General features: G+C 31.3%; 7 protein-coding genes across 9 annotated transcripts; 3 read left to right on the forward strand and 4 right to left on the reverse strand.

Moving 5' to 3' along the window:
- The first annotated feature begins 12367 nt into the window (after positions 1-12367).
- LOC148229151 (putative fatty acyl-CoA reductase CG5065) lies at positions 12368-17666 on the forward strand. Its single transcript, XM_088198485.1, has 11 exons — positions 12368-12651; positions 12721-12837; positions 12913-13035; positions 13103-13228; positions 13303-13456; positions 13529-13630; positions 13748-13940; positions 16734-16840; positions 16910-17042; positions 17115-17372; positions 17450-17666. The coding sequence occupies exons 1-11, from the start codon at positions 12499-12501 to the stop codon at positions 17595-17597; spliced, it is 1614 nt and encodes a 537-aa protein (XP_088054611.1). The 5' UTR covers positions 12368-12498; the 3' UTR covers positions 17598-17666.
- Positions 17667-22895: 5229 nt separating this feature from the next.
- On the forward strand, positions 22896-39017 carry LOC148229152 (putative fatty acyl-CoA reductase CG8306). The gene is made up of 11 exons (XM_088197418.1): positions 22896-23037; positions 33714-33914; positions 36404-36655; positions 36712-36857; positions 36919-37028; positions 37097-37289; positions 37354-37470; positions 37912-38031; positions 38102-38261; positions 38439-38536; positions 38612-39017. The coding sequence occupies exons 2-11, from the start codon at positions 33720-33722 to the stop codon at positions 38748-38750; spliced, it is 1530 nt and encodes a 509-aa protein (XP_088053544.1). The 5' UTR covers positions 22896-23037; positions 33714-33719; the 3' UTR covers positions 38751-39017.
- Positions 39018-41088: 2071 nt separating this feature from the next.
- On the reverse strand, positions 41089-43626 carry LOC148229153 (uncharacterized). Its single transcript, XM_088196815.1, has 11 exons — positions 43617-43626; positions 43492-43555; positions 43299-43428; positions 43062-43239; positions 42910-42952; positions 42752-42827; positions 42455-42595; positions 42165-42377; positions 41621-42093; positions 41381-41547; positions 41089-41312 (listed from the first exon to the last, which is right to left on the reverse strand). Exons 1-11 carry the CDS (start codon positions 43624-43626, stop codon positions 41206-41208), a joined length of 1602 nt encoding a protein of 533 aa, XP_088052941.1. The 3' UTR covers positions 41089-41205.
- A 12404-nt stretch (positions 43627-56030) lies between these two features.
- On the forward strand, positions 56031-81291 carry Prip (aquaporin prip). Of its 2 annotated transcripts, XM_088198562.1 has the most exons (9): positions 56031-56080; positions 59514-59609; positions 74460-74565; positions 76733-76854; positions 77567-77710; positions 77870-77995; positions 79187-79351; positions 80602-80715; positions 81093-81291. In XM_088198562.1, the coding sequence occupies exons 3-9, from the start codon at positions 74478-74480 to the stop codon at positions 81138-81140; spliced, it is 807 nt and encodes a 268-aa protein (XP_088054688.1). In that variant the 5' UTR covers positions 56031-56080; positions 59514-59609; positions 74460-74477; the 3' UTR covers positions 81141-81291. The 2 variants fall into 2 exon arrangements, with proteins under 2 accessions (XP_088054688.1, XP_088054689.1); XM_088198563.1 differs by lacking the exons at positions 56031-56080; positions 59514-59609 and adding an exon at positions 68069-68209 and having other exon boundaries at positions 81093-81285.
- A 2408-nt stretch (positions 81292-83699) lies between these two features.
- Positions 83700-94673, reverse strand: LOC148229155 (uncharacterized). The gene is made up of 21 exons (XM_088198404.1): positions 94433-94673; positions 92014-92187; positions 91819-91950; positions 91582-91759; positions 91377-91515; positions 91190-91313; positions 90786-91117; positions 90592-90718; positions 90409-90526; positions 90205-90341; positions 90053-90134; positions 87547-87608; positions 87154-87471; positions 86960-87088; positions 86706-86896; positions 86584-86638; positions 86302-86514; positions 85993-86228; positions 84631-84727; positions 84292-84570; positions 83700-84222 (listed from the first exon to the last, which is right to left on the reverse strand). Exons 1-21 carry the CDS (start codon positions 94592-94594, stop codon positions 83992-83994), a joined length of 3516 nt encoding a protein of 1171 aa, XP_088054530.1. The 5' UTR covers positions 94595-94673; the 3' UTR covers positions 83700-83991.
- Positions 94674-100509: 5836 nt separating this feature from the next.
- LOC148229156 (protein obstructor-E-like) lies at positions 100510-106140 on the reverse strand. The gene is made up of 5 exons (XM_088198564.1): positions 105981-106140; positions 105295-105440; positions 101861-101981; positions 100952-101149; positions 100510-100882 (listed from the first exon to the last, which is right to left on the reverse strand). Exons 1-5 carry the CDS (start codon positions 106030-106032, stop codon positions 100611-100613), a joined length of 789 nt encoding a protein of 262 aa, XP_088054690.1. The 5' UTR covers positions 106033-106140; the 3' UTR covers positions 100510-100610.
- A 5151-nt stretch (positions 106141-111291) lies between these two features.
- LOC148229157 (beta-1,4-glucuronyltransferase 1-like) lies at positions 111292-119519 on the reverse strand. Of its 2 annotated transcripts, XM_088198496.1 has the most exons (7): positions 119403-119519; positions 117877-118119; positions 114349-114508; positions 113101-113406; positions 112908-113040; positions 111677-111810; positions 111292-111611 (listed from the first exon to the last, which is right to left on the reverse strand). In XM_088198496.1, exons 2-7 carry the CDS (start codon positions 118116-118118, stop codon positions 111414-111416), a joined length of 1173 nt encoding a protein of 390 aa, XP_088054622.1. In that variant the 5' UTR covers position 118119; positions 119403-119519; the 3' UTR covers positions 111292-111413. The 2 variants fall into 2 exon arrangements, with proteins under 2 accessions (XP_088054622.1, XP_088054621.1); XM_088198495.1 differs by lacking the exon at positions 119403-119519 and having other exon boundaries at positions 117877-118598.
- Positions 119520-122078: the final 2559 nt, after the last annotated feature.

Here is a 122078-nt window from a genome sequence, read left to right on the forward strand (position 1 = left end):
AAGTTTTCACTGATATTGTATTGGTGAGTGCCCACACATCTTTTATAATTATCAGTAGCGTAATTTTAATAATATGACAATTTAAAAATTGCGATTATTTGGCACATTTTTCGATCGCGCGCAAATATGCCGGCTGTACGTGACAGAAACCGCCGTCCGGCCGTCCGGACGGTATATGATATTTGCGACAGTGTGGTCGCTTACTCGAAGTAGTAGGTCTCGGCCGACTTCAGTTGTAACTTCGGTTCGGACAATTTCCAGAGAGTGTAGTGTCCTTGAGAATCGCGATCACGTCTCTTATTCTTACTGTTGCGGCCAAGACGTCAGCGTTTAGGAACGCTCCTTTTGCACGAGCCATCCAGCTTCTCATATATATGGGGGGTAGCTATAGGGGTGTCGACTGCATTTTAAGTCTGCATCTTCACAACTGTTTTCTAATAATTAATTTTGAATGATGGTGAGATTTGTAAAAATAAAATAAAATTAATAAAAATATCTGAAAATAAAATAAATCGATGAACTGATAATTAAACTCACAACACAGTTTTTAACTAAATTATTTTTATCAGTGAATTATATGCGTTTTTATTAGATCATAATAAATCTCGATCATGGTGTTTTGTATATTGTAGAATATTATTATTAGATAATTTACACGTTTCAACGCATTAAGTTCACGCATTTCACACAGAAGCAATATATTTATATCTATATTCCTTTCGCAGTATAGATAAATATGACATATATAATATTTCGTAGACGAGAGGTAAATATACCAACATAAAAACACATTTAATCTGTGTGAGTTATGGGGCTCAAATATACAAATATACATCCTTCGCATAGAAACTATAATAATACGGTAGGGTGTATCCTTGGGGATGGACACAAATTCATAGATACATGTTTAACGAGTCACTAGATTTATAAAGACGCATATCGACTAAAATAATATGCTTACCATTAGATCTTTATTCAATATTACATAACGATTGAATAACGTAACTCAATTTTTTAATACACATAAACTTTTCCGGCTTGCCCCACCCTCTATCTTTGCGCGTAAACTGGGATAATGTTGCGTCATTAATTAACTAGGTTTTAATCTCAGGGGGCGTCTAAGGCTAATGTCGAGTCATTTAACGCGCCTGAACACGTTATATAATTTTAAACGTTTAATTGTGAAGCAAATTACGGTCATATCTCGCACCTTTCGAATTGCCAATTTGTGTTCCATTTGCAAGACTTTTATAAAACAAGCTGTATCATCGTAGTATACGCCCCTATTGTAGGCATTCAAGGTTAATAGAAGTTAACACAGTATGTTATTAATAATTTAATAACATATAGCATGGTGGCAACACTGCGGTCCACTGTACGGGTGATGGGCGATGCACCACGACAGCGACGATGGCCTCACTACCTCGAGGAATTCGTGTGATGAAGGCATCAGGAGGGCGTGTGGCATGTGTCAGCGGGATGCGTATATTTTTAAATAGGCTCAGTGAATCACACATATTTTTTTAATAGGCTCAGTGAAAGCTTTCTATCATTAATCATACTTCTTTACGTATGTCATACTTTCTCACATACTCATAAATAATGTTGAATGACGGCATCGATTTTATCTTGAATCTTCTTTTCATATCTTAGCAATCGTCATCAACGGTCCCCGTCTCGCTTTGTTGTCGTAGAGTTTCATAGCATTACTTTAATATAAAATTAAATACATTAAAAATTTCAACTACGAAATGATTAACTCAATGAAATTACGGTCATCTTTCGCACCTTTCGAATTACCGATTCTTGAGCTATTGCGAGACTTTTTTCTATTTTTAAAGATAACTTCCGTATTATGAATGTACCAATTTTAAACCGGCATATCAATAGTTTTATTAGAAAGTCAATGGTTCGCAATTTGTTTAGCAACGTTAGTTAAAAAAAATAGAAATTAGACACACGCAGTAATTATCTGTTGGTACAGTTTCAAAGTTGTTGATAGAAATATGATGAACAATTAATCGTTTATTAATAGAAAGTACTACTTGCTCTTTCTATATAATTTATCGCGTCTGTCGGACGCATGAGTTATTTCGGTCTAACTTTGCTTTATGTCGCCGGACGAGATTAATCTCAAATTCGGTCTGGTCGATATTGCGATTCCCCTCGTTGACTACAGTGGAACAATCGAAAGAAAATCGATACTGGCTCTTCTTCTTCAACTTCTTTTGTACTCTGCAGCCGCGAGTGAAACTTCCTCTTTCTCTCTTTTTTGAACCCGTTCATTGAGCGCGTCGGTGTAAGTACTTTTTTCATACAAATTTATAAATACTATCATACACATACAGACTTCTCGTTCATGTTTTTTTTTAAAAAAACGTTTCTACGCAAAAATGCGTGGGATGAAAGTGTTTGGAATGCAAGAGTAGCACGTGAAAAAATATATATAGTAGTAGTGATTCGAGTGCATTCGTGAAGAGCCCGTCGCGTGAATGTCAGGCGTTTCCAATCGATCTTTGATTGGAATCTTTAGGTCAAAATATATATTAAAATTGCTTCAAAGCACTAGAATGCTACATTTGCGACAAACGTGTTAATTATGTAAAATAAAATCGAGTGTAAATCACTCCGTTCTGTATATTGCTTTTCCACGAACCAACCATGACGTTAACGCTATTTCATATAATATAAATTTCAATGCTAAATTAAAGTTGAAATTTATCAATCAAACCTATGCTATAAATTACAGAATATTAAAGGCGAACTTAACAAAAGATTTTTTTAATATTTCATAATATTATTCCTCAAGCATAGTTAAAAGTAAATAGTGGAGATTAGACTTTTCAGGTTTTGATGCCAAATGAATGTGACATTGCAGCCAAAATAGACGCCAGAAAAGCTGGTAACAGTTTATTTTTATAATCATGTATTAATTACCACATACATCTATATGTAAATGTGGCTGCCGTTATTAGGCGGTAGAGTGAAACAGCTTGTCTTGAAAGTCCAAGTTCGCTGGAGTATCGAGTAGAATTATTGTCGACTGTGATCAATTGAATTGATCTGCCTCGTTTTGTAAGGCATTTTTTATAATGCTTGTGGGGGTTCTTATTCCTGAAACTCATGCAAAAATGATCATTCATCGACATTTGCGAGAAACAAGACAATATAGTGTAAAGGATGGAACCACACAGAAGCCCTCGTTACGACTAGAAAAAAAGGGGTTCACATAAATAACATGTAAGAATTCTCCCGTGCATTGAATGAATATTTTTTTGTTACGAAACGAAACAATATATCACCGGAAGACAAAAAGCACCGTAAGGCCACAAATTCGCGTTATACAAGAGAGGTCCATCAAGCAAATGTCACTTTCTAAAGGCGTTACATATTTCGTTGTTCTAAGAAGCGAGTGCAACGATTGGCTGTATGATCGCTGCATGATTTTGATTCGTCAACGAGTTCTACACCATTGCTCAGAGCTCTTTTTACAATAAACGAAATAAATTTACGCCTTCCGAAAGTGAGGTTCTGAGGTTAATTGCGGATGTGTAACGGGACTTTTTGTGGCCTTACGGTGATATATTGTGGCCGTTTCATAACAAAGAAATATTCATTCAATAATATAAAAAATATATACAGTAAGAACACTCGCGTGTTATTTATGTGATTTTTTCTGGTCGTAACGAGGGCTTTTGTGTGATCCCATCCTTTACGCCATTGTATTTTTGATGGATGATCATTTTGGTCACAGTAAATTAACGCGATTATTAAGAATAAGACCCTACATATTAATTTTGGCTTCAAAAATCTATATGACTCATTTATATTTCCCCAGTAAAATGTTTTAAAGACTCTCTTGAAAACCCTATTTTTTTTTATTGTGACTCTCTGTCAACAGTTAAATAAATCGGGCTAATACCAACTTTTCTATAGCATATCATATCAGCTTCCAATTCGTCTTTAAGACGGGGCTGTACTTAGCTGGACCTCCTCTGTCAGTGGTGGTTAAAAGCTACATTTAAGGGTCATACCGGTCGATATTCTATGTAGATATACTTGAAGCGAATTCAGTTGAACTCTTGCTTATTCCAAGCCGGAAGCGAAGTGGTACTTCTGTTTTAAGTTCGGACTGAATAGTGTTTTTTACAAAAGTTCCAGTAACTATCATCTTGTGCATCAATAATTTACTTATCCATACAGAACTTCTGGAGGAAATTAGGATGTAGTGTGCCATAATCATGTGTTTTATTGGAAAAATTTTATTCAAAACGCAAATCATTACCGCACCAATATTCTCGAATCGTTCTTAAGCCACTTGATTCATTGACTAAGTGAAATAGATGAAGCCTGGTTTCAGCAGTATGGTGCAACTGTGCACACAGGCAACACCAACGCATCATTGGAATTTTAAATCACTCTTCCAGAATATATTTTCCGGGTCGAGCTGAAAGAAAATTTTGAAGAAAATTTTTGGCAATATCAAAAAGTGTGTTCAAATATGTGTCAATGCACGAACTTTTGTTTGAAAATGTCTCACTGCACAGTAACTTTCGGTATATTCTGATGAAAGTGTCCGGATTTACATACTCATAAGTCCAATTTCCCTTCCAGTTCTTGACCGTCTGATTAATTTGGGTCTGATTAATATGTAAATTTGCAACGTCATAATTCCTTTATAAACACATTCCATTGCATTATGCACCGACCTTTCGGCTTTGTTCAGGTAGTCCTATTTTTTTTTTATTTTACTGTTAATAAATACGCAATTGTTTATATTGTATAACGCAAAATAATCCAAAGGAAACAAATAAAGCTTTTAGCTTATTCACTATTTTCGTCACAACGATTACGTGTGATCCTGACAAAAATATCGAACGTATATTTTTACTCAATTTTCTGAACTTAGTGGTGTAATTTTAATCTGAAAGCCTACTTTTTTAACGCATTTTTCAACTTATCGACGATCAACAGTTCTCGACTACTGCACCTAGCGATTTTCGCGGACACCGGTTCCAAAAGTGGCACGATTGATGTGGCGTGATTTTTTTCTCTCTTATTCCTTTTCGAAACTAGAATATCGAGTCGCAGTCATCGAAGTACATACATATGTACATAAGATAGCACTTATTGTCGGACGCAATGGTCTTCTGTAAAGAGAAGACTAATCGAATTAGTTCGGCTGAGGGCTTTGGCCGCATTACCCGCGATACCTATGCACCTGTAATCTGCATTATCACACTACTCGAACATACGTTCTCTGCCACCACACGGTGGCTATTAATATAATAATGAAGAAAAGTAGCAGAACGTAACACGGATTCCACTTGAAGAATATCCACTGGAAATTCGATAAAATGCATACAACGAGTAATGCGGGTCGGAAAGGCGTGTGGTTTCTGCCAAGACTTTCTGAGGGTCACCAGAATTGTAATAATATTGATTTTCATAATACGTTGTGTTGAATCATAAAGCTGCTCGACTGTCAAAATGGCGATGTATAATGTAATTTTTCATTCCTCACCCAATTTGTGTTCTTGTGCATTCAACTTCAGGTCAATATAATAATATTACATCTTCACTTGTTCGAAGATTATTTAAAGATTTGAAAACAAATGTTTTTCGTATGCCGTTACTTATTTCCGTATCAAAATAAATTTTCGCTTTATGCTTCGTTTGTACTTCTATTGTTAATACTATACTATTTTTAACCACATTTACGTAAGCGCGTTAAACTAAACCACGCAACGGAAAAGATCAAATATTTTCGATCTAATAAAATATCGTATATGATAAGAAAATATTTTGACTTATCTTTTTCATAAACTGCTGCTATTGATTATAAATTTATGGAAGATTTTTTAACGCGCCTTTTACTTTTCTTATAATAATTTAATTTTATATATTATTCATTGTTAATATCGCACCCAAACTTAAGTGATGTTGTGAATGTATTAAATTTTATTATTGATTTACTATATGTATGTATGTAGACATCTATGATTGTTTTTAATAATTACTAAATTAATTTAGACAAGTTTAAAACCATTTATAAAATATTTATTATTTTACTAATACATAACTAAATCATTTATCACACACTAAGTTGTGGGTCTCATTTACATACATTTACATAAATTGTTTAGTGCTTTTCTAAATCAAATAATATATTTCCATTTATATTTTTGAAATAATAATTATAATAACTATCAAAGCCTAGATCAGGGATGTCCAACCTTTAGTAGTGGCTATCTACTTATTTCTATAAAAAAAATCATCGCAATCTAACAATTTTACAATATTTTTTAGAAGTTCACAAATAAAGAATACTTACTAAATATTTCACTAGATAAAAAAAAACAATTTAAAATATTAATAATAAGAAAATTTATCTTATATATACACGCCACAAGGTTCTGGAGGCGCAGACCCTCGGCAACACGCCATCAAATGACTGTTATTGGCGGGGTGCGTCGTCGTCTATCATAATAATGCACTCAAAAACATTTTTTTTAGAAAGGTTTTATCACGCTTTTCTATTTCTCTAGAAAAGAAGTTTCAAACTGATTTCGAGAAACATTGAGGAGCCATTCAAAATTTAGTTTCTAGCCCACCACAAATGTTGGTCAAATGAGTATATTTTTTTGTAATCTTTTACTGCTTACTCTTGCTCCTTAATCTAGGTTCTTCCAAAAGTCCACGTCGAATCTGGAAAAATATATTATCGGTGCTCGCAGAAGATTTATTAATGTTTTATAAATAGAGTGAAAAATGCAATAAGAGTAACAATTTAATAATGCTCTGTGTACTGGGCGCATCCCTCGCGGCGTATGACCAATCACATGGCATAAATTTAAGAGAACGTGATTATGTTATTAAATATATGAAATATCATATTATTAATTTGCTGTACCATTATATGAAAATTGATCCAATTTTCACTCAGCTATTTTGAATCAAATAACAACCTTTTTACATATGAAGTAATGAGTGTAGATTTCTATAGGTGTATTAATTTTAATATACGATTCTAGAAAACGTTTACACATTATCTTCTTTAGAAAATTAAGGGTATCTGTCTCATATATGATACAATACCGCGAAAGAATCGTCAACGTATCCGAACGAAAATAACGCCGCCATTAGCATACACCGAACGCATAGTTCAGACACGTTTCAGTGTTCAATGTCGGCTGAATCTAGAAATAACGCCGCAAAAGTGTAATTCATTCTATTCGAATACTTGAAAGGGTTCCAATCGATCTCTCTGTCTGCGTCCGTCCCGGCCGAGACAATCAAACGAGACCTGTTGCTCTCCCAACACCGAACAGATTAATCAAGTCTATTTCTGCGCTGCAGGGCACGAAATCGCGTCTAAACTGTCGCTCGTCATAAATGCAGTAGTAACACAACTATTGTTGTGTTACTACTGCATATTATACGCGATATTAATGGCTGCTATTTTCCCTTCCCGTTGTAATTCCCGTTTGGGAATTGAACTCGTTACGTTAAGTAGTGCGGGAGTAGATACGTGTCGAGTGTGACGCGTTTTACGTTCGCATGTGCGTGTGTGGGTCGTTTGATGAAATCGTGGGTCGCATTGGTCAACATTTTATTAACTGTAATATTATCTTTCATTCGACAACATCCAGGTATTATCTTACACTGAACCTTTTTTAGATTAGCGAAGCGATACACGCAATTAATTATTTTCATTAGTCGATTTTTTATTTTTATTGCTCATAGAAGTGTTAATAAAAATTTGTATATAGGTCATTCCATTCATGAGTCCAATTCTCGTTATTCTATGTCACTTAATGGCTTAAGCATTTCATTGATAAGAAACGTCATTGCGGAGGAGTAAATCAGATACGTTAAACGATCGCTATTATTGCCGTTATTTTTAAATATTCAAAACACACCATTGAAATTACCATAAAAACTATCCTTTTAAGGCGAACAAAGCGAGTCTTGTGAGGCGGACAAACAGATTCTCGTGGAACTTTCACTGAAAGTTCAACTAAACATATTAGATCTAAGTTTCTAGATATTACTCCCAAACGACTTTTCAGACACTACTATTCGCAGCACTCATGCGGGCTCGTAATGGAGGATTATTACTATTTTAGTCTTAAAGCTAGACGCTATGGTGATTAAATGTAACCTTTAGTGTAAGCTGAAAATTGAATTATTTGCTAAAGGGTATTGTTTTTTTTTTTTTTATTTAATCACCTAATCACGATTAGACTGACTTATCTTCAATTTTAGTTACATATTCCATCAACATCAGGATGTCATTTGAGAGAGGCAGGCGAATTTGACCAAAAAATGCATGTCAAAAATAAAATACTATGAATTTTAATGAAATTTAATTAATAAAATATATGGCAAAATGTAGTTGAATTCAATTGCAGTGTTATCTAATGTACATTTTTAAACTTAACTACAAAATAACAAGCAAGTCGACCGTGGTAATCGTCTCCGGGTTCACATAAACTGAAATCTCATTGATTACCCCAAAAAAGAGGTACTTATTTTTTTATAACTACATCACAGTATTGTCTTATTTTAAACTAATAGAAATAAAAATACTTTTTCTTTACAATTCAGATATCTACTTGATTCTTGCGACCAGTGACAGCAAAGTTTTTTTTAATTGTTACTACCCAACTTGGTTCGAAAAATCTATCTATACGTTTCTCTTAAATTTATCGAGGCGCTAATGTTTTTTGGCACATTTTTTAATACTGAATATTTATATATTTTGTAATCCTGTAATCAAAGATAAAATATATGTTTTATTGGTTTTTAGTAAAGTATGGTAGAAAACCGAAATATTTGTGCTATATAAAACAAAATTCTAATAAATATTAAAGATCAAATTGCAATAAATTAAATAGTCTAAATTTTGGGCTAGAAAAAAAATAAAATCTCGGTCAGAATTTTATTAACAGCTTGGCCATAATTATATTATAAATAGAAAATAATTAGATCAGAATTAAAATGTTGGACAATCATGTGAATCAAAAAAATATTATAACATTTTTAAATATAAATGGGCAATAAATTATTTATTTTAGAAATATCGTATAAAATTTTTCGCTCGCACTTGAACTGTTGGATAGGTTAGGTGCGAGCGAGCGTTGGTCAGAATAGTGAACAACCCAGCAATAACTCTCAACGAATCTATTTAATTGTATGTAGGACGCGAAGGTCTACAGAGGGTTGATCGAAGCGGGAATAACGATAGAGCGGCGGCGATGAGCACGCTTGACTTGCTGTGTTGTCAGCTGACAGTGTTGCGAGCTTAACCTAACAAGTTGGCCTTAAAACACATTGATAATGACTATGTATTATTATGCTGACCATCTATAAACATAAAACTGACATTGGGACTAAAATACAAAACATTTAATATAAATATTGGCTAATATTTATAAATACTAATCAATGAACTGTAATAAATACTGACAAATAATTCTTACCATCTGTCAAAATAATTCCTACAATTTAAATTTTAATCATTAGCTATAAATTACGACCAAATAATATTAATTTTGACCATCTAATATTTATTCTGAGCGCTTATATTCTGACCATTTTTATATAAATTCTGACCATAACCGAGCCGAATCTAATTAGATTTACAAATCCATATAAATCAATGTTTTTTACAAAACTATATAATTCAAGGTTTTTTTACAAATCCATATAATTCGAGGTTTCGTCGTCTAATTTTCGGTCAAATATTAAGTTAATTTACAACAAGATTTTGGGGTCCAGCTGTCCCCCTGTTCGATCAGCGTGTGTATATTCTACTTTCTCCACTAAAAGTTAGCACAGTATAACTCATAATTCATCATTAACTAATTTTTTCCTCAGAACAAAGTAAATATATACATGTTTCGTACATTTTAATATATAATTATTAGATTACTATCATCAGTATTGAAACTTATTATTTTAAAACTTACTCTACTCTTTTTAGTTTTTCAGAAATTAAAGCGATGTACGCGAATAATTAGTACAATTGCATTTTAACCCTTTTACCGCGGCAGATTTATATTTTGTTAATATTTAGGAGCAACCTTTTCATGCCATAGTTTATTTAATAATACGGTGCAATACATTCAAGTAATTAACAGGCTTAAATTATATTAAATAATTATATTATTAGGCTCAAATGTTTGTGAGACTTTTAGGTGCCCAATGTGTACTGGCGATTTTTTTGATGACTTATATAGACGCCAACCGCGGTGAAAGGGTTAAAAAATAACGTAGCTTGACTAAAGCCATAACCTTCATTTTTCAATTAACATAAAGCATGGATCTTGATTTTCCAAAAACCTTTTCTTCCGCTACTGTCAAATTGTTGCACGGGCGTATTTAACATATGTATATGCGGTAAGAGTTTTTGTTAAAAATTTCATTTGTACGAATATTTTTTAGTGTTTTACAATCGTTGCATTTTATATACATCTGCATAAAAATGGTGGGTCTGTACCAGATGTAGCAGAAAATTGTTCATGATTTTCCCAGCTAATTTAATCGGCTTTACTTATGCTTTGGTATTCTAAGAACTATAATAATAATTATATAAGAAAAAACCGCTCCGCGTGAGAATCAGCAGATTGCAAAAATATATGGGAGCTTTCCACAGAGTAACGCAGTCGGTGGAGTTTTATCTTCATATTGTTCGAAATATGATAAAACGTAAAGTAGCAACAGTTATTATTGACAATTTTCTTTACTATTCAAGTATAAATACGGGAGCCTGAAATTCCATCGTGGATCGATCTGTTCTGTTCCTTCGATTATTAAAGTTTATTTTTTTAACGATCATTCATTTATCAATAATATTATATTTTATTATAATCACAAAATATATCATTTATTACTTATATTTTAATTATTTATAAAATTTTCTCGAAAATGTAATACATTAACGACCATTTTCGCGTTACTGCGTAAATTTTCACACTCATTTTTTGAATTTTTCACTATTGGTTAATATAAAACCAATTAAGGTTTATTTTCTAATATTGAATGGAAGCTTGTATAGGCTGACGCAAAAGTCACGAAGGTGTGCGAAATATTTTCCATAATTATTGGTGGTTATGATAGAATCTTGATTAAAATTTTATCTTTCAGCTCTTTAATGGTTTCAAATTAGCTAACATATAAGATATCACCAGATAAAATAATCAATGGTACTTAAATCTTAAAATTGAGCTCCTGTTGAAAGCACATGTTGATCTTGAAAGGAAAATAAATCTTTGGGAAATAACTGTGTAATTCTCTCCAAGATTCTCTGCAGCTCTGACTATCTTCATATTTAATTATGAGGTGATGAACAACTTCGTTTTGTACTCTTAGTTGCACTGATTACAGTTTATGTTGCAAATATCTGATCTTTAAGTAACGCAGAACTCTTTCTGGTTGCTGCTCTACGACTTTCTTAGTTACTCTAGTCTTCCGATTTGTGGCACATCTTTGCCGTTGAAAACTTTTTAAATAGTGCTTATTCAAAATATTTAGCTATTTCAGTTTCAAATGAGATTTTTGCTTTTTTCCTGAAAACGGTTGCCCTTCCCCGTTTTCACTTTAATAGCCCGCCAACAATGCTAGCCGAACCGAATTCGAACTAGTGTGCCGGAAGACGGCAGAACCGAAGCCGCCCGGCGCGGTTCGAATCTATCTGGGTTTATTTTCGGTGCGCCCACGGCCCTCATAAACGAACTTAAATTTTATTTCCTGTTCTTTTTGGTTCACAGGTCGTCTCCCGCGCGCGCGCGGCGGCATGAGACCCGCCGCAGGACTGAGCAGATCGCCCTTTGAATGGAACTGACCAGGAGGGGACCGACCAGGAGAGGAAGAGGATCGAGCAGCGGCAGAAGCAACCACCGCCACCATCACCACTGAAAGCGATCGCCGACCTCTATGACAATAATCGATCGCGAGTGATCGAAGCGAGGGGAAACACGTCCACTAGGCTCCTTCTTCTCTTGATCTTCCGCCACATTTACGACTCGAACAAACCCCAATCAGTACCATCTTATGAACCGATGTCTTCTGATCAATAACGCACACCAAACAAGAGCTAGTATAAAACTGAATAATAAAAAAGTGTCGTTTAATAGTGTATATATATATATATAAAAAAAAAACTCTTTTCATATTTTTTTAAATTATTATCGCATAACTAAAAAGTGTAATAGTTAATTTATAATATATATTATATATATTTAATCTATATATATATATACATATTTATATAAAAAAATAGTGCTTTCCACGTTCAAAACATAATAAAAAACATTGCATTTTAATATTCCAATATTAATATCGTTATTAAACAATTATATTGCCAATTGAAAGCTTGACTGTGCTTATTTTTAAAAAGTATATAATACATACAAGTTTGATTGTGAACGTTTTGTCAAATACTGTGCTTCGCCAGTGCCAAGTTGTCGCTTTACATCGGTGATTTTATGTAATATGGCCTCGTCCACGTCGGGCATGGAATCCAGAATGGCAAACCCACCGAACGGTCTGATCCCCACCTACAACAAAGCCGAGTACCTGCCGGTGCCGGACTTTTACGTCGACAGATGCATCTTTATCACCGGCGGTACCGGATTCATGGGAAAGGTAATTTTCATTGCTTATATTGGATCACTACTGATTCTAATACAAATATATATATATTCCCTGTTGCAGGTTTTAGTCGAAAAATTGTTAAGATCATGTCCGAAGATTAAGAATATATATTTACTCATGAGACCGAAGAGAGGTCAGGATATAACGTCGAGACTCAACGAACTTACTTGCTCACCGGTTAGTATAATATAATACAATTAATCAAAAATCATTTTTATCGAATCAACGTTAAGGTATTGTTTTTTTAAATAGCTCTTTGAAACCATTCGGAAAGAGCGACCGGCCGAGCTGAGCAAAATAGTACCAATCTTAGGAGATGTTACCGAGCCAGATTTGGGAATATCACAGTTTGATCAAATGAAGATTATCAATAAGGTAAATACATTTATTCTTAAAATACAAGATAATATTTAATACTAATATGTATAAAAAATGTTTTCAGGTCTCAATCGTATTCCATTCCGCAGCCACGGTGAAGTTTGACGAAAAACTAAAGCTCTCAGTGTCCATCAATATGCTAGGCACTAAGCGTCTTGTAGAATTATGTCATCGAATGTCCAAACTAGAAGTAAGTATCAAAATTAATAAATCGCACACGTGGCCATATTTATTCGATTAAAAAAACGCATTTTATTCTTTCAGGCACTTATCCATGTCTCAACTGCATATTGTAATTGTGACAGGGACGTCGTAGAAGAAACGATTTATCCCCCGCCGTTCGAACCCGATTACATAGTAGACCTCGTGAATTGGATGAAAGAGGACCTGTTAGATCACATTACGCCAAATCTCATAGGTGATTTAGTGTTTAAATAATTTCGAAAACGATTTCTATAGACGTCTTTATGATAACATAATGTCATTATAGGAGACAGACCCAATACTTACACGTTCACAAAAGCACTCGCCGAGGATATGTTATTGAGAGAATGCGGCAATCTACCAGTCGCCATCGTAAGACCTTCAATAGGTATATAAATTTTATTTTTACTTACTCATGCTCACCACTTATGGTCTTTCATTGATAATTTTCATTATCTATTGTTGTGGAATTTATTTGAATTGATCAGTAATAATGTAATTTCAGTGTTATCTTCAAGACGTGAACCCGTCGACGGCTGGGTAGACAATTTAAACGGACCTACGGGTATCATAGCGGCTGCCGGCAAGGGATTTTTCCGCACTATGCTCTGCGACGGTGACAAAACAGCCGATTTAGTGCCAGTCGATACAGTGATCAATCTCATGATCGTCGCTGCTTGGAGAACGGCAACAGCAAGGTATGTGTAATAAAAGATATTATTATCAATTGTTAATAGTTAATTATAAAATAAACGATTCATATGTTACTATAAACAAGAGTGAAACAAATGAAAACCTTGTAAATTGATTACAATTCTTTAAATATTGAATACAAAGGCACAATAAAATTGATCGACAAATAAAAGTTTCTGTATGGTGATACTAGTTTGTGTGAGTTCTGTAGCAGACTCTTCTCGGCCAGGTCAGACATTTAATAGTTGCATTAAGCTCAAGAGTTTCGGCCTATTGCCAAAATTATTGATTGTCTCCAGCGTCACTAATCAATATCGGAGGTCATAAGAATCACTATTAAAGAAAATTAATTGATCAAATTTTTAAATGCCTTAATATTTCCTCTGGACGCCACAAGATGACATATGGGTTCCGAGCGTGCACATGTCCAATGACGCCGCCTGACCACAATACGCACCAAACAGTTACTTTTTGGGCATTTAATGCACTCTCATGAATCACGTGAAGATTTTATTCGCCCCATATGTGGCAATTTAGCTAATAAACATACACAGAGAAGTGGAAATGTGCCTCATCAGAGAAGATTTTGTTTGAAAAATCAACTTCAACTGCCAACATAGACAACTCGAATTGGATCAACCTATACAAGGCACACAGTGCCTTAAGCTTCTCAATCGATGCATGTATCGCAATACAAATCCTTTAAACCCTAAGGATTTGAAGCTTTTATCAGCTCAGGTTATTTAACCTTCATGACCAGTCAAAAATTAGGTAGTCCAGAAAAACATTGGAATCATTTCATATCCACCTCGTGACAGTCAGGAGATAAAAATCCCTTGTGATCAGGCCCATCACCAACAGCGTTGCCACTCTTCAAAAACAAAACCATGAAAACAAATATCATTACCTTTGATCCAACGCTTTTTGTCGAGTCGCACTAACCTGCACATAGCATTTTTGAGCTTTTCCTTGGTGTAGCATACTTGCACACCCATTCCAACAGCGTGGTTAGCTCTTCATTTGTTTTTACTTGCAGAAAAATAAGGTCGTAAGCATACGCAACAAGATTACAATGTTCTGGCAGCACGTTCCATTGCATTGGCCCAAGGACCGACGCTTGTAAACAACGTCCCACAGACCAGCGATGCTCCTGCATCGATAACAATCCGACAAGATCCGAGAGAACTCTTCACAGTATACTTTACCCAAGCACCATGCCTGATCAAACTCAACCGAGATATCAAAAATACTCTCATTACGCATTTTCTGCGGTCAGCACCAATCGACGTCTTCACGTAATAGATCCCATCCGCTGTTCTAATCAATACCCGAACAAACTCCAAATGTTTGGCGGTCAGATGGTGACGGGTGGCAATTGGACACAGATTGGGCCGCTAAACTGGTGAATCCGACGTGATCAAATCAAAATGACACTTTGTTGAATCCCCCCCCCCTGCAAATACTCTTTAACGTGTGCAACCAAATAATTCTACCGACATGTTGATGCGTTTCTATTACTAGCTAAATTTATTATAATCACCTTCTCGGGCTTCAGACTAAAAACTATAACGCAGATAATCCATGACGATGGAATATATTATGTCAACTAAGGAGGTCGCTGAAGAGCACGCTTCACCTCGGCCTCTGAGATTCTATGAAAAGGATATGTAGTTGAGACGTGATTGGCTATGGCTGCGTGAAGACTCCTCCGAGGGCAAGTCCTTTGACAAGAGGACATCCATATCAATGATGCAAATGCCATTTCTATCTATGATGCGCAACAGTGAAACAACCGCTCTGTTGGACATTCAATTCTATAGTGCCAAGTAAACCACAACTGTTGGTACTATGTTCCCTACGAGTCCAACCCCATCGGCTGAGCTTACTGGACCTCTATGTCACGGAAAGCGATCCTCACCACCCCGTAGTATTGGTTATTTTAATGAGTTTGATCAGCTTTCTCCGAACAGCATTCGTGTACCACATAATCACCGTTCTTTCACACTGCACAGAAGAGCCTGTAGCGTATGGTGAACTACCACCTCAGTAAATTGGTAAATTGCCTCTTGGAGCAGTCTGTGGAATCTTCTTATCATCACCGGCGTTGAGCTCTTATGGCTTCTGCTTACAACACTGTCAGCGCTGGCGTCCACCATCCAGGCTGGACCTCTCGACCTACTACGATATTTCTCTTTGTGGCCTGGCCTCTTTATCCAACTATCTTGGATCGACAATAAAAATAAGTTTGGATAAGGGGGCTAAGGCTATCTAGATCAGTGCCAATGATAAATTTCTCATTCTAGCTACTCCTAATTTGCTTTATGGTAAGTCATTTGAGCATTCAAATTGACTCCTTCAACCAAAAGGATTTGCACCACATCACGCCCCTGATTTGTAAGGTTACTCAAAAAAAAAAGCGTCCTTTGTAGCCATCGAAGGCATTTTAAAAGAAAATTGGGAATGAAGTAGTCTCATGGATCGGCACATCGCATTGTCTATGATCTAACGCGTCTTAAAAATTGACTTCAGAATTAAAATATTTATGAATATGATGGCTTCTTGTGAAGAATTGTTATGGGAATGAAACTTGAGTCACTACAAGTCCGAATAAATTCCATACATATCTGATGAGCCAGTGATAAGTTTGAAGCACTACACGCTTGAAGAATACTTATGTTTTGATTCAGCTTTGTATAATAGATGAAAATATGTATTTTTCATTTGACTAACCCTTGTATAAGCTTTTTCCTATACGTGTATTATTTAGTAGTAATAATTTATGATCGTTCACATTTCAGATCCGAAGGACTAATGGTTTACAATTGCTGTACTGGACAACAAAAACCGATCGTTTGGAAAGATTTCGTCAGTCTCTGCTTCACTTACATCAGACAATATCCTTTTAGTGCGTATCATCACCGAGTTAATTATAAATTTTGTACATAACTCTATAAATATCTTATTATATCATCAGGTGAACCGATGTGGTGGCCAGGCGGCGAGGTACGATCAAATAAGACGATTCACGCAATCGAAAACGCCATTTATCATAAGTTCCCAGCTGTAGTTGTCGACTTTTTCACAAGGTTACTCGGTAGGAAGCCAATGTACGTATATATTTAATTGACTGTATCGTATGTGGTTTTTCTGTTTAGATTGATACAATTTTTGTTTTACAGAATGATGAGAATCCAAGACAAGCTTCAGAAGGCGTCTGCGTGCTTAGAATACTTCACGATGAGAGAGTGGATGTTTAGAGACGACAATATGCGTCGGTTGTGTAGTTACCTGTCGGCCGATGATCAGGCCAAGTTCGACTTTGACGTCAAAAATCTCGACTGGGACGCATATATACAGAGTTACGTCCTCGGAATTAGACAGTTCATCTTCAAAGAGAGTCCGAGTTCGCTGCCCAAAGCCAAAAGTCAATTAAACAGGTAATTTATAATATATTTTAGAAATGTTTATATTTATCTTATACTATGATATTAAAATTATTTTTTATTTCTTATAGACTGCATTGGTATCATCACCTGGCGCAATTCGCACTCGTGCTTTTAGTGTGGCGATTCGTGTTCATGAGATCGGCGAACATGAGACACATGTGGGCAACGGCGCTACGATACATCCTCAACCTGGCGAGACTAATCCAAATAGTTTGATTTTGACCTCAAACTTTACCAATAATAGGAATACCTCATACCATATTACAGTCAAAACCACTCTGACCATAACGAAATGAAACTTATCGTTTCGTCCCGTTTAGCAGCTATAGATTTTTTATTTGTGATTGTTTTAGAATTTGATTTTTTTTATATATAAATTATTATATTATATTATATATATATATTTACTTTAGGGTATGAGTGTGATTCATTTAGCGAAATATTGTTAATAATTATAAATCGTTATTGTAATAATGTTTGAATATGACGACGCTGAATGGGACGTGGTACTTCTGCTTGTGCGAGAAGTGAATTTGATTCCATTTTATTAATTTTTATATAGTGATTTTATTGAAAAATTTCTCGCGTCGCTGCGTCACACACCAAATGAATTTGGGATTACTTATTATGAAACACATTTCCATACTTTGTGATAATACGACACGCCGTTTTACCGTGGGACTCGTCGTGTAAAGTTTAACTAGTGAATGTTATAATAACTGAGTAGTGAACAATATGTATATTATGCTAAAGGAAAGGAAAAACTATCAAAACATTAACGTTAATCTTGTGATTTTTATATACATTTGTATGTCGGTGTATACAGTGGGATTGATTTACGGTAGAGATTGACGGAGTAGTTTTTATTTCGCTCTTATCTAACGGCTTAAGGGTGGTTTCGGTCTAAACGAACTTTCATTTTGCAGTTTTAATTTTCGCTTCACACGAAAAGCAAATTATGGTGACAGAACACATCGCCGAGACTGAGTATGTATAAAATAACATATCACCATGTCAGTTTCTTGGGAGAAGTGCGTTAATAATGCATTTTTTTATTTGTTGTTTATTGTATATTTGTGTTTTTTAATCCGTATCACATAAGTTCCTCTAAATCACAAAATAATATGTTTTTTTTTTTAATTATAAGATACACATTCATGTGACTATTTTTATATATATATATATATATATATATATATATATATATATATATATATATATATATATATATATATATATATATATATTTTAAAAGTTAGCTTATCATTATTTATTTTTATTGTTTTTGCTGTTTTTTTATTATTTATTTATAAAAACGCTTTTTTTTAATACTTTTAGTGTTTTATTTCTATATTTATACCTTACATTGCTTGCTTTGTTTATAATTTTAAGGAAATCCAAACATTGAAATGAAAAATAATATACTTATGACTCTCAGTACTTATGACCTTTTTATAATAAACACATTTTATATGTATGTCGTTACATGATGTTGAAAGCATTGTTGTAAATACATATTTGGATAATATAGATAGTACAAAACACCAATAGTTATAGCGCTGGATCATTTACATTACCACTCATTGTTTAATTATATTATATATGTATGTATGCGTGTCTGTCTGTCGTTTATCTATAAAAAAAATGTAAATCTTCCCGATACAACAATATCTTCCATGTATAAAAATTAAAACACGCATAAAATGTCTTCTAATCGAATCTATTTGATTTAATTTAATGTATAAAAATTATATTATTATATCGGTAAAGATACTTTTGTAAGGTTGAATGCGTGATTATATCCAGTATGACCAAAATCCATATTTTATTAGATCGACGTATTTGAAATATTATAATATTTCATATAAATCTATCTAATAATTGCTCAACACAGTCATTTAAAGCTAAACCTAACCTTACTATATAATACTATGCTATTTATTTATTTAAAAATTATTTAATATAATAAATTATTAATTTAATCATTACTCTCTTTAATTCCAATGCGTTTAAGCTGTTATTATGTATTATATTATATATATATATATATATATATTGCCCCAAATTGTGATTACCGTAAGGCAGTTTTAATTGATAGCTTTGAATTAATAAGTAAGGATGAAAAAAATGGATAAAACTTAGGTTGATATAGATATTAAATGTATCTATACACACATATGAATATGTGTGTGTGTATTTACAAATTATATTAATTTTTAATAAATAGATTTTGTGACACTCTGCTCAAATTGTCGTGTAAAAATGATACTACGAATAACGAACTATTTTAGATTCGCTTAAATATTATATTTAAGATAATCTAAAAATAAATAAAACAGTTGACCATCATCACCAAGTGCACGTTACATATCTTCATTCTGTCTCTCACTTTGACGCAACTGTTCCAACATGATGGGCCCCACGAGGATTTTATTTTTCAGTGCTCTTTTGTATCGTTTTAAACACTTCCTATAAAGCAAGGTGCTAAAGTGAAATGAATCGCAAAAACACAATGAAGATATGTATGAAGATTATTTATTATCATTGAAACTCTCGAAGAATGTTTGAAATTTTTGATTAATTTTTGTATGTCTCCAATGTAGATTATAGATATTGTACATGTATTATATATATAAACGTATATAATGGAAATGAATTGTGTTCCAATAAAGTCCAATGAGCATTTATTGTTTTAATGTGGGAAAAATAAAAAAAAATAAGCCAAATGTGTGTGAGTTATATATGGATAAAATATATACATATAAAAATGCTAAAAAAAAGTATCTTTGTTATGTTTAAGCCGATATGGTCAGATGTGAGATATTTTTTTAAAAATGGATACCTAAGTTTAAGATGAATCCTCGTTATCCAATTCAGAGAATAAAAAAGAGAAAAAAATGACGATAAATTAAATAAAAAAATGACATTTCATTGTGAATATGTTAAGTGTGATTTTCTTGTTAAGTTTGAGTCGGTGAATTAATAATGAATAATAATAATGATGATGATGATGATGATGATAAAAAAATAAATAAAAATGTAAACTAAACGATGTCGGTTCTTAAGGCTAATATTGTAATATGTGAATCTTGAAAATTCGTACCGCTTAGTAAATTTTCAGAAAGTGTTTAGATTGTAGCAGCATTTGGAATGATTATAGTTGCATTATTGTAAAACAGGTTGTCGATAGGGAAAACGATTTGACTCCTGTACGATGAACGGCCACAGCAGTTTAACTTATTTATTGTGAATATAAGCTTGTTTTTATCATGCTGGCAATAAAGATATTATAAATTATAATAAAATGCATTTTTAATTTAAATCATTGACAATTATATGAACAAACACTTTCTTAATATGACATTTAGAAATAGGTTTAATTTCATACTTGATGCAATTCTTGCTTATGTTCAACGATGGGTAAACCAAGTTTTTAAGCATTATAACGAATGAATGAGTTTGTTAAGTGGTAGTGTTCATAATGAGTTCACGTTTCAATGCCTCGGAAAGTATGCGCTAAACCTTTGCGTTTTATGCCAACAATTACATAATTATTATGAAGATTAATATCACGATTTTAATTAAAAACAATTATTACGTTACTAGAACAGAAAAAAAAAATAAAAAAAATCTTGCTACTCGATTAAGACTTATTAGTGAATTATAATGTGTCTTTTTAGGAAATTAGCTTGTCTGTACCACCCATAATCGTTGCAACGAAATTAGTCATTAATTGATTTATTTTTGTCCTTTGTAGTGCTTTCTGTAAATGCATAAAAATGAGATTGATGCATGGTGCAAATGCACTAAAACAGGTACCAAACCCCAGATTCACATTCCATAGAATGACGATGTAGCCAAATTTTACCGATTTTTGAATCACCGTTACACATATATAATCTAAGAACATATTTATAAAACAATAATAAAGAGTCTGCTCTTGCCCTATAATCATAGAAATTGGACAAGTGATAAAGGACTGAAATGACGATGGACTTCCCCTAATTCTGAAACGTATATAAGTCGAAACACCATGAATTACTTTCGCCACTTCCTTCAGACTGTCAAGAACTTCATCAAGAAATACCACTTCACTGGCGTTATACAATCGATTATGTATCTAAATGGATATACATCAATATAAAAACACTTGAAAAAGTACTGGGACTACCAATAATTTTACTAGACTATTACAAATACAGTATAGCGAAGTTTAGTAAAAATATTTCGTTATACTGAAAATTCGTTATATTGAATGTAACGAAAATGATATATTTTTATTTTATTTTTAATTATCATATTACTACAGCATCAAAATAATATCTTACAAGATTGATAGATCGTTTTTATCCATTTTTAAGGATTCTGTAATGAACACAATCAAATTTAAAAAAAAAATATTTTATAAAAAATGTTTGAGGGTCGCCGAAACACTTTTAATATCGCTTGTGAACACGTCCGGCATACGCCAAGTCAAAGACGAACTGAATTCGAATAAAAATGTGTTAAGTTGTAACGTCATTCTTAAATTCGGATCAAAATATTTCGTTATACTGAGATCAGTCTTCATTACAATGAAAACATTTTGTATGAAAGTTTTTCGGGGACAAATTGAAGATTCGTTATACTGGGAATTTCGTTATTTTGGTATTCGTTAAGACACTAGTGTGGGTGCGTAAGCTATATATGTACACGAACCCGCGTAACCAACGCGCGAAGCATCGCTGCGTTTCGGAAATTTTTGTTCAAGGAGGATAATTTTTTTAAGGAGCACGTCTACTCACCTTACATAAAATAAACTTGTTGGCATAGTAATTGCAGTTGTCAACAAGCCATAATAGCTAATAGCATTTTTGTGTTTGTTCTTTTATCTTGTATATGCAAACAAAGTGCTTTATTGGCATGAGCACTTTATCCCAGCATAAATTTAAAAAAATGACATTGGCTATATCTTGGTGAGGTTTATCGCCATTTTATTTTAATAATCGTATATTTGTTAAAACTGTTTATTTTATTTTGAACTAAATTTATGTTTATTATGCTCGCACATTATTTTTGCGTAGAGCTCCGCACTCGCCAGAGCCGAGACTGCTAGTCTACATCCTGTTTTAAAAGCTTTGATTGCGCCGAAAAGAAAATAGTAGCGTCATATCGCTAGAATTATTATCCTCAATAAAATCTTTCTTGCGGTCTGCTCAAATGCTGGTGTTTAATGGAAATTTAATTTAATTACGGAAGGATTCACCACAACATTATCGGCCATAATAGTTGGCTATGCTATAAATGCATATTAATTGTTCATAAAATGGCAATAAATGAAAAACTAATTAGTAATCGATAACTTAGAACAGTTTTATAACGTGCAATTAAAATCATTAAGCGTTTATTTTCTTTCTAAAATGGCGTGTCCGTTACAAAATTAAATAAATCAATTCACAAATCAATTTCCCGTTTTTCGACAAGCATTAACATTATATACACTGTGACGTCACGCACGATGCGTATACGAACTTTACATTCCTCGATCTCGATCAGTGTACGCCGGGTGTTCGGCGCGGCTTGGCGTGTTCCGTCTTTTCGCGGTCTTGATTCGACCGGTTTTGTAAAACCGTTTTATACTATTCGCAATAACAACTCGAGAGACTCGTTTATTTAAGTGAGTAACCATTTTATAAATCGATTCTTAAGAAACGTCGTAAAAGCGCGACAAATCGACCGTTCGTATATTTTGACGTTTGCCGGTCGTCAGCTACGAGTTTACGCGTCGCGTCCGAATTAGAGCTTCCTGTATAACCAAAACAATTGATTATCAACATAGAAATGATTAAACACACGCCCATACGCGTTTTCATACAAGTTTCGATCGCAAAATACCAAACGCCGCTCGGGACGTGTAGGGGGTTGCACCGATTGCGTCGTATCTTATTTGTAGCGTTATGGCCAAAAAATCGTTGTTATTCAATGAAATACTACTATCGAATGTTTTTTTAAAGATGGACGCCTTGCACTTTTTTATTATTATTTAAATGAAATTTTGAAAGTTGTGTTGCCACAGTATAAAAAATAATAAACAATTCTTGCACATGCAATTTAGTCATAACAAAAATGTGCAACGGTTTTTGTTCGTCTTTAAATTATCTGCCGAGAATGTGATAGTTTGATGATTATCTAAATTGCTTTGCACACGAACCTTTGATGTATTGGCGTAAAAAAATAATGTTGCCATATAATACATTTATAATATTTTTTTATATTATATTATAAAACAAATTGCACAACTAGTTATTTATTATTATTTAACAATTTTAGAATACATATTTTTGAATATTTTAAAAACTAGATACTAAAACTGTTACCCAAATGAGTTTTTTTGCATAATATATTTATATCAAACTTGATTATGCAAAATTTATATTCCGAGATGTGAATTTTAATTACATTATTAAAATTAAAATTGGCTAATTTTTTTTATATATATTTTAATTGCATATTTGATATTATATCATATGTGATATAAATATAAATACATATAAAATACTATTCTACATATTTTTTTTTCTTACACAACTTTAAAACTTTTTCAATTTATGTTGATGTGATACATAATGAAACTTTTCGGGAAAATATACCTTGTTAATATCTCAGCTAAGATTGTTAGCTTGCCTGATCAGTAATCTTGTTTCGAAATGGTGGCCATTCAAAAAATTAAAAAATCATAAAGGAAAACTAAAGAAGGCAAAAATGTCCCTTAACCCTTTGAGTAGTGAATTAATTGATACACCTTTGTTAATTTGTTAGAATATACCTGGGAGGGAATTAAATTTACGTATTTTTCCATAATTATTTCTGTTGTTATTTATTTATTATTATTTTATATTGCATTCATGGTAAATTATTGCTTGATTTATTTTACTACTTTTTATTATTACTATGTTTCAATAATTTATTTTAACTCTTTTCTTTTATAAAATTTCGTTAATTTATTTTACATATTTTTTTATATATATATTATTCGTCTATTTTATATCAATAAATAGGCTCTTAATATGTAATGAAATATTTTTTGTTATTTTCATTTATTTCATACTTTTTAATTTATTAGAATTATTTTATATAAAAACATTTACATTAAATTAAATTTAAAATTTGTGGTTTCCAATACAGTACAAGATCTACCACCGTACATGTACGGCGATATTGCTTAAAGGGTTAATATAAAATAAAAGTGAAATTATAAGCTTTTTTATTTTTTTATTTACATGGGATATAACGATTTTTGTAAACATGATAACTGACATATTTTTAATCGGATTTCTTAAAAATTGACTTGATATAATTTCATTCGATAAAGTCATTTATTATATTTTAATTCAATTTAGTTTCAAAAACTCTTATTATAAATTTTACAAATCTACTCGAAATCATCTAAGGTCATATTATCATATTTAAGTGTTAATTTAGGTCAAAATTACCAGAATGTTGCAATCTAAAAATTAATAAAACTATAACATTATAATTATTTTCAATATATTAGCTTGATAGTAAATTAATTGTGGTTTATGGCCTTCAAGTTCAATAACATGCATTATTAATCAAAATAAACATCGACACACTTTTGCGAATTAAATATTCTGTGGTATACTTCCGAAGTTCTGGAGTATTAGAAATTGTAAAAATTATTTAAAATAATATTGGATCGTTTTTGTTGCCTTTAAACCACATTTTACCAAAAATGTTGTAAAATCCCCTACTTTTTAAATGTCCTTACAAAATAATATTTAATAAATATTCATAAAAAGTTTCTCTTCAGAAAAATACAGAAATACTCGAAAAACAAAATTCTATAAAACAGTGGATTATATAAAATAAACTCGTTAAAAGATGAATTTCAACTAGCACTAGAGGCTAAAAGCCATATGTCACTTGTGTTTCAAATACAAAATGAGAGTATACTTCGCTCTAGAGATAAAACAAAAAAAACTTACAGGCGGCATATGTATAAAAAAATGCGCTATGGCACAGAAAACACATTGAATATTTAATTTTCGACTGCCAATGTATTTTGTTTGAATATTTTTTAACGCAATACCATACCGCGCGGATATACACGTTCGCGGGGAAATTTGTGCACACACATTTTATGCTTTGAATTGTGGGGTGTAAGTGAGTTAATTTCTTTTTCATCCAAGAAAAAATATTAATAAAACAATTCTACGCTTGTATTCTTTAAATATTTTTTTAAATATCGTCTTTTGTTAGAGCTTATTCTATTAAATTTGCATTCACCCTAAGGCAAAATGAGTCTAGAAATGTGATTTTTTTGTACTAACTCTATACACTACGATTAAATTGAATTGCTAGAAGGCTTGTAACCACAACATAAAAAACGTAACTTTCACTTTTCTATAGAATTCAAGTAAATTTACAGCTAAAGTGTGTTCAACAACTAAAAACTGTATCGAAAATAACTAGTGTTTGTTCTCGCCGTAGTACTGCGTCACATAGTTTCTTAATTCGCATCAAAGATCGGGTTGTTCTCTTGGAAATTGGGCCTTATCGTGCGGCTGAAGTGGAAAACTGCTGCTTAGGTTATCTCGGTCAATTCGGCATCTTGTTGATTCCAAATCGAAAGCGAAGTGATAGTTCTTGATAAAGTGGCTTAATTATTTTGAATGAAGTGATTCACTCATTGGCGTGCATCTGTCTAATGGTAGTGTATAACTACTGTAGCATCCGTTGCGTGCGTCACTGCCGTTACCAGTACTTGCGCCCTACGAGTCCAGCCCTTATGGGCGGGCACCCAGCTTTTGACGGCCGGATGAACGGGATCCATCCCCCGTAGTACTACATATTTTATGGAGTTTCATTAGTGTTTCTCCCGAGCGTCTAATGGTAGATTAGAAATTGCAACGTTGTCATTATATGAAATGTGTAATAAGGGGATTCTTGCTACATATTCGCATCGCATTTGTCATCGACTTTCGCCTTTGTTAAAGTAAGTTTGAAACTGTTGCATTTGAAGAATAAAATTTAATTTCTTTTGAAACTTTATTTTATCGCGTAGATTATGGAAGGTCCCGACACATTTATTAAACAAAAGACATTATTTTTTGTTATTAATTATAAATTTGCAAATGTTTAAATATATTTAAACTGCGTTTATGTTCTTACAGTAGTATCTGCATATGCAATATATTCAGTCGTGCAGCGATTAATTTGAATTTTTTACTCAAAAGTACTATCATTTTTTTTTTGCTTTACAACAACATTATCCAAATCTTGAATTGAGCTTATTAAATGTTAAATGGTTATCTAAAATTGACAAAAAAATATGAATAAACAAACTCAACATGTAGCGCTTGATCTCCCAAGCCTGTGAGATCCATGAGTTTAGGATTCAATTTATAAATGGTAGTATTTTTTAACTATGAATGTATTTCACCTTGAATTTAAAATAATAGCAATCTTCAGATTTGTATAGCAAATTAAAATAAAAAACCATTTGCTTTTCAGTCTCTTGTTTTGCCTCATCTTAAACATTGCACTGTGAATTGAGTTAAGGATGCTTGTTGCGTCAGAAGAATAATACGTCGGTACGCTACATTAAATACACATCCATAAAATGTACACAAAAGTCATGACGCAAATCAAACAAGAGAGTGAGAGAATCTTAGTTTCCACATTGGTCAGGCCAGGTGCTCAGTTTCAAAACACAATAATATCATAGTTTTTACTTGAAGCTTGAGTAATCATGGCGACACACCTACGGGAGAAGATTACTAAAAAAACTGCCATCAAAACGCCATCAGCTGGAGATGTAGAAAAAAATATCTACAACTCTAAATGGGGCAACTGTTTTTTTTTCCATAAATGCTCTATAAATAAACAAGACTAACCATTTAGAGTCGAATATTTGGTTCTTCTAAATTAACGTGATACACGTGGAATGTTTGCTACATAATATATAATGGCGAAAAGGCGAAAGTTACATAATAGACAAATTATGATAATCGTGTTACAAACTTGTATTTTTGCCACACCTGCGGAATCCTCTTTACAGTTACCGGTTTTAAAATATGTGTTTCATTGCGACTTTACCCAAAAAGTAATTTATAAATTATTTGTTTAATGCATGATTGCTTACCATTAATCACTTAAATAAATCATATAGAACATAATGGGTACATATGTATATGAATCTTCAATGAAATTCGAATGTAAACTGTTCTCTGTTCAATACCTGACTTTGGATTTCTGATGTAAGAATTTTATTCTCAAAAATAGCTAGTCTAAAACAAGGACTAGTGATGACTGGAATACATAAATATATTTGTATCGCTTCACAAACAATAGTATTTTAAAGGAACATGATTTTCTACCCTTAATTGGAACATTATCATATTATGTATTACCCTGTCGATATTATAATTGACTTGGAATAATGCCCACAACGATTTATCGTATTTTAATCGCTTTTATTTGTTTTAGTCCTAATCAAAACTATTAAAAATATGCGTGTTTGGTGTATTTCTAAATATATATTAAATTATAATTAACAGTAGTATAATTTAAGATCATAAATATTTATTAACTTTTACCGGACTAATTTTTTTCTTATCAAACTCACTACGGTATAATTTATTTAATCACAAAAATCAAGTTTCTTACCTATTATTTAAATATAATTTATTTAGAGTATATCTGTACCCATTCCAGATGTTGGGACCACTACCTGAAAAAAAAGCAATAATGCAATGACAAAAGAATGTTGCGCTCTATCCTTGTAAATAGTATTTAGTTGATTGTTCACTGTTGTAATTCACACAACACTTTAATCGATACTATAATATTATTGTTCATTAATTTATATGTTACAACTTCTCCCATTATTTTAATGCTTGTGTTAGACCGAATTGTACTAGTTTAATATATATTTGGAAAAGTAAATAATCTTGTAGTGTCATATTTTGATAGCACTGTAAATCAGAGCTGTCAATAATGACGCGTGCTCAAAGGGTTTTTCAATATTTTGATTTCGCAAAGATTCATAGTATTTTTAATTAAATGACATGCAGTTTTCTGGCCAAATTCAAAGTGATCCACATCAAAAGCAATAAAATCATGCCGTCGCAGTGAAAATGCTCGGTTATCTAGCGTTCATAATCAGTCTTTTTATAAAAATATTAAGACTTACAATAAGTGACAATCGAATGAAGCACGTTTAGACCGAATTTTGACCAATAAGAGAGCGCAAAAAACAACTATCCCTTTTCAGAAGTCAAAAATCCACGTCAAAAGCAATAAAATCGTGCCGTCGCTCGTCACCGAGCGTTCCCACTGCGACGGCTCCGACACGATTTTATTGCTTTTGTCGTGAATTTTTGACTTCTGAGAAATGATAATTGTTTTTGCGCCATCCTATTTAGACCAATACTCTCTCATATCATAATTCCGTAATAATGTCGTTAAGGATAGCTATCATATTTATGAAACGAAGTGCAGAATGACTATGAAGCAATATGCGATATGCGACGTCAATCGGTACTTCTTCCGTTTATAATTATTATTCTCCTGAGAGATAAGCTGGCTTAGTTTATATTTTGTACTTGACTTAATGAAAGTTTTAAGTTGAATAAATATGATAAGTAATAATGTTTTGGTTTGAACAGAAAACTGACGTTTCGCAACTGTCAAATTGAGTTTCATAGACATTTTAGAGCAGCATGTAATTTCACTAGCGTCTATCAGTTAAATTATACTTTCGCTAGCAGAAATATACATATATCTACTGGTGAAAATGTATTTGGACTTCACTAGTGAAAATATAAGTTCATTGAAAAATACAAATTCACTGTAATATTTATACATCGCGTGTGAATAAATATGATAAGTACGTAAATGTATATATTACTACTTACGAAAAAGTTTAAATAATTCAATTTTCATTGAAAAAATATATTTCTACCGGTGAAAATGTATTCCAATATAATTTCACTGTTTTACAATTTAAAAAAATATATTCGGGATAGATTCGCGACTGTTTTTTTTAGATTATTTTTTTTTCGTAAATTTCAGCATTTTCTAGGGGAAATAAAATACTGTAAATTTTATCAAGTCATTTAAAATGGCTTCAGATAACAGAAAATATATTGGGCATGACATGGCCTTTGGGCTGTAATGGTAAACTTATTTTGGCACGACATACATGCCTTTGGATTGCAAAAGGTTAATTAATTTGAATTTCAAAATCTCATTAATGTCACAAGCAAAATATGAGTGACATACGCATAAATATGAACATTAGACGCTGGACACAGAAGCTACTGGTTCGAATCCCCGCAGCAGACTCTTAAGTAGAGTTCGGTGACATCTACATAATTAATTATTATTAAATAGTTAAGTGGGTTTGTTATTTGATTATTTTTTAGTGTACGTGTATTATTTTTTTTCTAAATTAAAATAACTCAATCTGAGGATTTGAAACATGTCTATAGTATTACTCTTAACATATCTTGTTCTTATATTTATATATTTATCTTAAATCTTTAAACAATGTAGATTGTAGAGTATCAACTAATTTACTATTACGTACATTTAAGAAAGTCTTAAGTGATATTAAATCAGAAGAGCAATTTGTATTACCTGGTAATTTTCTCACATGTATTTTCTTACGCATATTAAATAGAATAAGTGAGAGCAGAGTGATTAATACTTCCTATAAATACATCAATCAACAACAAAAATGTGTACACATTTTACTCTTTATAGTCTATGAATTTAGCACATGTAACATGAAGTTGAAAGATAAACAAAGCTCAGTACTGAGATAAGATATACAATGGTGCATCTATAAATACACGTCAGTCTCACAAAACCATTTCAACTGTAGTTCATTATTCTGAATACATTTGTGTTGAAATCTGTGCCTTGAAAACATATTTTCTCTAAATTTCTATGTATTTATGTTGACATTTTGTAAGCATTAACCCTTTAGTTGCCAAAATCTGAAATATCAGCTTTTGCTAATTTACCAAAAATCTTCGAATCGACGTCATTATTAAAGAAGAATTGAATTTTTCTTAAATTTTTATTTTTGATGATGCGGTTTTTAAGATATTCTCTTCAAAGTACACGCCCACTGCTCGGACCCTGACCTGACCGTCGCCATAAGATTGTGTAGAAAGCCCCGTTTACGGAAACATCGGAGACCAGCAGTGCATTCAGCTAACTTTCTTCGAGGAAACCAGTTTCGAAGCTGAATGCGGCAGCATTGCACCGGCCGGTTCCCTCTGTAATATATATGCCACTTTTTTTATTATTATTTTCCATCAACAACGATCAAATTATGTCAATATGATATTCATATTGTGCATGGTATCTTCATTGGATTTTTATGGATGTGTCCGGAAGTCCACTTCCAGTTGTTGGTTCAACGCACTTCGGTGTCAATGACGAATATTATTTATATTACTGTGGAAAGTCGTAGAAAAAATATCCAATGCTATATTTACTCATTAAATTAAATGCACTCGATCGCTTGCGAAATACCTAAGTGCATATTACATACATAGCCAAAAATATATGCATGCAAAATATTTTCGATCCTGCATTTCTACACACAGGAAACGGGTCAGATATTACGACACAATTTTGCAATTGTCAAAGTATGGTAATTTAAGTATTTAATTACGAGCTGATGCAACTTGTTTTGAATAACCTGATTAAGCTAGGGTCGGCTCTAGGTTATCAGCGCCACAGGTAGTACCTAAATTTACTTTCTTACTAATTATCAACCCATTACGCGTGTAATGTGTAATAATAAAATATTATATTTTACGATTTACGATAATTAAAATCAGTAAGTAAAGCACTTTAGGGTTTCATAACTCGTTTTTAAATTAATTGGTTTTAAATATATTCAATACATTCTATTTTTAAACATTTTAAATTGATTTTATAGATATTTAACACGTTTTTATAAATATGAGCCGTCATATAGAAATCATTACAATTAATAATAAATAAATTATTTTATCATATAAGAATCATAATCAAAATACGAATCAATGTCAGTCGTCGTGTTTTGTACGTTTTAGAAAATTATATTAAGATTTATATTATTATTATTTTTAAATATTTTTAATATATATTAATAACATTTTAAACATATAAAAACTGTTATGAATTATGATCTTGGAACGTATATTATACAAAAATTGTGATTATTTTATTAGTAAGAAGTAGCAAAATATATATTTTTCTTTAAATTTTTTTTTTTAAAAGTATGAATCTGAAGATGGGCCATCCTTAAGATACCAATGATGTTTATGAAGAGAGTCGCGTTTATGATATCAGATTAGGACTATTATAAAAAAAAGTTATTTTATGTTTTTCCTGTTTCGCATGGTGACTTAAGGAAAATATTGAAAAATATTTAGAAGCAATTTCACTCGCCCGCGCTATCGTACGTAATAAAAGCGAACAGTTTTTAGGCATTCCATTACATAGATACAGATAATATTCTAAAATGTTCGAAATGCGATAACACTAACATTGTATTTTATCTGATATTTTGTTATGAAATTTTAAAACCCATAAAGTTCATTAATATCGCATAGTAATAAATAAAAATAACCTAGTTAATAAATGGGCGTGAGCTATGCTTAAAAAAATCAAGGTTTCGAGTACGAAGTGCGAGATTATGACCGCAATGCGCTATATTTATTATACACGAGGTCATGGGTTCGGGTCCCCGCAACAAATTCAATTTTTTTTTAAAACGCGCAATTAATAAAAACCGCTCCATCTGTAAAGTGACATTTATTTATTGTAAATTATAATACATAATAGCCGATTCTATAGACGATTAACCCACCCAGTTCATACTAATTTACCACGTTATAACGCATTGGGCTTACGCATATCAAATGTAAAATATTTATTTTAATAATTACTAAGTTATTTATATGATAAATTTAGGAAGCGGCGCTTCCATAGCTTGTATCGTATAATTAAATAACGCATCGTGCATGTCAGCTTAATATTTAATCAATATATGTAATTGTATTTTTTTTTTAATTGTAATAAATGTAGGAAGCGGCGCTTCCATAGCTTGTATCGTATTATATAAACGCACTGTGCATGGTCAACTCAAGATTTTTAAAATATGTATAAATGTAAAAAAAAATTTTAATTATAATTAAGTAATTTATATAATAAATATAGGAAGCGGCGCTTCCATAGCTTGTATCGTATTATATAAACGCATCGCCATTGCTCAAAATAATTTTTGCGGTTATATTAACAATATTTAATTTATTAATAAAATAAATATTATATTTTTGCTCCTGCAAGTAAATTTATTAAGGGAAGCTGCACTTCCATAGCTTTTCCTAGTCGTCATGTATGTTAAAAATTGCTCTAACTATCTCAAGAATAACTATATTGCTAAATTAAAAAAGTATATAAATGTTAACAAAATTTTTAATAGCTAACGTTAAGGTAAAAACAAATTCATATTATTATAATAATATACATATTAGAATATAGTTGGTGATATAGTTTTAAAGTATACGAAGTTATTTCTACATTCTGGTAAATAAATTAGCAATATAGATATATTTTAATTGTATTCAAAATATATAGTTTACATATTAAATAGATGTAAGGTAAAAAATATATTTTAACCATGCTTGCTAATCGATGATTTAATTATGCAAACATTATAAAATAAATATTTAATTTAAATGTAGACTCAAGATTTCTAAAAATTTAAATTTATACTGAATAAATAAAATGTTTTTTTCAATTCCACTTGATTAAAAATTTTACACTTGTAAAAAATCAGAGAAAGTAAATTTATATAATCATTACTAATTCAAATTTTTATGCAGAAAATCTGATCTGTAAAAAACTTTGAACCGTCACCAACGATCTTTACGTAATTTTCCTTCTATTGAAGTATTTTGTACTTCAACTGAGCATTTTTTATGGTCAAAGAGCAATTTTGCTTTACATAAAACTGACTGGTCGACCTTGGCATGCTAAAAACGTCTTCGTCTAATGAAGTAAATACATAACTTTGAATACTTTTTGCAGAATCGCCAGTCAGTCAAGATCAATCATAATTTATCGAATAAAACCAAGTTTACAATTATTATATTGAATATGATAGTTTAAAAAAATTATATGCGTAATACCCAGTTGAACTCGTCAATCTGCTTATGTAATTATAATTATTAATTATATAGCCAGTCATAAAGCTTCTGGTTTATGTGACATTGCTTCGAAGACCTTGATCGATGTGTTTAATTGGTTTATGATTTGTTTCAGATCAATATGGCGGGTTCAGACGTGGTCAACTTCTACAAAGGAAAAAATTTATTCATCACAGGCGGAACAGGATTCTTAGGTATATGTCTCATAGACAAGTTCCTGAGGACTGTTCCGGACGTCGGAAATATTTATTTGCTTCTGAGGCCGAAGCGCGGAAAGGAAATATCTGAGAGGCTGGAAGCGTTGACCAAAAATAAGGTATGTTATTTATTTATTTTGAAAAAGCTTTTGACAATGTTTATCAGATTACTGTAGCCGTCTTCTGGAGTTAGTAACACCAGTAGTGTTGATATTATTCATAAACGACATAGGCATGGCCATTAACTTAAAAACCCAACTTAAAATTGTTCAAAACCGTCTAAACGATTTCTGACTTGTCTTTGCAGATCAATCTGGATTTTTTGTGGAGATGGACTGCTGACAACTGTTTACATTTCAGCGTCTGTTTATGCCATGTTGTGTTGTTTACCAGATATTTATAACCATTGCAGTTTACACATGTGAAAATGATCTGACTAGAGAGATTTCTATTGAAGACTGAAATTATTTTCCAGTTGAAGTGGAAATTCTCTCTTAGATTTTCAATATTGGTGCCAAGTCTTCTAATGTTGACTTTGATACTTCAATCTTGACGTTTATTCCGAGTGTTTTGTCCACACTCATCTGTGCTTTTAAAAGTTGAATAACAAGCTTCTGCCATTTGTCCAGACGTTTGTGTAATATAACTAATTCGTTTACCAAATTTTGAGTAACACTTTTAGTTGCTAGTTGTACTTATTTATTACTTAACCCTTTGCACTCGTAATCGTTTTTGTACTAGGTATGTCGCCAGCTCGGGAAAAATGAAAAATGTTAAATTCTTTTTTAAATTTAAAATTATATATGTAGAGCATAAATATAAATAAACTAATACCAAAAACGAAGAAATCAGAACAAATACTTACATTTTAATTTTTTTTTGGTTCTCTCAAGTACCATTGGTTGACAATCCATAACAATAAATTAACACAATAGGGCGACCACCCATTTTAAAATATTTATAGGACCAAAAAAATATTTTAACCATAAATAAGTAAATATACACAAATAACAAAGACATGCCGCTCAGTTTTAGATAAATCTACCTGCGAACGAAGAAAGCTTACATCGCTTGCACGAGGTATATCTATGTTTATATAAACTGATGTTAGGTATATTTTTAAAAACTAAAATACGTCCCATCGATGGTCAAATGAAACGTTGCAGTTAATGTCATATTATTTTATATATTTCTTAATTCAAAATAGACAGAATTTTTAATGAGTAGCTTTATGGTACATATTTGTTTGTGATTTTATATATTCGAGCTAATAATGCTTAAATAGCATATTTTTATACAAAAATAAAAAAGTGATGCACAAAAAAGGGCACTACGTTTAATAATATGTGGGATGTTGATTTATTATAAATTAAGGAAACAAATATGGAAAAATATTATTTTTAATTTTTCGTAAATCCCCAAGTTCTATTAGTATACCAACTCATCTGTGTAAAACAATTAAAAATAATCAATAGGTTGTATACAGTTTGCGGGAACTTGGGGCCTAGAACATTTATCACTTGGTGGAAATATTGCTATTTTTAAGGTACATTGCCATTACTAGTTCTTATTCTCCAATTTTCTGATGTGGTGCGATTTGTTTGAGGTATCGTTTTTTTCGCTATTATTTTAATTGCCTGTATTTTATCTTCGATTCAAGGCAACATGCCTAATTTCAACGTTACTTTCTTTACTATCATCATTGGAAGATGAAAAATCAAACATGAAATCCTCCCCATCACTATCATTACAAAACATATTATCGTTACAATCACTATATTCAGCGATAGCACTGTTTTTTTTTTACAATAAAATTTAAAAAAAAAATTCACAATAAAATTTGAAAAAATAAGTAATTAAAACAAAGTTATTATTCACTATAGTCTTACTTAGACACAAATTATGGACACCCGAGACTCTGTCGAAAACCCAATAGGCAATAAAAACGTCACCGACGCGTGTCTACCGTAGGACGATCGCCAACCATTGCCTTCGGAGAAATCTACGGCACATCTGCATTTAAATTTAGTCATCAAAAAAACCCCGACTTATCGCGATAAATGAGCTCTCCCCGGCTAGATTCAAGCAAAAATGATATTTTTTTGATAAGATATGCTTTTTGAAACTCTTGTCTACAACACTGCAAAAACGCCATTCAAAACATGCTTAGGAAATACCCAAAAATCGACGTTATATTTCATAAATTGAAATGGTGCGCTTGACGCACTCTACGAGTAATATAGAGCCAAGCGATGGTGCGTCTCACGCACCTTACGAGCGGAAAGGGTTAAAGACTGACAAAGAAATTGTCATTTTCATTATGGCGACAAACAAATCGATCTTTCATTCACACACACACACTTGCTAATTATGCATGAACAATATGAAGAAAATATGTGTCTTTTTGATTTATTTATTATCATGGTGAATTATAAATTAAACCTTCTTAAATCAAAAATTTTGCTTTTAAATGTGTCATTCATTGCCTCAATCGCAATATGGAAATTTAATAACTCAACTATATAACTGATAGACCATTATCTTGTTGAATAAAATAAATGTGCTACAACTGGCATCTTAATCTAATACTTTTGTTATTATATTACAGATTTTTGAGACGTTATTGGAAACGGCCAGTCCAGACATCTTCAAAAAGCTAATACCGATATCTGGCGAGATTGGAGAAGAAGGACTCGCCTTGAGCGTCGAAGACAGAAAACTGATAACGGAAAACGTCAACGTCGTCTTTCATTCGGCGGCCACTCTAGATTTCCAACAAAATCTTAAACCGACGGTTACCATCAACTTGTTAGGAACTCGACGAGTGATGGAACTCTGCAAAGAAATAAAACAACTCGAGGTACGTACTCATGTAACATTATCAATGCAATTTTATTTATTTAATCAAAATGATAGGTGATGATCCACGTATCGAGCGCTTACGTCAACTCCTTCAAAATATCCGTTGAAGAAATTTTATATCCGCCTCCTAAAGAAGCCGATAAAGTCATCACTTTGGCTACCACTTTAACCGATTCCGCTTTAGAAGCTTTAGAATCGAAGTGAGTGTATCATGATATTATTATTATAAAACATACGATTATAATCGATTTTTATATTCAGCATCTTAGAAAATCATCCAAATACGTACACATTCACAAAGCATCTAGCGGAACACGAAGTTGCAAATTGCGCGTCTCTCTTCCCGTGCGTGATCGTCAGACCTAGTATTAGTGAGTATATGATCAAATTTAATATTTTGTGTGATATAAAAATAAATTTTAATAAAAATGTATTTTAGTTACTGGTGCTTGGAAAGAGCCAGTTCCCGGATGGACCATTTCTAAGAACGGTCCTCAAGGTTTTCTGATGGGTACCAGTCGAGGAGTCATCCGTAGATTGCCTGTGGATAAGAATATCATCGCAGATTACATTCCAGTGGACGTTGTTGTTAACGAGTTGATTGTTTCTGGATACAAGACAGCTAGAGATAAGTACGTTCATTGAAGAATTGAGAACAGTGATTGAAATATTATCGGATTATGACTATTATTTTAGAGGTCCGTTAGCTATTTACCATTGCACATCATCAACGATCAATCCGTTCAAATGGGCATTACTCGAACCAGAACTGTTGGTGCAGCTTAGAGCGTATCCGCTAAAGAGCGCCGTTTGGTAAGTAAAAAAATTGATATATCTCATATAATTTTTTACATAGTTACACTTTAGGACCCTTATATGTCTTATATTGCAAATATTTATTTTCAAAATATGTTCAGTAGCACTCTGTGCACTGTAGGACTATTTTAATTTTCATTTACGTGTACAAAATAACTAAATATTTTTGTTTTAACTCGATGAAGAACCACTTTCCGATCTATGTACATATATATGTAAATTCAGCAAAAAACTAAAATAAATTACAAGTTGATATAGTTAAAATATTAATCTTGCTAGTGATACATAAAGCACTAAATGATGAGAACAAAATCGAGAAATGTCAATTAAGATAGTGTTACAAATTCTGCTACGTTTTAAGCGTTAACGTTATCGTTTTATTATATAAAAAAAATATTTAGGATGTAACAATATTTATTTATATAAAATTATTTTTAGGTACCCGAATGTGAAGTTCATAACGAATATAACTCTATTCCGATTCTCGACGTTCTTCGTTCACTTCATACCGGCAATTTTCTTGGATCTCTTGACCGTCGTTACCGGAGGAAGGCCCATGTAAATATTTTTAATGCCCCATAAAATATAATAGAAATTGCAATTTAATATATTTTTGTCCAATTTTTAGATTGCTCAAACTCCACAGAAACGTAAACGCATCATTGAGCAGACTCCACAGATTCATCTTCACTGAATGGTCTTTTGATAACACGAAAACGATGCAGCTAAGTCACTCTTTATCGGACACTGACAAAAAGCTGTTTCCGATCGACATATCAACTTTGGAGGTAAAATATAACAAATTAAACATATGTTAACCTTATAATTGCTAAAATCAAAATACTAAATAATCAGATACAGCTTTATCGATATTTAGAGAGCAATACATAAAAAAGCTCGGCAATGAAGAATTAATAGCATAAAATTGGATTTTCAAATCTATAATTAACTTTATATTTTTTCAGTGGAAAGAATACTTCAAGAATCTGCATCTAGGCGTTAGAACTTATATAAATAACGAGCCGATGTCTAATATGCCTATTGCCAAGACGAAACAGTCAATGTAATTACTATATCCTTTATCATCCATGTTTATAATATTAATTTTATTTTATATAATTTAATATATTTATTACAGATTGTTTTTATTGCATATTGTACTGAGAGCTTTCGTCATTTTCACTTTCTGGTATACTCTGTCGATGTGTCTCGGAGTTACCATGAAACAAGCGGCTTGGGCTGCGCCTCTTGGATACGTTCTTCTGAATTTGATATAATTTTTTATATTATACTTAATATAAATGTTTTTTGTGCAAATTTATCTCTAATCTATTCTTCATTTTATTATTTTTACGAAAGTATTATTTAGTACTTATTTTTTTATTATAATTTATTTCTACGTTTCGTACTGATTTTTTTATTATATATTTTATTTGATTTTATTCTTCTAGTAATAATAAGAATATGATAGACTTAGAAGCTGTTTATAATATTAATAATATTATACATTTCTCTGAATAAAAAATATCAATTCGTCAAAATAACGATGGATCATACTTGTTTTTATCGTTTACCTTCCTGTGATGTACACTGAGTGTACATGTCATATTTTTATGACAATATGGGGACCCTCGAGACGACCGTCCGTGACGCAGCATAAGTGAAAGTGATTGTCCCGCTGAGCCGTGCATCCGAACTAAGCTGCGTCGTACCATAACACCGCATCCCCGCCACCGCGAGCTACGTGCAGAGTGGGGATGGGGATCCCAAGACGACCGTCCGTGATGCAGCATAAGTGAAAGTGAAGTACCGCTGAGCCGTGCACCCGAACTAAGCGGCGTTGTACAACTACACCGCGCCACCGCAAGCAACGCGCGGAGTGGGGATACTGTCGCGTACCCGACCGGGATTATAAGGCGGTGCCAAAAAGCTCACATTACACATTCGAATCTGGACTTCTGACTCAACAACTCACTGGACTACACGGATTCTACACCTCGCCTCCTGTTTGAGCAACCATCTCCATGACACGCGCTCGAGGTTTAATATCGACGACTGTCGAAGGATCCCAGTCAACACGCGTCAAGAACATACCGGAAGATTTCATAAGGGCCACTTTGTACAGTTCGCTGTACAAACGTCCTATCACAAATCGTCAACCGGACCTGCCGATAACTACAAATATAGAAGCGTAACCGCAACCGCTTCAACAAGAAATTAAATAATCAGATTTTAAATCAACATTGGATCAGAATAAAAATCAAATGTTAGTCAAAATTTTATTAATAGACTGGTCATGATTATTTATTTAAATTAGATTAAGACCATCGTAACCTAACAGGTTACCCCAATGCGTCACTATGGTCGAAAACAATAATTGTATTATTTTAATACACAAATAATACGAACTGGACCAACATCTCGTAGCTGACATTAAACAGGTCAATGTGCAGTGCCAGCATATTAAGGAGCCGGATGACCACAGCCAAGCACAACCTAACAAATTGACCCTAAAACTTTGATAATGACTTGTGTATTATTAAGCTGACCATCTGACAACATAAAACTGACCTTGAGGTATAGATGCTATAATATAAATACTGGCTATTCTTTATAATTACTGATTAATGAACTGTGATAGTGCATAAATACTGACTGAAAAAAATTATTCTTGCCATTTAATATAAGTTCTTACAGTCCAATTTAAATTCATATCATTTAATAGAAATCTGTCCATCTAATATTAATTTTGGCCGCTTATATTATGTTAATATAAATTCTAATCACAATCGTATTAATATTCTGAACCGAAAAATATGAGCCAAATTTAATTAGAAAATTTTACAAATTCATATATTAATACAAGGCTTCGTCGTCAGTCAAAAATTACGTTAGTTTGGAACAAGACTTTGGGGTCCAGCTGTACCCCTATTCGAGCAGCTTGTATATTTTATTCGTTCCATCCAATTTAAATTCTAAGCGTTTAATATTTATTATGGTCGCTTATATTGACATTTTTATTTAAAATTCTAACCCGAAAAATACGAGCCTTTTTTAATGGTATACTCTTTTATATATAATATGTTGAATATAAAGTCCATTTTAATGGCAATAATATCAAATAACTGGGTTATCAAGTATTAAAAGTTCATTCATAAATATTATTTTAGTATGACACAGGACTTTTTCATTCAAATGTGAATTTATTTCTTAAAATTACAAAATGTTTTTTGTGGAAACAGATTACAACTATTTAAAATAAATAAAAACAGTCATAGCTAGTCACATAAAAATAAAATCAATAACAATTGTCTATATTCTTTTAAAATAACCGAACAAAAAAACTCACTAATGCAAGTTAAAAATGAACAGAAAAAAATCAACTTATATATAATTAATAAATAAATATTTTACTTTAAAGTAAACATAAAATTTAAAACCATAAATGGAAAAACTGCAAATAAAATATTTTTGACTTAATTTTAATCAGTATTGTCTTCCTTATAGATAAGAGATAAAAGCATGCGGTCTGCATGCCCTTATCACTCATTCACTCTTGTCGAATTGGAGAGTATTTATATATATAAAAAGTATTGGAATATATGTATACCACCCCTGGTATACATATATTCCAATACTTTTTTCTTTTACTCAAAAATAATAACATACGTGGACGACAATATTCTCAAGTGAATATATTGTAAAACAATTAATTTATACTGTTTTTAACTATTATTCCATATCAATATTGGAACTGCATTTTTGTGAAAATTTAATATCCATTATTTCACATGAATTAGGTTTCTTCACAATGTCAACAAATCCGTGCTTTTTCAATCCTAAAAACAAATTAAAAATCAATCAATTCTATTACTTGATGCTAATTTTTACTTTAAAAAATATTAACTCAAAAGAGAAGCGAACGCCTTTGCTGCCATCATTCTTTGTGACGGCGCATTATTACTGTACGTTTTTTGATCGTACGAAACCAATGTTTCAATTGTAACCGGTTCGATTCCGGCGTTCTTAGCAGCAAGAATCTTTTTAAAAACTCCTTTCACCTCCCAATCTTCACTATAGTTAAAACATTTACTATATAATATACGCATATATAAGATACATTTAAAGCATAAGTTAATAGTTATACTTAAGAATTCTCTTGACTTCTATAACACTCTCAGTCGGACTCGGTGATCTAACCATTACGGCGGTGCGGTCAAAGCTAGCATCGTCAAACTCTTCAATAGACATATTTAAAGATGCATCGACCGAAGGTGGTATAATGTTACCGATAATAATTTCTGAGGCATTGATTGTGGCGTTAGCGACAAATCGGTGATTTCCGTTGATTTCGATAGCTTTTGATGTGGACATCGTCACAGAGCACGGTTCTTCCTGTATATTATGAACTCTTTTTGAGTCAATCTTCATGATGTTTAAGTTGAACTGAACAGGTTCGATAAGGTTTAAGCTAGTTTCTTCGCCGGTCATTTGGAGAGTAGGAATCAACATTTGTGGTTCAGTAGTTTTATTCATTGAGCATTTCATACGTCCCATGGCGATATTTTTCGGTGTAAAGCCAGCTTTAAACGCATCGCTAACGTGCGCAGCTCTCATCATCTGAAAAGCCAGTGTAAACGTTGATCAATTCATCAATAAAGATTGAATAATATATTATCATATAAACACACATTTTCGTTTACAGTTTCATCTTGAGACTTTGATTGTTTTAGTTTTTGGAAAGGCAATGTTTCCGGACGAGTGATCCTGTTTCTTTTAAACGCATGCTTCAACTTTGATGAAAAATTTTTAGCATTCTGTACGTGCAGAATTACGCTCGGATTTTCAAAAAGAGTTTCAACATCAGAAAATGATGGTATTTGATGTACAGATTCTGCAGGCGCCTGTATATAAAAACGATAGTTTTTAATATTGATTAAATAATAGAAACTACTAATAAAAACAGTATTTAAAAACTTACTCTGCATCTAAGACCAACATACTCGTTGTTATTTAATTTCATCTCAGTTTCTGAAATTTGCATAACTGCATCTCTTAATATTTTCTTTTTTGCTCTTCTGATTCTTTTAGGATTTGGGACAAATTCCTCTAAGATTATTGCCTGAAAAAGTTTTACATAATATTATAATATTCGTCATGTGCAATTAAAAGTCTAAATTTATTGTCAATATTGTTCAAGTATATGATAAAATAATTGTTACGTTACATTACACAAAATAAAATTTAATAAAAAATATATTTAATATATAAATCTTACCTCTACAACTTGCTGTCTTTTAACTGTAATACGCTTCTTAACTTTTTTAGCAACGGCAATGTCAGGTACTGGCGGACTATAAATTTATTCAAATAACGAAAAATATTTTAATTTATCATAAGCTACTACTAAAATACAATAAAAGAGGAGAAACTGACTTTTCAATATCAGAAGTAACGAGGATTTCAGGTAAATGGGCATCTAAAAAAAAAGTTACAGGTATTTTGGATTGGAACAATAAAGAAAATTAAACATGAACGGTAAATGATAATGGATATTCAGAGGCAATAAATCTAAGCATATTACTAACCCTTCGGAACTGTAAGCTGCAAATCGTTAACGGGTAATGCAGCATTAATTTCCATAGTAGTCGATGGAAAAAAATTGACATCCATCGCAGGCGCTACGCTTAAATCCATTCCATATTCAGAAATTTCACCGAAAGCATTTTGCATTTGCTCTAGTTGAGGAAGTTCACCAAAACCGTCCTATAAGTTTTATTAAAACATAACGTTAACAAATAAATGGATAATTACAAATTTCTTACATCTATTAAAGTGTTGATTTTTATGTTCGGTTCTTGAATCGTTATCTCGGATATATTTATCACGCAATTCTGATCGATTACTCTTTCGGGATCTTCAGGAACTGGGCGTTTTTTATTTTTCTTTTGGACACTGAGTAGATAAAAATAATGTTAAATAAACAAAAATAAAAGCATAATTAAACGTATTACACACTCTGGGCCTTTTTGCATGACTGCTACTTGTTTCGTAACACTTTCGTTGAAGTGAAGTATATCACCTAAATAATAAACATAATCAATAAACAATAATAAAATCACTGAGCAAATATAAAAGTCTACCTATTAACATGGTAACCTTCTTTCGGTACAATTTTACAAGACCGTTTATAATATGGCAAGATAATCTAAGCGAGTACTTTTCGCATGGTGTTTGCGATTCCGTTATCATTATAAGCCGTAAGTTGTCACTGTGTAATAAAATAGTTGTTATTATTATAGAATTGAACATACAATTGTTTATTTTTGATGTACTCACCATACATGAATGAGATTTGTGTCTAAAATGCGACGTTTCGATAATTTAGAAAATCTCTCCGGCCAACAGCTTGCCACCCAACAGACATAAAAGGGTCCACCCTTCGTCAGGGAAACGTGATGGTAAAACATTGTTATCTGAAAATATTTTTTTTAAAAGATAAATTTATTTACGAAAACTGGTTAAAAAAATACAATGTCTGATCGTGACCTGTGATTAATTATTACAAAAGAAAGAAAAATCAGATTAAATCACTTCTTTGGTTAATTATTCAACAATGAAAAAATCGAATAAAATGGCGTCATGGCGTCACTTTTTAAATGATGAAAACTTACTTTAAAAGCTTTTCTGCATATTAAACGAAATTGAAAACCATACATAGACGCTTGATTTTATATTTTATTTGTGAAAAAGCTTATATTAACTACTTACTGATTAAAACTGGCGATTTTTCAAGACCCGCATCAAACGCGGGCCGACCGGATCAAAATGTATGTCACGCCAGTATGAAAATTTAAAAATGGCTAGTCTTAACACAAACAAAATTGACCATAAACAATAATATTTAAATTAAACAGGAATAATTCATCTTACCAATAAAAATGCTAAATAAAATATATTGCAAAACTGAACTTTATTATACATATATATATAAACGAACTACTTGGTAAGAATGTCGGCGCCACGCTCAGAAACCAATGGTTATCAACTCTCCGCTGCGTATGGCTCTAACGGCTACGAAGGCGGTCAACGACGTTTTGCTATATATATATATACGTTTTAACTTCCACCAGATTAGGTGCGAGCGAGTGTTGGTCAGAACAGTGAACACTACATGAATAACTATCTGCAACTAATCTACTTAAAAGGAGGATTGTATAAATTGGCAACAAGATTATTCACCATACATAAATAATTGAAGTGCAGGAACGTCATTTGGGTAAGAGCAAATAAAGGCATTTGCCCTCCCCCCCTTGAATTGCTCAAGAAATGCAGGCTATTTAATGAAATACTATGCATTTTAATAAAATCAAAATAATAATAAAAAATTGAACTGGCCAACTTTTGCCCCCTATTTCTTCCCGAAAAAGATGATTTTAAACCAGAAACTAAAACAGTTTCTGATTTACAGCATTACAACGGTGTCGACGCGATTTTATTGCTTTTGACTTCTAAGAATGAATAATTATTTTTTGTGCTTATATTATAGTTATATGCTGCATTCGATTCTCACTTTTTGTAAGTCGTAATATTGTTACAAAAAGTCTTAATATAAACGCTAGATAACCGAGCGTTTACACTGCGACGGCGATGGCATGATTTTATTGCTTTTGATACGGATTCTAATCAGAAACGTAATTTGGAGAGGAAGCAGAGCACCTTTGAATATGGCCATAAAAATGCATGAAATCGAAATATTATAAAAACGACCAATGGCTGATCATTCCCCCCCCCCCTCAGGAAAATTGAAATAACGTCCTTGTTTAATGTTTTGAATTTATATAGAAAAATGTTGTTGGCCACTTTCGTAGCTGTTAGGGTCAAACGCAGAAAATAGTTCATAACCATTGGTTATTAAGCGTAGCACCAGTATTCTCCACCACCGCTCGGATAATATACTATCACTGCCACACCAATCAGAATTCTGAGGATCGTCCAATGACATCATCCTTCCGCCAGCTTTTCGATCACCACTCGGAAAATAACGAACTCGGCCAAAATAGTCTGTCGCGACATATATAAATATAATCTAATAAAACTCTATCTGTACCTAACTGGTTGCGAAGTCACGAAAATTATATAATATTTTTTTGAATTTGATTTAATGTAAATGATTTTGATAAATAATAATATTAATAAATTATAAAGTACGAAGTAAATGAACATACCAAAAAATGTTTTATATTAATTTTACCAAAAATATTTAAAATAAATAATCGAAATTCAATAATAGAAAAGTGTTTATTTAAATTATTAAATCATATTAATACAAAAAAGTAGTGAGATAAATCAAAGTAAGTAAACGTTGAGAATCACCGATTTTTTTTTATAATTTAGTATAAATGCAATATAAAATAATATAAAAAAATAACAGAAATAATTTGGGGAAAATACGTAAAATTAACTTACTACTCAAAGGGTTAAATAGTTCAAAAATAATAAAAAAAAAAAACAGTGTAAATATTATAATAAAAAAACTACTATTTACGGTTTTGCAACTCGACGACTCGTTTTTAATCTTAAGTACTAATTATTCTTTTAATATATTAAATAATATTCTATGGTCATCTTACGATAAAATAAAATATTTTTATTAACATTGATAAAATTATTAATGGTTTACAACTTTGCTAAGTATTTTTTCTTATTATCTTGTATATAATTAATTGTTTTTGTCATATGTGTATGCTCTTTTTTATTAAAACGATTTAATTAATAAATTTATTTATATGTTTTATTAAAGAAATGCAATATGACAATTATTTTTATTTTATTTTTAAAACCATTTATAGACGAATAGTGTCCCTACTTGTAGCTGAAACTCAGATTACACTGGCAACATAATTCTAATTAGTCTTCAAAATTACAAACGGGCGACAGGAGATATTTTAAAGACTTTCGCGCGATTTACAACTTCAACCGCGTACCTGCATGTGGGTTGCAAATTATAGAGAAGTCTTCTCTTGAACGTTAAATTTGTTGTAACAACAACATGACTGACCCATTATTTGAAGACCAGTACAGCTGTTCGTCTGGGACGCCGCCCCTCGTGATCGATACGAGTCCAATGAGCAGCGCAACGCCTGATGATCCTCAGCAAGAATACGATTTAGTCGAAGACAAGTTTATGCAGAAGCAACAATATTGGCAGCAGAAGTACAGTGATGAACAGGAGTTGCATCGCCAAGAAGATTGGGATCGTTGCTATGGACTGAAGGATGATTCTATTGAGGGATATTATTTTCACGTACACCAGGAAGAGTCATCAGAGCAATACCAACAGTCAGTAACCGAACCAACTCAAGAAGAGGCTGAAGACTTGATGTGCATGGATTTAAATAGTGTACATCCTACACCAAATATAGACATTTCCAATATCGTAAAAGCTAGTCAGAATGATAGAACAGTAGAGCCTGTTTTGGAAACGCACGAAGATGATCTGATGTTATATTTAGGTTTAGTACAGAGTATGTTTGGATTGCGGGATTTGAATAAAAGACAACTTTTTCATAAATTGAATAATATGAACGAGCATGATTTGCGTAAATTACATCATACGTATATGATGACTATACTCATGTCGAAGTATGGTGAGGAAAGGTGTACGAATCAGGAACAAGATCAGCACCAAGAGTTGCATCAGGACCAACAGATGATGCAAGATTTAGATCAAACCCAATATTATGATCAGCAGCATGAGATAAATCAAAATTGGCAAATACTTCAGCAGCAAGAAATGCTGCAACGGGCTCAAGAGATGCATAAAAAACTAGATGCTTACATAAAGCATGCGTTGCGTCATGAACAACAAGTGATTCAACCGCCAGAGGAACAAATATTACATGTGCAACATGAAGAGCATCTATATCAGCAGAAACAAGTACATCATCATCAGGAGCAGAAATTGTATGCACATCATCCTGAGAATTTACTTCAGAATCAAAACATCCATCAGCCATATCAGATGCAGAATTTATATTGTCCGGATCAAGAGCAGAGCTTCTACCAGCATCATCAGCCGCATCGAGGTCAGAGGTTATATCATCCTTATCAACTTCAACAGCACGCAGAGCCCATAACAGCCGGAGAGAGGACTCAAAATCAGCTGATTGCGAAAGAAGTATATCAGACGAAGCGCAATGAGAAACAGCAACAGTGTCCGTCGACTTTTCGTGAAGAAGTGCCTCTGAAAAGGCGCAAAACGTACTACTGCTCTGTATGCAGACAGTATTATTTAAAGACCACTTTGGCGCAGCACTTTAAGTCCCATACGCACAAAAATAATGTTGTGTCTTCTGGCAGACCAGATCCAGCAGATCTTCCCATCAGCGAACACTATAGGGATCCTGATTTGATAGATACAGAAAATTCGATCGGCTCAAAAGAAGCAAAAAATCCTTCAGTGCTACGCAGAAATCCGTTAGGACCTTGTAACAGAGCTGCTAAAGCGGCTAGTTCTTACGTGCATTCAAAAGAAGAACCTGCAAAATCTAAGAAACACGGGGAAAACGTGCCTCCAAATTTTTCATTAATCCAACAAAATGTACATGAAAAACGCGAAGAATTTTTGCCTGTTTCTGTTTCAACATATAATCAAGATAATTTTAAGTCTAATTGCAATGCAGCGAATTTTTATAATGTCCAACCTAGTGAAGAATCTTTGAATCCGCAAAATCCTCATGTAACTCAAAATTTGACAAATAAGCAATCAAGCTTTATAAATCGATCTTCAGAAAATCTTCACGAAAGAATAAGTGCGCAAAACCATAACGTAAATCAAAATTTAACGAACAATCAACCAACCGTTATAATGGAAACTTATAAAGTTGATTCTGGGAGAAAAAGTGTGTCTACTAATCTGCCACAAAATATTCACGGGATTCAAAGTTTGACAAATATCCAATCAAGCATTATATATCGACCTTATATAGCTGATACAGATAGAAGAAGTTTGCCTAGTAATCCTTCACAAAACAATCACGCGATTCAAAGTTTAACAAATAACCAATCAAGTGTTAAAAATGAAGTTGCCTCCGGTCGAAAAAGTTTGCCTAATAATCTTTCGCAAAACAATCAAATTAATCAAAGTTTGACAAATAACAAATTAAGAGTTTTATATCGACCGTATGAAGCTGATTTCGAGAGAAGAAGTTTGTCTAGTAATCCTTCACAAAACTATCATGCGACTCAATGTTTGACAAATAACCAATCAGACGATATAAATCGATTTTATGATGTTGATTCCGAGGAAAGAAGTTCACCTAGTAATCCTTGCATGTATCAAAATCTCACAAGTAACCAATCAAGCGTTAAAAATGAAGTAGATTCTGAGAGAAGAAGCTTGCTCAGTTTTTCTCCAGTGAATTCTTATGTGGTTTCAAATTTGACAACGAATCTAACAAGCGATAAACAAGTAGACACAAACGCCGTTGATGTATCTTCTGACGTTCATGTACCTGAAGAAAAAAGCATGTCTAGTTATCCATCACAAAATCCTCAGATGCTTCAAAATCTGAACCAATCAAATGATAACGTTCGACCTTCTGATCCTGATTTTGAAAGAATTCTTTCTATGAAAATTAAGCAACTAAACGAAGATTACATGAATGTTATAGATATAGATATATTATCTGCAATGTATATTTCTGAGAAAAAAGGCGTGTCTAAATTTCCACCAAAGAATCCTTTTGTAAATGAACGAGGTGTACCAATGACTAATTTCACTATAGAGCCGTTTAGTTCTTCTGAATCTGATTCTGAGCGAGATCAAGAGAGTAGCGATTCGCACAGCTCTCTATCTGGTTTCGAGAATGCAACGCACAAGTGCTTGGATTGCAAGAAGTGCTTTAAAGATCTGAGATATCTGAAGAGACACAACAAATCGCGACACCCGAAAAATAAGCCATATAAATGCAACATCTGCGTAAAATGCTTTTCGCGGATTGAACAATATAATACTCACTGTGTGACGAAGCACAGCGAAGAAATGAAATACATGTGCAAAATTTGCAACATGCAGTTCAAAATCAGCATCGACTTGAAGAGACATATTCTGAACCACTCTGGAGAAGTTCCTTTTGCGTGTTTGATATGCAACAAAGGTTTCGCTCGACTGGAACACATGATAAACCATTTTAGAAATTATCATCTAACTAAAAGAATGACGAAAATAATAGAATGAATTATGAACTATCGGTGATAATATATTACATTTAGTCTAGACATATCTTTAAATTAAAGTTAGCGTGTTTTAATAAGGATCTTACCTAGTTTTTTTCCGTTGCAGAATGCTGTTTGAAGAAATCTAGTGCAAATTTGTCTGTGAAGTTTCATCATAGCACCACTACTTAATTCTACATATAAAACTATTGAGCCAATCCAAGATCTGATCCAAGTATTTGACAGAATTACTAATCTGGAGTCAATAAACATGGCAAAGAGCCGCAGGCAGAAAGAAACCATTAATGGTAATTTATTATTATTAGAAATTTTGATTTTTAATACATTATGCGACTATTTAGAATATTATATATAAATGATCGACAATTATAGTAATAATAAACAATTTCAATTACACTAGTAAGAAAAATGTTTTTCTTAACCATTGATATTATATATAAAAGTTCGATGATATTTGTTTATTATTTACATAAGAAACTAAATCTATATATTTATTTATTTAATTTATTTTAATAGGCTTTTACAACAGATGCAAACATATACAATTATCTATAAATATATTCATACTATAGTTAAAATTAAAATTAAACTAAAATTATTATAAGAAAAGTAAATATATTGGATAATCTCGAAATAAATGTCGTTTTTTTTAATGAAGCAAAAAATTACTAGTGAATGTTTATTTTTATTTTAAGGAAACAAAATATAATTTTTATTATATTTTGATTCAAAATATAATTATAATTTTTCATTTCCCTTTGAGCGAAAAAAATATAGGAAATTAAAAAAAAATAGTGATAATTTGATTACATTTCGCAGAAGATCTAGCACCATTGATATGTTGTATTTAGCCTCTAAAGCTTTGTCTTATTATCTTATTATCTTACTACCTTTACCTCGCTTCTTAACAGTGTTTTTTAGGACCAACGAAGCACTTGGTTTTGTTTTACTGCTTAAATTATATATTTTGTCTATTCTACATAATTTATAGTAAGTAGGTTCATGCTCGCGTCCGATCTGCACAGCCGCTAGCGGTATAAGAATAAGGCCGGTTTCACACATGCCGGATGGATTTGCCTGGCACCGTGTAGTGGGGGTGGTGTGTATGGGCAGCGTCGGGCCGGCGCCGGATGAATTCGTTCGGCACGTCTGATACATATACAACACCATACCCACCACACGGCGCCGGGTGAATCCATCTGGCACGTGTGAAACCGGCCTAAGAGCCTAGCGTGCACTCGGTTTGGTTCAAGCTTCTGAGTCATAACCATAGTTTTACTGACCATGTTCCAAATAAATCAGAACAACATTTAATTACATTTTATTACAAACTTAATTCGAACAGGTATTTAATACCATTTTAAATATTTTAATATTAATAATAATGTTATTTCATTATTTTGAAAATATATTTATGCTTTATTAAATTGGGTAATTTAATATACAATCCAAAAGTTATGTTATTATTTTCCTCTTTTTAACCATCCATTACTATTTTTTCTCCACTTTTTTACTATTTATAGCACATATCGACAATATATTACTTAAAAATAAAAATTAATACACTCTAATCTTTAAATTATGAATGACCTTGAATTAGGATTGCATGGAACTTTAAGAGTAATCTTATATAAATTATCGCTCTGATGAATATTTCGCTTATTCTGAAATATCACAGGAAGGCGGTGTCAACAATCCGCTAAAGGCTCAGCGATTTCTGCTGCGAGCTTTAGAATGCCTTAGAGAGTCACGATCGCGGCCTTTATTCTTACCCGTTGCAACCGGGACGTCAGCGCTTGAGATCGCTCCTCTTGCACGAGCTTCTTAATGAGCTTGTCAAACACAATAACATTTTCCGCAATATCTATAAGGAGCTAGAAAAATATCTGGGATGGTGCTCATTTGTTTTAGGTGTGTATCATTCTGTTCTTTATGTATTTTTTACTGCTCAATTGTATAATTATTGTTTGTATGTATAGCGGCCATCATGACGCATTGGAGAAACATGTCATGTCATGATGATCAGATTTGTAATAAAATAATAATAAAAAAAGTATCGTTGATATCTTAAATTCACTTCTGTTTTGTACCATAATCTATTTTGGTATAAAAATGCAATTAAATATTTTTAAGTAACTTGTACGTTATATTAAATATATATACATATATTGAGTAATAAGTATTATTGAATCGTATCAATGAATTTATATATATCTTACTATACTATATATAATCAATTTACAATACCAAATAGCTCATATGTTTACGATACTTATGTAAAAACAATTTTATGTAGTAGCCTTGAGTTTTTCGCAGAATTTTAAGCGTGGTCCTGTTTTTCAAGGATTTCAAATTAACGTGAATCATAAGCTGGTTTTTAAAACATTCTGCGGTCGAGCTTCTTAAAATATAAACTATTCAAAAGTAATCTTATCTCGCCAAAAGCCACAAAAGACAATGAAAAAGGTTTTCTACCGACATGTGAAAATATAAAAAAAATACCTACAGCACGTGTTAATGGATAAATATTGTTTCAAGAAAATTATCGCATAAAACTGATTCCTACAACTAGCATGATTAATAATTACTAAAATATTTAAGTAATGTCAACCTACACGCAGTAAAAATACAATTCATTTATATAACGCGTGACCTGATCTAATATACATATTATGTGTGAGTAAAAGGTATGATGTAATGCTTAAAAGTGGGCAAATCAAATCTTTTATGTATCAAAGTTGGCTTATTATTTAATAAAATGCTACTATTATACAGTTGCTTGTAATCTTTTTAGTAGAATATATTATTGTTTACTCTCGCATGTAAACTATCGTATAATACGATAGGGGTGCCATTTTGGAATTTACTCAAGAGAAACATTGCACAAGGAGTGGCCAATATTTATGTCGTATCATTTTTCAGTAAGCAAATTTTCTTCTGCTATATTTCATAATTTATATTTGTGTTATTATTTTATAAACGTATCTATTTAACCAATCGCATTATAGTTGCGGTTGTTTAAAATTTCGTATCTATGATTAAATAAAAAAAATATTTATTTAACGAGAATTTAACCAAAACCAAAAATTACACTATAAATCCTTTGACGTAATACTTATATATAATATATTATATAGGTAATACGATATCAACTGTTTTTGATTTAATTTTTTAATTTTTTAACAAAGCGTATTTTCCAGCGGTTGCCAAAGTATTTTAAATCGATAAGACTTTCAAATTATACTCGAAGTTGTTCCATGATTTTCTTGAGGATCGAGCAGAGATGCAGTTCTTGTATGTGCATTGCTGAAGTTTGAGCTAAAGCGTCAATATGCTCGGTTTCGTTATGCGAAGCGCGTGTCACATTATAAATTGATTGTCGTTATATATGTAATTTGAATCGAAGAAGAAACTTTTTCAAAAAATCTTGGCCAGTTTGTTCCGCCATATTGTTTCAAAATTGTGGCTATTTAAAGTAAAAATTTGAAAAACATTTGAAAATAGAAATTAAAATTAAATTTAATTTTAAAATAAATGTTTTTTTCTACAATTTTTTAATGACACGGTAACTACCGTAATTTTAATCATATTTATAAAAAACCTATTCTCAAAATAGATATTGTAAATATCTCGACTTAGTTTGATAGCCAACTTAATCCATTAGCTTGTTTCGTATTATCGATACATTAAAAAAAATCGTAAATCTATTTAAAAAACACAAAAAAATTAAAAGTCTAAAAATTAAAATTTTAAAATTAAAATTAAAACTTGTCAATCCGTTTAAAATTTTTTTTAAATAAATTAAAAATGTTCCCTAAAATAAAAAAAATACACACAAAAATGTACCTAATTATTTTATTTTTTTTATTTTTATAATATTATTGATATAAAATATAACTGTTCGGAAAATTATTATTCAATATGGCAAATCGTGACTCTCTGTGATTCTAATACTTGAACCATATATATTAGATAAAATCAGATGATAATTATGATAAGATAAAAAAATGCAGATAAGAAGAACCAAATAAGAAACAACAAAGTCGGTCTTAGTATTTCGTACACTTTAGAATATTATTTTTAGATTGATGCTATATTTTTTATTTACTTTGTATCATCTATGTATAAACTGTTTATAAATAAAAATACATCTTTGGACGAATATTTCATGTAAAAAATATGATTCACTGCATATCATCAGCTTTTGATATTTTTATTGTTATTAACAAGAAAGATAATTTAAAGAAGCTTAAAAAAAGGGGTTTTCAATCTAATACAATAATAGGAAAATTAAAACGTATGTATAAAAAATAATATAGAACTTATTAAACACAAGAAATTAAAAATAAAAGATAAAAGAAAAATAATATTAATATCAGAAATCAGATATTTTTAATATATTATACCTATATAATATACAAAAAATCCTAAAATAAATATATAGAAAATGTTATACAAATCAATGTCAGTCATCGTGTTTCGTACATTTCATGATATAATTAATATATATATTTAAATACACTCATCCTTTGATTTACGCAATAGATACGTTTAAGAAAATAACGCGTAAATTGAGGCATAGAACAAAATTTGTAATAAAACGATCGAATAGTTTGTTTTAATTATACAATAAACAAGCAAAATTTTCAGCACCGCTTAGGACACTTGTAAAGGCAGTTTGAGAGGTTCCAGATGTAGATCCAGCGAAAGAAATGGGAGTAAGTACGTGAAGCTAAATGTTTGTTTTAGAGTATTAAAAAAAACTTAGCGCGTAAAAGTAAAAGTTTTGTAAAATGAGTTCCGCGTAAATCGAGAGATAAATGTACTTGCATTATTTTTTTATTGTTAAAATTCATGATTAATATAAAAATAAAACCGTCACTCAGTAGACTGCAGTCATAGAAGCACCGCTTATTTATAGTACTTTATGAAATTTATTTTATAATTTATATGATTAATTTTGCACAAGCACTTAATATACATGAGCGAAAAGACCGCATCGACACGAGAGACATTATCTAAACGTTTAGAGAGCATCAAGAGAACATATCACGATAATTCTAGCCACTCTACCGAAACAAAGCCGACAATAATACAACTCAACACGCCAGCGAAGACTCCGACTTCCAAGATCTGACATTTTAACTCCATCGCCTAATAGCGGCATCTATATTTATTTGTACATATGTTTATAAAATAAACTGTTACCAGCATTTCCGGCGTATATTTGGCTGCAAAATCACACACATTTGGCCTCAAACCCAGTAAAGTTCATGGCTCCGTAAAAAGACAGTGCGAGACAAAATAGCAACTATTAGTTAAGATAATACTTTGATCTTAACAAATATTTATCACGGTAGATAAAATTTATTTTAAATGAAAAAATAAATATATTTTTTATTCTCACTTTCATGAAATATAACGAAAATCGACAAATTTATTTAATTACATAACCTTACATAGCATAAAAACAATATCAAAGGATCAGCGAAAATGCACTTTCAGAAAAAAATATACATGGGAACGGTTTTTATTTTATTTAATTTGCTTTTTTCTTCGCGCTGTTTTGACGCAGTGCTGTTTTATCGGCATTATTTTGTCTCGTGCCGTTTTGTCGGAACACCAAAGTTCATAAAGCAATAAATACAAAAAAATAGTTATATAATGAGTGTAAAGCGCGAAAAAAAGCCACCATAAAAGAGATAGGGATTATTAACATCTGTTATAAAATAAACGACAGTGTTAAATAAATAATCATTAAAAGCAATATAACGTTTGGTTAAAGTTTATTATGATTTTGTGTTGCAACTTACAAGAGTGATTGTATATGTACAAGCAAAATATGATCATTTACTAATGAAAAATATTCCAGAGACAAATGGTTTGTTGTAATTTGAGTCATAGACAGGTGTATAGGTAAATTATTATTACTATAATTGCAGTTAAGGTTGAGTAAGTGAATGACGTATTAATTTCTGTAGCTCGATTTTATAAATAAGTTATTTACATAGTATTATAATACTATTGATAAACCTTTTTGTCGATAGTTCAGATTGATAATTATTGTTTTGTAGTGATCTTTCAAGAACAAAGATAGAGCCGGAACCAATCATGGGATTTTCCTCGCTATGGCCATTGCTTCCAGCGTTCGAAGAACTTTTCGCAATGGATCAAAGCGATTCATGCGAAGTGATTAATTTTATTTTATACAAAAAAACACCTAGAGTGTCTAGGAGGGGGAACAGTGCGAAAAGCCACAGAATGAAGACTTTCTTTCGGGGTTTTCCTGACTTGAGGTTTATATACACTGAAAGCTTCCCGAGTGGTCAGTGCATCGAAGACCGCTATACAGTCAACTACTTACTCGGTAAACTATGTACATATATTAGTAGTTAATTTATCGCGCCAGTTATAGCGAATGATGCGATGGGATTATAAAAGCTCGTGTGTGCGGTCATAATATACGAGAGGTTAAGTGACAGGCCCTTCCTGTGCCGAAAATCGCTCCAATTGTCGTATCCCACGCGACCATCCTTGTCGACGCTAAAATTGCAGCTCTATTCTTGTCTAACGCGAAAATTGTCCCGACAATTGAAACACCCACCGCCCGTCACGTTGGCATCAATCTGTTCGGCAATGGTGCCAACCTTAAAGTAAAAAACAATCACCTCTTTTTAAAAATAAAATTTGCTTACTCTTAATAAGTGAGTTTTGAAAAATAGTAAAGACAAATTTAATTTAAATATACATTCACTATGCTTAGATTAAATTTTATAATATGTATTAAAGTATTGCATTGATCATTACGCCTGATTTTAAAATCTTAACAATGATCAATGCAATAATTATAATTAATTAATAATAATTAGGCAAAACAATAATGAATTAAAAGTGGTTAAAAACCGTCACTACAATGGGTAAAATTTTAAACATAAGCCGTCAATTATTGGGCATGAAAAAATTAAATATGGATATACTTTTTATGTTTATAATATTATTTAAATAGTGATTAGGTGAAATATGGATAAGCATTCTAACGATCGCAACGCTGATATTTAAAACCTAATTAGGTTTCAATACAAGCGTTAAAATTTTGGCCATGAACAATTAATGGGCAAATACTGACCATGAATTTTGAAATTTATTAAATTTTGTATGTAATTATTAATAATCAATGCTAGAATAATATTATAACCACGAAAAGTAAATACTAAAATATATAAAAATGTATTTAAAAAATATTTCACCATGCCATAATTTCAAACGTCAAATTAATTTTAAGCATAAGCCGTAATATATTGACCATTTTTTTTGATTAATGATGATGTAAAAAAGAAGAGGATAATATTAAACAAAAACTTGTTATGATTGCTGTCATCAACAATCTAATTATTTTTGTATTAAGTGTCGAAATATGGATAAATAATACATTGTATTTTTAATACAATGCAATTTTCAACAGCAAATTTTATTGGTTTTAAACATAAACAGTCAAACACTGACTATAAAAATGTAAAGTAATATAAAACACACAACTATTTTTAATCTATTATACTTTGCTTTGAATATAAGCTTTAACATTTTGACCATGAAAATTATAAATTAAAAAGAACCTCTCTATATATCTACTTGATTTAAAAAAAAATATATGTGACTAAAAAGTATTGCAGTGATCAATTATTATATTTTTTCTAAGCAAATCATTTTAACCAAAGCAAGCAAATCACTAAAAAAATTGTTATAATAATATTTTTTAAAAAATCGTGGCAATCGCTAAACTATTATTTTGAACTTTATTACATTTTAAAATAACGCTCAAATGTTGATTATTATATACTTTAATTGATAAAACAATCAATAATAAAATATTATAGTGCTTACTGTATGCTTATTGTGAAAAAATTCTGCGCGTTACGGTGATGTACACTCAGTGTACATGTGTACAGTGTACAAGTATAAAAGAAATATTAATTTAAAGTTTGATAAAAGTCAAAGTCGTAAAAATTATTGTAATACAAGTGCTTAAAATTATTTTATATAAATGCAGAAATTGAACGTAGAAAATATTTATTGTATCTGAACGTCAATACTAACGTGCGAAGCGAAAAAACCGACGTTTGATGTCAGAATATTCTTTTATTTTTAGTTTGACAATTACTTATAAGTTGTAATTATATAATTTGGGTATGTGTATTGCTGAGGAATAGTTAAAATATATTTATATTACATAATATTACATGTCAGTGTATACACTGTGTACATCACAGTAACGAAAAGGTTTTAGCAGGTTATAAAAATATATAAAATCTATATTCCTATTTCTATGATTAGTCATTTAAAAGTAAAATATTTTAAAAGTATATTAAAGTGATCGCAACTTCAAAAGTAAGAGTTAAAACACTGACCATTAAATTCCTAATTAAAGCTGAATTTAACTCGCGCTATATTTAAATTAAAATATTAAAAATGGGTACTATATTGTATTGGAAAAATATCGCAAAGATTACAACGCCATGTTTTCAAAAGTCAAATATTATACAAAATAATAGTAATAATCAATATTAAATAATAATTATACAATCAATTTTTTTACATCGTAAATTTACTTTGTTTTAAATATGAGCCCCTTAAAAAAAATGCTTTTTAAATTAATAAAACATGCACCGTATTAAAATTGTATTCACTACGCTATTTCTTCAAGTTTAAAATTTAATTAGTTTTGAACATAAGTGGACAAATACTGACCATTCATTATTTGAATAAAATCAATGGGTGCGATTTAACAGCGAATTATTTTAAGAGACATGTGCATTCATATAAATATTTACTTTGCTCCATAAAACGATTTTTTCCGCATTTATGTAAGGTAAATTTTCAGATTTTTCCTTCGGAAACGGATTCGTTGCAGTGTTTTGACCAATCCTAATAGTAATGCATAAAAAATCGTTTTATGGCACAATTATTTTACATATTGCTCATTTAAATTATCCTCAAAATCAATGTTATAGTGATATTATGGTAGTGGATATGTTACATATTTATTAAATATGTTTTTTAAATACAATCTTATGCATTTCACTTCATTTAAATTCAAAGTTTTCATGGTTAATATTTTAACACTTATACTCAAATCCAGTTAGTTTAAAAAAAAATGCGTTTTTACGTCAGATACAATTCGTTTTAAACGTATTGACCATGAAAATGTAAATAAAATATTTTAGTCAACGTTAAAATTACATTAAAATATAATACAATATCTTCTCTTCATAAAGAGAGAAATTTAAAATACTTTTAAATTATAAATTTTCAAAATCGCAGATTCCATCGCTTACATTCTCAATACCTCATATTATCATGAGCATTTAATTAGACTAAAATATCTTGTCTATCTCACACAATTTTCTTATCATGAAGTTGAGTACATAGATTTATTTTCTAGATCAAATAAACTATGCACTATATTTTTTATAGAAACATCTTAGTTGCGCTACTAATAGTGCTACGATTTTTTATATCTAATAATGCTAACCTAATGTAAGCTAATCTATCTTGAAATGCTTTATAAAGACCGCATATCTGACGTTCAAATTTTTTTATTTGACGTCCATTATAAAATAAAAAATACACTCACTTGTCAATGACTATTTAAATAGAAAAATAATAGTCATATAAGAAAATACACACGAGCTTAGATCATGTAATTATTCTTTTATTTCCACTGTATCTTTCCTTGATAGTTTTCAAGACATCCTTAAACGCCTGATTTGTATTACGACCCATTTTAATCCGCCGTTTTGCAGTTGACCGGTGCTTAGGCGCAGGAGTGCGGTCAGTTCAGTTCCAAGTGTCGAGCGGTCAGCACCTGATCATCTCCCTTACCACATATTACCACTAAGGTAAGTCGTTTTTCTTAACTGATTTCGAGAATAATTTTCATTGTTGAATAATTGTCGTTGCTATGGAATTTTATTACATTTTTTTATTGGCCGTAAACCTTGAAAAATGTATTTTGAGTTATGCAATTTGTAAACTTATATTGTATTTGACTTCTATTATTTTTTAGTGGTAATAGTGTATTAGTGAATTTAGCTAAATATTTAAGAGCAAACAAAATATTAAAATTGAAGGATAGACTCTTTAATAATATATGTTTTTCTTAAAATACTATCAATATCACTACGAAAAAACATTCTTTGAATATCACTTTTTAATGAACAAATATAACATATTTTTAATTATTTGATTGTATCGTATACATATTTCAACATGAATTTAAGATAACCTTTAATTTTATTCACAAAAATATAATTTGTATAATCAAAAGAAACAAAATATTTTTTAAATTAATTGCCAATGAATCAACATGTGTTACAAGAGTTACCATAGAAACTGTTTTTATTGTAGTATTTTATTATATCTATCTATATTTATTACATTATGGTTCAGTGTATGATATAGTGACTAAACTAATACCTAGGAATTAAATAAAAACAACAATCAAATATTGTTCTGTTTTATAATACATTCTCTAAAACTTTTCTCGACACCTTTATTTTGCATACTAAAAATCATAACCGTGAGATCATAACAATAGCAATTATTGCATAAATATATCAAATTTTAAGTAACATAAACTTAGTTTCGTGATACTTCGACATTTGTAAGTTGACCTTCAGTAAACGCATTTTAGGCAAGTTGAAATTGCACTACATCTTAAATTCTTATCTTTAATTATATATTTGACTGCTATAGAATAGTGAAGTTTTAGAAGCGTACACGCATATTATTCTAATGTTGCTTTTGAGGTACGCATATTTTTTAATATTAACTTTTTACTCACCGCAGACATTTTAAGGTCCTAGTGCACCAATTTACCCGCGGACGTGTATATTCGCGCGTCTTACCATTAAAATCTTCTCTTCGTGTGTATATTTACAAATATACATCCTTTTTTATTTAACATTGGGATATGGTTACACAAAAAAAAATATTTTATAATTACATTAAACGAGTTTTATTTGATAGCACTGATATAAATCACAACCTAAGAGAAATGGGTTCGAATTCCATATGGACCCTAGTGTTTTTATTCTTGATGAGTACAATGCTCTATTATGTATTGTAAAAGTAGTGGCATTTTCTTATAAGGTCATAGTTTTTGCGCCACCTTGAAATTACGTTTCCTTGGTTATTTTATGGTAACATCAGTAAAACTATATATTGTATATAAACCGTTGACTATTAATTTAAAGACCTGGGTACAAATCCCATATGTACCCTAGTGTTTGATAATTATGATCGATCATCACAGATTTGGTTTTCCTAGATTTTCCTAATCTCATTGACGAATATCGTGAAGAATAATTAAAATAAAATTGAGCTAGGTCGTAATAATATTGATTAGCTGTAATCAATATTACAAATAAATGTCGCTGATTTATAGACTCTGATTCTGTTTGGTGTCTAATTATTACTACTCACTTAATAGTTGCTATTTGTATTTACCCCATTGTGACATATTGGGTCGATGCCTGTCATATTTACGCATTGCAAAAAATTTACAATAAATAAATAAGAATCCTTGTAGCTGATTTTGTGTTTTCAATACTAATCTAATTTTATTAAAATATACATTTTTGAACTTTTATAAGAGAAAATATTTTTTATATATTTTATATATTCTAAAAAGCGACAAAAATGTCAGGGAGTAATTTACAAAATATCTCTAATCTGTAAAGATTTAATTATAACTTGTTATCAAAATCAAAGTGTGGTGTATCAAAAATTTTCAAGATTTTTACAGCAATATTTATACTATAACTAGTTAGTAGCAGGTATATGTAGCTATAAATCAAATACAAAAATTATACTTGCAATTAAAATAATCACTGCTTTTCTTCCCGCTTTATGGATGTCTTCTCGGATACGCAACACAGCTTGTTTATGCCGACGAGAAAAAAAAAAATATTTAGGCTTATGACTTTTTTTGTAATGGGTTTTCATTATGGGAGATCGCTACAGTTCTACGTATTGTATTTAAAAAATCAGAAATATTTTATATTATTTAATGAGAAAATTGTATGCTGCACAGCTAAATAATCTGTAGTCAATTAGTTTCAAAAATATAATAGTGCTAATTATTGTAAAAACATTTTCTCGCTGCATAATTAAAAATAAAATAGCACTGTAGAACTAAAAAATCTAGTTTTAACCCTCTAGCTTTTAACTTTTATAAGATAAAGTAAAATTTGTAATATTAAGAAATAAGCTTTTTGGACAAAAACTCTTTTGATAATACTACACAATTTAGGTATGAGTATAAATTGTAATAAAAACACTAAAAATTAAAGTATAATATTTAAGAGTGGTCTAATATTACATACACCAGTTAAAGGTTTATTAAATAAATGACGCAAATATGCATTTCCCGGCGTTAAGTATTTTTTAATTTAAATTTTGTATGTTTTTGCCGTCTTATAATACAGAAGTAACTAAATTTAAACATAGAACAAATTTGCACTATTTGAGTTGATTCGATACGACCAAAAATAAACGCATATGTGTTAATTCTTGCCCATAACTTTAAATAAAACACAGTTTGATTTAAAAAAGCTATTTATTTATTCTCTTAATTTCGATGCTGATTTATTTGAAAATAAACAGTATACTTTTTAATTCACTGTTTAGTTATGATTACTCTTTTAATCGCAATAATTTAACTACATATATTGGAAATGACGATACTCTTTTGCAGAATTATGGTAATACACCGTTTTCGCATATACTTATTCAATGCGTCGGTGATTATTATTTATTTTTACACACAATGTGTCACGACTATAAAATTTAGTAACCGTTTCTTTCAACCGCGCCTGATAAACAATGCTTCCAGTGCAGCCACCACAACAACAATCAATTTAATTACCCTATTTCGTAGACACGGTAAATTATTTATTTATTATAAGCAAAAAATCTTATAACACCTTGAAACGTATCGCCGTTTATGGTTCTGTGAGACATCTGCAATGTCGTGTTTGCAATAACAAATTAACATGATCCAATAAAACGCGTAATCAAACACGTGTGTGTTTATATCATAATATTACGTTAATAAACCTCGAATAGTTTTTGAATAATAATCGAGTCGTTTGCTTTTAAAAATTGTCATATGTCAATCATAATAATTATGAATGCTTGAATATAGAAAGCACACTGTTAAATAGAAAACGCTAACTGCTACAATTAATTCAAAATAAATTACTTAACATTGACCATCACCTTTCACAAAAGGTGTGTCATTTAAGGGTATAACTATTATGTAATAGCATTTTCACTCGCCTTATTTCATTGGCATACATTATGTAATAAATGTGCACCAACGAAATTACTGCGTGGGGTCGGTTTAAATTAAACAATATAATAAACTTTTATATATATATAGTTAACATAACGTGATATGATTTTTTCATATTATCGCGTAGGAAAGCGTAGGTGGAAGACAAAAAGGCGATAAATCTCAGTCACAGTCGTGGCAGTTATCCGAGCAGATTGTGGATTAATTGGACTTGAAGTCGGCCATTGCATCCAAAAAAAATATATTAGATAAATAGCGAGAGAGAGAAAGATATAGGCGGCGCGAGCCAACGTTTGAAAAGCGGCGTGACGGATGTTGAACGTAAAACTATTGTTCAACGCTGAAAAACTAGGCTTATTTTTAATATAATAAATTTATTTAACTCTTGTACATAATAACATAATATATTTATTTTATTTGATATGCATTAAATCAAATTTAAGTCTAAATCTAATCAAATATAATATACGGTTTATATGTTGTATTAATTTAATTGTACAACCAAAGTTAAGATAACGTAATTCATATGTAAAATTATTTGCTGGTTTCAATTGTATCTTTTTTATATAGACTTTATTTTTTCTGATTTTTTTAAAAATTATTGTTTAAAAATATATACCCAAAAATATTTAATATAGAACATTCAGAGCTCTGGGCTATTTTTCATTATTATTTTTTGAGTAGATTCAGTGAAATCATTAGAAAAAGTGATTTTTTTCTCAAATTATATATTTATATTCAGTGAAATCGATTGAAATACATTACACTGGAAGATATATGTATACATATGTATGTATTTGTTTCTATGTTCGGTAGTTTTTCCGGATAGGGTGTTTTCGTAAACGAATTTTACGGACATTGATTATTCTGCACTGTTTTTTTATGTATTAAAAAAATTACATTGCCATTTGGATAAAAAAATCAATGTAGACAATCTCTTTACTTCGTGAAAAATACGCAAAAAAATCTTTTTATCAGTTTTTTAAATAACCATTGTTTCTGAACCCTTTCGAAATTTTCCATTCATTTTCATAAAAACCACCGCCAAAAAATCAATCTTTATTAATTAATTTTTGTTCAATTTTATAGAGATCAACTTGCGAAAAATTTTATAAAAATATATATATATAAATAGCAACAACAGTTATTTTTTAAAAAAAGTAAAAAATAAATTCATTGGATTCAATCTAAAATTTTTTTTATAAAATATTAAAAATATTTCTATCCGGAATAATCTATATCCGAAATTATCAGTGTCTGGAAAAATTCAAGCACTATATTTCTACTAGTGAAAATATAATTTAACTGATGGGTGGTAGTGAAATTATATGCTGCTCTAAACTGTCATTTAACAGCCGTGAAACATGTAAAAAAGAGAAAATATAAATGTCTATCACAATATTTTTTGTTAAAATTTTTTGATTTTCAAATATTTTTTAATGGTTTACAACTGCTGTAATTTTAAAAACAAGTGTTACTTGTACTAAATCCACAGCTTCGTTTAGAGCAAGCTGTTAAAGAAGGAACGGTTTTTTCCTATTAACACTCTGAAAACATTGTCTGACAATAGTGTTATGACCGACTCTAGGAATTACGATAAGCAAAGTTTAGATTTTTTTTTAAATTTCCGGTTAGAAAAAAATAAATATCAATGTCTTAAGATTATATTGTTTCGACTTACGTAACGGTAACAAAAAATAAGGATCAGTAATTTAAGAATGGTTATTTTTTGCCTTTAGCAATGATTTTTTATTTGATTTTAATCAATAATCAGTGTTTTCATCTAAATGTTATTTAAATCCTACGATAAGATGTTGATAAAAAAAAATATAGTGTGACAGCAAGTGATCGTTGATTAAGTATTTTAGTCAGAATAATAATAATATCATATATAGGAATTAAAAATAAATTAATTATGTACTTGTATGTTTTACGGGTTAACATATTAACTTAAATATAATATTTATACATTAATTAATTACAGGATTTTTTTAAACAAAGATGACTGTAATAATATAAATACATACTGAATATTACATATATTTTTTCATGTGTCTGAAGTTATCGAGAATAAAGTCATGTTAATACTAAAAAAATCACTTTTCTCTGATTAATACTTTAATGCATAGTTTTGGAGTAAAAAAACAGATTCTCAAACATATAATATTTTGTCAAAACAATATTTTTCAAAAACGATGAAAGTTTAAGCTTTATTAAACTGTACGCGTATATATTTGCTTATTTATGATCACTTTTATTTTTCATATACCAATATAATTATAGAGGAAAACCTTTTTGGGATTTTTTCGGGAAATGCGTACACGTCAGATTTTTTAACGCGATGTCCCTCGGCGACATAATTCAGTGTCAAATAAAAGCACGCAGATTACGAGCTCACGCGAATTAATCGCATATTGAAGGTTTGGTGTGTAAATTTACATTGCATTCCGCGTGAAAATAACGAAAACGTGGAAGTAGGCGTGTGTCCAGTGGTGTCACGCGAACTAACGTCCGTCCCATTTAGTAATTAGCGCCGGAGCTACCCTTTTGCGTGCAATTAATTCACCTGTCGGCGTCGTTAGAGCGAAAAATAAGGGTGTAATTATACATTTTATCATTACTATATCGTCATCGTTCTATTTTAATTTTAACAATCGGACCACACGTTATAAAGATAAAGTATTCCTGAGATTTGTCTGATTGAATTAATTTCAGATATTTTTATCAAACATGCTGCATTTACGCAGATCCATTTACATCCGGAAAAGCTGATAACAATTTATTTAATAAGCATATATAAATTAATACATATATGTTAAGTTATGTAGGCGTGTCAAGTTGTATTATTGTCGACTGTGATATCTATTGAGCAGCTAAGACTAGTCGTGATGTGTTCTCGTGATGCTTTCTGGACGATCCGTTGTTGTCTCTAGTGTCAATGTAGTGACTCGTTTGCCTTCTGCATTTTATCCATGTCTTCTTTTCTGTGACAAAGTGTCATGTCTTTTATAATGCTGATTTGAAACAGCTCAGGCGAATCGCAAATGAGGATAATTGCGAGCAATTGTATCGCTTCTTGAACACACTCGCGAAATTTATATACATCTTAAAATAAAAATAGTATTAGGCACAGAGAAGAATAAATTATCCAGCGCCCGTCCTTTCCAAAAAAGCGTAGTGTTTTGTTAGTACTTGATTAAAGTGATTAACGTCTCGAGATGGATGTGCTATTAGGTTGTCGTTGAAATATTGCCAATTAATAACGCAATTGCTTAGTCACAAGATTTCTCTTGTATTGTTTTGAGTATAATGTGTGTGGTACACTACTTTTGAGCCTTTGATCTCTCTTTTCATTTGTTTAAATGGTCGTTATAGTGATGCTAAGAAATATATTTTTTAAAATGCTACTTATTTTGAATTCTTTATATTGTTTCAATTAATTAGATACAAAATATTTTTCGCTGTATAATTTACGCGATACTAAAAAGTTTGAGAAGCACTAAATTATGATTTAGCTGCGCTTAGTACAGGATTTTACTCTTACTTAACTAACTACCTAATAATAATAAATAACTACCATATTAAACTAAGCAACGACAATTTTTATAGTTATTTTATTTAAAATTTAATTATTCTTAGGCAAATTAACAGTTTAACAACCAAATTTTATTTAAAGTATAGTTCATTAAGAGAATATGCAGCAAAAAATATGGGATTTAACGGTTTTTGTGATCACGGTAACTGTCCTAGTTTTGATTGATTTCCTCTTATTTTTTTATAAAAAAATGATCTTATACAGTCCATCTTCAAAATGGTAAAAATTATAATTACACTAAAAATATCATAGAGAAAAAAATTAAACTAAAATTGTGGGATACGTGGCTCCACAATTTACGTCTCTTTGTTTTTATCCTTTTTTTAGTTCTACATAAGTGAGCGTCGCGACTCAAATTACAGGAGGTTACAAACCACTGACTCCCTTTTTCTTTTTACTGGCAACACTAAAATATATTATACATATATCCTATCATCCGCCATAAAATTAAAAATATTTTTTTAGAATGTGGGATATAACGATTTTATTAATGTCGTAGTTTTAATTGTATTCCTCACTTCGTTGAACTTTTCTGTAAAATTGATCTTGTAAAACAAAATAATCTGCAATCTCATGAAAATACAGATAAAGCTTAATTTTCAGAAACATCAACATATAATCTAGACTTTAGATTATTGAATGAAGTTTTTCTTTCGCAATCATTTATATTATTGGACGATTTTTATATGTTGCAAACAAAATATGTAGAAGTTTATCAACATTTTTAACAATGAAATTAATTAGTACTTTTTGTGTAAGTATTTCCATTTATGAGCAATGGGAATGTATATATAATTAAAAATTCATAGCAAATCAGAGATTCCCGACTTTTTCTAATTAAAAAAAAAACAATTTTTATTTTATAGGGTAATCAAAAAATATGTTTTTTTCAGTTTCAAATCAATATACTTAAAACTCTTTTACTCACTCGCTTTATTTTTGTTAGTACGAACCTTTTTCCAAACTAGATGAATAATCAAATGACACGTTAAGGCTTAATAATATAATTTACTCTTACGTTCAATTATAAATACATTTAGAAAAACCATACTAGAAAAAACTCTACATTAGAATATTTTTTGATTTCTTAATAACATAAAACTTCATTTTTATTGGCATGCTTTTATCGTCCAATAGTCGAACATTGATTAGAAATTTAATCCGATTCAGGTAGCAAACATGTGAGTCATGCCTCATGTGAAAATTAGCATGTTTCGCAAATAGTTCACCGCCATCGAACGACACCATGTCCGATTTTCAATTCAGTTCAGTTTTGGTGCTCCGAAGACCACACGAAGAGCCCTGAATCGTCCAAAGGTACACAAGCCGTTCGTTATCGCACTATTGTACTAATAAATCTGACATATAAATAGTTATCTTTCCAAATCCACCTTCAATTGGTGTCTTGTCACGGTTCGAATCACAGTCTCGATCGATAAATAATACGATAAAAAAACTGCATCAGATTTTGATCGACACACAGTGCGCAAAGAAAAACACTCGAGTTTAATTGATAAGACTCTGATTTGGTTTCCATCGCTAAGATGGTGAGTGACTTTTCGTGTTTTTATAAGTTGAAACTCTTGATGAGATTTGTGTTGTTTATTGAAGCGTTGCAAAAATTCTCTTATCATTTTAATTTTGTTGTAAAAGACGAAACTGTTTCAAGGCAAAACTTGTATGTACTATATGATTCGGAGAAAATGCTGTAATGTGGCGACACATATTCTAAAAGTACATGCGTCCCAATTCAAGTGCAACGAATATAAATATGTATTAAATCGCTTTTCAATTTTCGTCTTCATGACCTTCATTCATCAATTGGGTCGTTGAAGTTCAAAATCCACAATAACACACTTGAAAAAATGTTGTTACGTGCAATTTATTCTTGAAAGAGAGAAACGAGGACTACTTGTTTGTGCAGAACTTATTTAAAATATCGAATTGTGTTTACAGAATTTATAACAATATATGCAGGGAACGGTGTAGTGCAAAAAAATAATTTCTTAAATCACGCAGCGATATATTTTACGATTATTTTCAAGAAATTTATTTAGAACCTTCAATTCTAAAAACGAACAATGTACTTCTAAAAAATTTGCAAAATGGAGCTGTGTTTTGGCATGTTTATTTTTAGCCTCCCCTTCTAATTCAGTTTATAAAAATAAGGATTTTAAAACACGTGTAATTTTATTTTTTATTATTCATGTAAAAAGTCATTTAATAATATACTTATTATGATATGGAAATTTTGTTAAGTTATTATGTTTAGAAAAACTAATTATTAGGGTTGAATGAAGGTAAAAATATAAAAAAACGACTCTACAATTTTGAGTATAAAATTAATATCGGAGTAAAAAATATATTATTACCAAAATGTATATGTTAATATCTAGTATATTTATAAAAAAATATGTTATAGACGATTTTGTAACGTAACGACTCAATTATTGCTTTTATTTATCACTTAAACTTGTTAAAATGTAATTTTTCTACATTGAATTGCTCATTGATGCATTCAATTTTTGTTGCCGTGGCCAAAATTCAATGTCAGGAATTTAATGAAGCGAGTTTCGAATCATATTCATATATTTTTAAAACTTTTAAAATATATGATAATATTGCTCAAAACTTGCAGTGTTTCGACCAAAAATGTCATCCAAATGATCGGAAGTAACGGTTGTATATGATAACAAAATAAGCGACGAATAGCATTGTTCAATGCTAAGCGAATTGTTAATACATTTTTATTGTAAGCAAACGCAATTACAATGCATGTTTATGTTCAATTAATGCGAGGTTTTGCTCAAATAGTAAATATTAAAATCTTATGGCCAAAACTGTCAAATGCAAATGTCTCGATATAACGAGCAACTAATGAGTCTCTCTGTAACGATTTAAAAAAATAAAAAAAATCATTGCGGCTATAACCAAACCATATAATAAAGATTATCTTATTTATTTATATCGTAAACGATAAAGGTATCTACATCGTGAAATCGATCATTTGAGTTTTTTATATTAATTTTTCTATGATAAATTTATTGATATTCCCTCCCCCCTCAGATATATATCTTTCTTTTACACAACACCGATTAAAATTCATAAACATGCGCTGGAGCATATCAAACACGTTTTAAATGCTCAGCGAACCTTTCAGATAGGTAATCTTATATGTGATTGAAGGTTAGGTGGCTGTATTTACTTTAACTAGCTTTTTTAGAGATATTCTAAGAAAAATGTGATACAGAATATGAGTCATGATATTTTTTTAAGTGCTACGTTTATTGTGCTATATAGATTTATAGGAAAATTCCGGAAAATCGTGACATAGATAATTAACAGTTAACACTTATTGTATACATTGTTCGGTGTATTTAAATCTAGGCACATTTAACGGCTGTATTCACAATAATGAAATATCTAATCTTTGCGGTTGTTTAATCGTTTTGTTACTAACGGTCGCTAAACCACTTCCTTTGCCATTTCTCTAATTTACCAAATTAAGAGAACGCTACAGCTGTTACAGTTGCGAGATTTATAAAAAGTTAAATATATATTAAAAAATCTTTATGATACAAAATGAAATTACACAATGATCAATGTCATAGATGGTGTAATATTTTATAGTCGTCATCTAGTCCTTAGTGAGTAATTACTTTATAGGTAGAGTGAGTCATTTGTGGGAATTAATTAAAGCACCTGGTGTACTACCTGTCACGTATTTACGCGCAGAAGTTTAATGGAAAAGTTAATTTGCAGAATATGATGATGTAAAAAGCATGTATGTGCCTTATTAAGTATCATGACTTGAAGACTGAAAATATATTTTAGTATACAAGTTCGCAGACCTTTGCTTTTAAGAAACAGGTTTATGAGAAAAAAGGAACTCATGCAATATAAAAAAATGATGCCTTCAATGTTTTTTATGTGTCTGTGAGTATGGAAGCAATATGAGGTCAATGAATGTAAAAGTGCACGATTTTGACATTGATTCGTTTATATAATATAAATTACCAATACCATCTTCAAGGTATTGTTGTTGTTTATGTAGTAGACAAAAAAATCGTTTCACAACTCTTACGGTTGAAAGCGGGAGAAGGGACAAAACTGTTTTTTCACATCGATATTTGTATGTGATTATAATATGTCATATTATTATTACTTTTGACGATGATTGTTTTTGCTCCCTCCTATTGACCAAAATTCGGTTTGAATATACTTTGACCAATACTCTCAAATCATAAGTAAAGAAGCTATATGCGAGATGCGACGTCTGTTTGTACTTCTTCTGCTTATTTTTTCCTGAAAAATAAGTTTGCTTATTTCTCAGGGAAATATTTATATTTAAATAATATAAATATTTATATTTAAAAATATTTTCGGAATAGATTTGAGATTATTTTCTTTAGATTATCTTTGAGAATCCTGAGAATTTCTGGTCATTTCAGCTTTTTCTAGGGGGAAAGGAAAACAAAAGTTAGTCTGTCAGTGGTCGTTTTTTTAATATTTTAATTTTATTAAGATTCATGCATTTTTATGGGCAAATTCAAGGAGGGGGGGGGGGTAAAACGCTATCGCCTGCCTTCCTCCCCCAATTTACGTCCCTTAATATTATTACATAATTTTTTAATTACTTTGTGCAGGTTTACATATAATAATTTTTTTTAACTAGATCAAAAGTTATTTATTAAACGTGAAATACGCACAATGGACCAAGAAATTGTATCGAACTAAGCCGAAAATATCACAGCAAGTCACATTGAAAAGCTCCGTCTCTAATTTGTATGTTTGGATACTTTAGCATGCGAAAAGCGTGTCTTATCGACCGTGACAAAATACTATCATCTTCTGCAGCTCTTGTCCTTTTCGATACAAATCTCTTTGCTAAAGAGTTTTCGCTCTTTTGTGTCTCAAAAAAAAACAAGCATTCCAATTTTAGTTTGCGATGATACAACCTTCGCGTGTTTGTTTTTCGCATACTCTACCGTATCTTTTATTGGTTTTTTATAACAGTATTTACGAAACGGTTTTTTGTATTCTCAGCGATAACATTAGAACTCTTCAGTAAGTGCGATCCGAATTTTTTATTATAAAATTATTTTCCTTAAGGTAAAATCGTTCTTAGAACTTCATCCAAAACATGGACACCAATTACCTACTAGCGGATATTTCAAATATATATCTTATCTTAGCCTATGTAATTTTACACCTTTATGTTGTTATAATTTATGACACTTTTCCGAAACTGGTCGTTAAACTTTATTTTAACTTACATCAACAATGACATTTTTATATACAATACAAATGAATGTATAAACATATCTATCCCATCCATCAGTCTGGCCCTGTGTTATATTATTATCTTCTTTTAATTTAATCTCTCGTCTCTGAAGATTAAAACTAAATCTCGGCCAACACTTTCTACAGGGTGATATAGTTCTTTAAATACAAATAGCTTTCGTAATATGATTTGCCTACGTTTTATTCTAATTAAGTCGTAGTATTGTTATAAAAAATGTTAATATGCACGCTCGAACGTTTTCATTGCGGTGGTGACGGAACGATTTTCTTACTTTTGACGTGGATTTCAAACAGGAAGCATCTTTGAATTTAGCCAGAAAAATACATGTAATTTAATGAAATACATTAAATCTTAGTGAAATGGAAATATTATAAAAACTTTTTCCCTTGGAAAAAGTTGAAACGCTTCTTAAGAAATATAATAAACAATCAGATAAAACTTCGATTTATGTTGCCGATATTTATGACCAATTATTCGTATGTTTATGTATATTTTGTGTTGCAAACAATAATAAGCACATAAACAATCTTCCTTACATTCAGGTACTTCTAAAAATACTTTTTATTTTTTTTTTATTATGTGATTTATTTATATTATATAATCTTATTTTAAATATTGCACATTTTCTATTTATTTAAAAATATCTCAACAATTTATGTTTTCGAAAAATATATTTTATGTATATTTATATATTTATATTCACGTTGAAAGTAACATAAATTAAACTTTAGCTATAAATGTAAATACTGCATAATATATTTTTGCATTAATATCCTACACCGATAACACTACTTATAAAATCCCTTACAATGAGCACTATTTTATTCTCCGCTTCTTCTTTAAGCAATATGGGAAGCTTTGTTTTTGTAGTTCTAAGCAATGGAGATTTCGTTTTCAACAAAGACAATGTGCGGATTTGAGGAAAAAAATTGTTTCGATTTTTGCCGAAATACCGGTATTACCGGTATCGGTACTACCGGTATTGCAATCCCTACGCACAACAAAGGAACATTTCATCTTCCTAATATTCAAGAGAAAATAAGAAGCACTCTGATATGTAATCTAAAAAATATTATTGAAAAGATTTTTATCATGAACTGTGGAATATTCTCAGGAACTATTTATATGATTGAAATAATTATTTAATCTGAATCGGCCTGTATGCTCATTGTGCTCACTGTCTCCTCTGCAGTTAATTGCCGCGATTAGTGCCGATTTCACAACTGCAATTGTTGCATGATCCCGATGCGTTTCGAAGCACATTTACATTCTCAGTTCATCTCGTATCGCAACAATAGCCCCGGAGCTATTGCGTGCAAAAATATCATAGCGCATTAAGCATAATGAACGTTTTGATGTTTTAAATGCGAGGCGACATTGTTTGTTTTGAAGGTATAACACAATCGAATCGGAGCGAGGTATCACTGAAACTGTAGAAGATAGAATTTCAAATTAATAATTAACCCTGAGGATATATTTATATGTTTGATAATTTTACTACTCCGCAGATAAATCCAGCTGTTATTATATTGGGTGTTCGCTAAATGAAACAAAAAAATCACTTTTAATTACTTAAAAATCCATTTGCCTAAAAAGTGTTACTGCAATTAAAATACACAGTAGTCGGAAAGAGCAAGGTCTAGAGAATAAGATGGAGGAGATAGAAGCGAAGTTCTTTGATTTTATCGAGACTCAATCTCGCCACATGGAGACACGCATTTATTTGAGTTCTGTTGACAAGTGAAACCATTTTTTCTACTTCCTCGTGTATTGATCCAGCTGATCACAATATAAGATTGCTGTTATTTGGCCACTTTTAATAGTTTCGTATTGCATAATCCCCTTGCAATCCAACCATACACACAAAATATTTTTTTAACAGTGAGCCTGGGTATTTTCTGTCTTCTATGACAATCGTTGTCGTACAACAATTATTTTACATTCCGTTTATGTAATGATCTAGAAAAGGCGAATCAGAAACAAGATTAAGAAGCTCTTGGAATATGCAGACTTAAATCTTAATAATCTATAATTCAAATTTCTAATAAAATTATTCATTACATTTTGTTTTTTTATAGTAAAGTAAAGGTATTGTAGATAAAAATATATTTTTATTAAAAAGGAACACATTTATTGTATTTATATATAATTTATTACATTGCCTTCAACATACGCACATTGCCATAAATAATTATTTCTAAAAATAATAGTGATCCAAAATTCCAATGTTGATAGGTCATTGTGGCCTTTTTTTGTTGTGGCTTTTAAGTAGGAGTTAAAATATCAATAACCTCTATCCACGATCACCATTGATTAATCACGTCACATAGGCTGTTTTACCACAACCAAGAATGATGTCACGATCTTTATTTTTTAGTGACCATACAAAAAACAACAACATTGTGATAATACCCGCAATGTGATAATGCGTGCGGTTTTATTATCGTTATTTTGCTTGTCTATATGTTATTAATTCTTGATTTATTCAACAGGAGGCCGTTTAAAGCAGTATGGGAAAATTCGTCGAAAAATTAGGAATCAGTGAGCTGAAGAGCCACAAAAACAACATGTGGAGGTCACTACTTGCAGAATTTATCGGTAAGTGTTTTATTAATCAGTTTATTTATTATTTTCTTTACGTACTTTTAATCTATATTTACACAATGTATGATTAATGTTTGTACATTCACAACCGTCAAAATCGATTTTAAATGACGTCACGGTTACGTAATAAATTATTTGGTTACTGTGGCAAAAAAAATAATAATAAAAACTGATTGGATCTCTTTATCTCTAATAAATGATTTACACTGTATAATTTAATAAAATTATAAGTATCTTTCGCCTTATATTATTTTATATTAGGTGTAATGTTTATTCACGAGGAATACAATATCACACTTCACACTTTACTGTTTCTAAAATTTAAAATTATATAGAAACCTATAATTGTATAGTCAGGAGGATGGATAAATAAAAAATAGTTTTTTTTAGATATTTTTTGATATAAAAGTAGTGTGATTAGTGTTGGAACATAACATACCCAAAATTGTTATTGAAATATTTTTATTTTCAAAGCATCTACTATTAAGCGGTTGAATGTTTTTAATTATTTATATAATACTTTTAAAGTAAATTTTAACTTGATACATGTATTATTAATAAATTATGTCCTACATAGATACTGTTCCGATGCGATCAGGGACCACTAAGGATACTCAAAATTATTTCGTAGTGCTAGCGAATATTATTTTAAAATAACCTTTATTTATTTAAGCGTAAAAATAAATAATAATTTTACATTCATTAAATTTAATGGTACATTTTTAGGGCTAAAAATATTTTTTTGCTCGTCTTATAGTAGAGCGACTCGATTTAAGCCTCATTGTAACAATAAAGTTTACTCTCTGCACCTCATCGTTCTTCTATACACACTTTGATTAGCTACTATTATATTCTCTGTTCTGTGGTTACCATACAGTTGTTTACGTATATGTTTTTTGGCGTTGATCAACTATTTAATTACAGCGTAAATTTAAATAATCATTTTAATACAATAAAATGGATATTTTGTTGCAGTATAAATTTCAAAATGCTTAAAATTACTATAATTTTTTTAATTATTTGCGAACGATAATTGATAGTTAAGTAGTATTGGTGTATGATATTTGAATGTATATCAGCTCACGTTTTAAATGTAATGTGTCATAATATTATATGTGGGGGGTGCAACTTATTTTTTACCTGAGGCACTAAATAAGCCCGGCATATACTTGACAATGTTTGGGAAAAACATTACTTTTAACAAATATAACATTTTTTTCTAATCTTTTTTTTTACAAAGAAGATTTTTTTTAAGATTTATGCTGCTCTTATTAAAACTACGACAGTTACCAGGTCTTCAAAACCCTTTAAATCCCATATAAATAGCACAATATTTTAAATTTATATACATTTTTCTGTAAGATTTTTTTACCAAATTTACGATTTTTTAATTTTATTGAATAGCTGCCATTTTGAAACAAAATGACGAATTAAACTAACTAACAAATTAGCTAATATATTTATTTACTCGAGCTATTTTTCTGATGTTTCATGGTGATATGATTTAAACAGTTGTTCTCAAAAATTGTAATTTTGTATATTTCTATCAAAATTTATTTAAAATTATATGTTAGTTACTGAAACCATTTTTTTCTTTATTTTCTCACTGTAAACCTTCAGTCGTTGTATTACTTCTCTCAATAATCTATAACACCGTAATATATTTATACGTTTTACTGACACCGCTCTTTTGCTAATGTTAAAAACAGTGATCACATTTTTTGATTTTTTATCTAATGTAGATAGATTAGGTTAAAATTACATTTCTCATATGTTTACATCATAGTATAGTAGAGAGTAATGAATAAAATTGATAGTAATACCTATCTAACATACAATAGATTAGTTTTCCATCAAACGCGATATTCTAACATTAACACTTCTGATAATGGACAATTTACTAGGTATTGTTTAAGTTGCACTTGAAACCACAATTACTACATGATTCTGTAAGTAGAAAAAATGTTTTCGAACAATCCAATTCGCAATACAATTATCACTTTTGATCATAATTGAATAAGTTCAATGTTCTCGAACAAAATCAAAATAAAACTCATAGAAAAAAACAATATTCAAGATACCATAAGGAAAATATAAAATTTATTAGTAAGCTAATGTTGTAAGTAGTAATATATATTAACATTTTTTCTTTTCTTCTCAGGCAACCTGCTGCTGAACTTCTACGGCTGCGGAGCCGTGATCAACTTGATAAATCCCAACTCTCCGCCGAATTTGGTCCTCATAGCCCTGACTTTCGGTCTCGCCGTATTTGTGATCGTGTCGGTGAGTCTAGTATTCTAAGATGTGCACTTTCGGGTCGAGGTCCATGTCAGCCTCCTTCTAAGGTTTGGAAGACGACTTACCACCAGCTATGCATCTCGATTCAATCGTGTAATCTGGGCTAGAACTGAGTCCACCTCGACATAATTAACGGTCAAAATTTGCATAGACGCTGCCGATTTTTAAATAAAATCATTAAATCACGATCTTTGATAGATTCACAAATATAATCAAATTGAAAAGATCTATGGTTCTTTCTTTAATTATAACGTCGATTCAGGTATTTTCACTAAGTATCAAAAGCCAATACTATTGGATTTTGGCAAGCAAAGGGTTAAATATAACATATTATTATTAATTTCAATAAACCTTCTGATTGAATATTTTTAATAAATCACATAATATTTATTTTGCACTAACATGCTAATCAGTCACAAAATAATAACTGGTAACCACACAAATCTAGTTTATTTTTTGCTCTGCGAATAACCGATGTTATTCGATACGCTTTTATAGATATGAGTTTTTTATGGAACCCTTCGAATTCTACGAATATGTCATTATATCATTCGTGGTGATCTGGTTCAACTGCATTCCACCGTCGTGTTTTTTTCTTCTTATTTACCAGTCATCGCGTACACAGTTATTTTTTACACACATCCTTATTCGGCAAACGCAGCACGCGACAAACAATATGACCTGATTTATATTTCAGACCATCGGACATATTAGCGGAGGCCACATAAATCCAGCAGTCACCGCTGCAATGTTAGCAGCTGGAAAAATTACAGTAGTCAGAGCTCTGCTTTACACCATTGTCCAATGTTTGGGCGCCATCGCCGGATCTGCCATATTGAAGGTAATAAAAGCTTATATACAAGAGATATTCAAATGCAATTCAAAGTATCAATAACAGAAGCTCCCCTTCTTGCGGATGTTTTACAAATTTAAGTTTAAATCAAGAGCCAGATATTAATTAAAATAATTTGTTATGATATATGGTATTTTTTAATTATAGGCATTGACTCCAGAAGCCGACGCTGGAAACTTGGGCTTGACTTCTCTAAGCCCTAAGATTTCTTCTCTACAAGGTTTCGGCATTGAGTTCTTCCTCGGATTCGTGCTCATATTTGTCATCTTCGGGGTAATTATAGTCTAATTGCATATAAAAACATACTGTATGCTAATGCGTCACACTAATTGGCCTAAATCAATAATTTACTAAAACGTGATTGATTTAAAATATTTAGTTATTCCATTATGGCCTCCGATTACACATTACTAATGCTAATTGAATCGTTACTCATCTCGATTTTGATCTATTAATAAAACAACCAGCGTCATGGTCGATACAAATCGCTTTAGACCAAAATATCCCGAGTCGTTATAAAATGGCTGACGCCTTTGGCCAAAATTTGCGCTTTTAACGTCCCGAAAGTATGAGAAAATGGCGGGTCGGACGCATTTGGCCATAGCAGCATTCATCGTGTCTCTGATTGATCGAGTTGAAACGCCGTTCCGTAAATAGATCTGAAATTATTGTTACTCAATGATTTATTCGTCGATAGTGAACGCATTTATCCATTTAACACTTTAAACGTTATGAACTGTCAGAATATAACACAAGACAGTGACGCCACTCGAGCGGACTCTCCTCTTTTGATTTATTGACTCACTCGCGTTGATTAATTGGATTTGTTAATTTCTGCTACGTTAGATTAATTGTTTATAAAATATAGTTAACGATAACTTTTAACACAAATTACTATTCAAGTATTACACTACATATATATGTTTTTCAAATTTGAATTTTATTTAATATTTATAATTCTCATTTGATTAAGTCAGTAATTCATTTTTTTAGCAAAAAAAAACATTTAAATTAATTTATTAATCAAATGTATGTATATAGCTAGTATCAAATACCAGCCTTACCCCTCCCCCTTCCTTAACTCCCTAACACATAGTGTAACTATTTATATTGTAAAACGTTTACCAAAAATATCCCTAACGTAAGAAACTGTATAAAATTATTAAAGTTTTTTTTAGATAATCGTGTACAAACATGCTAACTACCTTTATTTTTCTCTTTTAATTAACATATATTCTTAATTATTATTTTAATTTAGTGTCATGCGTTTTTAGCTCGAGGATAGTTCAAGATAAATTATTAATTTATATTAAATCTAAATAAACTTATTATTATTTATCATTCAGTTATTTTAGGCACTGAAATTTATGTTATTTTTTTATTGTTGAAATTGTCGCCCATCGTACGTGGTGATAGGAGCAAGCAGCATATGCTAGAATAAAACTAAGTATATTTCGATTTTAGGTTTGCGATGAGAACAAGCAAGACGCCAAAACTATGGCTCCGTTGGCCATCGGTTTCGCCGTCAGTCTCGGACATCTGATGGCCATCGACTACACCGGATCTTCAATGAACCCAGCCCGTTCGTTCGGCTCAGCAGTGATCGCCGGCAATTGGGACAACCACTGGGTGAGTTTCTGGGCACGGTGCTGATTTTCACGCTCGTTCGGGCGATCCGTCTCGCGTTCAAGAAGCGCCATGATCGTTTGTCGGGTATAATGACCGTAATAGTTAGCTTCCGTCCCCAATTCGGCTATGCTCTCTCAAAAGAATCATTGCCGGTTGAGCAGAACGCGCAAGCATAATTTGCTACTATTTCATCCATTTGCAACACTACTTCGAAAATCCACCTGTTTTCTTCTAATAATCGGTTATGATTAGCTACAGTTTTATGTAATACGGTGGGTGCCCAGTGGAACGAACTGAACACCCACCCAGCAATTATCCTATTGAACATCCTTCCGAACGTTGACCACTCAACGAATGTGTGACCCAACAATGCGCTCATTGCAATGATGCAATAATTTTTAAATAATAAATAGTGAGAAAGATCTGCAGATGACTTCATCTCTCTTGAGAATCATTGAGATTAGCGGCACAATTTTGATTAAAATGGCGGCTCTTCATTGAAAAGATAAATCTTATGCCTTATTTACTTCCAAGAAAAGATAAATAATGTCTTTGAGCCATTTAATTCATCGCTCAAGAGCTAGATATTAATTTACATATTTGTTTCAGTGTTAACATTTCCCTTCATATTAAAGTACAAAGTTTTTAATTAAATAATATTTTTAAATCACAACAGTTTGAAGTACACCGTTGTTTGTTCACTACATTGTACTGCATCACGTAGACTAGAAGCTCAGATTGAGCCTGTGTGGTGCAGTGAATGTGTACTACTAGTGAAATACACCATACATGTTACAGTGAATGTGTATTACTAGTGAAATCATATTTTCACTGGCGTTGTGAAATTTGAAATTTAATTATAGTGGAATAATTTATTTTTTGTGCAGTATATTTATTATTAGTGTAAATTGGTTTTATCAAAGTGAATATGATCGAATCTGTGCAATTAATTGATACCCTATATTCCTATGAATAAATTGTATTTTATTTTGTAGTGAATTTTCAGTAAACTCATATTTTACAATAGGTATAATAATAGTGTTCATTATTTACACTATTTACATAACATTTATATAAAGCACCCATAATCAATCCTGGCCTCGTATATATTATCAATAAAACAACAGTAAAATATCAAAGGATGCATTAAGAAATGCAACATCCAGAATAAACTTTATGTCTCGATTTAATTATCGAGGTCACCTTTGAAAGCTTGTGTCTATATACATATTTGTATTCTTGTTTTATAGATATACTGGGTGGGTCCGATCTTGGGGGCCATCGCAGCGTCTCTGGTCTACTGCCAAGCGTTCGCAGCGGAGGCGCCACAAAAGTACACGGCCGCTCATGGAGATGAGAAGGAGGTAATCAAACATGTTCCATTATTTGACGAGAACAGAGCCATGATACGGATTTATATATTCGTTATAAAGCTGCTTTAGAGCAAACGAATGGTTTTAAAGCACTGTTAATTTCGTTTTTGCAAGCCGCGTCCGGAAATTAAAATATGGACAGTTCAAGAAGACGGAGTGAGTATATATACATACATACGTATATAATAAGCTTTAGTAATCCTGCTTTTAAGGACTATCAAAGCACTATATATGTGACGACGAATCAATTTTAATAGTTTCTCTTCTATATATATTTAATATATACAGAGCTGTAAAGCTAATCAATCTGTGTGTTACTTACCAAAACCTTTTTTTCCAATTACTAATTTTTTAATTTGATTTTTCAGATGAAGAGGCTCGACGGCAACGGTAGCAAAGGTGACGATCTAGCTTAAACGTCAGCGTTGAAATATTACAATTCAAGCAAAACGTACAAACGGCGGACGAGTTACACTGCCAAAATTAATGTTTTAAATTATTTTTTCTCAGTGATTTTTTTATACGCGTGTGTTTATTTATAAAATTTTAGTAAGCACTAAATTTTGAGTTATTTTGAGTTATTTTGAGTTGTGCACACCGTACGCAATGAGTTAACTCATTGCGTACGGTGTGCACAAATTTGTGCGTTTCAGAAACCTTCCGTTGCGTCGGTGTGCACAAATTTGTGCGTTTCGTCATTTTAACTTCATACGAAAAAAATCCACGTAAACTGCGTATTTACTGTAACGTATTTATTTAGGGATTTACCTACAGATGTTACTAATATCATATTAACTAAAAATAGTTCAAAAAAGTAGAAATTCTAAATTCCAGAGGCTCAAAACTCGGGTAAAATAAATTCGTTTCAAGATGTATGTTTACATATATATATACAATTTTTTTCTATGGAATTATCTCACATATTATTTATTAGAAATAGTGAAATCACTCAATACCAAATTGCGAATCACATATCAATAATATATAAATATATTTAATTAATTTTTAACACTTAACGGTCGATTTACGCGGCGATATTCGCAAGACACCCAACCGTCCAATTTCGAACAAATGTAACGTTTCCGTTAGGCTAAGCGCACGCTGTTAAAAAAAAAAAATGTTAACGAAAAACCCCACCTTATCGGTTTGATTCAGGTAAAGATGGTAATTTTTTTAGAGATATGTTTCTTGAAATTCTTATCTACAAAATTACAAAAAACCCAAAATATTCAAAGTTAACCGCATAAAAAAAAGAAATGTTGAGCTAGACCTAATATCTAAGTACATATTATCAACCCGAAGCATTATAACAAAATAATCAGTGATTCTCAACTTTTAATTGCGTTAATTTATTTTACAACTTTTTGCATTATTATATTTTGTTAGGCTTACAATATATTTTTGTAATGCTTATTTATTTCGTACTCCTTCATTTATTGATACTATTTTCTAAGAAATAAATTACAGTAAATCAAATTCATATTTTTATAATATAAAATATAATGTTTTTTATTTATCATTATTTTCTATATATATATATATATATATATATATATATATATATATATATATATATATATATATATATATATATATATATAAAATATATATATAAAATATATATATAAAATATATATATATATATATATATATATATATATATATATATGTATGTAGAGGTATCGTGGGCATTTAAATGCAGATTCATCAATCCCAAATGTGATATTTTATAATATTTAGACCTGAAATGATCCCGATCTGTTCAAATTAAATAAACTGTTCTCAACATGTTTTCAATTACCAACACATTGAATACCGGGCATTATTCCTAAAAATGGAGCGTGAGGCGGGGATTATTTGCAAAAATTAGGACTTTAATTTGTGTAACTATCCAAGCACATTGGTGGTTCGAGTCTTTATTGGATGCGAAGTATACAGTAAGTGCGCGTTTTTCATTATTTTAACACATTGCGTACCGTGTGGTAAAAATACAAAAAGTGGTAAATATATAATATTAAAGCAATAAAATGTTTAGAATCACTGATAGTTTTTAATTATATTAAATATACTATATAAAATAATAATACATAAATTATAACAGAAATATAAAATAATAATACATAAACAATAAAAGATTATATTTAGCCATAGGCAAACGTTACGTTTGTTCGAAATTGGACAGTTGGGTGTCGTGCAAATATCGCTGCGTAACTTGACCGTCAAGTGTTAAAAATTTTGAATTGATTGTATAGGTCACAAAATTAGATATTTTCGGTTTTTATTATATACAACAGTATTTTATCATCATTTTATTATTATCTTTATTGTTTTTATTCAAAAATATATATATTTGGATATTCTAAACTAAAAATTATATTTTATTTTATTGGTACGCGATCCACAGTTTGACGTTTACTGATTTTATCATTGCGAATACAAAAAACCGATCATCATAAATCTGTTTTTAAAATTTGACGTTAAAACGTTGACTAATTAAAGAGTTACGATGTTTTAAAAAAAATAAGTTTGTATCCTAATTTTCGCAAATAATCCCCGCCGCACGGCTCCATTTTTAGGAATAATGCCCAGTATTCAATGTGTTAAGTCACGTGACGTTTTTAACGTTGCACATTTTTTATGCCATTTAAACGTTTTCATGTAGTTGGCGGATATATACGATCATATAAGCTTATGCCAAAGCGTCGTAAAAGATTTGTAGCGACAAACGTTCAGTATTTCGAATCCACTTTTATAAGAGAAAAATTACAAATGATATTAACAGTTAAGGGTTCATATTATGTGTATTGTATAGCTTCAGACGAATAAAACTTAGTTTTATTTATCTCAAACTATAAAAAGGATGTTACAAATACTTAAAATGTATAATTTTTTATTAATGTATACGCTTAGTTTCTTTATATTTTAAATAAAAACTTTTGACGTACAAAGGGTGTATTTATTTCAAATAAAAGATCTTTTTAGATTCCGTTATCTATTTATATTCCTCTCAAAACACAAAATTTATAAAAATATGATATTTTTATTATGATAAGTGCGTTTTTAATAAATTTAAAAACAATCTAGTAAATTAATAAAATTGCTTACACATTAACAAAAATAAGGTTGAGTTTTAAAACATTTGATCTTTATGCTAAACATCTCGCCTATCATTCAACATTCTTTATACACATTTGCTATATAAAGGAAAAATGCACGCTTATGAAAAAAATCATGTTAACCTTATTATCTAACTTGCACTAGAAACGTTCAATTATCTTCGTTATCACTACAGCCAGTGAAGCGAGTTGGCTTTGGTGTTTGGTCCTTCTTAGACGAATTAAAAGGCGAGTCAGCAGCTGGTTTCGATTCTTGAGATGACGATCCAGCTGGCGAAGCTATTCTTTCTTCGCTCTTCTCGCTCAGCAGCTTTTTCTTAATTTCCATATTATCAGCAGTCGAGGGAAGTTTCACGCCCGCTTTCAATACCATTGCTCCATCCTATATTACGAAACAGTACAATTGTAAATCGATTCTAAATCATAATAGATAGTTAATAAATATACATACCTTCAACTCAACAAGTCCCTTCTTGGTGATTGCTTCGACTTCAGCTTTCGTCATCCGAATCTTCTGAACACGAACTACTTTATCGCCGATTTTCATCTCGCACACGCCTGGAGGCGCTCCCGATTGTGCCGACATAGGTAAAGGCTTGACTCCTGGAGGCAGCGTTTTTACTATACCACCGGATGGTAATGTCTTAACTATACTGGCCGCTATTTTTTTGAATGGCGGTGAAGCCGAAACACTGGGCGTAGACGGAGAAGAAGCAGGCAACGTAGTTTCCTATATTATTGAATAAATTAGCAACGCATCCGATTTAAATAATATTTTTTAAGAGCATACATTTTCTTTAATGGACGGTTTCTTCTCGGTGTCGTCTTTGCTTGTTTCCGAGTCCATCCGTTGTTGTTCCAATATTACTGCTCGCTGATGACGCTCACTAAAAATTATATACACATTTACAAAATATTATAATTTTAAAAGCAACTTAGACCAATAATATTATAGATGAATATATGTATCAGTAATATCTAAAGCTCGTTCTCTCATGTGATGTACACTGAGTGTACATTACTTGAAGACGTTCCAGTACCAAAAACTGAAATATTTCGAGAATAGACGAATTGTCAACAGTACCCTTTAGTGGTTTGAAGAAATACTTATTGACTACGCTCTTAAAAGAAAGTCGTTTAGAAACAAAAACGGATTATAACCAAATATCCTATTAAAAAGATATCTTAAGAACATTTTCTGAATTAATAAAATTAAGAGAAGGTAATCAGATACGCAGATTTTTAAATAAATGTTTGCATCAATCGATATTGGTATTCTCTTTTACAATAAAAATAGCACTTGCAGCAAGGGTGGCCAACCTCGCGCCTGTGACACCATTTCGTTTTTTCTCTCTTCAATAATGGGGTTATTTTTGCAGGCCTGTCCTTTTTTTCATTGCGCCCTTGATTTCAAAAAGGTTGGCCACCCCTGCTTTGAAACTTATGTTGTATTGTAAGTGTTCCCCGACTTCAAAAAGATTGAGAACCATGACTTTAGAAAGCAGCGAGACTGATTTAGCAACATTGTAAAATGAAAACGGGAACCAAATCGTCCCGTCTTCAACTTCCTAAAACTATATGTAAGATCTGAGTGCTGAAATAAATGAAAAGATTCGAGAATGAAAAAATGTTAAATAACAAAGTATGGGTTTGAAATATCCTCAAGGCGTCGAAAATGTAATATTATAAATCAAAATCCAAGACTAATCAATGGTAGTAGAACAGCAACAATTATTATAAAGAAATGTTCACTTTGTTAATAACCGTTGAAATGGTGGAAGAAATATGTAATCTAACAGTTTGTCAATTAAGTTGTTGATCAAAGGTCGAACCAAGTTTCACTTTAAAATTACTCATTTTCACATGTACACCGAGTGCACATCACAGGATAATATATTAAAATATGAAAAGGAGTATGACAAGGTGATGCATTATCTTATGAAAAGAAAAATCTGTCTAGTTGGGCATTATTAAATCCTTCAAGAGATCCTATAAAACCGAATATTATTTATCCACTCATTTATCGCTCTTTTCAATTTTTTCTCCAAATAAGTGGTATTCACTGCAGTAAAAGTTGAGCGTTAAGATGGATCAAGTAACAAATGACCGTTTTAGCGGTAAATAAGTATATTTAATGATCTTGATTACGTACTTCAATTCATCGACTGTAATTCCCAGGATTGAAGCTCTTTCCTCGAGAGCTTTTTTAGACGGCCTTCCCACCGGACGCTTCAACACTTTACACAACTGCTCGGGCGTCAACGACGTGAGATCTAAGCCTTCCAATTCAGTCTCCAGTAGTGATGAACCGAGCGGTTTTTTCTTTGGCGGCGGACCACCTGGATTTTTTCTAGGACGGCCACGTTTCTTTGCAGTTGAGTGTACAATCTAAAATATCAAGATGTCTCTTAATAATTTTATCTATTTTTTACACTATTTATGAATAAAAGGAGATGCTTACTTGTGTTTCCAATTTTCTTTCTGTTGCCGTCGGCGGTACATACTCCCGTTCTTCCAGCTCGTCGTCTTCCAATCGATCCTCATCTTCCTCGTCTTCGCTATCTGAACCTTTTTGATTGCTGCCATCGCGTATTAGAGCTGCGTAATCTTTCACTTTATTAGGTCGCGTCGAGCGCCTGATAGATGGATCAGTGTCGGAGAAATCAGACACATCCTACAACCCGAAAATAATACAATTTTAAATTAATCAAAAATCTATTTCACTATATATAAATTATATTACCGAAGAAGATATGCTCTCCTCTTCCTCGCTCAGCGCCAGTTTTTCAATAATTTTCCTGTGTGAATTGCGATTATATTATTTTATGAAACTCTTGCGTAAGATTGTAAAGATAGGCTTCATACTTAGGACGACCCCGCTTGCGAACTACGATGTTATTGGGCGTCGAAGTCACTTTCGGATCGTTGACTTTGAAATACATTTTTTCCTTAATCGTCTTGTTGATTATGCTGCTGATTTCTCTATCGGATTTGTTAGACTGAGACAATTTGAAGGACTGAAAGCGGCTGGTCGATTTATCCGGAGAAGTTACGTTCTGACAAAAGAGTAGGAAAATCAGTAACAATAATATAAATCATCACGATTATAAATATATTACCTTTTTCAATTCATGAATATCTTTTTCCAGCAACATCAACGATTTCTCAGTCGTTCTGGACGGCTCCTGTTTTTCTTGGTTTTCCTGATTCTCCTTCTTCACCTGAGACGTGCTAGCACGTTTCAAACTCTAAAATTATAAGTTTTTATCATTTGTTTTCATACAAGACCAGTTTTTCTATAGTTAACACATACTTGTTCTCTCATTCTCTGCGAAAACGACAACTTGGTACCGTCCGATTTAGGCGAGGAAGATTGGCTATCTAACTTGTTTCTACTTTCGTCTGCCTTCGATTGAATGTTCGAGCTGTTGTTCTGCATTAGCTGCTTCTGGACTATCTCTGTGGGTTTTTTGGTTAGATCGTCTGACGGAACCGGTTTCAATTCGGTATATGTTCTCTTTTTGTCATCGTCCTCGTCATCTTCACCAGCTTCGTCTTCTGCGACTTCTTCTTCACGATCGAAAGTTATTTCTACATTCGTTACTTTAACAACTTCGCCGTCAGCACCGAGCTATAACCGATAAGCGTTTTTAATGAATAGCACATCTCAAATGAATATTTTTAATAATAAAAAATGATATCGTACTTCAAACTCAATCTGAGATTGAGAGGGATTCTGTTCGGTTTGCATTTGTTCGGCTTGTTGAGCTGAAAATAACAATCGTGAGAACATACTTTTACATAAAAATAAAGTGGCATAAAGAACCTGGTCAAAAATGGTCAAGAATTATAGAATGTTAATCGAAAAGTTCATATAACAACATATACACCATTTGATTACAGATTAACATTTTTTATTGAGCTTATCAAGCGTTTATGAACTTTTTGGGTCTAGGAAAATTTACCGCCGACAATTGATCGCTAGCAATTTACCACCGCAGCAATTGAACGCATAAACAATTTATAGCCTATAAATGATCGCCAGTATATTTTACCGAATCATCAAATCATCAAAATAAACAGAAAAAATACTGTTTGATACAAATCAGAAACCTGCTAATTTGGCGGTTACCGTAAATCTTTCTGCCTTAACCCTTTGATTAGTGAGTTATTTTTTCAGCATATATAGATACATCATGAAAGTGAGTTTTTTTTATTTTTTTCAAATATCATAATTTTAATTTATTGTATTATATTTATTAATAAATCAAATTCTGTGTCTCTCAACATTTTATTATAATCTTTTTTTATTACCTCTCACTGTTATCAAATTATGATTATTTTATTTACATCTCATATTTATCATTACTTTTATTTATTCTATTATATTTAATCACTATATTATATTTATTGAATGAAGCAAATTCAATGGTTCTCAACATTTTATTATAAGTTTATTTTATTTATTTCTCACTTTTATCAACTAATGATTATTTTATTTACTTATTTATACATTAGAGTAAATTGATAAAGTAAATTTAGCAGTTCTAAACATTTTATTGTAAGTTTTGTATTTACGTCTCACTTTTATCAACTTCTAATTATTTTATTTACATATATGTACATACATACGTTGCTTTATTGATAAAGTGATTTATTGCTTCTCAACATTTTATTTCTTATTTAATTTATTGCCTTGAGCTATGATTAGCATATTTTTATGAACTATAAATGAATTGTACGGAAATAAAAATATGCATATGGAAATACGTAATTTAATGGGTAGATTATGTATTTTATTAATTATATGTATCACAAAAATAGTATTAATTAAATTAAATAACACAATATATACAATAGATTGATTTTATGTATAGTATGTATTAAAAAAAAATATATTTAAACTAAACTAATTTTAACATTAGGTATGTTATAGTATGTGCACTGCAAAAAATCTTCAAAATCAGTCACATTGGGATAATTAATTAGTAAGAAACTGTAATGATGTTAAAATTAGTTTAGTTTAAAATCAACCTATTGTTTCATTGTATATATTGTATTATTTAATACCTTTTTAATGTTTAAATAATGTTTTTTTTTACTATTTTTGTGATATATGTAACTATTAAAATACATAATCTATCCATTAAATCTGGGGTAGCCAACCCGCGGCCCACCTTGAACATTTTTCCGGCCCGCGAGATTTATCGCACTTTTACAAAATATATTTATTTTATAATCGCCAATACACTTTAGACAACTTTTCACTCCAAAAAATGTCTATAGTGTATCTAAATTTAATATGTGGATATATAATTTTATATATGGCCCGCGGAGTTATGATGCATTCCAAAGTTGCCCGCAAGATCATTTGGGTTGGCTACCCCTGCATTAAATTATACATTTCCCTACACCTATTTTTTATTTATGCACTATTCCTTCATAGTTCCTAAAATAAATAACTTTATCAAAAAAGCAATGTTTACTTTAATATATATGTTAATAAAATAATCATAAGTTAACAAATGTGAGACGTAAATAAAATAATCAGAAGTTGATAAAAGTGAGAAGTAAAAATAAAATGTTGAGAACCATAAAATAAGTAAATAAAATAATCGTAAGTTGATAAAACCGAGACATAAAAAAATTATAATAAAATGTTGAGAACCACTGAATTTACTTCATCAATAAATATAATATAGTGATTAAATATAATACAATAAATAAAAATAATGATACATGTGAGATGTAAATAGAATAATTATAAATTGATAAAAAGTGAAACGTAAAAAAAATATAAAAATACGTTGAGAGCCTCTGAATTTACTTTATCAATAAATATAATGCAATAAATTAAAATAATATTTGAAAAATTTAGCAAAATGAATTTAAAAAAATAAAATAAAAATACTCATTTTCATTATGTATATGCTGAAAAAATAACTCACTAATCAAAGGGTTAATGCAGAAATTAAAAAAAATAACTATTTATGATTAGAACCAAACACATCTCATTGTTTCTAAACGGTAAAATATGCTAGCGATCATTTGTAGGCTATAAATTGTTTATGCGATCAAATGACAGTGGTAAACTGCTAGGGATCAATTGTCGGCAGTTAATTTATTGGACCCTGATTTTTTTATGTAAATAAGTTGTAAATAAATGTAACTTTTTGTCTTTGCCTACGATAAGATGTAGATATTTAACATACTTGATTCATATATTACATCCTCTTCGTCATATTCTTCTTCACTTGTATTTTCACCAGTACCAATAACTTCTGTTCCGTCAATCTAAACACAAAATTATAATTATATATTTACAAAACAATAAGATCACTCATTTAAAAAAAAAATTCAATACCAATTGCTCCTCAAGATCGCCAATCTCTTTATAGACATCGCCGTCCATTGCTTCTTGATGATCCGAATCAATATGCATGTCCAGCTTCTCCTCAGATGTGAATACCAACTCGCACCAATCGCACATGAATTGCTCTCCTAAAAACATTCCATCATTATAAAAGCATAAAATATATAACCCAATAAGCTTCATTAGATCCATTACCTTCAATGTGAGATTTTATGTGCGTCGTAACCTCGTCAACGTTCGGGAATTTCTCTTTGCACAGCGGACACGTGAGATCTTGAGTGGCATGAACGGCGGAATGGAAGATTAACTCATCCTTTCAAAAGTAAAGTAAAAAGTTAATCTAAAATTTTTTTCAATAGGAGCCAAGTTCTCACATACCTGTGTACAAAACGACTTATCACACTGAACGCATTTATAACAATCCTCCTGTCGCGCAAATACGCCGTCAGATTTAATCCGGTCTCCGCTGTTCTTGTTCTTATCTAGATGCTTCATGCGAAGATGTCTGAAACGAGATGTAAAATTAATCACTGAATTTATATAGGAATAAAAGCAAACTATAAAGGAAGTACCTTGTGTAGTGATGCGATAAAAGGAACGACTTTGGGCAGAACCGGCACGGGTAGGGCCTGATGCCGGCGTGCGTCTGCACGTGACGCGTCAAGCGGCTCGGCGTCGTGAAGCCAGCGCTACAATAGTCACATTTGTAGTCGTGCTCTGTGCTATGATTCGTGAACATGTGACGCTCCAATCCCTGCTTGAAAGCGAATTTCTTGGGGCACTGAGGGCAGGCGAAGCGGCGCTCTTTCTTGTGACGGCGTTCCACGTGAGCATTCATCTCTTCAGATGTCAGGAATGTATGATCGCACTGACTGCACAGGTACTTAATTGCAGTTGTGTGGATCTAAAGATATATAAATACATAATTAGTACAATACTAAGACTATGAACATAATCATTCTGCCATAAAATTAACCTTTTCGTGTCTCTGCAAAAATGTCTTTCTCAAGAATGTTTTCTCACAAATCAAACAACGGTACGGCTTAACTCCAGTGTGAGTCTCTTCATGTTTTTGCAAATCGTACTTGGTGAAGAACGATCTGAATCGATAAATATTTCAATTAGCATCATGAATTATAAATAAAATCCTATTTAATAAATACCGATCGCATGTGCTGCAAGGATGGTTCCGATCGCGAATATGAGTGTTTTTAATGTGAATATCGCGTAGCTGCTGCAACGGGAAAGAACGCTGACAGAATTTACAGGGATACACTCCGGTCGGCACTTCATCTTTATCGACTGAAAATTGTTTTAAAAGTATGATATGATAGTTACGCCATTAATTTATTTATATAAAATACTTACAATCTTCCTGTCTCATCGATCCTTGATCGTCGTCAGCGTCGATGATGACTTCGTCGCCCACCTGCGTCACTTTGATGTTCATCGGCATTCCCTTCTCGCCGTTTTCAATGTCAATACTAGTCACGATCGGATCTTTTGAGATTTTTCTCGGACGTCCCCTCTTAATCATAGGACTCGTCTAAATAAATTCAGAATTGTTATTTTTGCTTTCAATTAATCGATAAGAGAATATAATACCTTTATTATCTTCTTGGGTGGAGGCGGAGGAGGCAGTAAAGGCTCCTCTATGATGATGTCGATGATATCTTCCTGATCTTTGCTTGTGCTAATAGTGACCGGTTTAGAACTCTTTAACAGCTCGGGAACGTCCTGGAATATTATAATTGATATTAATAAAAATGTTCTAGTACAGTTCAATATTGCGATATTTACCTTTATCAAAGCTTCTGGCCATTCTATCGGTGTGGGCATTTGATCGCCGTGAGACGCATAATGACGTAAAGACTCGTCGGCTTGCTTACATATTTGTTTGAATCGATACGACTGATCCATGAAGTGGCGGCATAAGTCGCATATCGTCGAAGGCATTCCGTCCGATGGAAACACCTAAAAAATTACATAAATAATTTTATATGTAACTCATCATGTATATGTAAATATAGATAGAGTATACAATGACTAGGCAAAGCATGAACTATGAGTTTTTGTAAAAGCTTACAGTGCTTTAAATGTAATAATGGAATATGAAAATTAAAATATACAAAATTATAAAAATGAAACACCAGGTGATGTTGGCCATAATCACCTGGCCATCCAAAAATGGTTGTTAAGCCAATAAAAAAAATAGCGTCAGAAGAATTCTATAAATTGACAACAAAAATTACCTTACACAAATGGTTTAAAATATAATATTTTATTGTAATAATTTTATTTGTAATTTGTATTTTAAACCATTTATAATCTTGTTGCCAATTTGTATAACCAAAAGTAATAAAATCGTCCAGACGTCGTCACAGTAGAAACGCTCAGCTATCTAGCGTTCATATTATGACTCTTATGATAATATTACAAATTAAATAAGGAACATATAAATAGAATTTTGCCTAATAGTAGAACGCTCGGTAATGAGTGTTTCCACTGCGACGGCGTCGACACGATTTTATTGCTTTTGACGTGAATTTTTGACTTCTGATAATTGCTATCACGCCCTCCTATTGACCAAAATTCAGCTTGAATATACTTTAATCAGCCCTTTTATATCAGAAGTCCATATTAATATTGGTAAGCATAGCTATCATATTTTTAAAACAGTGTAACATCAAAGTGCAGACAAACTATGTTGCAATATGCGAGATGCGACATCTATCTGTACTTCTTCCGCTTATTATTCCCTAAGGAAATATTTTGTATTTGACCTAATGAAAGTTCTAAAACCTGAGTTAGTTTTAGAACTTAAATTCTTCTGACTTTTTCCAAGGTTACAAAGAAAATGGATTCAAATTAATGAAAATTGCAGCTCGTGAATTATCAGCAGCCTTCGAAATACCTGCTTCATTTTCTAAAGAAGTTGATTGCAGACAGCGAAAAGTAAAGAAACAATTCGATTATGAAAGTTGTGATGAACCTACACATAATATTGAAAAAAAATCGAAGTTGAATTCTTCAATTGTATCATTAAAAACCAGTTAAGGTCATGAATGACCGAAGAAAGATTAAAAGGGCTTTCAATTTTATCTATTGAAACTGAGATGGCATATGAGCTCAACAAGAAATTGTCAATAATTTTGCAAAAATAAAAGCAAGAAAAGTTAAATTTATAGTGATTAAAGTATATTCTAAATTTAAATGACATTTATTTATAATATTAATATATACCTTGACCTCTTCATAATATTCAATAGTGATAATAACTTCAATTTTAGTGTAATTAAAACTATATTTTCCAAAACATGAATATATATATATATACTATATTATAATATTTACGTACATATGTATATACTTATCAAGATCATCAAGAGTCAATACTTATATCCTGTAAGTGCATTTTAAATGAATATTATTTTTTTTGTTGTATAGTGATTGTAATAAATATTTTTTACATAATTATTTGACAATAATATGTGCTTTTTGAATCATATTTTTGCCCCCCCTCCAAAAAGTCATAGTACCGACAGATACTATTTGGGTCATTAGATCAATCTTGGATGATTGTGATTTAGAGGATTCTGACTGAACTGAGACTAGTGACATCCTAAATACGCGAAGTAATGGAAAGTTCAAAAGTTATTTGAATTATCCGGAACTTAAATTTATGATTGATGATAAAATTGTTTCTAGTATTAATCGACCTGAAGTAGTGAAATAAGTGGAAAAAAGTGGTTACTGCGTTAGTTTTAAAAATTGAAAAAAGTTTGTATTAAAATAATTAGCATAATAAAAAAATTTACATTAATCACACAAAGATGGCGGGTAAAATTAATTAATATTTTTATCGCGTAAACATTGCGAAATTATTATACAAATATTGTTATTTATGAAATAAACATTGAAATAAAACATTTCGGCAATGGCCAGTATACAAACATATTGTAACCAAAAACAAAAAATCGAACTGTCAAAATACATAAGAGTGAATTAATGGCCGAACGAAGATTTATTATTGCCAATGCAGATTTAAAAATGGAATAAAAGCGACGGCCGGCGGAATATATTTTATGGTTTAAGATTGACTTAAAAAAATAATAATGAAAATAAAATGTTTTAAAAAATAAAGCAGCGCCGATAGAGCGTTGGAATAATATAATTAATCGGTTCGGAGCCTGGATATTTGGCGGGAGTCGAACGGTACCTCGATGGCGACGCACGCCATGACCTGCAGGGGCAAAGGCACGGCCCCCGAAGCCCTGCCAGCGTTGCCGAAGATGTCGGTGAGCGAGGGGTTCGCGCTCAGGCAGAAGCGGCACAAGCGCATGGCCGCGAGGCTGTCCTTGCGACGCGCCGTCTCCGTCATCGTCTTGGAACGGTACGAACGTCAGATGTCAGGTTATGAGTCCAGCGGACGCCCGACGCCGAAGGTTCGCCGAATGCTCGTCGATCCGCCGCTCTAGCGGCCGCGGCCAAAACTAATCATTAACCCCTTCGCCGCCGTCGATCAACAACAGTTACTTCACTTTTATTTAAATTTAATCTCTAAACGAGCTTGCAGAGTCGGATAACATAATATATTAATTAATCCAGCAATCCATAACCTTTTTAAACCGACATTTTTTTTCTCAACAACTGATATACATATAAATTGAAAACAGATATATATATTAATTAAGGTGACCAAATGTCCAGGCAAAAAAGTCCGAAGTGACCTTTTTTAGCTCCTGCAACATCCATAAATAAACAAAAATTGTAGAAATGACATATTTTTAGCTTTCGCAGCATAGACTTTTTGTTTTTAGTGTCCTTTGATTTTTTCAAAATCTGGTTACCTTCATATTAATGTATATTTTAAATCCAGATTTATAGTTTACATATATACAGGGTGATACAATTCAAGTTTCTTATGTAGGCAGCACTGTAAATTAGACAGCTGTCAATAATCGCGCATGTTCAAAGTGTTAAATGTTAGTTGCAACAATACATTTACGAAATGCATCGCTCAACGTGTTAAAGTTCTTCAAATGTTCTACAGAAAAAACAGTTTTGTACGAACTGTGTAATGAAATTTACGGACAGATTATGGTCAATTTCATCGTCCTACTGAGCAAACAATTCGCAACGTAGTGAATAAAATTGAAGAGACTAGAAGCGTTTGAGATAGGGTAAGGCATGCGTATCATCGTGGCGCCTGTTCAGTCGAGAATATTGCTGCTGTAGGTAAAAGTGTGGCCGAAGACCCGGAATTGTCGATTCGTCGCCTTTCGCAGCTTTTGGGCTATTCTTACGACTTGCACCTACACCCATATAAAATTTAAATAACACAAAAACTGAAGAAAATAGACTGCGAAGAATTTACGCAGATTGGGTGTTAGAGCAGCATAAAGTTGATGCTGATTTTTAAAGTAAATCTTCTCTAATGAAGCACATTTCCACTTCTTTGTGTATTGTTAATAATCAAAATTGCCGTGTATGAAGCGAGGTCCAAAAAGAGACTGTTTCGTGGTATTGTGGTCAGGCGGCGTCATTGGGTTTTAACTTTTTAAAAACGATGAAGGTTTAACTGTAACAGTCAATGATGAGCGCTATAGGAGTGTTGTTTTGCGTGAATACGATTAACGCCATTGGATATTTTGTGGTTTTACGCTAAGTATAATATCACATTTTTATATCATTGAAGCATACGTTTCGAAACGTCAATTCTACGCGAGTAACTTCGTGTTGACATATTATTGGGTTTTAGAGGAAAATAGTGGAGAAACGAATATATTTCATTCCATTTGTATATATATAATTTTTTATAAAAAAATTGTAAATACTTTAATTCTCGCGAGCCAGATTTGACGACCGATGCTTTAGTTTTTAACATGCAATCGCTAGTCCCTTGTTTAAAATATAAATTATTTGCAATATATTATCTTAATTCCCAAATATCCCAAGATCCTAATTTGGTCGTGGAACGAAATACTTTTTCTTTTAACTAGTAATTTTTCTTTAATAAATATTTTTGACTGAATAACGATTCAAATATCAATAAAAAGCAACTTTTTACCTGCGCAGGGAGTAATTCTACAATACTTAACTAATAATTTACTCCAAAAACTTTATTTTTCGAATAATATAATTATGCACGTATGTAAATAGTTAAATGTATAATACTCGGACAATAGGTATTCAAGAATTTGTAAATGCTTTTTTGTTGTTGCTCTTTTGATGTATATATTGTGCGCAGGAGAAGACCATAAAAATGTTAATGTATCTTTTCAAATTTGCTCAGGCCTGCTGTAAACGATGTGGATCCAGGTTTAAATATAACTATAAGCAACGAATAATAATTCAGATTTTCTGCTAACAGCCTAGTTTTACTACGCGAAATAAATTCAAGCTAAAAAATTTAACTTTTGAACAATACATATTATATACAAACAATAGGTGCGCAGAAAATAAAATGACGTAAAGTCGGCAACGAAACGTCCTCTTGAATTATTTATGGATATGTTAGAAAGCAGCATTAAGTTATCAGCACTATTTGCTATGGCTGGAAAAATACCAATATTATAAAACCCCAATAAAAATTGACGTAAATATTTCATAAAAGTGCTTAGCATTGAAATAGCAAGATCTAAAATATATTGCGCTGACACCAAAATGAAATTATGTGTACAAAAGCAACCGTTAAATCATCTAACACACAAACGAATCTAGCTTAGGTGCCTACCCTAAACATACCGTCTTCGAGCGAGCAGGTAGCGAAAACACTGTTGTCGAAGTTATGCAATCCCGATAGAAAGCACATGATTCGACGGTTAGAATAATATAATGAGATTCTTATCAAATGAAAACAAAGTTTCCAATTTCGTCCCAAATAATCTAGATTTCCTAGGTTTGACTAGGTTAGGATCAGAAGAAAGATAGTAGGGACGTTGATCTTTTCGCATCTACTTCATAGCATTTTGATATATTCCTTTGTATGCATTTTATTCGTTTTTATTTTTAACTATAAATTTTAGCAATAAAAAATGTCAGCATCTCCTCGAAATATCATGCTGCGCAGCTAAATAAGCTTTGGAATGTATTTAAAAAATTTCATGCTGCATGGCTTAAACCTGCAAGAGTGCTTTCTAGTAAACCAATTATAAAAGTTTTATTTGTAATATGATGTGTGTAGTTTTATATATATACACACATATATAAATAAATATATACAATATATTTTAATAAATGGTATTTAGCATTTTTCGGTACTGAATGTGTATATTTTTTAATTATATATTTTTCTAATTAAAATTTATATAGCATATAACGCTCGGTATTTTTGAGTGGACTTCGATAGAAATTCTACTTATTTTATATTAAAATATTATTTTAATATTTTTTTCTTCATTGAAAATTGAATATAGAATAATATTATTAGCAAAAAATTTTTATTATTTATTAACAAAATTATAAATGATCGTTGAATATTGGAAATTGCTTGTACACCGATCAAAATCTCAATTAGGATTATTTAAAACTCAATAAAAAACGTTATTATTATTGTGAACGATATTTTATAATGTAATTTATTAGTTTTTTAATTTAACGAGAGAGGGTCTCAATATTTGTACAAAATTTAAATTTATTTTTCTCATCTAATTCTACTTTTACTCAATAATAATGAAAAGTAATATTTGTAAATATTACTACAATGACTACCTGTCTCAAATGAATGATGAAACCTATTTGTTTCGAGCAAATACTGCGTACAATCGCCAAATTTCACAACAGTAAAGTGGCGGTTAAGGTGTTAAAACTTGATAATTTCCAAAATATCTCCGAAAGCAGAGCAAAGTGATTAATTTCGATTTACATCAATTTTGTCATCTCTTTTGGCATTTAAAGTGCGATATTATCGCTGTTAATACGAATAAATATTATGCAGCGAACGTGAGAAACGCCCGTGTCGCGTCACAATTTAATAGTTCGGCCAAGCCTCCGCTAGAGGGCCAGTCGATAAAATGGCCGCCGAACGCCGCTCGAGCGCTCGTAAAAACTATGATTAATTTCCAAACAGGAGGAGAAATCTATCGGTTATCGCAATCGATGGATATCATTATAGACTATTGATAAAAACGTCACTGCATATTTTAAACTACATATATATATCGTAATTTAATTAATTATATAATTTATTTATTTATTTAATAAATCTTAAACTAGTAATATGTTATAATTCTTAATATATTTAATGAAAAAATGCTAATTAAAGAATAAATAATTAAAATTAAACAAATATTAAGGTATACAAATCTTTATCTAAACTTTTTCTACTAAACAACAGAAAAGAAGAAGAAGAAGAAGAACATATACACGATACACTTATTTTTGACAGATGACTTAACAATAATATTACCGTCTATAACCAATTTTAAAAATGGCCATAAGGCAATATAAAGGGGTTATTAAATTTCCATGTCTATGAATATATTAAAAAGTTTTGGTAATAATTAAATAACGGTCGTGACATCTATTGTACAAATGTATATTTTAATTAATATTTTAAATCTTTCGTCGTTTAAAAAGTAATTAACTAGTTCAAATAATGGAGCTTATAAAGTAAGTACTTAAACATTAATAAATGATCATTTGTAATTTATTCCAATAATAAAAATATTTTATAAAATACACTATTAAAATAGCTTAAATTTGCACACAGATGTCATTTTATCAGGGAGGAATTCCATACATTTTGCAATGAAATCTACGAATAATTCATACACAGAGAGAAAATAGATTTTTTTCTATTATGTTTGTAATAAAAGATAAAGAATAAATAAATAATTCTAAAAATAATGGAAAATGTTTGAATCTCAATTTTTAAATATATGGATAGGTACGAATATATTTATTTACGATACAATGTGAAAGAAAATTCTTAAACATGTACGAAGTAATTTTTTTCAGCACGTTATTAAACACATTGTAAGTTTTTATTCGCATTGCGTAATATTTGATAAAATAATGAGAATTTATCACAAATTATTCTCAGGATAGATTAAATCGTTAGAGAAATAGTCGGTTCCATGAAAAAATAGAATATTTTATAATATAACATGTCGAATCAGAACTGTGACAAAATAGAATAGCAAAAAGCAGAACCATGACAATTCAGATTAAGTTAAAAAATATATTTCTAATAATTTTATATTGGCAACTAATTATTTGCTAAGCAAATACTTTCATAAATGATCCGTTACAAATAAAAAAAAGTGACTAGTTATTAAAATAAATATTTAGTATTTAACAAAAAAATTATCAATAAAATAAAAAATGATCAGCATTTAATATAATATGATTGACATTAGTAACGTAGCTAGGGCTTGTACCGTTCGGGGCGATATTTAACTTTGTCCCCCCCCCCCCCCATTTTATTATTTTTAGGATTGTTTGTTTGAGTCGAATAAGCAATGGGGAACATCTGGTGTAACTTCGACTTTACCGATTCAAAGAAACTGGCCAAATTTTCATGCCGGTTAAATTATTTTTATATATAGGGGAGACATTTTATGACCAGCCAGCTCATAAAATCAGTACTTGTTTAATGTTTGCAACATACTCAACTTAGCTAAGAAGCTACTCGTGGATACATATTTTTAGCGCATTCAGTTTAAGAACCACACTACATGAACGGTATTTACATCGTGAATATTCCGCCCCCAAGCAAATGCCACCTGAGGTGGTCCCCTTCCTAGCTACGCCACTAATCGGAATTTAGTATATGATGATCGATACTTACAATAAATGGTTAGTTTTTAAATTATTTATAGCTGTAAAACGTCCATGTGCTGTTAAAACCCAAAGCTAACCTGAGTGATTCGTAATCTCGAAACATTTTGGCCTTAACAGTTGATGTGTCACCTTACAACTATTTAACAATAATTGACCACATGGCAAATGAGCAATAGATTTTTGTTACGTCTACTAATCATTTAGTTATATTTACAACTATTTATTTTATTTTCCTTAAAAATGTATTATTTACTGACGATTTATTTTATGTTTTATAGCGTCAATGTAGACCTTCATCAAAGAGGTGCATTAAAAAACTCATTATTATTGACTAATATATAATTATTTATGGGGCACTGAGACATTATGGCTCAAGATAACCATCATAAGATAACCATCGGCAAAATAGAATATTGAATTTTTGCACAATGTTCACAACTGTTGTGTGTCTTTTCATTTATTTAAGTATCGACAAATCATAACTTGGTGTTTTTTAGAAATTTAATACAATTTCAAACAAATAAATTTATTTATAATACAAGACAATTAATATAATTTACTGGCATTCGATTATAAATTACTGTAATATATTTCTTCGTATGTAGTCTATACTAACGACTTCCTCCTCTGACGTCATATCTGAGGTTATCAGGTTGCGATTTGGAATATTGAGTTCCTGCGCAAGCAGTCACGTTTTCGATACCATCGCAGGCCAGAATATCTTCATTAAAAGCGTTTCCTTCTCCACAGTTGTTCAGCCTAGGCTTTCCGCTGACGCAAACGAAATACCTCTGACAATCTCTGGGACTTCTGAAGAATCTGTGCGCGGAGGCTCCGAAGAAAGAGTCCTTAGGTTCGGGGGGACAGGCGAATCCCAAGAATGCTGTGAAAGTGAAATGTTATTAGTATCGGTGATGTAATCGTGTGTGGCATTTGGAAGACGCCTACAAACCTTCAGCATCGCAGTCCGGAACCAGGTCGGGCCAGTCACAGCGGTATGTGTCGACGCTGAAGGCCAAACCCTCAGGGCAGTCAAACACGTAGCCGCGGCCCTCTACGCAATTGGTGAACTGTCCGCATTCGGATGGATTGGCACTGCGTCTGAAATAGCCGTACTGATGGGGGCAGTCTTCAGTAGGATTAGCTGGTTCTGAAATTTATTATAAAAATTATGTTCGAATATTTTACTTGAATATTTACTGTGAATATTTAAGGGTATATAAACCAGAATACTCCACACTGAATAACTTTCTTCAGCCACTTCAATCTTAAAACTACCTGTTTAAATTCGGTGGGTTTTTCTTTCTACACGGCCGTTCTATCAAAGATCGAAGGACCAGCGAAACGCTGATTGATTTAAATTATTTATATTTAATCATTCTAATTGCTTGACAACAAATTGGCTTACTACTTAGGTTGATCTAAGTGTCTTGGCCATAAAGATATGTTTGTGGGCGTGTAGAATTCCCAATAGTTCAACGCGATCTTTGATTCGACTTGAAGACTACGTGACATATTACGGTGAGAATATACGCAAATATTTATTAATTATTGCACAAAAATACGGCCAATGTCAAAACTGCACTGCCAGGCTAGACACATTTTTTATAATAATATCATTAATATCAAAAAATAAATGTCGAACTACCACAAAAACAAGTAATTGCTTAACCTTTAAAAATAATAGAAAAAAATCGGTATACAAAGTTTTAAACGTGTATTTTTATTCAATTATATCTAAAAGTGCAAAGTTCATGATTCTTTTTAATATGTTTGATTTTATTTTAATGTATCGACTGCAATTGAAAATTTATTCAACTCTATTTGGATGCAAATTTAAAAAATAAAAATGTATATTTACGAGTAGCTGCTCTTCCAACGCAGTTGACATCTATTGGATACTGACAAGGATATGAGAAGACAGAAGCATTGGCATGGAATAGGAGACCATCGGGGCACATCTTTTCTTCTGGAACACCATCCTAAAAAATAAAAAATATGATTATGTATATTATATATAGTATCATTTATAAATAATATAAAAATATTTTCCATAAATAATTATATTCTACAGGGACTTAAACGGTCTTATTTCGTCAAAGTATACGATAATTTGATATGGTGTTTGCTCTTCTTCGCCTTGGGTTAATTTGCGCAAGTGGGTCGTTGCAAAATCGAGATGAGATGCTGCAAGACAAGGACCAGAGGTGACATCAACGCATTGTAAATGTTAAAAAGTGAAATTGTTCTCTCTGACCTCAAGAGTGTGTCACGTATGTTATGTCATAAGTTATAGAACTATTTAGAAGAAATTTGTGAAGGACGCAGATAGACATTGAAACTGATTTCCTTAAATAAAATAATGCATAAACATATTCTATAATATAACATTTTTCCACAAACAAATTGCTGTTCATCATGTTTTAAATAAATTATAGTTATAAAAATAATGTCTTCCTAAAAAACTATGATTGTGAATTACAATAACATGCTAACTAAATAGAGAAAAGTGTTTATTGAATTTATTCACCTTGAATTAAAAGGTGTTCGCGTAAGGCGATGACAGCGTTGTATAACGATACTGTCAATTTAAGATAATATGTTTACCCTAGCTATTACCAATGCTTTATTATATATTTATTAAAAATGAGACAGTATATATAATTATTTTAAAGTATAAAAATAATTGATATATGTATTCGGTTAGTTTTTGTTTCACCCGCGGCTAGCTTCATGCATTACCCACGGATAACCACGTTTTTATCTGTAGACATACTGACATTTTTATGAAAAATAATTTATATTAATCAATATTGTTAATATAAAAAAGTAAGGTTGTGTATGTTCTTTAAACATTTATAGTTAATAATATTTTATAGTGTTATTTTTCAGCTGTTTTTTTCTGCGAACGCCAAATTTTGCTATATTTAAACGGAAATTGCAAAATCTTTAAATTATGTTTTGTTGCCAATTGTTCAATCTTGCAGAATTAACGCTCCATCTAGCACACGAACGGAGACACAGCTAAAAACGTAAGTGATTTTTTCCGCAAAATTACGATTAAATTTTTTTATTTTTTTTAGGTTAAGTCAAAATTTAGACGAGTTAAAAATTGAAAATTTATAAATTTATATTTTTTTTCGATAGTACTTTAACCAGGCTTCCATATGCAAAAAAATTGCAATGTTGTAAAAATCACCATTCGGTTTTTATGGCCACACCTTTAAATAATCACTATCGCATTGCTCTAAAATAGCTACATTTTCCTATGGAATTTAAATATATTATGTATGCTATAGTTTTGTAATATATTTTTTTATGGATATATCATATAAACAATATTATTATGTTCCTGAATCTCTGGAAAAACTATGGAAGACATAATTTATTTACATATAATCTTATTTTACTGATAAAATATAATAAGAAGATATCAAATCCACCGTAAAAATATTATTTGATATTTGCAATGATATAGGTATATTATATTAAAAAACAATTTAAATCTCTTTAACTACAGTTGAAAAAGTACATGAAATAACTGCAGTTTTCTTGCAAAAAATAAAAAAAAACTCATTGAAAATACACACCGTTTGTTTTTTCATATTGCAAATATGACAGTATAAAAAAATCCGCCTAGAAAATACCGCAATAATTAGTTATTTTTTTGTGTATATTATAAAGATACACATCTTTATTTATTTAAAAAGCTCTTTAATTTTTAATTTATATAATAATTATTTCTATTAAATAACATGTTTGACCTCCTTACTTTTTTCTGTAAGATTTTAAAAAATTTTTGTATAGCCGCCATATAAAAACAAAATGGTGGATCAAGCTGGTTAACATATCGTGTCCTCAAAAAACATTATATTTCATTTAAATCTTTTTTTTTCTTTAATCAAGTTGTGTATCAAAAATTAGCCAAAATATTTATATGGTCTGTTCAGAACTATTTTTTAGGAAAGTTTCATATCATTTCGAAAAAACGGCTGTAATTATCGTGCCCTCAAAAACCGTAATATGCCATCTAAATAAAAAATATTTAATCAATATTTCTGGTACTATAGAACATTTTAGATCTCATTACTTTTTTATCTAAGATTTTTATTAAATGAGCAATATATTTTTATTTTTTTTAATAATAGTCGCCATTTTGAAAGGAAATAGCGGATCAAGTTGGCTACCAAAAATTAGCAAAAAAAAATATTTTTTATGAAAGTTTCATGTCGATATGATTAAAACGACAGCAGTTATCATGTCCTCAAAAACCGTTATATCCTGTATATATTTTAAATTATAAATATTTATTTTTATTTTTCTTATTAAACATTTTACATCTCTTTTCATTTTTCTATAGGATTTTTTTAACGGGTTTCCAATTTTTTTTAGTTTATTGTATAGTCGCCACTTTGAAACAATATGCCGAATCTGACATAGTCGAGATATTTATTTTTAGAAAAAATATATTTCGATATTAGTTACTGCATTGAATTATTTGTATTAATCAAGAAAATAAGCAAACTTCGTAATAAATTATCAGTCACTAAATAAATTCTAGGCTTTGATAATTTTGGGTTATTTATTTTTTTTGCTACGTCTGAATTTAAAGTGGGTTTTTGAAGAACATATGATTTTTTACTTGAAAAGACTAGTCTTATAAATACCTATTTGTTCTATATTTATACAGGTAACATATGTATATATAGAAGTCTAAGATTGTTTATGCGGATAATCCTTAAAATATGGATCACAATCTGCAAACGTCTACGAATCATAAAACTACGTAATACCATTGAGTGCTTGATTTGACTGAATGTATTTAATGTGGTAAAAAGTTAAGAAATGTTATTCTAAAATGTTTTTTAATTAAATGTTAGTAATATAAGGCATATCTCAACTTGATATTAACCTATGTAAAGAATGAAACTACATTTCTTGAAATTGTTTTACTTTAATTAAAGTCGAGATAAGAACCGATCAGTAGATAAACGCTGGGGTTTGATTAGTTTGGTTTTAATTAATATAATTATGTATTAAATCTCTGTCTGCCTTTAAAGTTTTATTAAAATTACTATAAAATTAAATACATTCAATGTTCAAAAAAGTTTGCTCAATTATTATATCCAATACCCACGATTTTTTTTATCATTACTTTATATTCAATATTCATCTATCACGTATTGTAATAATTTCTACATACATTGAATCGTTGCGTATGTGCATTTTTTCTTCTTCTCAATAAATATTTCACAAGAATACAGTTGCACAATAGTTCAAGAACAACTTTCTTACCCGACATTCGATGTATTTGTCGCACTGCGCCGATACGGGAAATCTGGCGTTTTTCTCTGGACAATCACCGCTAGCTTTCACAACCCTCTGCGATTGTTCAGGTTCATATCTGGATTGCGGTGTTCTATCTTGGTTATACCTTTGACCTACACAACATTGGAAAAACCTCGGATAAAATAAGGAGAAAAATAAAAACAGCATCAAGTTTTCCACAATACTTGACACATTATGCACCGGCCTTGGCCGGACCAATCTTCTTTGAATACCAACACATTTTATTTAACAACAGTATAAAAACACTCATTGCAATAAATTTATGTACGTGTATCCAAAGTTGAATCTTTGATATTTAAACATGTTGCTAAATATCAAATGTGTTATATAATGATATTAGTAATGTCACGTAAGCAATTAATTATGATAATAATCATAAATATGGATGTTTTTAGAGAACATGATTTTAATAACTAAGTATGTGTTAACGTAAAATACTGATCTATAACTTTTGCATTAATTTAAATTCATACAATACTTTTTATCCTGTGTATTTATTTCACAACACTATTTGCGCAACAAATAAAACATAAAGTCATTAAAATATTAAATCATAGCTATTAATTTTATTTGCTTACAGAGAAAAATTATTTATTTATTAATTAATAATGATATAATTATTGCAATTTTACCATAAACGACGCAAATCACGCCGACAATAGCCGTAAAAAATACTGCTTTCATTTTGATCAATTTTTTAAACACTTAGATTAAATTGAAATTGAAAGTCTTAATATCGACTCTCGGAGATCCTCTTCGCGAGGATGGTTGTGCGTAACTGACCGATAGTGAAGATTCACCATAGCATTGTTCGTTAAACTGGTTATGAATACATTGGTGCTAAAAATCGACCTGAATCGGCGTTAATAATATTAATTGCTTTAAAGAGAAAAAAATAATCAATTAATATATTACATATTAGTTCATAAGATTTTAGATTATAAGTTCAAGCTACAATATTCAATATTGTCGAAGCAATAGGAATAATTACTTTATAATAAAAAATAAAATGAAAATACATCTAAAAAAGTAAATAGATGACCTTTGAGGGAAAGGAACCAGTTGACCCTGGTATCACGGACATCTAAATATATTTCCTTGATACGAAAAAATGTGTTTTTGTGTAAAACTTGCTCTTGGAATGAACTATTATTTTTTTTAATATATATGTGTAGCTAATTGGAATTGAAAAATGATAGTTAACATTTCCTTGTAAATGTTGTTCAAATTAGAATGGGGGTTAGCAACATTTTAAACTTATTATTTGACTATTATACAATTTTATCCATTTAAAAAATAATCTATTCCATGAATGAACCCCTTGCATATAAAAATCATGTTGTGAAGTTGGGTCAGAATTTATATTATATTATACGAGTCTTAAAATAAATGTTTAGAATTTAAATTAGACTAGTCAGAATTTGTATTAAATAGTAAGAATTATTTTTTTAAATGGTCACAATCATTTTTTCATTTGTCAGTATTTATATTATATGATCTGTATTTTAACATTAAAGTCAGTTTTATATTATTATATGATCGGCATAATAATATAAGGTCATTATCAATGTGTTTTAAGGCTGTGAACACAAAAAGCTAAGCTTGATCTCCACCGCCGCTCTGTCGTTATTCCCGCTTCGTTCATCACTTTGAATACTTTCGCATCCTACATCCATTAAATATATTCGTAAAAAGTTATTCATGGCGTGTTCACTGTTCTGACTTACACTAGCTTAGTTACAAGCGAAATATTTTTGAATCGATCACACATAGATTATTCTCAAAACTCATGTTAATTTACTGTGACCAAAATGCTCATACATCAACAAGAAAACCAGACAATAGCGTAAAGGATAGGATCACACACAAAAACCGAGAGTTTTTGTCCTAAATAATATAATTATGACCATTCATTATTTTAATTGTGATCATCCTATATTTTTATTCTGACCGTATGCTATTTTTATTCTAGCCATTTGATATTTATTCTGACCGAGATTTGATTAAAATTCTGGTATAATATCACTCTGATTATTGAATTTTGTATTTCGAATAAATAAGTCTAAATCTTTAATAATGTGATATTCTGTAGGGAAAAGTAAGAGAACTTTTATTTATTTAAATTAAATTAAGACCACTGCTACTTAACAGGTTATCCCAATGCTTCACTATGGTAAAAAAAGCAATATTTTTATCTAAATACTCACAAAAAATAATACATAGTAAGAAAAAGATCATAAAATAATAAAATGAAATTATACGAACCAGACCAGCTAATCGTATCTGACATAAAATTGATCAATGTAAGGAGCCGGATGGCGACAGCCACAAGCGAGTCGGCTAGTGTCCCGGCTCATAACTGGCAACAGAAAAGGACGCGATCTTGATTCTCGAAGACGTTCCGGAACCCAAAACTGGAACTCGACAGCATTCTTCAGTAGTTTAAAGAAATGTTCAGCGAATACAACTTTCTGTAAAAATTTAGCAACTTATATAACAACGCTCTTAAAAGAAATGTGTTGAGTTACAAGAACAAATAATAACCAAATATTCTCTTACATATGTATCTTAAAAACATTCTCGGAACTTTTTAGATTGAAAGGGTGTATTCGGACTTTTAATATAAGAGTATTGGTCAAAGTGTATTCAAACCAAATTTTGCTCAATAGGAAAGCACAAAAACAATTATCACTTCTCAGAAATCAAAAATTCACGTCAAAAGCAATAAAATTTTGTCGGAGTCGATACTGCAATAAATACGCACGCGAGAATAGAGCAATCAGTAAAATGCTAAATATACTATAAATATATACTAAAATATATATATATATATATACCATAAAATTTAAAAAAATCACCAACAATATGTTTTTTGTATATTTTTTATAGATCATTTTATCTACAACTGTTTTTGTTGACAGTTTTTGTGATTAAAGCCCGATAAAAATCGCTATACGAAAACATTCAGAAATAGAGATAGCCGCAGACTTTCGATTGACGTTTATGAGATTCTTCATGAAAACCAGGCGCGTACGGTGAGATACTTTCTATTTCGTTCGCTCGCGTGTTAAGTGATGCATGACCTTATTTCTCACTCACTCTCGTCACTTAGCACGCGAGCGAGAGAAAGGAATAGTATCTCACCATACGCGCCTCGTGAAAACTACTTAGGTTAGAAACAGTTTGCCACAACTGGAGCAATATAATTGTATTTTTTCAAAGCAATGCCATTTTCGTGCTTACAGCAAAGATTTTTGTTCTCATTTATTCGCGCAAAAAGATCGTAAAAACACTAGATAATTAAATCAATTACGGATTGTCACCCTAGAGTAAAAAAACATGTGACAGCAGCGTATATTAGAGTGCGGGGATTTTTTATATGACCAAAATTGGTCAACATAAACCCATTCACCGTTTGTCAAAACCTTGCAAAAAACATAAATTTGTGCTTTAATAATTAAATATTGATTATCAGTTTCAGCGTGTCACATTTAAGAAACGTTTACAATTTTAAACATTACATACAAATATGTATTATATATCAATTTGCACCGATCATAGTTAATATAAAATTTATATCACCTAGCAGGATAGTATTCAACGTTTCGGTGATTAGCAAAGGATGTGGCGTCCTAGTTTTAGGTATATAATGCCACATCCGTAGGATAAAATAAAAAATAATAAAAACATATTTTAACTATTTTTAATACAATTAATACTTTTTTAATTTAACAATTGAAAGATTAAACAACGAAAAGGGATTAAAAACCACTGTGTTATTAAATTGTTTACTATTTATTTTCAATGTGAGCATAATATTTTGGTGTCGAAATTAATTATATATATATATATATATATATATGATCAACTGTTCATCTCATTATAATTTATTATATAGAAATAGAATTAATTATATTCTTAAGAGCGATGGCAAATAGGCGAAATGTGCGAAAAATGCTGATAGTGACAGTGACAGCAGATATTTTGATTTGTTGCCTAATCGTGATTATAGAAAATTTTATAGTAATATATTTATGTTTAGTATAAAATATATGAAACAAATAATAAAAATTCTAATTTTATAGAACATATCTATGAAAAATATATAAAAAATTTCGAGGAATTATTAATACATAAAACTTATTTTCTAAATTAATTAAGTAAAGATGGGTCAAAGTTAAAATATAGTATTTTATAGTTACTAGCTCAACGCACAGATGGAATCACTCATTGAATAATATTTATTATTTTAAATTCATGACTTAAAATACTCCTATCGGCCTTACAGTAAAATTATATTAAATACAGATTTAATATAAATCACATTTATATAAAATATTTTTATTTAATTAAAAATATAACATAAATAATTATACTTATAATGTATTAAAGTCATACATAAGTATGACTTTAAAACATTATTATATTTTGTAAAATACAATAGCATGCATATTTATGTATGTTTGACACACTAGTTAGAGTTACAAATTTTCTCCGAGCGATGGTGAAGAAGCTGGCGTATGGATGATGTCCGTAGGAGGTCCTCAGAGATCTTGTAGGTAGCATGGCGGCGGGTGTACAGCGAAAGTTGATCCCTCTTTGCTACGGTACTCGTATGGTAGAGTTGATCCTTCTCTGGTGCGAGCGTCCATGACAGTATGTTATCGGCGGACGGACGAGCATCTGCTAGTCTCTTTGAGTGTCTGCCGGAGTCTGCAAGTGACCGCTTGTGACTGCCTTCTCCTCGTCGGATTCGGCGCCAGACCGACCACACGCTGGAGCACGCCGATAAAAGTGTGGGAGAGTGAGGGACCTCTTTGGGGCCTGAAAAACCCCAGGTCTCAAGGGGAAGTCAACTCGTGAACACTCAACCGAGGAAGCGTCCTTTGGACTTCCAATGACGAGCGAAGCACTGTAAATTCCAACCAGCAGGCTAAAAGGGCCCGGCCATTAAGGTTCGGGGACCGAACTGGATCGGAGGAAGCACGAAAGCGACTTCCAAGGATGAAAAACGGAACTACAGGAGCAAGCAAAGCTAAAGCGAGGGCGAATAGCTAAGCATAGTACGCAGGTGTCAGGAGAACGTTTCCCACAAACACTCGAGAGAAACACTAATGAAACTCTTGCAAAAATAACGTAGTACTACGGGGGGAAGCTCCCGCTCATCCAGCCCTTAAAAGCTGGATGCCACCCATTGGGTTGGACTCGTAGGGCCTTAGTACTGGTAATGGCAGTGGTTTGAGCAACGGATTAAGACGTAGAACGACCCCCTGTCCTCATCGGATTCCAGGCTTAAGTATCCAGAGCTGCAAAGCTTGCTGAGCAATCACAATTATGCAACGATCATCCATCCAATAGATGTACTCGTTTCTTAGAACAGCGAAATAGGTATAGGCCTTTAGAAAGTGACATTTGCTTGATGGGCATTGTCCAAGGTCGTATACTGCAATCTTGTGGATCGTTTCGCAACTAAGAAATATTCTTTCAATGACGGAGAATATTTACAGTAAGAACACTTGAGTGTTATTTATGTGATTTTTCTGGTCCAAACGAGGGCTATTGCTGGTTCTAAAATGCTTTACGCTATTTTCTCGTTTCCTTGTTGATGGATGATCATTTTGGTCATAGTAAATTAACATGAGTTTTAAGAATAAGACCTCATATATATATATACGAATGAATCATTCGTGCTGTGGATCTGAGTCATAAAATCTCCAAGAGCTCTCGAAGATCAAGTTTACTCTTGGTGGTACAAAAGCAACAGCTCGGCTAGTCCAAAAATCGATGAATCAAAATGCTTTGATGGTGTCGGTCTGAAAGTTTCGTACTGGATCAACGACGTTGATTTGGCTAGCTCCACTGGTTGTGAGCTCAATGTAGGTAGTAATCAAGCTAATATATCGATCGTCGAAGAGTGAGAGGAGAACAAAAAATATTTTGCTGTAACTTTTACATGATTTCTTTAATCAATCATCTCGACAATACCCACATTCATACATTTATAAATACATATTCACTAAAATACTGTCATGGGCTAGGACGATCGATGTCATTGAAAACCTTAATCATGTAGCACAACCTTGTTTCGTGCCGTATAAAATTTTTAGTTCCGGCAAAATGGAGCTACGAATCAGTTGATTCGTTTTCCTGACGAAGGTATTCCTTTTATAATCCTTAGTCGTCGTCTTGATGCCAGGACGGTGCACAAGAAAGGCGTTGTTCAGTATCATAAAATCGTAGTCCTTTACGCATAACACATAGCCCTGTAATATTTTTTAAATATTAAAGCTAATAAATAATGATGTATTTAATTTTTGTCAATGTTTACCTGAGTCATTTTATCACTTTTACCTTCCCAACTTAGTCTTTCGTCATAAAATGGTTCAGCATTTGTTCCTATAAAAATCGGTTCCCAATGGACAAACTGTCCGAGTCGTTTACCAATATGAAAAACTGAAAAATCTGAAACAAAAATATCTAGTTATTTTTATATTTATTACTGTCGGGATCACCCATAATCATTGCATCGAAATTATTTATGAAAGATCTGTTGAGGTGTATAAACGAATATATGTGTGCCTCACAATTTACTAAGAACCAGTGAAGTTTTTTGCTTTCAACGAGATCCAGTACCGAACCAAAAAATATGCAATAAAACCATTGGACTGTACTGTACTAGATATCAGTTGTACAGAATTGCAGCATTAGAGTTGTTAGATCCAGCATTCAAAACCACCTGTTCCAAAAGTCTGATGAGATATGTAGGTATAGCACAAAATCAAAGTGTGGGGTTGTCAAACACCTGCGCCATTAGTCACAATTTAGAGGTCACTATAATGACGACTTAAACAACGAAAAGAGAATTCTTACGCACCACATAGTTACCAACCCATTTACGAAATTTAAAAAGCTCACACCCTTCAGATTCAAACCCCAAAAAAGATAATCTATGGATTTTAAACTGCTATAATAGTTTATAATTAACAAAAAATATGTCACTGATTTAAAAAATAAATATTGAGTTTATTATGTTTATCCTATTGTAACTCATTAGATTAAAGCCTGTCGTGTTGCAACAAAAGATTTACAATAAATATATAAGAAAATGTGTGTATAACAACTTTAAAAATGGACATTATTATGAAATTAATCATTAACACAATTTCTGAATATTTTGAAAATAAGTTAATTAAAAAAATATAAAAAGCGTTTCATGAACTCAAAAGAAAAACCTGTACGTGAATTTTAACTAATAAAAATTGTATTGATTTAATTTACTACTTTTTTGTAATAGTATGCTTAATTTATTTATTTTAACACTTATTTAACATATTTTTTATTACATTTTTTTTAAATTATTTTAAATTAAATTAAAGCAAGTTTAAAAATAATACTTAATAATAAATATAATGTTTTTTTATTTTTTTCAGTTAGGTATATAATTATATAACTATCTAAGGTACCTTAAAACAGTGAAAAATTGACCGCCGTACATGTACGGCGATACCACTCAAAAGACTGACAATTAACACCAACGTGCAAAAACTAATTCAACTCACGTTGCGTTTCATTAGTTTTCATCCATTCTTCGCCCTTTGGTAACTTGTGACAGCCGCTACACATTCTCTTATGAAAAGGAATCGCTACACCTTTTTTTAGCATTGCCATCAGTTCGGTTTTATCTGACGGTATCTGAAAAGTATATGAAATAAAAAATAATATTTTATCTTATCAAATTAAATTTATACAAACCGACTGATTATGTTCCACTTCAAAAATACTAATCGGAAAAATCCTAGGATTTGTGTTGTTCAATGGCGGCTCACTTCTCGCGATCATGTTCAAAAATCTTTCGGCTAACATGGGACTAGGATATAGTTCGATATCCGACGCTAAAACATAATGCGTTAGGGCAGATTCCCTAGCGACGTTTCTACCAACGTTCACTGGGTAAAACAGATTCTTCTGAGATTTATATAGGCTGCTCACATTCACTTTATATGGAACTGGTAAGGAGCAATTGTAGGACTCTTGAAGCAGCTCCGTCATATTTGGTATCTGAATTAAAAACATAGATGTCAGTATTTATCGTCGGAAACATTCGTTAAGCGTAAGAATAAAATTTGTCCCACATACTCATTAAAATCGTAATAAAAATATGTGCTACTTGCAGAACAAGCTTATTCGTCACACCGACGTTAAAACAAACGCCCGTGACGTATAGGAATTGGGACGGATTAGGAGAGCTTTCTAATGGACAGAATTGAAGGATTGTCCAGAAGGAATGTGGCTAACGACTAGTGACCAGCTCTGTAAATTATGACTGCTACGCAAAAGTATATTCTTATAAGAAAATTAACATACAATAAAAGTCTATTTCCACTCCGAATCGTCGCATTAACTCTAAGGTTGAGAGTAGAAACGAACGATATGATTTCATCTATATTTATAAGCGCAAAAATAGTGAGATAATGACACTTTCTTACATACATTTTTATCAGGATCTTTTATTTGGAACTGCCACATGTAAGAATTACCTTTGCTATCAACTTGAGATACACGATAGTTCAACTAAGCTAAGCTATGCCGAGTAAATACCGAGACGATCATAAAAAACTAAAGAAACAGCCGCTTTTTAATTCACGTCAATCCTGATCCAGCTACAATCCAAGAATTCAACCGAAAGTTTACTTGATAAAAAGTATATGCTCAACAATATACCTTAAGGTAGTGCGCTGGGACCTTTACTTTATATACATACATATGTTATACAGTAATACAAGATGAGTTGTTGACAAATTCAACAAATTTAATGAGATTAATTTTAGAATATCAATCTTACAAATAGGTAAATGGATCTGTTACCATTAACAATACAATTGCTGATACATAAAAAAAACATTGTGGAAAAAACTATAGTACAACTGATATGAGAGTGAGATAAGATAATTCCCGATCCTCGCTGATAAAAATAAATATGAGATATGTTAAGACACATACTTGTTTAGGAATGTGTGTATTGCTAAAGAACACGTGAAACGTCACGTAAATTTTGATGAGATCACTTTCAGTACAGTCTCGCAGAAAACGAATGGTGCTGACCGTTCCGTCCATGTCAGTTCCTGGTGCGTGGATAGCAACGCTGATCGGGTTTTCCCATCTGAAATAGCAAAAGCAAAATTAAGTTTTCTAATTGTCACGCCTTTTAATGGTCGAAATGAATTTAAGAATGTTGTCTTTATTTTTATTGTTAGTTAATTAATTCACTTTGGAACTGTTAATGGATACCGTTAATAAAAATCTGCAATGATACGATTAGTCGTTTTTTTAATTTCTTTTATATATAATTTCGATTTTAGGTTTTCTCGACATAGGTATTAGTATATTTTGTATATAAATAAATGGATATATTACATTGATGTATTAATTTAATATATTTGAACAATCAATAAACACTCAAGAGACTATTGATCTTATTGATAACAATTAATGAAAATGTTACTTATATTTATAAATACAACGTGAAACAGATAACCATTATTTACGTTAATGTTATGTTTCGACAACAAACGCATTAAGTGTTAAATTGGCTATTAAAAAACATTTATATTGCAGAGGGACTCTTAACCCCACTTATCCCAAAAAATTTTTTATACCTATTTTGGCATTTTATGTAGGATTAAACGGTTTTTATGACGTGACTACAACCGCAGTAGCACATCAAAATTAAACTACTTTTAAAAACAAATCTTATAAATAAAATGGCGAAATTTGATAGTCTGATCCGCCATCTTTTATTCAAAATAGTGACTAATATTAATTTTTTTTACAGAAATGTACATTAATCTTGCGGGCCCTTGGACCAGGCGAATTTTTTGTCTATATTGTGGGATTTAAAGCAATTTGAGTACACGATAACTGCCGTTGCTCAAATCATGTCTAAGCGAAACTAGCTCGAAGTAAATATATCGGTTATGTTCGTTAGCCTGTCTGATCCGCCATCTTTTTAAATAATAGCTACTAATAAAAAATGTGAAGATTCAAAGCACTTTTAAAAAAAAGTAAATAAATAAACTTATTAAAAAATGTAATAAAATAAAATCAAAAAATAATAATTTATAAACGGTTTTATGACATAAAAGTTCGTTAGTCAATCTGACCCGCCATTTTGTTTCAAAATGGCGGGCCAGACCGATAAAAAATAATTTTAACCACAGTAAAAAAATGTAGAAAGGTAAAAAAAAATTTATAATAATAATTTAAATCATATAATAATTTTAAAAAATATTCTGAATTTAAATAAAAGCGTACTATGTTTAAAAAAATACTAGAGAAAAATGTAACAAATTTAAAAATGTTTTATAATATATAATGCAATAATAATTGTGGTGGATCCTATTCTTTCGACCAAAAATAATGATTCATCAATAAGGATAAACTAAATAATAGTGGGACCTTGGGGGGGAATCTTATTCTTGAAACTTGCGTTACGACTGTGACCAAAAATGAAAAGACCCTCGTTACGACTAGAATAAAGTGGTTTGCCATAAATAATACGCAAGGATTCTTCGGTGCATTGAATGAATGTTTATTTGTTACGAAACGGTCACGGGAAACAATATATCATCGGAAGAAAAAAAAGCACCATAAGGCCACAACATTCCCGTTGCACAACCTCGGAGATGTCCATCAAGCAAATGCGTATACATAGTTCGTTGTTCTAAGAAGCAAGTGCAACGATTGACTGGATGATTGTAATTGGACAGCAAGCATTGCAGCCCTGTATACATAAGACTGGTCGCCAATACAGACACTTGAAAAGACTAGCAGATTTGGCCCGCGGACAGCATACAGTGATGAACGTCCTGAAAGGGATCAACCTCTGTTGTACTTTCGCTGCCACAGCAATCTAGGGATCTTTCACGGACATCATCCCTGCGCCAGCTTCTCCACCACTGCTCGGAGAAAAACATCTCGCCCATCAAAGTCTGTCGCAGTATGCAATATATCTAATACAATTTTCACTAGTATCCACCTGCGTCTTACTGGCTACGAAGTCACACCTCTAAGGGTTAGAAGCCCGAAATAATGAAAAAAAGATTTTTTAGACAGTTTTATATATAGAAATTTACCTAAATTTTTGTCTTTAAAGTGGAATATAATGAAATCGAGGACACGAGTACTGCCTAAGTTTAATTCATATTAAAATGAAACTAATAGAAAAATATTGTTGTATGTATTTGTTAATTAGCCTGATCCGCCATATTGTTTCAAAATGGCCCTTGATAAAAAAAATCGTAGTTTCATTAAAAAAACATAGAGAAATAATAAAAATAAAAATATTAAAAAAAAAAATGTTTATATTTAAATGGCTATTAAAAATGAAAAGGAAAAGAAGTAAAGAAGCCAAATATTTCAATAAGAAATTTATGACTATAAATTTAAATTCAAAATTATTTTACACATTTTTATGTACAGAACTTTTGACATTTATTTTATAAATAAAACAATAAAAAAATCTTGAAAAATTGTAAAGAAATCAAAAATGTTCATTATTAAATATATAAAAAAAAAAAATTTCATATAGCTAATATTTTTTTTTAATAAAAAAACTTTGTTTAAAAATCTACTGGAAAAAATTATAGAAGTTAAATAATGTTATATAATAGATACATAAAATATATGAATTAACCTTTGCTGGACGGAATTATTTAGTTATCAAATTATTTTCAACCGATAAATTCTGTTCGTTTTGAGTGGTTGTTTAAATTTTCTTTCCCGTTACCAATGAAATTCATCAAATTCTCTAGTTAAACCCAATATTTATCATTTATTATTTTTCGTAGTATTTCAATCTTTGTGTTACAGATAACTTCAGTTATCAATAATTAATATCACATCTAAATTGCGATATCAGCAGAATACAAGATAAAATACTGAACCATATTTAATACAATGTGTAGCAAAAAAATACGAATCGCCATAGTCATAAATCCGATTAAAAATCTGTAGGACATCGTAAATAAATAATTTAATAAAAAAGATAATGCTACAAGAAAAAAGTTTTAAAAGAGCTCATCGGTATAAGTCGAAAATTGTAGGTTAACAAGGGTCATAATAAAGAAGAACGCTCCCTAAATGTTAATACATCATTGTTACTATTATGTATGAGTTACATTCCATCAGTGGCGTAGCTATGGTGGGGCGGAGGGGGCGGGCCGCCCCGGGCGGCACTTGCTTGGGGGTAGCATATTCGCGATGGGATCGTCTAGTGTGGTTTTTAACCCTGAATGCACTAAAACATATATAAATCCACGAATAACAAGATCTTAATAATTACCAATTTATTATTTTAAGAAAAGCTGATTTTATAACCTTGCGAAAAATGTATGGGGGGGGGGGCAATTTTATGGATCGCCCTGGGCGGCACATACCCTAGCTACGCTACTGCATTCCATTTATACATATCTAAACAATGTCACTTTAATATGCTATCTGGGGATAAAAAAACAAATTGACACAACGTACTTTTTGATCAGAGGCACCAAGTTTTCCATGAAGGTGTAGTCGCCATGGGTGGTGTAAGTGACAGTTTCATGGCACCCCAAAGGTCCATGCTCAGCCTTTACGAAGTTGTACAGCACCCAGTACTCGCCTCTCTGCCTAACCAAAGGCTCGAAGCTGCGGTTTTTGCAGTTCAAAATGAACTTGAGCCACTCCAAAGTTCGTTCATTTAGCACAGTGTCGTCTGAGGCTGCAGCCACAGTCATGCTAGAAACATACTCTTCGTGTAAAACATCTGACACTACACTCACTATTGAACTGTTAGTATTGTTTTCTCTATCACTGCTTAATGTATTAGTATTATGTGGTATTTGTGTAAGTTCGTTAGAGTTGATATTGTTGCTCTCATCTGTAAGGATCGTCCATATTAGATTCTCTTTGAGTTGTGAAGTAGGTAGAGTGTCTTGGGCACTGGCTTCTATGTACTCCACCGAACCTTTACTGACCATCAGATGAAAACACACGAAGAACAGTATCAATGTAGTGGCGATAATGGTGCAACGAATGAGCCAGTTCCTTCGTATCATAATGTCGGCGGATGTTTGATGATTGTAGTGCCTTAATTGTCTACTTCCTCTCAGACAAAAGCTTATATATAACTCATTCTCTTTCCGAATCGATATTCTGATTAGCGAGGATCGATACCCTGCGCTCGTAGCGTCTCGCGACGTAATGAAAAGCTCGGCTCAACTGAATAAGATAAGTGTGGTAAGATTATGAAGTGAACTACATACATATGTATGTGTCATAGCGGATAAAACGAATATTTTGCAGAAGCCAATCATTGTAGATAAAGTTGATAATTTAACACAAATGATAAAGAATATAAAAGGGTTGAAGTGGACTGATAATACAAAGCCGTTTGATCGATATCCGCTGGATGCAATTTGTATTATACAGTAGAACTAGCGGACCCGGCAATGCTTCGCCATTGTTAAATTTCAGTATATATTCTTCTTCAGCTTTAGTGTACAATATGAATTTTTACTTTTAAGATCATTGCAATGCTCTGGGATATAGGATGTTTTTAATGATTCCATTTGGCGCATATATACATACAAATCGCTACGTTTTCCTACACGGGAGTATGCAACGTATAATTGACCATGAGAAAAACATGGATTCTCCAAATTCAATTCACATACTTGCAACGATTGACCTTGTAATTTGTTTATCGTTATTTCAAAAACCAGTTTAATTGGAAATTGCATTCATTTGAATAGGAATGGCATATCTGTTGGAATCATTGGTATGCGGTTGGAATCATTGGTATAAAAATCGGTTGGTAATATATTGATTCATTAATTGTAACTTTGCCATTTCCAACATCCAATAATTGCTTTGGAAAACGTTATGCAGAACAGGCATGATTGTCGTCATGTAAATTTATTAACATGTCTCCACAATTCGATGCTTTTAAATACGCATTCAGTTCATGAGCTGGTGTTAAACATGGTATTATATAGCAGGTAACGTCTGACGAAAATTACCTGCAATTAATATTAGCGCACCACCGAACGGCTGTTCGTTTCCATGTAAATCTTTCAATGTTCGATCCAATGCGATTGATGTTTGTCCGACGACTCGACGACGAATATTTTGTCGTATTGGTGACATTGTTATGCAATAACAAAAACAAAACAGTCTAAAATCAATTATCACAATTAAAATTCAACAATTGAATATCAAAAAATGTATTATTTCATGAAATATATTTTCAAAATCAGAGCTCAGCTTCGCTCGACCGGCTTAACGGTTCTGTGTTTTTGTAATGACTAGGCTGACGGGGGTGGACTTAGGGCCAACGGGGGCGGCATGACAACGGGTCGCGGAGGATCAACAACTCGCGGAACGGAGGTTGGTTGGCGATAACGGCCACATAGAGTTAACTAAACACCACAGTTTTATTAAATATATTAATTATATACACGGGTTTGAACTACGTGACATCGAAAGTATATAATGTCATTATACCAGGAGTTTGAGAAACATTTAAATAATAATTAAAACGGCGGCGAGCATCTAAAACTTAATTTATGGGTTGTACGTAACAGGATGCGATATGTTTAAACAAATAAAAATACGACTACGGCGATGTGACATCATGATATGTTGTCAAATTATAGAGCGGCGGCGAGCATTTAAAACTTAATTTATAGGTTACGAAGAAAAATCCCGGAGCCCGTTCTTCTTGAGGAGCCCGACTATGGCAAAAATCATAATAATCATCAAGGTAAAACAAAACTTCAAATAATGTATGGGGGCCGATTTAGATTTGTTATGGCCAAAACTGGTCGGCACTTGAGTAGCACTGGCGTGACAAAATTTACTCTTCACCGGCAAGCTCTTAGGCCGGTTTCACACGTGCCGGGTGGATTTGCCCGGCACCGGGCAATCTATCATTTCAGACGTGCCGGACAAATCTACCCGGCGCCGGTCTGACGCTGACTGCCGGGTTGTCGCCGGCCGCGCTCACTAAACTGTCCGGCGCCGGGTACCGAGTTGAGTGTGGTGGGGGTAAAACTCAAACATGAACCGGGCCGTTGACAGTGATTGTGGTATCTTGTAATAAAATATAATATATATTCCTCGTGTTTAGGCAATAGCGGAAGAAATAGACCTCGAAATTTTAATTATATTAATGTAATCTCTTTTAATTATCTTAGTAGAATACATACAAAAATAAAAAAATAACGCGAAATGTGTGGAAGGACTTATGTGAAGCCGTTAATCCTAAATTACTGGCACCAGTTGACGGGGTATAGGTCGGGTTGGGAAGAAACCGACCAGAAGCCGGCCAGAGACCGGCTACGTGTGAAAGCTTTGTAAACGGCGCCGGCCCGGTGCCGGGTGAATCCATCCGGCACGTGTGAAACCGGCCTTAGGGTTCGGACGCGTGCCGTCGCGCGCGCGTCCCTTTGTAACCAATGTCAACAACTGTAACCGTCAATAAAACATTACTGCAGCGGCTCAATCTGTGTATAATTGCCACCCGCCAACATCACCGTCCCTAAAAACGCTAAAAAAAATTTGCAACTTATTGTTGACTTTGCAGCGCATGTGGTTTTTGAGGGCTATTTAATTAAAACGACCTTTTGGTGAGGTGGTAGGGACGCGGGGTGTTAGACCGTAGTCAAGGCGAGAGAGGGGAAGAATGTATATATTACCAGTTGTTAAAAAACCACCCGCTTCACAAGTTGAGCGGTGGTGTGGCAACACTGGGAACTGTCAGAACGCCGCCACAACTTTATAGTTTTTTGAACGTTTAAAAAATATTAGACATGATCTCATCAAAAATATTAGACATGAACTTATCTCTCAGGGGAAAATAAACGGAAGAATAAGTACAGACAGACATCGCATCTCACATATTGCTCCATAGTTTGTCTGCATTTCGATATTACACTATGTTTTAAATATATTATAACTATTTTTACTGTTATTACTATGTTTTTAACCTGGACTGAAAATTCAGTATATGGCAACACTGAGCAGCAAAAAAAACACGACTTATTATCAAGTTAATATTATGAGTAGATATTTTAAATTATTTTTACTGCCTAATTAAAATATTTCACTATAACTATAACTTTCAAGTAGTTAACTCTTAAAATATAATTATATTTTTCATATTTATTTACTTATCGAATAATCGATCTTTTATTTTTTTAAGTAAATAAATATGAAAAATATCTTAAAACACATATATACCAAAAATTAATTTAAAAATGTAAATTAATGATTTTAAAAAAAAATCGCATATATTAGGGCCAAATTATCTGGAACTAAAATGGTTAAGCAGAATTTACGTATTTTTTTATTCTATATTATTTACATAAACATTTATAACTCAAATTTCATTAATGTTACTTTTAACATAAATATGTATACGAGAGATATATAATTAATTAAAAATAAATATAATTGTGATATCAAAGGGTTAATAATTAAAATAAAATAATATAAATAAATCACACCGCAATCACATAAATATCACAATCATATAAATCTATTTTAAAAAATAATTAGTCGCAGTATGAACAAACAATTTGAACTGTTAAAAAATATTATTTTATTAGAATAAACTGACGAATGGTGCTCTGGACGCTGATATAAAAATTTAGGAGGAATCCAGAAGCGGTCGATCAAAGACGATGTTGCCTTAT

Source organism: Plectrocnemia conspersa, unplaced genomic scaffold (genome assembly GCF_051122295.1).
Source record: "Plectrocnemia conspersa isolate PC_06_02 unplaced genomic scaffold, ASM5112229v1 ptg000011l, whole genome shotgun sequence".
In the NCBI taxonomy this organism is placed as follows: domain Eukaryota; kingdom Metazoa; phylum Arthropoda; class Insecta; order Trichoptera; family Polycentropodidae; genus Plectrocnemia; species Plectrocnemia conspersa.

What these genes read in the sequence shown, in the direction of transcription:
- LOC148229155 (XM_088198404.1), bottom strand. Translation starts at nt 94,594, where the DNA reads ATGACGGAGACGGCGCGTCGCAAGGACAGCCTCGCGGCCATGCGCTTG. An exon ending in TGGCGTGCGTCGCCATCGAG is followed by an intron (nt 92,188 to 94,432) that starts GTACCGTTCGAC and finishes GTAATTTTTTAG; the next exon opens with GTGTTTCCATCGGACGGAAT. An exon ending in GGCCAGAAGCTTTGATAAAG is followed by an intron (nt 91,951 to 92,013) that starts GTAAATATCGCA and finishes ATAATATTCCAG; the next exon opens with GACGTTCCCGAGCTGTTAAA.
- LOC148229157 (XM_088198495.1), bottom strand. Translation starts at nt 118,439, where the DNA reads ATGATACGAAGGAACTGGCTCATTCGTTGCACCATTATCGCCACTACA. An exon ending in ATACACACATTCCTAAACAA is followed by an intron (nt 113,407 to 114,348) that starts GTATGTGTCTTA and finishes TTTTTAATTCAG; the next exon opens with ATACCAAATATGACGGAGCT. An exon ending in AAAGTGATAAAATGACTCAG is followed by an intron (nt 111,612 to 111,676) that starts GTAAACATTGAC and finishes AAAATATTACAG; the next exon opens with GGCTATGTGTTATGCGTAAA.
- LOC148229151 (XM_088198485.1), top strand. Translation starts at nt 12,499, where the DNA reads ATGGCCTCGTCCACGTCGGGCATGGAATCCAGAATGGCAAACCCACCG. An exon ending in TGGAGAACGGCAACAGCAAG is followed by an intron (nt 13,941 to 16,733) that starts GTATGTGTAATA and finishes TTCACATTTCAG; the next exon opens with ATCCGAAGGACTAATGGTTT. An exon ending in TTACTCGGTAGGAAGCCAAT is followed by an intron (nt 17,043 to 17,114) that starts GTACGTATATAT and finishes TTTGTTTTACAG; the next exon opens with AATGATGAGAATCCAAGACA.
- LOC148229156 (XM_088198564.1), bottom strand. Translation starts at nt 106,032, where the DNA reads ATGAAAGCAGTATTTTTTACGGCTATTGTCGGCGTGATTTGCGTCGTT. An exon ending in CGTGATTTGCGTCGTTTATG is followed by an intron (nt 105,441 to 105,980) that starts GTAAAATTGCAA and finishes AATGTTGTGTAG; the next exon opens with GTCAAAGGTATAACCAAGAT. An exon ending in CGTTGGAAGAGCAGCTACTC is followed by an intron (nt 101,150 to 101,860) that starts GTAAATATACAT and finishes AATAAATTTCAG; the next exon opens with AACCAGCTAATCCTACTGAA.
- Prip (XM_088198562.1), top strand. Translation starts at nt 74,478, where the DNA reads ATGGGAAAATTCGTCGAAAAATTAGGAATCAGTGAGCTGAAGAGCCAC. An exon ending in CCGGATCTGCCATATTGAAG is followed by an intron (nt 77,711 to 77,869) that starts GTAATAAAAGCT and finishes TTTTAATTATAG; the next exon opens with GCATTGACTCCAGAAGCCGA. An exon ending in CTCATGGAGATGAGAAGGAG is followed by an intron (nt 80,716 to 81,092) that starts GTAATCAAACAT and finishes TTGATTTTTCAG; the next exon opens with ATGAAGAGGCTCGACGGCAA.
- LOC148229153 (XM_088196815.1), bottom strand. An exon ending in GTCATGCAAAAAGGCCCAGA is followed by an intron (nt 43,429 to 43,491) that starts GTGTGTAATACG and finishes TTATCTACTCAG; the next exon opens with TGTCCAAAAGAAAAATAAAA. An exon ending in ATGAAACTGTAAACGAAAAT is followed by an intron (nt 42,094 to 42,164) that starts GTGTGTTTATAT and finishes CTGGCTTTTCAG; the next exon opens with ATGATGAGAGCTGCGCACGT.
- LOC148229152 (XM_088197418.1), top strand. Translation starts at nt 33,720, where the DNA reads ATGGCGGGTTCAGACGTGGTCAACTTCTACAAAGGAAAAAATTTATTC. An exon ending in AAGAAATAAAACAACTCGAG is followed by an intron (nt 36,656 to 36,711) that starts GTACGTACTCAT and finishes TCAAAATGATAG; the next exon opens with GTGATGATCCACGTATCGAG. An exon ending in TACAAGACAGCTAGAGATAA is followed by an intron (nt 37,290 to 37,353) that starts GTACGTTCATTG and finishes CTATTATTTTAG; the next exon opens with AGGTCCGTTAGCTATTTACC.